This window comes from Dipodomys merriami, unplaced genomic scaffold (assembly GCF_024711535.1).
Source record: "Dipodomys merriami isolate MVZ:Mamm:240054 unplaced genomic scaffold, mDipMer1.0.p SCAF_348, whole genome shotgun sequence".
NCBI lineage: Eukaryota > Metazoa > Chordata > Mammalia > Rodentia > Heteromyidae > Dipodomys > Dipodomys merriami.
Genome location: NW_027205026.1, coordinates 784,164 through 912,070, shown reverse-complemented (window position 1 = coordinate 912,070; position 127,907 = coordinate 784,164). Strand labels below are relative to the sequence as shown.

The 127,907-nt window shown below is 63.8% G+C and overlaps 6 protein-coding genes across 13 annotated transcripts; 2 read left to right on the top strand and 4 right to left on the bottom strand.

Moving 5' to 3' along the window:
- The first annotated feature begins 8,722 nt into the window (after positions 1 to 8,722).
- On the top strand, positions 8,723 to 13,423 carry LOC138803778 (DNA replication factor Cdt1-like). The gene is made up of 10 exons (XM_069987860.1): positions 8,723 to 8,938; positions 9,925 to 10,206; positions 10,287 to 10,435; positions 10,856 to 11,053; positions 11,141 to 11,286; positions 11,427 to 11,530; positions 11,813 to 12,001; positions 12,221 to 12,388; positions 12,451 to 12,652; positions 13,240 to 13,423. Exons 1-10 carry the CDS (start codon positions 8,723 to 8,725, stop codon positions 13,401 to 13,403), a joined length of 1,818 nt encoding a protein of 605 aa, XP_069843961.1. The 3' UTR covers positions 13,404 to 13,423.
- An 808-nt stretch (positions 13,424 to 14,231) lies between these two features.
- On the bottom strand, positions 14,232 to 16,341 carry LOC138803779 (adenine phosphoribosyltransferase). The gene is made up of 5 exons (XM_069987861.1): positions 16,188 to 16,341; positions 16,002 to 16,108; positions 14,983 to 15,116; positions 14,721 to 14,799; positions 14,232 to 14,562 (listed from the first exon to the last, which is right to left on the bottom strand). Exons 1-5 carry the CDS (start codon positions 16,265 to 16,267, stop codon positions 14,420 to 14,422), a joined length of 543 nt encoding a protein of 180 aa, XP_069843962.1. The 5' UTR covers positions 16,268 to 16,341; the 3' UTR covers positions 14,232 to 14,419.
- A 642-nt stretch (positions 16,342 to 16,983) lies between these two features.
- On the bottom strand, positions 16,984 to 38,693 carry LOC138803777 (N-acetylgalactosamine-6-sulfatase). 2 transcript variants are annotated; one of them, XM_069987858.1, is made up of 14 exons: positions 38,511 to 38,693; positions 34,278 to 34,401; positions 33,644 to 33,718; positions 32,651 to 32,753; positions 27,877 to 28,020; positions 26,825 to 26,891; positions 26,597 to 26,724; positions 26,176 to 26,315; positions 25,316 to 25,419; positions 22,706 to 22,842; positions 21,807 to 21,909; positions 20,271 to 20,392; positions 19,179 to 19,296; positions 16,984 to 17,795 (listed from the first exon to the last, which is right to left on the bottom strand). In XM_069987858.1, the coding sequence occupies exons 1-14, from the start codon at positions 38,628 to 38,630 to the stop codon at positions 17,709 to 17,711; spliced, it is 1,572 nt and encodes a 523-aa protein (XP_069843959.1). In that variant the 5' UTR covers positions 38,631 to 38,693; the 3' UTR covers positions 16,984 to 17,708. The 2 variants fall into 2 exon arrangements, with proteins under 2 accessions (XP_069843959.1, XP_069843960.1); XM_069987859.1 differs by lacking the exon at positions 38,511 to 38,693 and adding an exon at positions 36,786 to 36,801 and having other exon boundaries at positions 16,986 to 17,795.
- Positions 38,694 to 38,913: 220 nt separating this feature from the next.
- Trappc2l (trafficking protein particle complex subunit 2L) lies at positions 38,914 to 44,088 on the top strand. 3 transcript variants are annotated; one of them, XM_069987854.1, is made up of 5 exons: positions 38,914 to 39,012; positions 40,206 to 40,378; positions 41,576 to 41,663; positions 41,807 to 41,886; positions 42,542 to 44,088. In XM_069987854.1, exons 1-5 carry the CDS (start codon positions 38,980 to 38,982, stop codon positions 42,585 to 42,587), a joined length of 420 nt encoding a protein of 139 aa, XP_069843955.1. In that variant the 5' UTR covers positions 38,914 to 38,979; the 3' UTR covers positions 42,588 to 44,088. The 3 variants fall into 3 exon arrangements, with proteins under 3 accessions (XP_069843955.1, XP_069843958.1, XP_069843956.1); XM_069987857.1 differs by having other exon boundaries at positions 38,954 to 39,012; positions 40,229 to 40,378; XM_069987855.1 differs by lacking the exon at positions 38,914 to 39,012 and adding an exon at positions 40,047 to 40,111.
- A 2,223-nt stretch (positions 44,089 to 46,311) lies between these two features.
- Positions 46,312 to 49,751, bottom strand: Pabpn1l (PABPN1 like, cytoplasmic). Its single transcript, XM_069987876.1, has 6 exons — positions 49,521 to 49,751; positions 49,163 to 49,253; positions 48,944 to 49,011; positions 47,622 to 47,728; positions 46,834 to 46,921; positions 46,312 to 46,464 (listed from the first exon to the last, which is right to left on the bottom strand). The coding sequence occupies exons 1-6, from the start codon at positions 49,749 to 49,751 to the stop codon at positions 46,312 to 46,314; spliced, it is 738 nt and encodes a 245-aa protein (XP_069843977.1).
- Positions 49,752 to 54,264: 4,513 nt separating this feature from the next.
- Positions 54,265 to 122,551, bottom strand: Cbfa2t3 (CBFA2/RUNX1 partner transcriptional co-repressor 3). 5 transcript variants are annotated; one of them, XR_011365041.1, is made up of 13 exons: positions 122,300 to 122,551; positions 75,895 to 76,041; positions 71,120 to 71,197; positions 67,891 to 68,132; positions 67,649 to 67,738; positions 66,663 to 66,844; positions 65,715 to 65,938; positions 63,582 to 63,667; positions 62,734 to 62,932; positions 62,254 to 62,322; positions 60,902 to 61,092; positions 54,967 to 59,816; positions 54,265 to 54,687 (listed from the first exon to the last, which is right to left on the bottom strand). XR_011365041.1 is itself a non-coding variant. In XM_069987851.1 (12 exons), the coding sequence occupies exons 1-12, from the start codon at positions 122,334 to 122,336 to the stop codon at positions 59,547 to 59,549; spliced, it is 1,815 nt and encodes a 604-aa protein (XP_069843952.1). In that variant the 5' UTR covers positions 122,337 to 122,551; the 3' UTR covers positions 54,265 to 59,546. The 5 variants fall into 5 exon arrangements, 3 of the variants coding, with proteins under 3 accessions (XP_069843952.1, XP_069843953.1, XP_069843954.1); XR_011365040.1 differs by having other exon boundaries at positions 54,265 to 54,684; XM_069987851.1 differs by having other exon boundaries at positions 54,265 to 59,816.
- Between the last annotated feature and the right edge of the window lie 5,356 nt (positions 122,552 to 127,907).

Sequence of the window (127,907 nt, the reverse complement as noted above, 5' to 3'; positions counted from 1 at the left end):
ACCCGCCGTCCCGGGGAGGCCGGGCCGCGTTCCGGGCGCCTCCTCCAGACCCACGCGGCCGACTCCGCCTGCCCGGGGCGGGCGGCCAGGGAGAGCCCGGGAGAGCCCCGGACCGAGGCCGGGCCCAGGTCCCTCCAAGACCCACCCCCGCCGCCGGCCCCCAAACGGCGGCTGGAAAGCGGCCGAGACGGGAAGTAGCAGAAGCTGCACTGCTCTGGGCATGTGCGTGCCCAAGGACTGCCCAAAGTAGCAGCCCTTGAACCCGAGTTCTGCGCGGGGGCGCGGGCCAACGCTTACAATGAATCCCGCAGGTGACCTGCCGCCCTCCGGCTGTCACCATCACCCGAGCGGGGACCACGGGGTCAGCGGCCGTCCCTCCTGCCACCATCACCCGAGCGGGGACCACCGGGTCAGGCCCAGGCTGCTCGCCCCCCCCCCCCCAGCAGAGAGACTTTCCTGGATGTCCTTTGGTGCTGTGACATGCACCGTCTACCCACAGAAGTACCACAGTGGGACAGAACTCGTGCACTTGCGTGCTCAGTAGGCTCAGTTGAGGCAGACAGCACAGGGGCTCCCCCTGGCCCACAGCTCTGACATTTCAGGGACACCTCCCTGCTGGTACGTGTGCCTGGCTCACAGCCTGTTCAGGAACAGGTGTGTGTGTGTGTGTGTGAATACTGCACCCAGGATAGTGTACATCCAGGCACATTCTTTGTTGTTATTGTTTTGCCAGTCCTGGGCTTGAACTCAGGGCCTGGACACTGTCCCTGAGCTTCTCTGTGCTCAAGGCTAGCACTCTACCACTTGAACCACAGCACCATTTCCAGCTTTTTCTGTGTATGTGGTACTGAGGAATCAAACCCAGGGCTTCATGCATGCTAGGCAAGCACTGTACCACGAGGCCACCTTCGCAGCCCTGTCCAGGCACATTCTAAGCTAAGTTACAGTCCAGTCCTTGGGTTGTTTTTCTAATCGAACTCCCTTTGCAGAAGAGAATACTGAAGGCTAAGTGGGCGAGCCTCTGCTAGAGGACAGGCCAGGCTTCTGGATCCCGTCTAAGGCCACTTTTGCCCACTGCCCGCGGTGTGGGGCCTTCCTGAACTTGTTTAGAATAGTGGGAAGGACCAAGACCACAGTGACCAGAGGGACGTTGGCACCACCCCTCAGGTTTTCACCAGCGTTCCAAGGATGATCCAGCCATCACTACTTGTCTGCCCTTCACTTCAGCTGGGCATGGTGGTACACACCTGCGGTCCCAGGACTCAGGAGGTATTGGTGGGCGGATGGCAAGTTCAAAGCTAGCCTGAGCTGCACATTATTCCTTGTGTCAAATATCAAGGACTAGGACAGGGTATTGCTCAGTGGTAGAGCACCTTCCCAGCATGTACAAGGCCTTGGATTCAAACCCTGGCTCCACACACACAAAAATCAATCTTGAGTTAAAAACAACCCAAGTGTCCTTTAGAGGATTAAAAGATAAAATCCTGGGAATGTGGCTTAGTGGCTGACGGCTTGCCTAGCATGCATGAAGCCCCAGGTACTCCTCAGTACCACATACACAAAAAAAGCCAAAAATGGGGCTGGGAAGGTGGCTCAGTGGTAGAGCACTTGCCTTGCATGCATGAGGCCCTGGGTTCGATTCCTCAGTACCACATAAGAAAAAAGAAAAAAGCCAGAAGTGGCGCTGTGGCTCAAGTGGTAGAGCGCTAATCTTGAGCTGAAGAGCTGAGGGACAGCACCCAGGCCCAGAGTTCAGGCCCCACGATCAGAACAAAAAAAAAAAAAAAAAGCCAGAAGTGGCACTATGGGTCAAGTGGCAGAGTGCTAGCCTTGAGCAGAAGAAGCTCAGGGACAGAGCCCAGGCTCTGAGTTCAAGCCCTAGGACTGGCAAAACAACAATACAAAAGACAAAACATCATCCATACACATAACAGAGCATTACCTGGTCATAAAATGATATAGCCAAGCCTGGCACCGGTGGCTCACGCCTGTCATCCTAGCTACTCAGGAGGCTGAGATCTGAGGATCTCGGTTCAAAGCCAGCCGGGGCAGGAAAGTCTGTGAGACTCTTATCTCCAATAAACCACTAGAAAACTGGAAGTGGCGCTGTGGCTCAAGCAGTAGAGTGCTTGCCTTGGAGCTGAAGAGCGCAGGGACAGCGCTCAAGCCCAGAGTCCAAGCCCCACAACTGACAAAAAAAAAAAAAAAAGTGATATAGGCTACAAACTGGATAAACCTTTAAAACAGTACACCTAGAGAGAAAAGGCAGACATAAAAGGACAACTACTGCACCACCCCATTGTACTCAAAGAATAAAAAAGAAAACCGGCACTGCAGCAAGAACAGGAGCAACAGTATTATCCACACAGCCAAAGGTGGAAACAGCCCAATGCCGACTTTTGGCCTTTGCTTGCTTATTGGCATTCCTGGGGAGTGAACTCAGGACCGTGTACCAGATGCTCTTCCACTTGAACCCTACCACCAAAATGTAGCCTGCTATGTGGTCATGTAGAATTCATACTGATATGTGCTACACAGTGGATGAAGCTGGACACGTACGTGCTCAGGACTGCAGATGGAAACGAGGGGTGGATACCACACAACTCCACTCGCACAAACTGTCTACAGGAGGCAAGTCTGAGCCAGGAAGCGTGGTGCCTGGCAGGGGCCGGGGAGGGGGGATGGGCCAAGTGCCACTTCTGAGGAGGAGAAGGTTCTGGAGCTCATAGTCAGACGCAGGCTCAGGCCCACAGCCCGTGGGGGAGGAGGGGGTGAAACAGCTCAATCCCAGTGAGCCCAGTGTTAGAAGGTTGTCAGAGGCGCCACCCCCGTCAGTGCCACCAGACCAGAGCTCAAATAGATGCCATGACCAAGAGACAGGACAGGCCCCAAGCTGAGCAGAGTGACACCACCCCTGGGTGGCCAGTGCTGTCCTGAGCTGCAGCTGACAGCGGTCGGGTTGGTGCAGCGCAAGGGGCCTGGAGCTGGCCACGGAGGGCAGGACTGGATGGTCTCTGCTGACCCCTCCCAGCCCCTGGATGGTCTCTGCTGCCCCCCAGCCCCTGGATGGTCTCTGCTGACCCCTCCCAGCCCCTGGATGGTCTCTGCTGACCCCTCCCAGCCCCTGGATGGTCTCTGCTGCCCCCCAGCCCCTGGATGGTCTCTGCTGACCCCTCCCAGCCCCTGGATGGTCTCTGCTGACCCCTCCCAGCCCCTGGATGGTCTCTGCTGACCCCTCCCAGCCCCTGGATGGTCTCTGCTGACCCCTCCCAGCCCCTGGATGGTCTCTGCTGCCCCCTCCCAGCCCCTGGGTGGTCTCTGCTGACCCCTCCCAGCCCCTGGATGGTCTCTGCTGACCCCTCCCAGCCCCTGGATGGTCTCTGCTGACCCCCAGCCCCATGATTCCTCGGGATCAGCCTGGCTGGTCCATCCCCCTCAGTGGGGGTGATGGGTGATGGGAGAGAGGAGGAAGCCACGCTGCCAGCCCCCTGTGCCCTGCTGTCCACTCCCCCCAACCTCTCCTGAGCTGCACCCAGTCGGCCAGAACTTCCTAGGGCAGGGCCGAGGGTTCTGACTGGGGCTGCCGCCCAGCCGCGCACCCTTTCCTGCAGCTCTGGGTGTGGGCGGGGCCGGCGCTGACCCTGCCTCTTTCCTCTTCTGCAGGAAGCCCCAGGAGGCTCCGCTGGGTGGGTAGGCCCGAGGCCTGGCTGAGGTGTCCCATCCACACTGCTTTCATTGTGCACAGGCTCCCCTGTCTCCCAGCTGTGACCCGGGAAGGCCCTCTGCCCGGCAGAGGAGGGTCCAAGAGGCCTCCCGGGAGCCTGGACGAGGAGCGGGGCCACTGCTGGTGGACAGGAGTCCTGCCTGCACCTCGGGCTCAGGAGCAGAGCAGAGGGGGAAGCGCCCGAGTGTTCGGGGATCACAGTCAGCGAGTCTGACTATGTCCCGCTGTCCTCACAGTGGTGATGACCACCACATGGTCTTCAGCCTCCACTCGGGGTGCCTCACTCAGCACCCCTCCTCTGAGCTTGTTACCATGTGCCTTTACTCTGGTGGGATCCGTCTTTAATTATGGTGGGCAGGTGCTATCAGGGGAAGCGGCCGGCAGTAAAGCAACACCCACCTGACCTGGCCGAATGCCTCTTGCCAGCCTACCTCTGTGGCTGCAGGACTCACCACACGTGGGTGTAGCTCTCTCCTGGAGAGTTTCCAGGTAGCTTGCAGCACACGGGCCAGCCGCGGCCGAGTCGCCCTTTCCAAGGCGCACCTTGGGGTCGGGGCTGCCCCAGCCACCCAGGAGAGGGGGGGGAGGAGGCCCCCAGCCACCCAGGAGAGGGGGAGGAGGCCTCCCTCGGCCAGCCGCTGAGCGTCAGACTGGAGTCCTGCCAACACCACGTCAGCCAGGAACGCCAAGCAGCCTCTCCGAGGCTCTGGGCTGAGGATGGGCTGGGAAGAAAGTTGGAAATGTTGTTCTCTTGTTGGACTACAGAGGCATGGCCAGCTGCCCTCAGGCCTGGCTGGGTTCCACTCGGGCAGGAAGCCCCGGGCCTGGGCCTTCCTCCTTCCTCCTGTGCGCCACTTCCTCACCGCGGGCAGGGCTGTTCCGCCACGGCCCGGCCCCTGGCTGCTCGCTGTGCAGCCCTGGGCGCCGGGGGGCTGGTGCCGCCTCCCCTGGGCCTCCGGCTGCCTGGCCTGTTCTCCAAACCAGAGGGACCTGATGCCACGGGCAGTTCCCTCCCCAGCAACCTCAGGAGGAAGTTCAAAGTCGTTCCAGGTTTGGTGGCCACGCCACCCCGGCCTCTCAGCCATGAGAGTCATGGGGGCCACCCCGGGATGCTGCCTCCGCCGCATCGCCTAGGACTCGGCTCTGACCACACTTGGCTTCAAAACGTGGTCACCCCTGGGCGGCCTCTTGACGGAGGCTGCTCGTCCTTCTGGCTGACTACCCCAGGTCCACACTGTCCCCACCTGTCGCTGAGGATCCTTGCAGCTGGCCCCCCTCCCAACCACAGCCAGCTCCTGCTTCTCCAGCACTTCCTGCAAGACAGGCACCCGCAGTCCTGCACTGCAGCCTCACAAAGCGGGGTGGGTAAATGCTGAGGCGAGGCCACACATCCAGGGCCCTACACAACTGGCATTTCACCACACCGCTCTGTGTAGTATAGGCTGGCCTAGAACGTGAGAGCCTCCTGCCTCTGCCCCCACCGTTCTGGGACTGTAGGTGTATGTGATGGTGTCTGGCTCGTCTGACCTCATCTTCTGACCCAGAGGCCACAGGGCTTTTGCAGTAACTGCATCAGCTGTTCTCGGTCTCCTAGCTGCATTCAGGCTCTCTCCCCAGCACAGGACTTCACTGTTCTGGGGAGAAGTAGCATCCTTCTGGAAAGACTTCCAGGGAGCCGTGTGAGTTTCAGTGCGGGGATAGAACCAAGAGACACACATGCCAGACAAGAACGCCACGCTGAGCCGTATCTCCAGTCCCGGTGGGGCCGAGTAAACCCCACTGCCCAAATCCCAGCTGCCCCCTTCCCCCTACTCTCTCCTCCACACCTTGATGTCTGCTGCCCGCACATCCGCAGGCCCAGCCAGTGCTGCTGGGCCGGCCGCCGTCCGTCCCACTGCAGTCATCGCTGAAGGACTGCAACCTCCCGAGTCAAGGCCACGGCCACTGCATTCCGCACCTCCAGCTGCTGGCTCTCTCTGGTGTGGAGCAGGGCCTTCAAAGTCATGGCAGGAGGGAACTCGAAGGTGGTTCAGGGGCCTGGCGAGAGCTGCCCAGCCCCACACAGGGGCAGGGGACACCCACCTCGCCCGGGGTTTGCTCAGTTGTCTGGATACGCTGGAAGATCTCGGCCTTCTCCCTGAATAGGGAGCGATCTGAGGCAATGCCAAAGTGTTATCAAATGACTCAACCACTCTTAGGCATTCTAGAACTCTTCTGCTTGAGTTCTCATAAACAGTGCAATGTGGGCTCAGGCTTGCTTGGCTCGCTTGCTCAGTGGTACTCAGCATCTCGACCACACATCTAGCTCATTCTTTTGTTGATTATTTTGGAGATTGACTCTCTTCCTAGGCTGGTTTTATATCTCAGCCTAAATAGCCAGGCTGATAGGCATGAGCCTCCAGGACCCAGTGTTTTCCTGGGGCCTGAACTCGGCCTGGGCGCTGTCTCTCAGCTCTTCAGCTCAAGGCAAGCACTCTACCATCGAGCCACCTTCCCAGTCCCAGCACCCAGCTTTGGAATTACAGGTTAATCAGAATGTTTGTGATGGTGGTGATGATACTTGTGTTGAAAGACAACAACTTTATGAGTTCTTGCTTTTTTTTTTTTTTGGTCAGTCCTGGGACCTGAACTCTGGGCCAGCAGGGCGCTCAGCTCTTCAGCTCAAAGCTCGCACTCTACCACTTGAGCCACAGCACCACTTCTGGCTTTTTAGTTCTTGCTTTTTATGTGTGTGCTGATACTGGGGCTTGAACTCAGGCCCTCATGCTCCATGCTTGTTTTGTTCCCTGTGGGTACTCTACTCCTTGAGCCACACCTCCACTTCTGGCTTTGGCTAGCTAGTTGGATATAGGAGTCTCTCACAGACTTTTCTGCAGGGACTGGCTTTACACCATGATCCTCAGATCTCAGTCTCCTGAGTAGCGAGGATAATAGGTATGAGCCACCAGCGCCGCTCACATTGCATTCCTAGTGGGCTAGATGCTCATATAGGGGTGGACAAAGTTAACCCTCTTCCCATCTTGATCTCTCTGAAGCCAAGTGTGACAAGTGTCCTCACTGAGACAAACATGAGGGCTCCTTTTCCCAGAATCCTCACTGCAGGGCCCATGAGATCTTGTGGTAGACGGGGAAAACTGAGGCTGGACAGGAGGCGGCCTGGGTCACTGCCCTGTGGACAGCAGTGGTGTCTTCTCCGTCTCCCTTCTTTGCCCCATTTATAGCAGATCGTAGGGTTGTCTGGCGGAAGGAGCCAAGAGCAGCTGGATCCTGGTGGAGAGCCAGCGGCCCTCCTGGGAGGTGCAGCTGCCCGGGACGTGGCTAGTCTGGAGTCACAAGCCTAGAGTGTGCGGGCTCCCCTGCGGGCCTTCCGCAGGCCTTCGGGCACGAAGCTCTGCGGGCGGGCAAGGACGGAGCAGCTTCCCGCTCAACCGCTCTAGGGGCGGGGCGGGGCAGGGCACGGGGGCGGGGCAGGGCACGGGGGCGGGGCAAGGCAAGGGGGCGGGGCAGGGCACGGGGGCGGGGCAAGGCAAGGGGGCGGGGCAGGGCTCGGGGGCGGGGCAGGGCTCGGGGGCGGGACAGGGCTCGGGGGCGGGGCAGGGCACGGGGGCGGGCAGGGCTCGGGGGCGGGGTGCAGCTCACGAGGGCGGGGCAGGGCTCGGGGGCGGGGTGCAGCTCACGAGGGCGGGGCAGGGCTCGGGGGCGGGGCAGGGCTCGGGGGCGGGGCAGGGCTCGGGGGCGGGGCAGGGCTCGGGGGCGGGGCAGGGCTCGGGGGCGGGGTGCAGCTCACGAGGGCGGGGCAGGGCTCGGGGGCGGGGCAGGGCTCGGGGGCGGGGCAGGGCAAGGGGGCGGGGCAGGGCACGAGGGCGGGGCAGGGCACGAGGGCGGGCAGGGCTCGGGGGCGGGGCAGGGCTCGGGGGCGGGGCAGGGCTCGAGGGCGGGGCAGGGCTCGAGGGCGGGGCGCAGCTCACGAGGGCGGGGCAGGGCTCGAGGGCGGGGCAGGGCTCGGGGGCGGGGCAGGGCTCGAGGGCGGGGCAGGGCTCGGGGGCGGGGCAGGGCTCGGGGGCGGGGCAGGGCTCGAGGGCGGGGCAGGGGAAGGGGGCGGCAGCACTCGGGGGCGGGGCAAGGCTCGGGGGCGGGGCAGGGCACGAAGGCGGGCAGGGCTCGGGGGCGGGGCAGGGCACGAGGGCGGGGCAGGGCTCGGGGGCGGGGCAAGGCACGGGGCGGGGCAGGGCAGGGGGCGGGGCAGGGCTCGGGGGCGGGGCAGGGCTCGGGGGCGGGGCAAGGCACGGGGGCGGGGCAGGGCTCGAGGGCGGGGCAGGGCTCGGGGGCGGGGCAGCGCTCGGGGGCGGGCAGGGCTCGAGGGCGGGGAGGGCGGAGCGGGACGGGCGGTGGTCCAGGGCGAGGCCGGAGCAGCCGGTGCGGTCGGGGGGGCAGCGGGCCCGGGGCGCGGGTCTGGGGTCGGCCCCCGCCCGTGCGCCCGCTGTGGCGCCTGTCCGGCCCGTCGGGCGCCGACCCCGGGCGGAGGGCGCACGCGGGACCCGGCGCGGGGAGGCTCGGCAGGCGCCTGCGCGGCCGGTCGCACTCGCCACGCACACCCGTGCCCGCCCGGGACCGCAACCCCACTCCGAGGCCGCACCGAGTCCAGGGGCCGAGTGCAAACTACGCGCGGGACCTGTTAACGTCCACGGCGCATGTGCGGAGGCCGCACAGTCGGCCACCACTGCGCACGCGCTGCGCTCGCCCAAGCGTTCCCCTTCCCCCCCTCCCCCACCGCGAGCAGGCCCGAGCTCCTCACCACACCGCTCGCCTCAGTGCGCACGCGCCCCGCTCCTCCAAGCGTCTCCCCCACCCCTTCCGGGCCACGCCGCTCATCCCAGCGCGCATGCGCCCGAGGCCATTTCCCGCCCCACCCCCGTGCGCTCCGCTCATTGGCGCAGCCCCGACGGGAGGCGGAAGCCGCCGAAAACCGCGCGAAAGCTGCGAGCGCGCCGTCCCGCCATGGCTCAGCGGCGGCTCACGGACTTCTTCGCGCGCCGCGGCCCCGGCTCCGCCGCGCGGCGGGCCAAGCCGGCCTGCCGCACCCCGAGCCCCGCGGGGCCCGTGGTGCCCGTCCTCGCCTCGGGCGGCAGCCGCAAGCGCGCCCGGGCGCCCGCCGAGCCCGGGGCCGCCCCGCCCGCGCCGCCCGCGCGCCGCCGGCTGCGGCTGCTGGACCCGGTGAGGCGGGGACGGGGGGGGGACGAGGGGGGAGGGCGCGGGGGGAGGACGCGGCTGCTGGACCCGGTGAGGCGGGGACGGGGGGGGGGAGGACGAGGGGGGAGGGCGCGGGGGGGAGGACGCGGCTGCTGGACCCGGTGAGGCGGGGACGGGGGGGGAGGGGGGAGGGCGCGGGGGGGAGGGGGCCGGCTGCGGCTGCTGGACCCGGTGAGGCGGGGACGGGGGGGGGACGAGGGGGGAGGGCGCGGGGGGACGGGGGAGGGCGCGGGGGGAGAGGGCCGGCTGCGGCTGCTGGACCCGGTGAGGCGGGGACGGGGGGGGACGAGGGGGGAGGGCGCGGGGGGAGGACGCGGCTGCTGGACCCGGTGAGGCGGGGACGGGGGGGAGGGGGGAGGGCGCGGGGGGGGAGGGGGCCGGCTGCGGCTGCTGGACCCGGTGAGACGGGACGGGGGGGAGGGGGAGGGGGCCGGCTGCGGCTGCTGGACCCGGTGAGGCGGGACGGGGGGGGGGAGGAGGACGCGGGGGGGGAGGGAGGGGGGTGGGCGGCTGCGGCTGCTGGACCCGGTGAGACGGGACGGGGGGAGGGGGAGGGGGCCGGCTGCGGCTGCTGGACCCGGTGAGGCGGGACGGGGGGGGGGAGGAGGACGCGGGGGGGGGGAGGGAGGGGGGTGGGCGGCTGCGGCTGCTGGACCCGGTGAGGACGGGGGGAGGGGGGGAGAGGACGCGTGGGGGGGAGGTGGGGGGGCTAAGGGGGGCGGGCGAGTGCAGGAGAGCCCGGAGGTCAGGCGGGGCCCGGGTGCGCGGGGCCCTGCGGGTCCTGTGGGCCTGTGAGCCAGCGCGGCCCTGGCCGGCTGGGAAGGCCCAGCCCACCCTGCCCCTCCTAGACAGCCTCGCGGGACCCTGGCTTCTGGCCGGGAGTCTAGATAAGTGACTGAAGCCAGCCCCTGCCCGTCCACACTCACCATGCATGGTTCTTTTCTTGCCAGGATTCTTGTGCCAGCTCCCCCGATGTTCCCAGCACCCCAGATGTCCCCAGCACCCCAGATGTCCCCAGCACCCCAGATGTCCCCAGCACCCCAGATGTCCCCAGCACCCCAGATGTCCCCGCATCCCCAGGTGTCCCCAGCTCCCCAGTTGCCCCCAGTCCCCCAGATGTCCCCAGCACCCTGGCTGCCTTCAGCTCCACCCACCAGTCCCTGGGTAAGAGGACCAGGAAAGCCACAGCTGCAGCGGGGCCCCAGCCCCACCCCAAGACTCACCAGGAAGAGGTGAGGAGGCAGCCAGGGCAAGTTGTGGGAGGTACTGTGGGGTGATGGACGGCCTGTCCTGACACCATCTGAGTTCCCAGGTCTCCTCGAAGAACTCCATCTCTGATCTCCGGTCCCGCCTGCAGCGGGCACGAGAAGCGGGTGCTAGGGTCCAGGCACTGAGGGCCCAAGCCCAGAAGGAGGCTGAGGAGGCTCTCAGTCCCCAGGCTGAGCAGCCTGCCGAGCCATGGTGAGTCCCAGTGGCTGTTGTGTCTGGGAGATAGGCTGGTGGGAGGCCCTGCAGGGCCAGTGTGGGTGATAGACCCGGGAGCCGCTCCTTGGGATGGGACAGTTGGTGTGCCTGGCGGACAGACCCTAGATGCCTGCTTGCTAGCTGCACTGAGTAACCTCATCTAGCGGTAGGATGGACATACACAGTCTGCTAACTGTTCCCTATGTGTCCTCCGGTCTGGGTCAGGCCACTAGACAGGCGTGCTGGAGGGCTCCTTGGGTGGGACAGTTATATAGTCAGTCCACTTCTTGTTCCCTAGCACTAGCCTTGCAGGCAGGTAGTGGGTGTTTGCTGGCTTTGTGCAGTTCTCCGACCCTGTGGCTGCTGCTAGGCACTGTAGGGAGTGTGTGGTCTCATAAATCTGCCCCCCTCTGACAGTGAGGAGCAGGTTCCTGCCTACCAGCGCTTCCATGCCTTGGCCCAGCCTGGGCCTCCAGGCCTTGTGCTGCCCTACAAGTACCAGGTGCTGGCCCAGATGTTCCACAGCATGGACACCATTGTGGGCATGCTTCACAACCGCGCGGAGACAGTGACCTTCTCCAAGGTCAAGCAGGGTGTACAGGACATGATGCGCAAGTGAGTGGCCTGTGTGGCTGGGTTCTGCCTGCCCTCAGTGTCTGACCCAGCCCGCCGGTTTCTTCTGACCAAGTGTCTTCTCTGTAGGCGCTTTGAGGAGCGCAACGTGGGCCAGATCAAAACTGTGTACCCCGAGTCTTACTGCTTCCGTCAGGAGCGCAATGTCCCCACCTTCAAGGATGGCGTCAGGAGGTCGGATTACCAGCTGACCATTGAGCCGCTGCTGGACCAGGGTGAGCACGGGGCCTGGCCTTGGCCACACGCGTTCACCTGTGACCCACATTTGGAGTATGGCACAAGGTGTTGGCTCCACACCTGGTGTCAGGTGTCATGTGCTAGGCGAGCCTGGGGCTCAGATGGACTCTCTTCTCAGAGCCCGGTGGAGCTGCAGCCCCCCAGCTCACAGCCTCGCGCCTCCTGCACCGGAGACAGGTGTTCCGCCAGAACCTGGTGAAGCGCGTGAAGGAGCACCACAAGGTCAGTGCCGGGCGAGTGTCGTGCCCATGCCCAGTGGGAGCTGCTCTGTCAGCAAGCACAGCATTCTGGAAGGCTTTCAATCTCAGGAGGGGGAGAGGAGAGGCTTGGCATCTGCTGCTGGGGGCCTCAGGACTAACCATAAGCTTTGGTGCATTTGGTGCTGCCCATGTGTAAGGCCGCAGATCCTCTTCCTACCTAGCTTTTAGTGCCTAGACAAGCGGTTTTCCCAGGGCCATCTAGCTGGAGCAACTCGAGCAGCCTAAAGCCCGCTCCCTCCCACAGGTCTTCCTGGCCTCCTTGAACCCCCCCATGGTGGTGCCTGAGGACCAGCTGCTGCGCTGGCACCCACGCTTCAATGTGGACCAGGTCCCCGATATTGAGCCGGCAGAACTGCCCCAGCCGCCCACCACTGAGCAGCTCACCACGGCCCAGGAAGTGCTGGCCCACGCCCGCAGCTTCATGTCGCCCAAGGTGAGGCTGGCCCGGCTCTGAGCTGGCCCTTTGTCCTGGGGTGGAGCTCAGTGCTGAGCAGCCTTGGGTACTTAGTGCCACCTGGCTGGGCCAGTATCGGGACGCCCTTTCACCCACCCGCTTGGGGAGTAGAGGAGTGCAGGCCACTGAGGTGCTGGGAACTTGGGCAGGAATCCACGCAGAGCTGGGGTTTTCTTTCTGACCTGTACTCACCTGCAGATGGAGAAGGCCTTGAGCGAGCTGGCCCTGCATTCAGCTGAGTCTGGCAGCCCCGGCTCAGCCCTGCCGGCCACCCCGCCTGCCGCCCTGCCGGCCACGCCACCCGCCACCCCCCCTGCCGCCTCCCCCAGTGCCCTGAAAGGCGTGTCCCTGGCCCTCCTGGAGCGGGTAAGTGAGTGGGGGTGGGGGCATGGGACCCCCTTCTGCCGCTCACTGCTCCTCCCCTGCAGATCCGGGCCAAGGAGGCCCAGAGGCAGCTGGCACAGATGATGCGGCAGCCAGAGCAGGACCTGCGCTTGCAGCGGCTGGAGCGGCTGCCTGAGCTGGCTCGTGTGCTACGCAGTGTCTTCGTGTCTGAGCGGAAGCCAGCACTCACCATGGAGGTGGCCTGTGCCAGAATGGTGGGCAGCTGCCGGGCCACTTTGAGCCCAGGTATGTGCTGGTTTGAGTCGGTTGGCCCATAGTGCCTCCTCCTGTAGAAAGCTGGGCTTGGGCTGTCTCCTGGATGTCCGTGTGGATCGTTCATGCCCCGGTGTGCCCTGGTGTCTGCTGTTGAGTGCTGTCAGGCCCATGGCCTCTGTGCCGGTCACACAGCTTCCCGGTGGCTTCCTTGTGGCCTGACCCTCACAGCTCACCAGCCCCAGGCCCTGCCGTCCTCTGGCTCTCAGCTATCCAAGGACTGCCAGCTGCTCTCTCCCAGGCCTGCTCACGTGGCTCCAAGCACCAGAGGCTCCTGGTGGGCCACCTGCAGGACACCAGCTGCTTTGGGCCTTCCCTGGGTGGGGTCCACATGCTCAAGCCTCAGCTGGAGTCTTTGCCTTGTCCATACTTACCTTCTGGCTTTGGGGGCTCTGCCCAAGAAACCCAGACCTGGCTTCTACCGGGTCTAGTTTACGTAGCAGTCACTGCCTTTTTCAGACAGTGCCTGATTGAAGGTCCTGGCTGGAGGGCTGGAGGGCTGGGCCAAAGCTCAGGCACGTGGCACATTGGGATTCCGAGACAAGCCCCACTCTTCGCAGGTGAGATGGAGAAGCACCTGCTGCTCCTGTCTGAGCTGCTGCCAGACTGGCTTAGTCTGCACCGTGTCCGCACTGACACCTACATCAAGCTGGACAAGGCTGCTGACCTGGCGGCCATCGCTGGGCGGCTGGCCCGGCAGGCCCGTGCGGAGGGGCTGAGCTGAGCTGCCACGAGAGCCCCCCCCCCCCCCCCCCGTGCCCATGCTTGCACTCTGCCAGCAGGCGTCTCCGGGTCCCAGCCAGGCAGTCCCGCACCCTGGCCAGGGCCTCGTGACTCTGCTGCTGTGGCAGGGGCACTGGAGGTCATAACAGAACGTGATTGTCACAGATGCCCTCCAGATACCCATTGCCTATCCTGGAGCAAACTGATACCAGGGTGGAGGAACATTGCTGTCCATCCCCAAGGCCCGTGGGTGGCCTCCACCATGAGCAATTCAACATCCAAGGTTTACTTAGATAGGCTTGAAGCTAAGACCAAACTGCGTCAGATGTCAGGAACTTGCAGACTTGTTTAGGTTTGAGAGCAATTAATGATGAGGATCTAACCATAGATTATTTTCTACATTTTGGGCTGAAATAGCTTGTAAAAATTGAGCTCATTTAGTTTTTTATTTTGCTCTAAGCATTTCAGTAGGACCTGTAGTATGGCTTGATCTGTTAAACTTTAAAATAAACATTCCCAATATCTGAAAGAAACCTCAGCAAGAAAACCTGATTTTCAGTCTTAGCCTTTTAGCCTTGTCACTAAGAGGACCGCCGGGGCTTGGGGACGTGGCTCAGTGTGGGGAGTACTTGCCTAGCACGCATGAAGCCCTGGGTTCCACTTAGCACATTACTGACCCCCTCCCCCACAGCGAGGACCTCAGAGCAGGTGATTCTAATGGCCTCCACCAGGAAAAATGCTTGCTCTCAGTGGGGCTGCTACTTACTGCCTAGGCTGGGTTTATACATTGGTCCAGGCCTCCCAGCCCTGGACCACAGGACACAACACATGTACAAAAGCTCTTTACTGTGATATTGCTGTTTGTCAACACTCCTGGGACCTTCAGGAAGGCCCTGTGGGAGCCAGGACAATAGAGGAGCCCCACAGAAAAATGTAGCTGGCTACTGTCAGGGCCCCCGGAGGACACTGAAGGCAGGAAGGTGAACCAGTCCGTCCTGAGGTGGAGGTGCTGTTGGGTCACTCGTACTGCAGGAGAGAAAAGAAGGGCACTGGCCCCAGCTTCTCCCTGCCCTTGAGCGAGGTCAGCTCCACCAGGCTGACGCACTCCAGCACCTCGGCACGCAGCTGACCCAGCAGCTCGCAGGCTGCTCGCATGGTTCCTGTGGGTGCAATAGAGTCTGCTCTGACCTCCGGTGGGTACAGGAGGGAGGAAGTGGACAGCACAGGGCTTCTCACCACCAGTGAGCGGCCAGGTACCGGACTCCTGCCCTTCCAAGCACCCTTTGAGGCCTTGTGGTCTGTTCTGGGGAAGTCTTACCACCAGTGGCCAGCAGATCATCCACAACCACCACCTTCTGCCCAGGCTCCAGGGCATCTTTCTGGATCTCCAACTCAGCCTGTGCACAGGAAGAGGACACTGCAGAGCCCGAGAAGCAACAGGTGGCCACACCTGGCATCCTGGCTGTGTGAGCCATAGCTCCTGTAGCCACAGGCTCCCAGGGAGCTCAGGCCCAGTGCCCCCCGGCGAGCCGAGGAGCACTGGGTGGTGACTGTCCCCATTGGCCTGACTGTAGGCTCACCTTGCCGTACTCCAGTGCGTAAGAGACGGACACTGTGGGGCCTGGCAGCTTCCCACGCTTCCTGATAAGCACACAGCCCAGGCCCAGCTCCTGGGCCAGGGAGGGTCCAAACAGGAAGCCCCTGGAGTCTAGGCCTGTGGGTGGTAGGTGCTGGGTGGCAGAGCAGCCTGGACAGGAGTCCCCCAGGCTGGGGTGCAGCCCAGTGACCCTGGACCTCCTCCAGCTACTCCGCCACCACAGCCACAGCTCCACTTCCAGCTTTTTGCTGGTTAAGTGGGACTAGTTTTTGAGTCTCACTGACTTCTGTCCAGGTTGACTTTGAACTGTGACCTTTGGATCTCAGCCTCCTTGCAGATAACAGTCTGTGCCCACAGGCCAGCCTGTCTCAGGGCTTTGTCCTGCTGGGCTGCATCTTAGCCCTGGGGCCGCCGCCTGCCTCCGGCACTGCCCAGAGCCACTTAGTATCTGTCACGTGTAGCAAGCCACGGAGCGCCCAGTCCACAGGGGAGGCCGCAGCGAGAGCTGGCCAGTCCATGTGAGCGGAGCTGTGGTGGGGACCGTCCTGGGTGGCCAGGGCCTTCCTGCAGTCAGGAGACCCCTGTCCTCCCTGCCCCCGTCAGAGCTTCCTCCTGGGATGCGGAGTCCCAGGCCCGGCACTCGGGGGTGTGCGGGTGTGACAACCACACTGCAGGTGCGAGGGAAGGGAGGCGGCCCTCTGAACTAGGCGGGCAGCAGGTGGCAAGTGCGCCAGGGGCTGCGGCCTGCAGGGGACGGGACAGGCCCGGCAGCTGTGCTGTGCTGGGCCAGGCCAGGCCGGGGTAGGGCGGGGGGGGGGGGGGGGGACGGACAGAGTAACGGGCCGGGGTAGGGGGGGTTGACGGGCCGGGTAGGCGGGGTGGGGGGGTAGGGGGGGACGGGCCGGGGTAGGCAGGAGGGGGGGTAGGGGGGGACGGGCCGGGGTAGGCAGGAGGCGGGGTAGGGGGGACGGGCCGGGGGTCCGGGCGCGGCCGGCCACTCGCCTGCGATGTAGTCGATGCGGCCGCCGTGCGTGGCTCTCAGGTGAGCGGCCAGCAGATGGATGGAGGCGCGGAAGGAGTCGGGGTCCTTCAGGAGCGGCGCGATGTCCCTGCACGGAGGACAGGCCGGTGAGCCGGGGCCGGCGGGCGGCGGCCCGAAGGACCCCGCGTCCGCGCCCGCGCCCGCACCGGAACAGCACGCCGGGGATGGGGAAGTCGGGGAAGCTGCGGATGCACCGCGCCACCAGCTGCAGCTCGGGGTCCGCCATGGCCGCGTGCGGGAGCCGGGGTGGGGAGGGCGGCGCGGGAAGCGGGAGAAAAGGCCCGGGGGCGGGGCCTGCGCGGAAGGGGCGGGGCGGGGCCGAGCGAGGGCGTGGCGTCGCGGGGCTCAGGGCTTCGCGGCCAGGCGGGACATCACCGAGGGCCGGTTCTGCGCGCCAGGCGTGACGCTTCCGGGGGCGTGGCCCGAGGCCGGGCGTGGCATCCTGGGGGCGTGTCTCCGCCGTGGGCGTGGCGTCGCGGGGCTCAGAGCTTCACATCACCGAGGGCCTGGTTCTGCGCGCCGGGCGTGACGCTTCCGGGGGGCGTGGCATCCGGGGGGCGTGGCGTCGCGGGGCTCAGGGCTTCACATCACCGAGGGCCTGGTTCTGCGCGCCGGGCGTGACGCTTCCGGGGGGCGTGGTATCCTGGGGGCGTGTCTCCGCCGTGGGCGTGGCGTCGCGGGGCTCAGAGCTTCACATCACCGAGGGCCGGTTCTGCGCGCCGGGTCTGACGCTTCCGGGGATGTGGCGTCTGTGGCGTCGCGAGGCTCAGGACGTCGCGACTAGGCGTGGCTCCGCGGGCGGGGCAGCCGGCTCCCCCAGGGCCCCCCAACCTCCCCCCCTCCCCGGCAGGAGGGTCGCCATCTCGCCCGCCCGCGCGCGCCCTCGGGCCGCCCCCCTCCCGCACTGGGCGCTCCAGCGGGACCGAGGCGCGTGCCGGCCGGCCGGGAAGCCCCGCGCGGAGCGGAGGGCCTCGGCCCGAGGTGGGCAGGGCCAGGGCCCTGGGCGGGGGTCCCGCAACAAGCCCGGCCAAAGACCAAAGCGGACACGGGGTGGAGTGCTTCCGATTCTTGGCCAGACTTCTCTGGGTGCCTCGCCCTCCACAGCTCAGCTTCGTAGGGGCCCCGTACAAACATGAAAGGCGGCCCGGGCGGCGGCGGGGCGGCGGGCCCCGGCTCTGCGGCCAGCTTCGCCGTGGTGGGTGAGGCTGCCTGCCTGTCTCCAGCTCCCCCGGCTCACAGCCCTGTGGGTGGCGCAGGGCGGGAGGCCGATGCATGGGTGCTGTCCTCCTGATGCCCAGCCCCGAGCACTCAGTTTAGATCAGCCCCACGGTCTTCAGTGCCAGGGGTGAAGCAGACTTAGACCAGCGAGATGCCCCCTGGGCTCCAGACCCTGGACAGGGGCACTGGGCACAGATGGGCTACTGTGGTCAGAGCCTATTCGTGGCCAGGTGCATGGCAGGTCCAGGACTGGACAGCACTAGACCCTGGGCTCTAGGGACGGGTCTTGGGTCAGGTGTGGTCTCAGGCCCTGCCACTGGTTGCAGGTGCCATCTGGTGGTGGGCAAGGCAGAGGGCAACTGGAACTCTTCCAACATGGGAGTCCTGAGGCCAGAGCCTTCTTATCCTCCAGCGGGAGATTCTGAGCCTGGCCTGGGTCCAAACAGAAGCTAATGGGGCCAGAGGCACTTGGTGGGAGCCGACTCAGGAGGCGTCAGGCACTTCTTCAGCTTTTCACAGCCCGGGGGTGCCCAGTTCTAGGAAATAAAATTCAGCAAAGAACATGTGGTTATTCTAGGCACCTCAGCCTGGCCTGTCCCGGACACTGGTCCCGCCCCCTGGCAGGGTGGAGGTTGGCAGCCTACACCATGCAGGCAGAAGCTCACGCGCGCATTGGAATCACAGGAACGTGGAGCCCTGTACTTTCCCTGAAGCCTTGCTCTGCGGAGGAGTATCTGGGCAGTGGGTGTGGGCCACTGGGCAGGAGAACATCTGGTAATCAAATTCACACAGCACCCACAAGTGGCAGAAGCTGGCAGGAGGTACACACGCAAGTGCCAGGAAAGCTGCCATTGCTGTGCCTGTCGGGGTAGCTTGGACAGCCATGTTCTGGAAGCCTCTGGGGGTGGGGGGGAGGGAGGGCTGGAACATGGACCCCTAGGAGGAACCCTCTGAGAGAACTGGAGGTGGCCTAGTCTGCTGGGCTCCCACCCAAGCCTTGTGTCTGGTTTTATTGAGTCAGAGTGAGTGTGGAGACATGGCTTGGCCCCAGACAGCGACAGTGCTGCTGCTGCGGGCTGTGAAGGGTGAAGCGGTGCTGTGGGTCTGATCAAGGGTGAAGAGGGCTGTGTCGGGCTGTGATGGCCTTGATGTGAGACCAGAAGATGTCACAGCCCCTCATCAGGCTGGCCCAGGATCTGGGGGGCAGAGCTAAGCAGGGAGGCCCCGACGTGGCATAGGGGCAAGACCACCAGGGGTCCTCACAGCTCCCGGGGCAGCACTGCCGGTGAGGCCGGACAGCCACACAGCCCTGTCTCAGCTGAGTTGGTTTGAGGACCCAGCACCACTTTCTGGAACCTAACCGTGGCCTGTCGGTGTTGGCAGTTCCACTGGCATCCAGAAGATGGCATTGGCAGCCAGCAATGTGCTGCCTGCTTCCCCTGCCCAGCACCAGCCTGAGGTGGACAGGTCATTTCTGTGCAGCTGGACAGTGTCCACTCCCCGCAGGCAGCCCTCACTTCAGGATGCACTGGGTGCCCAACACCTCAGTAGTCCTGAGAGAAGGGCCTCTGCCACCCTCCCGCAATGCGGCTGGGCACTGGCAGCAGCTGCAACAGCGCTGCTGAAGGAAGGGCTTCGTCTGCCCTGGGCAACACTAGAGCATGAGGCGCCAGTCACAGGCCTCCACAGGGTCCCCAGGCTCCGCCCTGCCCAGTCCAGTTCTGGATGAGTCTTCAGCAGGGCAGCCATGGACAAAGCTGTGCACATCTGTCTTCACTGCTACAAGTGCACTCTATGTCCCTGACAGTCCTTCCACGAAGCCCCCCACTTCCTCCTTGGTACCACAGCCTGTCAAAGCTGCTATGCAGTATGGGCAGTAGCAGCCCGGCCCGCAGTGGGCCCAGCACACAGACACCTACCATGACTGCCTGGTCACATATGTTGAGCTGCGGCTGGCCAGGGACCAAGGCCTCTTGATGCTGCTGGACAGCCCAGGTGGCTCTCTCCAGGGCAACCTGGTACTCCTCACTGGCAAAGCTGGAGACAAGAAGGCACTGGTCACGAGGCTGCACTGTGACCTGTCGGCTCTGCAGAGGGCCCAGACAGGCTAGGGTGGGGAACCAGCCTAGGGGAACCACATCCCACACAGGCCTGGCTCCTTCTGCTGGACCCAGGCCTCACGGACAGGCAGCGTGCCTGTACTTAAGACTCAGGGCCCAGGGAGGGAGATGAGGGCCAGTCCAAAGGAAGGTGAGCAGCCAGTCCAGCCGGCTCAGGGAGCATGGCTGTCCCCTGCTCTGTCTCCACCGGGACCCAGAAGGTATCGCCCAGAGGCTGACCCTGAGAACAAGACCTCTCTGTGGGGACTCCATAGCACTGACTACTGCTTAAAGTATTTACAAACATCGTACACCAACTCAAGGCCTCAAGCATGCGGGGCTAGCACTCTACCACTTGAGCCACAGCGCCACTTCCAGTTTTCTGGTGGTTAACTGGAGATAAGAGTGTCACAGACTTTTCTGCCCTGGCTGGCTTTGTACCACGATCCTCAGATCTCAGCCTCCTGAGTAGCTGGGATGACAGTTGTGAGCCACTGGCACCCAGGGTCTTAAAAAAAACACTTAGTGAGCATGTCAGGTGATCATTCACAGGGGATCTGGGTGTCCCCGGGCACAGAGTCCCCAGAGCCCAGCTTGCCACGCCCCGGGTCCTGGCAACACCCCATGCTTCTTCCCCACCCAGCAGTTCGGGGCCCAGGGCTGGCCAGTCTCTTGTCTGTGCTGGACACCCGTCCTCAGCGGCAGCTCAGAGCAGGGACCATCCTGACCCGGAATGAGAGAAGACGGGAGGCCACAGGGTGGGGAGCGGAGGGGGGATGCAGGGAGAAAGGCGGACCCCAAACCTGGTGAGCAGCCAGCTCTGCTCCCAGTGCTCATTGTCCCTGTCACCTCTGCCACTAGAGTGTGCAGAGGGGCCTGCTCTGGCTGCTGGACAGGGCAGCCCCGCCTCACCTGAGTGGGAACCTCTCCCCTGGGTCTCGGCCGAGGTGGAAGACCAGGGGCAGCTTCGTGTGCTCCTCCTGGGTGTGGGTCGTGACTCCTGAGACGTTCTGCCCGGGACAGAAGTTAACGCCCTGCAAGGAGAGGTGGAGGGGTGTGAGCACGGACCTGTGGCGTTGGGTGGCCCTGCCGCCCCCTTCCAGTGTCCGCCTTGATGTCCACTGGGTGAAGGGAAGCGAGGCAGGGTGAAGCCTGGCCCGTGTGCCCCATGCCCCTTTGCGGGGGAGGGTGGGCATCGTTAAAGCAGCCTATCCCATCTCCATCCTGACTAACAAGACTTCATGTCCCAGAGAAGAGCTCCTCGTAACACCTTCAACATGCACCCCTGGGGCAAGACCGCCTCTCTGTAGGAGTTCAAAGTCAGGATGAAGCCCCGTGCTGGTGGCTCATGCCTGTAATCCTAGCTGAGATCTGAGCATGGTTCAAAGCCAGCCTGGGCAGACAATTCCAGACTTGAAGCTCCAATTAACCAGAAAAGCTAGAAGTGGTGGAGTGGCTCAAATGGTAGAATGTAAGCTATGAGCAAAAAGCTAGATGAGAGTTCAAGGCCCTGAGTTCAAGTTCCAGTACTTGTTTAAAAAACAAAAAGGGCTGGGTGCCCGTGGCTCATGCCTGTAATCCTAGCAACAAGGAGGCTGAGATCTGAGGATCAGGGTTCAAAGCTGACCGGGCAGGAAAGTCCATGAGACTCTTATCTCCAATAAACCACTAGAAAACCGGAAGTGGTGCTGCAGCTCAAGCAGTAGAGCGCTTGCCTTGAGCTGAGGGACAGCGCCCAGGCCCAGAATTCAAGCCCCCCCCCCCCAAAAAAAGAACAACTAGGCAGGGGAGGGGACCCTATGCACCAAAAGCCAAGAGAATAGAAAAGACAAGATGGGGTGGGAGGCACTGAAACTGAATAACCGCAAGTAACACGCAGGGGAAAGCTGAGGCCGCAGGGGCCCAGGGCTTCTCTCTCCCAAGTGCTGCCCTGGAGCAGCTGTCGTCCTGGCGTGCTCGTGAGCAGCACCCGCCCACTCCCCGGCCCACTCCCGCAGCGCAGGAGCAGAGACCAGAGCGGGGCAGGAGGCCTGGGGGCCAAGTACAGACTGGGCTCAAGCGCGAGTCTCTCCAGACTGAACTCCAGTACCAACTCTTTTCTTTTTCTCTTTCTTTTTGTTGGTACTGGGCCGTACAGGTGACCGTATTCTGAGTTTCAGGGCAGAGGCTGAGCAGGGCCTAGGAGGGCTCTGGGCAGGGTGGAAAAGCAAAGCGGTAGAGGCCTTTATGGGATCTGTGTTGTGCTCCCTGAAAGCAACCCGTGGGGTCCAAGTCAGCCCCCAGGTTCAGTCCTTGCAGGGTACGAGAGGCATGTCCCTAGCATCTTCCCCGCGTGTGTGCAGGGGGCTGAGAGCAGCCTCTCACCCTGAATGAAGGCGATCGTCCAGGCTGAGGCACAGCCTTGTCTCACCCCAGGCAGCCTCCAGCTCTGCAACCAGAGACCCATACCTGTCGGAATTCCTCCCAGGAGTTGGTCCAAGTCCAGAAGTGGGCCTTGTACTGGCCAAGGGTGATGGCCATCAGCGTGTTTCCACGGTAATAGAATATTGGCCTGTTGAGGGGGAGGGTCATAGCTAAGTGTGTGAGTAGGGGTCAGCGGAAGCGACAGGGGTCAGACTGCAGCAGGGGGGGAGGGGCTGGGAGGGAGACTGGGGCAGAGGGCTTCCCCAGCATGCATGAAGGCCTACGTTCCACCCTAGCCAAGAAAAGCGGCCAGGCCAGTGAGTCTGGGGCCCGGCTCCGGCCGGCGCCCTCTTGCTCACTCAGGGCCCCGGGAGGACGGCTTGGCAGGAGGGCACTAAGGCTGGCAAAAGATGGGGTCTCTTTCTGGAGACCAGATGGGCCTGAGAGAGGCCTGCAGCCACAGGCACTGGGCTCTCAGCGGCGGCACTCTGACCAGCTTTCAAGACATTTGGAAAAAAAATAAGGCAGCGTTCCCCTCCTCCCAAGACCTGGCCCCGCAGCCGCCCTGACCGGGGCTGAGCGCCCGCACGGCCGCTCCTCAGCTGCTCAGGACCCAGGAATTGAGAAAGGCTCCGAGCCGGGCACAGGGCAGTGTGGGGTGAGGGACCCCAGCTCAGGGTGGACGGCAGCACGGGAGCACCTGCGGGCTACAGCCTGAAGCAGACAGGGGAAGGATGCGGGCCACAAGACCACAGATAATCAGAGGGGTGGTGACGGAGATGGTGGCAGCGGCTGCCGCAGGCGGGGACAAGACCCGTCCTCCAGCCCTTGCGGTGGTTCCCCAAAGCCGGGGCCTCTCGCAGCAAGGCCCCGAGCAGTGCGGGGCCTGGCCGAGGGAGCTGTGGGCAGGCGCAGAGCCACGGCCAGGCCTGCCCCACACCCACCTGTCCGTCAGCTGGCCCTGCAGGAGCGTGGGGAGGAGGTCCAGGCCGTCCACTGCCCTGTCGCTGGGCGGCTGCAGGCTTGCGAGGGACAGGCTGGTGGTGAAGAGGTCCATGATGCTGCCCAGCTGGTGGCTCACCTGCGGCGACACAGCAGGCGCACTTGGGAAGCCGCCCCGTCAGACGGCGGCCGGGGCCCAGGTCCCGGGGGAGGAGCCCCACAGGGGCGGCAGGCAGGGCAGAGGCACTGGGCCGGTGGGTGGCACATGCCCAGTGAGCCAGCCTTCCAGGAGAGGCAGGGCGCGCATGGCTGCGGTGTGCACCAGCACCAGGCTTGGCCCGGGACAGCGCAGCGACCGCCTCGGCCCTACCCTGGCACATGGGGGGCGGCAGCCAGGACCGCCAGGGGCCCGCCGCGTCCTATGACCCTGACTCCTGGGCCGCTCACTGGCCCCACTACTGGCCAAGGCAGGTGGGTGGGAAGCACAGTGGCCAGGGGCGGGCACAGTGCTGGGGGCCTGGCTCGGGCGGGGCGGGCACAGTGCTGGGGGCCTGGCTCGGGCGGGATCAGCACCACTCCCGGGAAAGCACACCCAGGTTCTGTTTGGACGGTGCTCCCTTCACAGCTCCTTGCCCGGCCCTGGCCCAACTGCAGCTGGAGTTGAGGTTTTCACCATGCCACGAGGACCCTGGCAGCTGGTTGTCTGGAGTCCACGCCACCCAGACTGGAGGGAAACACCAGGGGCCATGTTTGTTTTAGAAACAGTCCATGGCGGGCTGGGAAGGTGGCTCAGTGGTAGAGCGCTTGCCTTGCATGCCTGAGGCCCTGGGTTCGATTCCTCGGCACCACATAAGCAAAAAGAAAAAAGCCAGAAGTGGTATTGTGGCTCAAGTGGTAAGAGCGCTAGCCTTGAGCTGAAGAGCTGAGGGACAGCACCCAGGCCCAGAGTTCAGGCCCCATGACCGGACCCCCCAAAAAAATAGAAAAAAAGAAACAGTCCATGGCCTTTGCCAGAAGGAAGGCAGCTCCAGGGGTCCTGGCTGCCGTGGGGCTTCCCTCCTCTCAGGGCTTTTTGTTGTTGGAAAGAGAGAAAGAAAAAATGAGAAAAGGAGAGAACCCAATACTCTCAATATGGGAGAAATGAAGGCAGGGCTCGGTACTGGGCAGGGTGGCGGGAGGGAGGGGTCTGGCCTCCGGCGCAGGCACACGGAGAACACAGGCCCCCGCGTGTGTCAAGGGGAGCGGCTCACATGCTAGCCCCACAGCAAGAGGCCACCGAGGAGGACGCAGGGCCTGAGATTTCACAAGGCCCAGGAGCATCGCGGGAAGGCTGGGCATGGAAGCTGCGGGACAGATGTCAGCCTTTTGAATCAGCTGTGCTGTGATCACAGCACACGGCCCGTCTCCCCGCCTGGTTCATTCAGTGTGTCCCAGGGGAGGTGGGGGGGGACGGCCACAGCTCAAGAGAGACGCGCTCTCCTTCAGAGTGAGGCCGCCAAGTGCCCTCCTCTCAGCTGGGAGGGAGATGGGGGCAGAGGCCCCGGAACCCCCTGGACAGGGCACGGAGTCCAGGCCTGAGCCGGGCAGCAGCAGGGAGCTGTGTGGCCCGTGGCCAGGGTCTGCCGTGGTGCCTTGCCGGGGGACAGGGCACGCAGCCTACGTGGACGCCCCATCCCGGGCCTCCCTGTCCCCAAGCCCTTCGTGAGGCTGGGGTCACCAAACAACGGCCACACTGTACTCCTCCAAGCCATGGGAGGCCGAGCGGGGACGGGGCTTGGGGAGCCCCGCTCACGCGAAGGGCACCCGTTTTGTGTCTTTCGGGCCATGTCTCCACACGCACAGGCTCAGCACAGCTGCCCTTCACAGGGTCAGGCCCAGGGTGTCCGCCAGCGCCCGCGAGGCCCTCCCCTCTGCAGAGTCCAGTAACGTGGCAGCGCGGTGGAAAGCGGCAGGCAGAGCTAAGGCTGACCGGGGAGAACGGGCCGACGGCCCATGGGGGCCCAGCAGGCCACGATGGGGGGGAGCAGAACACAGCAAGAGGCCCTGTGCCGGCCCTGCGGGGGGGGGACCCTGGGCTCTGCTGGGATCCCAGGTTCTCGCTATGTGGGCTGGCACTGCCGTCCAGCCCCACGCACGTGGGGCCTGCGCCTGCAGTTCTGGAATCCCACGGCCTCCCACACCAACACACAGATGAAGAGCACCTCAGCAGAGACAAGGCCCCAGGAGACGACCCTGGGGAAGAGGCCGACCAAGGACAGCCACACCTGTGCCCTGACTGCACGCCCACTAGGGGACTGCGGGTCCCAAGGAAGGGTCTCAGCTGATGCCGGCCTGCAGGATGAAGGAGACACTCGGAGTGCCTGCTGGGTATCTCCCTGAGACGGCAGGGAGCCCTGTGCGGGAGCCAGCCCACCCCACGCGGCCCGCCAAGTCCCACAGCCCTGGCCTGGCTGCGCTCAGGCCAGACGCTTCCAAGCTCCGCACGGCACCGAGGAAGGACCTGCTTCCCCAGCACCGCCGCACCCACTGGGCCCGCAGGAGCCTCCTTCCCGAGGCAACAGCGGCTTCTCGGGTTCTGCAGGGGATGCGGGTCTCCGCGGGCAGTGACTTACCTGGCCTGCAGCGATGTGCCCTGGCCACCACGCAATCGCCGGCTCCCGCATGCCACCTTCAAACGTGGTCTGCTTCCCACACAGGAAGGGGCCGTTGCTGCCGCCTGAGGACCGGAGTCAGCACTGTCAGAGGGTGGGCCCACAATGCCCCTGGCAGGCAGTCACGGGAGGGCACCGGCCGCCCCAGGCCTCGCTGCCAGGTGGTCTTGGGAAAGCTCTTGCGATGGCTCCCCAGGATGTCTGAGGCCCGGGCTGTGTCTGCACCGGGCTCTGGGTGGCCTGCAGGGGAGGGGGCTCCCCCCGGGTGGAGCACAGGATCTGCCGTCTCAGACCCCAGGCCTGGGTTTTCCAGCCTGTGTTCACAGGCTGCTGGAGACAAAGACCCAGCCTGAGAAATGGCTGCAGCTCCAGCCATGCAGCCGGGGCCACAGGGATAGCACACTCTCTACCTCAGGCCCTGAGCACACAGCGAGAACACGGGAACGGTGCTTACACGCAGGAACAGAACACTGTCACTATACAACCAAAGCCAGGAACAGAACACCACCACACTAGCAAAGCCAGGAACAGAACACCACCACACTACCGAAGCCCAGGCGTCAAAGCCCCCGCTGGTGTCTCTCCCGCCCCCGCGGCAGCCGCCCCTGCTCCCACGCACTGCAGCCTCCTGCTGCGGGCTGGAGACGGCTGTTCTCGGTGGCTTCCTCCCCTGGCCTCTCCGTGCCCGCTCCCTCTCAGGCCATGCTCCTGCCCGCCCTCCTCACAGGGAGCCGCTCTCATTCTGCCCCAGGGCGTGAAGGCCTCGGAGTAGAAGCGCTGGGCATCGGCGTCGGCCCAAGGCTGCCGTGGAGGGAACTTGCCTTCCTTGGGCGCAGAGATGAGGGCGGCGCCGTTGTCGGACGTGAAGAAGACGAACGTGTCCCGCTCCATGCCCAGGCGCTTCAGGAGACTCAGTATCTTCCCAACGCTGTCATCGATTTCCCGCACGGCATCGCCATACCTGCGGGGGAGCCAAGCCGTCCGGGCGGCACGGGACACACGGAACCCTGACTTCCGAGTCGGCCCAGGCAGGCTCAAGTTCAAGTTCTTGCTGACAGGGCCACGGTCGGTGCTGTGGCCCCTCTCTGCCAGCCCTGGCTGGTGGTTTCAGAGGGACAAGGGGGCTCTGGACTTCCTCTTAACGGTGCCGCGTGCTCCCCCTCCCCCATGGAAATCCAGCCTGCTGAAGGCCCCACAGGGACCCGCCCCACCAGGAGCCTCCATCCCCCCATCGGGACTCACAGCCCTCGCTGGCTGGTGCCCAAGAAAGGTCTGGACGCGTAGACAGGGGCGTGTGTGGCATCGATGGCCCAGTAGAGGAAGAAGGGGCGCTGCTTTGCCTGCTGTGTTCTGATGAAATCCAGGGCTTCCTGCCAAGAAGCTCTATGTCCTCCTCTGCCACATGGCCAACCTTCCCCCACTGCCACATGGCCAACCTTCCCCCACTGCCAGGCACTGGCCCGCCCTTACCTCTAAGTAGATCTGAGTGAGATTGGCTTCCCCAGTCTTCAGATTAATGGGGAATTCTTCATAAAATCTGAAAATATACCAGACAGAATCCAGACTTTAGTCAAGAAAGTCCCTTCCCAAATGCTACCAGCAAAGGCACAGGCTGTGTTGGAACAGGGCTGGGCGGGGCGGCTCATGCGCATCACCAGGTCTGGGCTGCAAGCTGCAGGTTGGGGCCACACAGTATGATAACGTATCTCAGGAAAGCCGCCATTAAAAAAAAGACAATGTGATGCTGCTGCGTGGCTCACACCTGTAATCCTAGCTACCCCGCGAGGCTGAGGATCATGGTTGGAAGCCAGCCTGGGCAGGAAAGTCTGTAAGTCTCTTATCTCCAATAAATTACTCAGAAAAAGCTGGGAGTGGTGCTGTGGCTCAAGTGGTAGAATGCTGGCCTTGAGCACAAAGAGGCTCAGGGACAGTGCCCAGGCTTCAAGCTCCACAACTGACAAGAAAAAAAAAAAAAAAGAAAGAAAAAAAGAAAAAAAAGTGAACAAAATTCAAGAATTCTGCCTACGCAGGCTCTCCACGGTCAGGCCAGCCCGTCCGGGAAACCGGCTTCCACCCTGGCTCTCGAGGTTGAGGCTCATCCCCTCTCTGCTCTGCTGAGTGTTCAGGCTACAGCTGAGAGGCGAATTTCACACAGGCAGATGACAGCTCACCAAGAGGCTGTATGGGGTCCTGGACCTCCAAAACTGGGTGCTGGCTCTATGATGTCCCAAAAGAAACAGGGACCCTGGAAAGGCCAGAAATGGCCCCAGGCCCGAGTCTCACAGGCTCCAGGAAGAATGTCCCAGGAACCAACGCTCTTGGGACCCAGAAGGCCAGTCCTTGCCAGCAAGTGGTTCAAGAATCACCTCTCCTACATGGCTCAGGTGGTGGAATGCCTTCACAGCCAGTGCAACGCCCTGCGTTCAAAGCCCAGGACCCCAAAAGAACCACTGTCCATCCTGGTCCAGAGAAGCAGCGAAGCAGGGGCAGGGGCGCTGGGCAGGGAAGGAAGGGCCTGTTACCTGCCAACCATCTCCCAGTCCCGGTACACAGGGATGTTGGGCCGAGCCTTGTTGTCATAAGGCCCAAAGTGGCAGTTGGGGGAGCCGAACCACTCATCAAATCCGTGCTTCAGGGGGTGGAACTGGGGCCTGTGGCCCAAGTGCCTAGAAACAGAGGCCAAGACACTTCAGGGACCCCACCCAGGGGCGCTCCGAATTCCTACAGCAAACCCATCCTCTTCACAAATGTTTCACAAAACAAGGGTGCCTCTGGCACTCACTGCGTGCTGAGGCCTGGAACACCAAGACATAAAGACTGCCCCAGAAGGAGCACAGGGCCTAACCCAGGGTGCCAGGCACCTGTGGACAGGACACCTGGCGTGGCCAGGCCTGGTGTCCTGTAGGTGCTGGGCAGAGCCTCCAGTATGGTAGGCAGTGGGAACTGGCCTCCAGGCCCCAGTGGCTTTATCCTGCCCATCTTCACTCTTATTTATTTTTTTGTGGCAGTCCTGGGGCTTGAACTCTGAGCCTGGGTGCTGTCCTGGAGCTTTTGCTGTTAAGGCTAGTGCTCTACCACTTGAGCCACAGCTCCAGTTCTTGCGTTTTGATGGAGATAAGAGTCTCACAGACTTTCCTGCCATGACTGGCTTCAAACCTCAGTCCTCAGAGCTCAGCCTCCTGAGCAGCTGGGGTTACAGGCGTGAGCCACGGGTGCCTGGCCAATCTTCCTGGAGGGCCCAGCTCCCACCTGCTCTACTGAGCATGCTGAAGAAAGGGGCTCCAGCGCTGGCTGAGGTCACAGCCTGCGTGCAGCGCAGCTCCAGCCTGGGACACAGCCACAGCTTGAAAACAGCATCTGGGGGTTGGCGTCCTCTGCCGGACTGTGTTTGGGCAGGAAGGGCCCTGTGCTAGGGCTGTGTCGGTCTGAGGCCTGGGGCTTGCCCCTCAGTGAGCAGAGTCACGGGCTGGCGGCTTCGGGGAGGAGTACAGCCAGTCAGCAACTGGTCTGTGATTTTTGCAGGTCATCCCATCTGTCCAGGCCTCGGTTTCCCACCCACAGCTGCGGGGACTGCTGGGGGCATGGCTGGCTCCCCGTTCCTTCCCTCCTAGGTGAGTGTGCCTGCACCTCACAGTGACACCACGGGTCCTCGAGCTGCCCCTGGGCTGTGTGGGCCCCTGCTGTGGCACCTGTCCTTTCTGCATGTGTTGGACAGGTGGCGACCTGGCTTCCGGTGACCTCCTAGTGTCCCTGTCCAACACAGCATAGAAGGCTTAAAAGCATGGTCATCAGGCACTGGTGGCTCATGCCTGCAATCCTCGCTACTCAGGAGTATCACTGTTTGAAGACAGCCAGCGAGGAGAGTCTGTGAGACTCTTACCTCCAGTCAACCACCCAAAAGTTGGAAGTGGAGCTGTAGCCCAAGTGGTAGAGCACTGTCAGGACCAGTGCCCAGGACCTAAGTTCAAGCCCCAGGACCACACAAAACAACTAAAACCCAACAATAAAATTACATGGTAGGGCTGGGAATGTGGCTTAGTGGTACCTAGCAGGCATGAAGCCCTGGGTGCGATCCTCAGTACCACATACACAGAAAAGGCCAGAAGTGACTCTGTGGCTCAAGTGGTAGAGTGCTAGCCTTGAGCAAAAGAAGCTCAGGGACAGTGCCCAGACCCTGAGTTCAAGCCCTAGGACTGGCAAGACAAACAATCACATGATCATGTGGGGGAGGAGTTGGATATGGGAGAAAAATGAGAGAGAGGGTAACAATGTAAAACAAGAAATGTACTCATAGGGGCTGGGAAGGTGGCTCAGTGGTAGAGCGCTTGCCTTGCATGCCTGAGGCCCTGGGTTCGATTCCTCAGCACCACATAAGCAAAAAGAAAAAATGCCAGAAGTGGTGCTATGGCTGAAGTGGTAGAGCGCTAGCCTTGAGCTGAAGAGCTGAGGGACAGAGCCTAGGCCCAGAGTTCAGGCCCAACGACCGGACCCCCCCCCCAAAAAAAATGTACTCATAAAAACGAACTTTACAACTTTGGCGGGGGGGGGGGAGGATGGGGTAGGGGGTCCGGGGGGAGGGTATGGGAAGGGGAAACAAAGGAGGAGGCAACAATGCTTGATAAGAAATGTACTCATTATCTTGCCCATATAATTGTAACCCCTCTGTATGGTATTTTCACAATAAAAAAAAAAAAAGAAATGTACTCATTACCATTACCTTACTTATGTAACTATAGCCCCTCTGTACATCACCTTTACAATAAAATTAAACTTAAAAAAAAAAAAACAAAACCACAGTCACAGTCTTGCCCAGCTTTACTTCACCTCGTCTGTCCCCCAACAGCGGTGGCCAGTGCTGACCAGCAGGGGCGCCAGAGCCGAGCAAGGGCTGGCAGCACTGGGGCTTCCTCTGAGTCTTATTCTCCGGCTGCAGTTTCTGCAGGAGCCCAGGCCCCACCTGCCTCCTTGGCTCTGTGGTCTAGATGAGAACCAGGGCAGTTCTGGCTTGGGCCTGCTGGGACAGAGACCTACGGAGTGGTGGTGTGCCCGCCCTGGGCCTCTGGAAATCACCCTTGTACTGATCCCGCTGCAGACTCCATTGCTGACCTGCCACCCGCTATGCTCCAGTCCTTGGAGACTTCCCTCTAGGCCCTGCTCCGGCTGCAGCCATCCTGGACCTCGGCCAGCTCCACAGACGCACTCCTCGAGCATCTGTGGCCAGCCTGCACTGACGACAGTGGACAGGAGGCTGGTGGATGGGCGGAGCCGCACACAGGCAGCTCTGGGACTGTGTTGGCAGCCCTGAGGGCAGCGTGTGCCAGGACTCCCCGGTGTCCCGGCGCCAGCTCGAGGGCCGCCACCTGCTCTGCCACCTCATCCTAGCCGGCAGCCGGCGTTCTCCTCGCCTGAAGAGGAGCATGGTGTTCCTCAGGCAGCCCGCAGACGGCCTGGATTTCCTGAGAACTAGTCTACTCTTGGCAGGTTCGGAGTCCCTGTGACCGGCACGGGCAGCAGGAAGGGCTCCTACAGGGCAGAAAGCAGGGGCAGCTTCCTGAGGGAGGAGGGCCTGTGGGCACCAGCGGGGGGGTGGCGACGTGTCCTCACACCAAGTGCCCCGGGGGGAGAGATCAGTGTTTCTGTGCAGACGCAGGAGTCTGTGCAAGCTGACAGGGTTATCATGTGGTCAGGGCTCCGTTACACTGACAGACCACACTGTTCCTGCGCTTCCTAGCCGCTGCTGCGCACTTTAGAATCAAGTTCCCACCACCACATGGAAGCCCTCTGCTGGCTAGGTGTGAAGGAGCGTGGTGTGAAGGAGAGCAGTGTGAAGGAGCACGGTGTGAAGGAGCACGGTGTGAAGGAGCACGGTGTGAAGGAGCGCGGTGTGAAGGAGCGTGGTGTGAAGGAGCATGGTGTGAAGGAGCATGGTGTGAAGGAGAGCGGTGTGAAGGAGCGCGGTGTGAAGGAGCGTGGTGTGAAGGAGAGCGGTGTGAAGGAGCGCGGTGTGAAGGAGCGCGGTGTGAAGGAGCGCGGTCTGAAGGAGAGCACGGTGTGAAGGAGAGCACGGTGTGAAGGAGCACGGTGTGAAGGAGCGCGGAGTGAAGGAGCGCGGAGTGAAGGAGTGCGGTGTGAAGGAGCGCGGTGTGAAGGAGCGCGGTGTGAAGGAGAGTGGTGTGAAGGAGCGCGGTGTGAAGGAGCGTGGTGTGAAGGAGAGCACGGTGTGAAGGAGCGCGGTGTGAAGGAGCGCGGTGTGAAGGAGAGCACGGTGTGAAGGAGCACGGTGTGAAGGAGCGCGGTGTGAAGGAGCGCGGTGTGAAGGAGAGCACGGTGTGAAGGAGCACGGTGTGAAGGAGCGCGGTGTGAAGGAGAGCACGGTGTGAAGGAGCGCGGTGTGAAGGAGCACGGTGTGAAGGAGCGCGGAGTGAAGGAGCGCGGTATGAAGGAGCGCGGAGTGAAGGAGCGCGGTGTGAAGAAGCGCGGTGTGAAGGAGTGGTGTGAAGGAGCACGGTGTGAAGGAGCGCGGTGTGAAGGAGCGCGGTGTGAAGGAGCGCGGTGTGAAGGAGCGCGGTGTGAAGGAGCGCCCGGTGTGAAGGAGCACGGTGTGAAGGAGCGCAGTGTGAAGGAGAACAGGGTGTGAAGGAGCGCGGTGTGAAGGAGCGTGGTGTGAAGGAGCGCCCGGTGTGAAGGAGAACAGTGTGAAGGAGAGCGGTGTGAAGGAGCGCGGTGTGAAGGAGCGCGGTGTGAAGGAGAGCATGGTGTGAAGGAGAGCACGGTGTGAAGGAGCACGGTGTGAAGGAGCATGATGTGAAGGAGTGGTGGGGGGTGTGACAGAGCATGGTTGGTGTGTCAGTGTGGAGTGGGTGTGATGGAGCACAGTGGGTGTGTCAGTGTAGAGAGGGTGTGATGGAGCACAGTGGGTGTGTCAGTGTGGAGCGGGTGTGACGTGTGGAGCGGGTGTGACGTGTGGAGCGGGTGTGACGTGTGGAGCGGGTGTGATGGAGCACAGTGGGTGTGTCAGTGTGGAGCGGGTGTGTCAGTGTGGAGCACGCGGTAGGGCTTGGAGACAGTGACAGCAGGGTGTGTTCACTGTCTGGTGCTTGAGGCCCTCTGTTCCTGGCTGGTGGCCCAGCTTCCTGCTGGACCTGGGGCTCTGCCAGTGAGCCCGGGGAACAGCCCTGGAGTGCCACATCAGCTTTCAGAAGCTCCCTGCTCCAGAACTCATTCTGGAACAATCAGTCCTGACAGAACACGACGAAGCAGAACTGGCTGCCCGCTGCAGCATGTTCTGGAACTCACCACTTGCCCACGATCTTGCTGGTGTAGCCGGCCTCCTTCAGGAGCTCAGGCAGCAGGCGCTCCGAGCTGGGGATGCCCCCCACCACGTCCTGTGGTGTGTACGCTGGAAGGACAACGTGACCCTGAGTTCGCGGCATGCCCTGCGAACCTCCCCCCCCCCCACGGCCGTAAGGCAGCTGCCACCAGGGGCAGAGTTAGGTGCAAGTCAGGGTTGTCGCAGGCATGCGCACATCAGCACCAGTGCAGGTGCGGGTGGATGTAAGCGAGGCCCACTGGCTCACGCCTGTCACCCCAGCTACTCACAGGACTGAGATCTGAGGACCTCAGCTCAAGGCCAGCTCAGGAAGGAAAGTCGCTGAGACTCTTTATCTCCAATTAATCACACACACACACACACACACACACACACACACACACACACACACACACACACACACACACACAAGCTGGATACGGCATTATGGTGGTGATAGTTTGAACTCAGGGCTTCGCGCTCGCTTGGCCTGCTTGCTCGGCTGACATTCTACCACTTGGGTCATGCTGCAATCCTGCTTTTTGCTGGTGATTTTGGAGGTGAAGTCTTACAGACTCATCTGTCTGGGCTGGGTTTGAACTTTATCCTCGGTAGCTAAACCTCCTGAGTAGTTAGGATTGGATAGGAGCCACTGATGCCAGCATGACGTGCTACTCCTCAGCCACCCCGAGCATGCAGTCAGCCCCTAGTGGGAGGGACCGTGTGGGAGGGGCGCCGGGGGGGCTCGGGGTCCTCCAACCTCCGGCTCTCATTGAGCCAGTGTAGGAAGGAAGCCTGGGCTCTACCCTGGTGCCTCTATCCACCTAACTCTGTTTTTAGGGGAAGAACAGGATCTGGTTCAAAACAACCGAAACAAACATCTGGCCTGCGGCGGGAGCTGCGCTGTACAGCTGAGATCCACCCGCCCCACACCTGGCCGCAGGGCCTACCCTTTCCTGGGGCATGCCGGGAGGACTAACCGTTTCTGGCGTGTGCGTTGGTGGTGTAGAAGCCATTGCGGATGGGCAGCCGGCCTGTGAGCAGGGCTGCCCTGGCTAGGTGGAGGGGATGAGAGGAGAGTCAGACCCGATCCGCAGGACCGCAGCCAGTCCCTCAGCCCCCGTGCGCCGCCCCCGTGAGCGTCTGCCACACACACTTCACACCTCAGCTTCACCTCACCCAAGGGGCGCACCCGCACCCCAAGTGGCTGGAGGCCTGGGCCTTGGGCCCCAAGCTCAGCGTGTCTGGAGGCTAATGCCGCCAGGCCTGTCCTCCTCACGCAGGGTCACCCCACTTGTCCACTGCTCTTCTCTTGGGCTAGCACTTCCGCAGGTGCCCTTCCAGCAGGTGACTACCCACCGGGAGGAGGCACGGCTTCACTCCCTCCGCTATGCCTGGGGACAGGAAGTGCTCCCCAGACAACTTCCTCAATCCTGCCCTAGTGGCAGGTGTGGCCCTCCCCTTCCCCTCAGCCCTGACAGAAGGGACTGCACCCCTCTCCTCCCCCTCAGCCCTGAGAGAAGGGACTGCACCCCCAGGCTGGGCGGAACGTGGAGGCTGTGCAGGGCCTGGCTGGCATCCCCCAGCCCGGGGCAAGGGCCAGCGCTGACTTACATGGTGAACAGAGAGGGTTGGCAGAATAGAAGTTGGGGAAGAGCATTCCTTCTGCAGCCATCCGGTCCAAATTTGGAGTCTCTCGGGAAGGCTCCCCATACACCCCCAGGTCGCCCCACCCCATCTGCAGGGAAGAGCAGAGGAGGAGTGAGATTCGGCGAGCGGCATGGCTATCGTGGGGTGTGGCGTAGGCCCACTCCCTCAGGCTCCTGTGAGCTGCAGAGCCGACACCAAACCCCACAGAGCTGCAGCAGCTCAGCAGGGCCGCCACATTGGACTGTGGCAGCCCTCCAAACACAATATAAGCGGGACACGCACGCACAACTCACTCACGCAGACTGTCCAGAAAAAGCAAACTCACCACGCAGAAGCAAATTGTGGGCTTGGAGGTGTGGCTTAGGCGGTAAAGCACCTACCTACCAAGTGCAAGGCCCTGAGTTCAAACCCTAGTACTGCCCAAAAAAGAAGTAAATAGGTTGTGGTTGTTGCACTGGGGTGTGTGTGTGTGTAGGTGGAGAATGACGGCAGGCAGGTCCAGGGTTTCTGTGACCTAATGTTCAGCACAGTGACGGCTTCACAGCTGTAAGTATGCTGAAGCTACACTCCATATGCTTACGTTTCAATGTGGTTATGTGAGAGCAAGCGCGGGCAAGCTGGTGCTCTGCAGATGTCTGGCAAGGCTCCTCGGCTGTCCTAGGCTGGCTCTTTGGACTCGGGGAAGGGTCAGGGCCTGTGCGCAGGAGCGTGCCCCCTGGCTGAGCAGCCATGGCAGGCAGGAGATCCCCTGGTGATGGTCTCACATGGATGGCTTGGTGTTAGGGCTGCCTGGCCAGGCCAGGCCTGCTGTCCAGATGCAATGCTGAATGCCCTCTCTCTGCCTATGAGGACTGTCCTGGGGGTGACCTGCTGCATCTCCCACCCTCCCCTGCTAGAGGACTCTGGGAAGGCATGGTGCCCAGCGCTGCCGGGGTCAGGCTGAAGCCCTCTAGGGCACAGGGACTGTGGGACTTGGCTCTGTTTAACCCTTTCCATGTTGAGTCCCTGTGGAAACCATTTGAAGTAGCTGAAACAGCTTTTCTATCTGATGACAATGACATTGGGGCCAGCTTATGGGGAAGGAGACAGAGACAGGAAGGCAGACGGCAGGGGCCGGGAGGCTGAAGCAGCTGCGCGAGGTCCAAGTGGATAATGCACTCAGGGACATGAGTCACTATGACCACAGGCCCTGAGGCAAGTCTACCCCAGCTTCACCAGGCTGGTGGTGGCCTCAGGAAACTTCAGACTCACTAATTCCTGCAGGCCGGGCTCGGTCAGGAACACGGCCCCGGTCAGGCAGAGGGACCCGTGGAGCAGAACTGCGGCCTGACTAAGTCTGCTGACGGCAGGAATTAGTGAGTCTGAGGTTTCCTGAGGCCACCACCAGCCTGGTGAAGCTGGGTACCCTAGCTACCCAGCTTGCTGCGCACACAGCTGCGGCTGTCTGCACACACGCTGACTCCTGCTCTGCCTCCTAGCCAGCCACGAAAATCTTCCTGCTGACTTAGATCTGACCTTTGAACTGGGGGTCAGGCACAGACCAAGGCCCTGCACGTGTGCCCTGCCTCTGCCTCTCTGCTCCTCCTATCCAGAATATGGACCCTCAGAGGTGCAGCCACTGCGGTGCTGTGAGGACAAAGCTGTATGTCAGGAGGTAGAGCAGGAAGGAACCTCCAGCTGGCTTGGGGGAGCTGCCCTGTTGGAGAGGGGTAAGATACATCCTGAGGGTGCTCCACCCCCACCACAGACACGCTGACTGGCTCCATCCCAGACCCTAATTAGAAGCCAGGGAGTTTCCACTTTTGCTTAGGTTCTCTGAGTTCCTTTTCTGTTATTTGATTAATACATGTTTTTAAACAGGACTGAGATGTTGGATTTTTTTTTTCCAGTACTGGGGCTTGAACTCAGGGCCTGGGCACTGTCCCTAAGTTTCTTTTGCTCAAGGATAGCAGTAGAGTGCTTGGGCCACAGACACCATGCCACTTGCAGCTTCTTCTGTGTATGTGGTACTGAGGAATGGAACCCAGGGCTTCATGCGTGCCAGGCAAGCACTCCACCACCAAGCCCCCTCCCCCCATCCTCCTGGAAAGCCCCAGGGTGTTCTGGAGGTGACTTGGTGCTAGTTGCCTTCCACTCCAAAATGGTGCTGCCCCGTAGGGTGATTTCACATTTTCTAGAAGCCACATTAAAAAAGTGAGTAGGTAGCAGGGCGCTGGTGGCTCACGCCTGTAATGCTAGCTACTAAGGAGGCTGAAATCTGAGGATCACAGTTCAAAGCCAGTCCAGGCAGGAACTCCTGTGAGACTCTTATCTCCAATAAAACCACTCAGAAAACTAGAAGTAGCAATGTGGCTCAAGTGGTAGAGTGCTCGCCTTGAGCTGAAGAGCTCAGGGACAGTGCCCAGCCTCACAGTTCAAACCCCACAACCGACCAAAAAAAAGAAAAGTAGTGAAGACTAACATTATATTTACCTAACCCATTATATCTACAATTGATCCTTTCAGGGAATCTGCAATACAAAAGGGTATTAATGAACTGCAAGAAGACATGCCTTGCTTCTCACACCCTGTCATTTGGAAAGGAGACGTGGGACAGAAAGCTGAGAGACCATGACCTCTGCCCTCAGTGACTGAAAGCAATGGTGTGAACAGGCAGCAAGTGGGGTATAACGTTGGAAGGACTGAGTATTAAAATAGAAAAGGGGCTAGGAAGGTGGCTCAGTGGTAAAGTGCCTGCCTTGCAGGCATGAGGCCCTGGGTTTGATTCCTCAGCACCACATAAGCAGAAAAAGCCAGAAGTGGCGCTGTGGCTCAAGAGGTAGAGCGCTAGCCTTGAGCTGAAGAGCTGAGGGACAGCGCCCAGGCCCAGAGTTCAAGCCCCAGAACTGACAAAAAAAATAAAATAAAACAAATAAAGTAGAAAAGGATTTTTTGGAAATGACAGAGCCAAGTCTGCAGAGAGCCCTCAGGATAGAAGGATGAAGAAGCTGAGAGCACCAGGAAGGCAGTCGGCAGCCACGTAAGCGTGCGACGGTGGAGAGAGCGCGTCCAGGGCTTCTAGCTGTGACCTCTGGGAGGTAGGATTATGGTCTCACCTTAATTATCCAGTCTTTTACATTTAGATTCAGATTCTCTGAACTCTAGACAGGCGTGGTGGTGTCTGCCTGTAATCACAACCTTAAAGTCTCTGAAATCTGAGTGCATCTTGCACACGCAGCCCTTCTAAATTGGACCAAGACCACCTGCAGATTGTGGCCACCCAGTCAGCACAGGACAGGTCTCTGGACACACAGAGCTGCACTGATCTTTAGTAACCAATGAGCACCCGCAAAAGCCCCAAACTCCTTACCCCATTACCAGGCCATGTTCCCCAAGAGGAACGTGCTTTAAAGAGGAGAAAGTCGGGCCTGTCATTTCCTATTGATGCCCCCATGTGAAGTCGCCACTCCATTCCTGCTTCAAGGACTGTCCCATTCAAAAACCAGGGATAGAACAGTCCATCACATGGCTGGTGGGAGGAAGGGCCTGTACCCCCCGCCCCCTGCACACACGTCCTCGGGTGCCATGTCCTCTTAGCGCCCACTGGGTGAGGGCATGCACACGCACACACGCACGTACACACACACACAACCTCCTCTCAGCTCCCCCCCCGCATACACACGCACACGCACACACACACACACACACACAACCTCCTCTCAGCTCCCCCCGCATACACATACACATGCACACGCACACACACGTACACACACGCACACACCCCTCCTCTCAGCTCCCCTGCACACACACGCACGTGCACACACACCTCCTCTCAGCTCCCACTGCACACGCACACGCACACCTCCTTGGGTGTCACCTCTCAGCTCCCCCGCATACACACGCACACGCACACGCACACCTCCTTGGGTGTCACCTCTCAGCCCCCCTCTCCCCCCCCCCCCCCCCCCGCCCTCACCCCCGCCGCCCTCACCCCCGCCCTCACCCCCGCCCTCACCCCCGCCCTCACTCCCGCCGCCCGGCCGGGAGCCGCCCTCACTCCCGCCCTCACTCCCGCCGCCCTCACTCCCGCCGCCCTCACCCCCGCCCTCACCCCCGCCCTCACTCCCGCCGCCCTCACTCCCGCCGCCCTCACCCCCGCCCTCACTCCCGCCGCCCTCACTCCCGCCGCCCGGCCGGGAGCCGCCCGCGGGCACTCACGTCGTCCATGAGCAGCAGCACGATGTTGGGGGGCCGCGAGGCGCCGGGGGTCCCCAGCCCCGCGGCGCTCAGCACTAGCAGCAGCTGCCACCCTCTCGGCGTGGCGGGCGCCGCGGCCATGCCTCGCGCGGCCGGCGGAGCGGGACGCCAGCGCCCAGCCCGGAACCGGCGGGAGTCGGAGCCGCCGGCCGGCCGCGCGGTGACGGGGCGGGGCGGGGCCTGCCGGCCGCTGATTGACAGAAGGGGCGGGGCGGCGGAAAGACAGGAACGTGAGCCGGCGAGTGACGGGGTGGGCGGGACCACGCGGGAAGGGGCGTGACCAACACTTCCGGATGGGTAGGGCCAGAGCGGCCGGAGCCCGGTATGATTGGTTGCGTCCCGGGAGGCGGAGCCTTCTCGGCTGAATGACAGCCAGAGGTGAGGTTGAGGCCGGCAGCGGGTCACATGACGCGACGCGCGTCCTGCCAAGATGGCGGTGTGCATCGCGGTGATCGCCAAGGAGGTGCGTTCGCGCGGGTGGGCGGCGACCCCCGCGACCCGAGGGCTGCGGCGTCGGCCGCGGCCGCGTGCTCCCTCGCCACCCCTCTGCCCGCCTTGCACGCCGCGCCCGGGGCTGGGCCCCCCGGAGAGCGGGGCGGGCCGGGCGCGGAGGGCCGGGCGCGGGAGGCCGGGCGGGCCGGGCGCGGGGGGCCGGGCGGGCCGGGCGCGCTCCGCCCTCCGCCCTCCGCCCTCCGCCCTCCGGCCCCGGCCCCGGCCCCGGCCCCGGCCTGCGCGCTCGGCCCTCCGCCCTCCGGCCCCCGCCCCGGCCCCGGCCCCGGCCTGCGCGCTCGGCCCTCCGCCCTCCGGCCCCCGCCCCGGCCCCGGCCCCGGCCTGCGCGCTTGGCCCGCCGGCGGCCGCGCCTGCCTCCCGCTCCCTTCCCTCCGCTCCGCCCTCCGGTGCGGCCCCGGCGGCCTCCCCGCCGCCCCAGCCCGGCCGGCCGGCCTGCACGCCGCCATCCAGCCTCAGTGCTCGGACAGGGCCTGCTGCGGGAGCCCCCGGGGTGCGCGGGGGCCGCGGCCGCGGGAGGCTGCCCGAGGCCAGGGCCTTCCACGGGTGTGCTGCTCCTGGCACCGACAGGCTCTCTTCCTGATGGTGGAGTTGTGTCCCCATTAATCCACGTCCAGAAAGCTGTCCGGAGTGGCCACAGCCATGGTACAGTGCTGGACCTTCCTGAGTCTGGCCGTCTGTTGTGGGTCAGTTGACCAGATACCGTCCAGCTAGGAGGGGATGGAGCCCAAAGAAAAGCTGTGCGTTCCAGGGTCAGGACCCTCAGAACTGGAGATGAGTGGGTTTGAGATGATCGTGTTTTGCGTGGTGTGTAGGAAGCAGTATCATGGTGCCATGCTAGGATGGCCCGCACACAGGGAGAGGCTGAGTGGACCCCTGGCGAGTGACTCACCAGGTGACAGGGTTTGTGGTCAGGCTGTGTTCAAAGCCATTTTCCTGAATTGTCTTCACACTTCTGCAAGCAGCACATAGGCCTGCTGAGTGGAAAGCAGTTCCTACTGCAGCGTGGAGAATCAAGCTGGGGATTTTGGAGGCGTTGCATTCTCCAGCGATGGTTGGTTGGCCATGCACACACCTCAAGAGGCGCATTTTAGAGCTGAAACCTGCGGGTGGGTGGACTGTTCAGCTATCACCATTCTTTCTTGCAGAATTATCCTCTCTACATCCGCAGCACCCCCATGGAAAATGAGCTGAAGTTCCATTACATGGTGCACACATCTCTGGATGTGATAGAGGAGAAGATCTCTGCCATGGGGAAGGCATTAGTAGACCAGAGGGAGCTCTACCTGGGCCTACTGTACCCGACCGAGGACTACAAGGTGTATCCTTCCTGGAAAGAAAAACATGAGGGTTTTCAACTGGATGGGCAGCTGGGGTGGCCTGAAGCTAATGAAGGCCTGAACTCTGGGCCTGAGCGCTGTCCCTCAGCTCTTCAGTGTAAGGCAAGTGCTCTACCACTTGAGCCACAGCACCACTTCCAGTTTTCTAGTGGTTAATTGGAGATCAGAGTCTCACGGACTTTCCTGCCTGGGCTGGCTTTGAACCACGACCCTTAGATCTCGGCCTCCTGAGTAGCTAGGATTACAGATGTAAGCCACTGGTACCTGACACCTCTAACCTTTTGGAAGACTAGTTTGGGAAAAAAATGAAGCTGGAGGACCCAGGCCTCCTAAGTTTGTACCTGTAAGATGTCTCCTCGTGTTCGCCGGGCGCTGGTGGCTCATGCCTGTAATCCTAGCTACTCAGGAGGCTAAGATCTGAGGATCGCGGTTCAAAGCCAGCCCGGGCAGGAAAGACCGTGAGACTCCTATCTCCAATAAACCACCAGAAAACCGGAAGTGGCGCTGTAGCTCAAATGGTAGAGCGCTCGCCTTGAGCTGAAGAGCTGAGGGACAGCGCCCAGGCCAGGAGTTCAAGCCCCACAACCGACAAAAAAAAAAAAAAAAGATGTCTCCTCGTGTTTCAGGACCATCACCTTTGGGCAAGAGTGATTGTTTCACTTATTTCACTATAAATGATTGTTACTTCATTATAAATATTTATATACATAAATGTATTTATTTGCTATATCGTTGTTAGGTACTCAAAATGCGTGGCAAATCCTTTGGAAAAAGTGCTCAAGATCACGGAGTTCAAGGACATTCTTGTAGGGAATAATATAGCTGTCCATGCTGATAGTGACCCAGGAGCAACTGACATGGCCTCCAGAGGAGGTTCATCTTACTTGTGAAGACTTGACTGTGTGAGCCAGGGCCCAGCATTCACTTAGACCTGTGCAGGTGGTCAGTTCACAGGGCCTGTGAATTTTGGGCCTTAGCTTCCTCTGCTCCTGCAGCAAACACTAATCAGTGCCCAAGGAATGTCCTGGCCTGGGCCTTTGCTGGGATTGGAAGGCGTCAGGCTTCTCCAGAATGAGGCACACAGAGATCCCAGGTTCCCAGGCTCTCAACCGGGATGTGTGTCATTTGTTGTAACCGAGTCCTTGTGTCAAAGCAAACTCCTTAACCAGCTAATGCAGATACGGGTATGTGACTAACTCCAAGGTGAAGTTTGTCATGGTGGTGGATTCCTCCAACACAGCCCTTCGGGACAATGAAATTCGTAGCGTACGTTCTGGGGATTGGAGGCCACTCCTGGATGGGTGGCTGGGTTCCATTTCCCTTTCTTTGTGTTAAGATGCTGAGGAGCCAGAATTCTGGTACTGGTCTTTTTGCAAGTTCATTTTAGCTGTTGTTGGGTTTTGTTCCAGATGTTCCGTAAGCTGCACAATTCCTACACAGATGTGATGTGCAACCCCTTCTACAACCCTGGCGACCGCATCCAGTCCAGGTGGGCCTGCCCTCCTTACCTGGCTGCAGCCTTCTGGTGTGGAAAGCCCCCAGCCCCCCAGCTTCAAAGTGGCAAGGCCTTTTTACCAAATCATTGCTCATGCAGACGCCCATCTACCCAGCAGATGTGGGGTGTAGTGGGGCGGGGGGCTGTGTATGCCTGGGGACATGCAGACAGTTCTCAAGGGTCCAATTGTCTATCCTGCCTTCTGTGGTGAGCAGATGCTTGACTACAGGTGTCTTTCAAACAGCCCCCAGGTAGACTTGATATGTGACCAGTCATGCCTGTAATTCATGGCAAGTGTGGGTTCTGTGTGTGTGTGTCTATCCAGGAATTCCTAAGGGACTCCTTCCCGCATGCCTTTCCTGGCTGGGCACTGGCGTCTTGGGTCAATGCTCTGTTCTGGGGGAGAGCAGGCAGGTGTCCTTGAACTGTGTAGGGTGAGGACAACGCTGCCCACGCACTTTGGCCTTGGCCTGGGAGGTCCTCCAGGGAAGATGGTGGGACTCTGACAACACTGCAGAGGTGGAGTCCGTGTGCCCAGCGCGGCAGGCTCCTACCCCAGCTGTCTGTGGGGTCTCCTTCCTTGAAGCCCCTGGAGGGTGGGGTGGGGGATGGGAGCTGGTCCTGCTGAGCCAGTGGTTTCTCTTTGCAGAGCCTTCGACAACATGGTGACGTCGATGATGATCCAGGTCTGCTGAGAGGCGGCTCTGCTGCTGAAGACGGACGTGTACGCGCCTGTTTGGAGCCGGCCATCCCTTCCTTCCTCTTGCTGAGTGTGACAGGTGCACCGGGCGGTGGCCTTGTGCCAGGTCCTCCACTAAAGGCCTTGTGAGCTGAGATCTGCTCTGTCCTGTATTAGCAGAGGACTAAGCTAATAACCTTCCAGGGACCAGATGCAGCAGGACCCAGTTCCCGGTGGAATGGGGGTGGGGGGCGGGAGGCAGGTTGCCCGGGGCTAGGTAGGAGCTGGGATGCACCGGGGAGGGCCCTGGGGAGAGGACGTGGGCCTCTGCTGGGTCTTCTCACTGGCTGAGCAAGTCTCCAGGGGTCAGGGTGGAGGCGATTCAGGGCACTTACCTTCAGAACGCTGAGTTCTGAATTGCTGTGAAATCAAGAAAGCCTCGTGAGCCAGGAACCGGACGGTTCAAAGCCAGCCCTGGCAGGAAAAGCTGTAAAACTCTTACCTCCAATAAACCACCAGAAAACTGGAAGTGGCGCTGTGGCTCAAGTGGTAGAGCGCTCGCCTTGAGCTGAAGAGCTGAGGGACAGCACTCAAGCCGAGTTCAAGCCCCACGACCAACCAAAACAAAAAAGCCTCATAGACCACACATCTGATCAGCTGCAGTAGTTTCCAAATGCCCAGAGAGCAGGGGCAAGCCTTTTCCTGGTCTCAGGGGCCCCGGAGGTTAGAAGATGGCCTGGGGCCCTGCGGCCCTGCAGACAAGCCAGAGCTCCCCAGTTGGTTGCCTTCCCCAGTCCTGTGCAGCCGGCGTCCAGAGGACGGCCCGTTACCAGGGCAGTGGGAGCAGCTGCTTCCTGGCGTCCGTGGTGGGGCTGGTGCCCCTTGGGTCACCTGATACCATGGCAAGCCATGGGGGCCGTCCTTGGACCCAGGTCCATTGGTGACCCTGCTCCATGCTGGCTTCTGAGCCACCAGCTCCCGGCAGTCTCTGAAGGCTTGGTCAGGGTTCGTCAGGGGAGCTGTCTGCTGCTCTGACTTGCTTCCCTTCTAGGGAGCACAGGCTCATTTTTTAACTTCCCTGAGAAGCCCCAGGCCTACCCCTGGTGAGCAGGCAGCGGGGCCTAGAAGGACAGCAAGTGAGCAGCAGTGCTGAGCCTGATGCTTGTGTCGGAGGACGGGGCAGGATTGGGTGGAGCTGCCCGGAGTGGTCACCCCGTCTGCGGGCTGCCTGCCTCTCCCCGTTCCCTAGGGTTCCTGGAGACAGGGTGAGGCTGCGTGTTCCTTCTGTAGCACAGCAGGGGTGAGGTGTGTGGAGAGTCCTGCGGGAAAGCCCTGTGGATGGGGAGGAGGTGCCCTTCACCTCTGCCTTCCTGCCTGCTGCTTGGCGGTGACCACTGGAGCTCACACTGCCTTCTTGAGATGTGGGGACGAGATTCACGCGCAGGATGGAGCAGAAAGCAAGAAGCCTGTGCCAGTGGCCAGCCCTCTGTGAGAAAATAAAATTCGCCCTGTCCTGAGCCACTGCTGTGTGGGATTCCTGTTAGCGGCAGCCGGCCCAGGCCTCAGGCTCTAGAAAGCAGGGCTTTGCCGCCTGCTGGCCTTTGTGCTGTGCACATCACCCCTGCGGGGCCTCGAAGCTGAGCCTGGCAGCTGCTCAGTCAGCCCTGGTCAGCTGTGGCTCTTGGTCTAGGCGACCTGTTGTGTATCCCTGCCTGCTGTGCTTGCCTGCCCACCCCGTGCTTCCTGTGCCCACAACGGAGCAGTAGCCTGGGGTCCTTCCCACTCCGGGGGTGCTTGCTTCAGCTCCCATCCCAGCTGTGCAAGCCTGAGTCAGGGAGAAAAAAGACCCCCAGGCCCTCCTTAGAGCAGCTCCCTCTATGGTGCGGGTCTGATGACGGGCCTGCCCAGCTGAGGGCACGGTGGCAGCCATGCAGAACAGAGGCCATCCCCTCTGCTTCGGGGACACCCTGCTGGGCTACGGGAGTTATCCAGACCGCAGCTCAGCCCCTGCAGCCCGCGGGCTCCTGAGGGCAGGCCCTGCCTTGGGAAGGCTCACCCTTAGCCTCAGAAAGCAACCAGACCACTCCATTTCCCCAGGGCAGATAGTCCTGGGAGCTGCAGTGGCTGGCAGGGCAGATCTGGTCACTACCAGAGACTCCTGGGGCTGTGCACAGGTCAGGCTGTGCGTTCTTGGAGGCCTTCCTACTACCACTGACCAGCTTCCTCCTGCTCAGAGCAGCAATCCCTACGGCTCTGAAGAAAGGATGTTTAATGAGGGGCAGGGCCAGCTCTGGCTTTGCCGGAAGTCCTGCGGCTGCTGCCCGCTGTGGGTGTCCACACCTTTGCCACCTGTCTCTGTCCATCTCGCCTGAGCCATTGGATTTAGAGCCTACCCAGATAGCCCAGGACAATCTCACCTGGAGATCTCCAGTTAATGCCAGGCGAAGACATTTGCAAAGAACTGGTATTCCTTCAGATTCTGGTGAGGCAGCTATGTTTTGGGGAACACCATTCACCTTAGTAAAGGCAGTGCTGTCTCAAGGTCAAAGGTTGAGTGACCCTGGGGTGTACGGCAGACCAGCCCCCGGGGGCCCGAGCAGGGTGGGCGCCAGTCCCAGGTCTCAGTGCTGGAGGAAGGGTGTGGGTTAGGGCCTGAGAGAGCGCTCAGCAGCTCCGTGGGGCTTACGGAATGAAGTAAGCAGAGGCGAGGGGCCACCTCGGAGCTGTGAGCTTCTGTCAGTGGTTCATTTGGCGAAATGTGCCCTGGAGGACTGGCCTGGCCCAGCCTTTCTGCCCCGGACCGCAGTCAGTGCAGATGGCCCCGTCCACGGAGAAGCCGAGTGTCCCTGCTTTCACCGGGGCCACCATGGGCCCACACGGAAGTGGGTGAGGCCTCCGCCACTCATCCCTGAGCTGACGGGCCAGGGGTCCAACCTGGAGGGTGGGCTGCGTGTTGGGGGCTGCCCTCTTTGCTCACAGCGGATCGTGGGGTACAGCGGGGACCCATAGCCATATCACATGTCCACCCTTTCTTTGGTGGACCCAGAGAAAAGACAACATGAGTCAGGAGGAGACAGCAGATCTATATCTTTAAAAATACTCTAATTACTGATACTTTATTGCTGACACACACACACATTTCTACTTTTCTTTAAAATCAGCTGAGGAGTCCAGGGTGCCAGTCCTGCCTGACCCTTCCTCCCCTCCCTCCTCTTCCCTACCCAGAGTTCCCAGGCCTGGTCCACTTGCCATGCTGTGTGCACGGGGTGCAGGCCACTCCGAAAAGCCCTTACAGGCCATCCTGACGCACAGACGTGTCCTGGAACAAGTGCTCCCCTGAGGAGCACGGCTGATCACGCCACACCCAGCTCTAGGATCTCGTCGTCTGACCAGCCCGTCAGTGTGATCTGAACCTCTGGGAGAGTCTTCCTCCACCCCTGTGCACAAAGGCAGGCGGTGGCTTTCCGGAGGGTCCTCAGAAGGGGAGGGCACTTGGGGCCTGGGAGCGCGCAGGCCGCGGGAGCCAGCTGCAAAGCCACCCCTGCGAGGACTCTGCGAGGACTCTGGGGACCCGTGTGGGATGCACCCCAGCTGGGAGCCTTTGGGGTACTGACTGGGCCCTGCCTGAGGGCCTGGTTGCCATGGCTCTGGAGCTAGTGCGGACCGCGGCCCTGAGCCCCCATCAGGGCCAGGCTTGCTTGCCTCCGCCCCCCTCCCCCCCCCCGCCCCTGCCTAGCCACTTACCGGCCCTGCCTGAGTCCCCGCTGCGCTCTGGGTGGAGGCCTTCGTGGGGGGCTCTGAGGGCAGGGCACGGCCCTGGAGCCCCGACGTGCCCACAGTCCTCCACGGTCTGTGGAGCTGATCCCGGGGAAGTTGGTCCTCTTGGGCAGTACCTGGAAAAAGGCCCCATTGGCCGCCAAGCCTGTTCACCAGCCCCTCCCGGCCGCCTCTCTGGAGCAGCCTCGAGTCTGGGCCAGGCTGGCCCCCAGGCTTGAGCTTCGCCACCTCTCCATCACCACTGAGGCCCCAACTGTCCCTCTGCCACTGCCCGGACACAGCTGGGGCGCATGACCTACCCAGGCACCAGCCAGGTCCTGCCTCTGCCTGCCCTGCCCAGCACAGGCCCCAGGAGCAGAGAGGGGCCGGGCGGGGAGGCGGGGCGTCCCGAGGCAGGTGGCCTGCCACGTTCAGTCACCGAGGGGTATTGCGCAGAGGGCTCGGCACCCAGGGTGGCCCACAAGCTGGGGATAGGCGGGACACACCTTGATGACGCGTCCTCGGAAGGTCCTCTGGTTCAGCTCCACTGCGGCCTGGGCAGAGCTCTGGGAGGCAAACTCTATGTAGGCATAGCTGGGGGCGGTGGGGTCCAGGATGAGAGCCCAGGCCCCGTCTGCCCACTGGGCGCTGCCCGTGCTGCCCGTGCTGTCCACACTGCCCACTGCCATGCTGCCCACACTGCCCACTGCCCGCGCTGCCCACATGCCCACTGCCATGCTGCCCACTGTCCACACTGCCCACACTGCCCACGCTGCCCACACTGCCCACGCTGCCCACACTGCCCACTGCCATGCTGCCCACACTGCCCACACTGTCCACTGGGCACTGCCCACACTGCCCACACTGCCATGCTGCCCACACTGCCCATGCTGCCCACACTGCCATGCTGCCCACACTGCCATGCTGCCCACACTGCCCATGCTGCCCACACTGCCCACACTGCCCACGCTGCCCACACTGCCCACGCTGCCCACACTGCCCACTGCCATGCTGCCCACTGCCATGCTGCCCACACTGCCCACTGCCCGCGCTGCCCACACTGCCCACTGCCATGCTGCCCACACTGCCCACTGCCATGCTGCCCACTGTCCACACTGCCCACGCTGCCCACACTGCCCACTGCCATGCTGCCCACACTGCCCACACTGCCCATGCTGCCCACACTGCCCACGCTGCCCACACTGTCCATGCTGCCCACACTTCCCCTGGGCTCTGCCCGCACTGCCCACACTTCCCCTGGGCTCTGCCCGCGCTGCCCACAGCCCATACTGACCCCTTGGGGTGCCCTGAGAACCTGTCACACAGGATGGTGATGCGATGAATCTCCCCGCACTGGTTGAAGTAGCTCTCCAGCTCCTGGGCTGTACTCCCGTAGTCCACCTGTTCACAGACGGGCATTGCGCTGCGCACCGCTGGGCTGTGCACACAGGCACGGCGCTGTCCTGTGTGTACTCGCCGGGGCTTTGCAGGAGTGTCATGGCATAGCGGGGGGGGGGGGGGGGGGGGGGGGCAAGGATGAGCCTGTGGCAGGGAATGGCCTGGTGCACTGCCTCCTGCACAGGGTGTGTGTCCATGCGTCCTGGCTTGTGCAAGGTGCACATGGCCGCATAAAAGTAAAACATCTTGCTGAGTGAGGTGGCTCACGCCTGTAGTCCCAGCTACCCAGGAGGCTGAGATCTGAGGGATCACAGTTCAAAGCCAGCCTGGGCAGGAAAGTCTGCGACTGATCTCTACCAAAAACAGCCAGAAGTGGAGCTGTGGCTCAAGTAGTAGAATGCTAGCCTTGAGAAGAAAAAACAGAAAAAGCTCAAGGACAGCATTCAGGCCCCGAGTTCAAGCCTCAGGGCAGCTGTGCGTGCACGTGTGGGTGTGCATGCACGTGCACACACGTAAATCTTGTCAAGCCAGGTGGTACATGCCTATAAGGCAAGAGTAAAAGGATCCTGGTCTGAGGTCACCCCCCAGGGAAAAATAATCAAGACCCGATCCTGAAAATTAGGCAGAAAAGGGTTGGGATGTAACTCAAGTGGTGGAAGGCTTGCCCAGCAAGCATGAGGCCCCCAAGTTCAAGCCCCAGTCCCACCCCAGTCCCACGCCAGTCCTACCCCTAGTCCCACCCTCATCCCACCTCCGGTCCCACCCCCGGTCCCACCCCCCTCCCCCTCCCCCTCCCTCCCCACTCCCACCCCCCACCCTCCTCCCCATCCCTCCCCCTGTCCCACTCCCAGTCCCCCCCCACCCCAGTCCCACCCCAGTCCCACCATCATCCGACCCCCCCCTCCTCCCCCTCCCTCCCCAGTCCCACCCCAGTCCCACCCCCAGCATCACAAAGTAGGAACTCTCACGTGAAAGCCGGCACGCAGCCAGCAGGCCCACACAGGCCCACGGTTGCTGCACGCCCAGCTCTCCACGGGCCTGGAGGGACTTCTGTCTGCAGCACAGAGAGACTCCTGCTCATCTGACCACTATGAGGAACAGGGCCGGCTCCGTGTGTCCATGCAGGGGGTCCTGGGGTGGACGGCCAGCCCGTCCAGCGGAGGGGCCTGAGTGTCCGGGCCTGTTAGGATGGGATCGCCTGCCCGCCCCCCCACTCACGTTGCCCACAAAGATGGATCTGTGGTCAGCCTCCACCTTCTCCTTGGGGAGCTCCGGGAAGGGGTGTCCTGCAGAGGGAGGGCCTCGTGGTCAGACCTCCATGGGGGAAGCCGGTTCCTCGCCCCACCCTGGGGGGCACAGCCTCAGCTATGAATCCGACACCTGGGGTGGGCAGAATGGGAAGCCACCCAAGGCCCATAGGGGCCCCCAGCTTCCTACCTGTGGCTTTGGGGCTCAGCCGCCTCCAGGCTCTGAGACCCTCCTCTCTGGCGTCTTCCTGAGAGCAGAGCGGTTCTGGTGGCTCCTCAGCCTGCTCCAGACCAGTGTGGGCTCAGGCTTCTGGCTCCTGCCAGCCGGCCCCAAGGTGAGCCCTCCGCCGGCCTGGCAGGCGACTCAGCCCCAGGGAGCCACCTTCTCTCTGGACTAGGCACGCTCCTCCTGCGGCGCTCAGGCTGGGCAAACGCCCCTGCTCGCACCCAGCTCCCTCACGGGGCCAGGCAGGAGGAGCCGCCAGCAATCCCCACCCGGCCCTGGCCCCGGCCCGCGCCCCACGTCCACACCCACACCCCACGGCTACCCCGTCAGGTACAGGGCCCTGGGCCAGGTCCGCCAGCTCCAAAAGAGACAGGGAGAAGCCTTCATCGTCTTCGTCTTCCTCAGCTCTTCCAGCCCCTCGCCTGGGGCCTGGAGGGGTCTTCCTGGCTCCACCCCAGGCCCCCCAGCCCTGGGCCACGGGGTCCAAGGACACGGTCTGAAGCCAGGCCTCTGTGGGAGGCGGGAAGAGCGCAGAGCTCAGGAAAGGCCACATGGGTGAACGACGGGTCCTGGCCGGCCTCGGCACCACGCAGCCCACGCCGCCGGCCCGTCTCCAGCCGTCCGCCGGGCCAGGTGCGCCCACTCCAGCACTTAGGGAGGCCTTCCCAGCTGGCTGCTCCTGCCTAACTTGGCTTTCCCGGGCTGAGGGTCAGAGGTTGTGAGCCCTCCCCTGCTCAGAGGGAGGGCGAAGGGAGGGCCCGGCCACCCACCAGCTGGGCTGTGTGCTGAACGTGCCCTGGGGCACGCCTGTCCCCAGACCGCAGGCCCCAGCCACAGGGCTGCCCGGGCCTGCTTCCTAAGGGGGCAGCCAGGGCTTGGCCTCCTCCAGGGCCCTCCCTCCTCCTCCAGGGCCCCTCCCTCCTCCAGGGCCCTCCCTCCTCCAGGGCCCTCCCTCCTCCTCCAGTGCCCCTCTCTCCTTGAATGGTCCCTCACTCCAGGGCCCCTCCCTCCTCCAGGGCCCCTCCCTCCTCCAGGGCCCTCCCTCCTCCTCCAGGGCCCTCCCTCCTCCTCCAGGGCCCCCCTCCTCCTCCAGTGGCCCCTCCCTCCAGGGCCTCTCCCTCCTCCTCCCGGGCCCCTCCCTCCTCCTCCAGTGCCCCTCCCTCCTCCTCCAGGGCCCTCCCTCCTCCTCCAGTGGCCCCTCCCTCCTCCAGGGCCCTCCCTCCTCCTCCAGGGCCCTCCCTCCTCCAGGGCCCTCCCTCCTCCTCCAGTGCCTCTCTCTCCTTGAATGGTCCCTCACTCCAGGGCCCCTCCCTCCTCCAGGGCCCCTCCCTCCTCCAGGGCCCTCCCTCCTCCTCCAGGGCCCTCCCTCCTCCTCCAGGGCCCTCCGTCCTCCTCCAGGGCCCTCCCTCCTCCTCCAGGGCCCCCCTCCTCCTCCAGGGCCCTCCCTCCTCCAGGGCCCTCCCTCCTCCTCCAGTGGCCCCTCCCTCCTCCAGGGCCCTCCCTCCTCCTCCAGGGCCCTCCCTCCTCCTCCAGGGCCCTCCCTCCTCCTCCAGGGCCCCCCTCCTCCTCCAGTGGCCCCTCCCTCCTCCAGGGCCCTCCCTCCTCCTCCAGTGGCCCCTCCCTCCTCCAGGGCCCTCCCTCCTCCTCCAGGGGCCCTCCCTCCTCCTCCAGTGGCCCCTCCCTCCTCCAGGGCCCTCCCTCCTCCTCCAGGGCCCTCCCTCCTCCAGGGCCCTCCCTCCTCCTCCAGTGCCTCTCTCTCCTTGAATGGTCCCTCACTCCAGGGCCCCTCCCTCCTCCAGGGCCCCTCCCTCCTCCAGGGCCCTCCCTCCTCCTCCAGTGCCCCTCCCTCCTCCTCTAGGGCCCTCCCTCCTCCTCCAGTGCTCCTCCCTCCTCCTCCAGGGCCCTCCCTCCTCCTCCAGGGCCCTCCCTCCTCCTCCAGGGCCCCTCCCTCCTCCTCCAGGGCCCTCCCTCCTCTTCCAGGGCCCTCCCTCCTCCTCCCGGGCCCCTCCCTCCTCCTCCAGGGCCCCTCCCTCCTCCTCCAGGGCCCTCCCTCCTCCTCCAGGGCCCCTCCCTCCTCCTCTAGGGCCCTCCCTCCTCCAGTGCCCCTCCCTCCTCCTCCAGGGCCCTCCCTCCTCCTCCAGGGCCCCTCCCTCCTCCTCCAGGGCCCTCCCTCCTCCTCCAGTGCCCCTCCCTCCTCCTCTAGGGCCCTCCCTCCTCCAGTGCCCCTCCCTCCTCCTCCAGGGCCCTCCCTCCCTCCTCCAGGGCCCCTCCCTCCTCCTCCAGGGCCCTCCCTCCTCCTCCAGTGCCCCTCCCTCCCTCCTCCAGGGCCCCTCCCTCCTCCTCCAGGGCCCTCCCTCCCTCCTCCAGGGCCCTCCCTCCTCCTCCAGTGCCCCTCCCTCCTCCTCTAGGGCCCTCCCTCCTCCTCCAGTGCTCCTCCCTCCTCCTCCAGGGCCCTCCCTCCTCCTCCAGGGCCCTCCCTCCTCCTCCAGGGCCCTCCCTCCTCCTCCAGGGCCCCTCCCTCCTCCTCCAGGGCCCTCCCTCCTCCTCCAGGGCCCTCCCTCCTCTTCCAGGGCCCTCCCTCCTCCTCCAGGGCCCCTCCCTCCTCCTCCAGGGCCCTCCCTCCTCCTCCAGGGCCCTCCCTCCTCCTCCAGGGCCCTCCCTCCTCTTCCAGAGCCCTCCCTCCTCCTCCAGGGCCCCTCCCTCCTCCTCCAGGGCCCCTCCCTCCTCCTCCAGGGCCCTCCCTCCTCCAGTGCCCCTCCCTCCTCCTCCAGGGCCCTCCCTCCTCCTCCAGGGCCCTCCCTCCTCCTCCAGTGCCCCTCCCTCCTCCTCTAGGGCCCTCCCTCCTCCAGTGCCCCTCCCTCCTCCTCCAGGGCCCTCCCTCCCTCCTCCAGGGCCCCTCCCTCCTCCTCCAGGGCCCTCCCTCCTCCTCCAGTGCCCCTCCCTCCCTCCTCCAGGGCCCCTCCCTCCTCTTCCAGGGCCCTCCCTCCCTCCTCCAGGGCCCCTCCCTCCTCCTCCAGGGCCCCTCCCTCCTCCTCCAGGGCCCTCCCTCCCTCCTCCAGGGCCCCTCCCTCCTCCTCCAGGGCCCCTCCCTCCTCCTCCAGGGCCCCTCCCTCCTCGTCCAGGGCCCTCCCTCCTCCACAGTGGTCCACTTGGAACTTTGCAGCCTCACGTCTCCTTAGTCTAACTGGCTGTGCCACTGATTCCCTATTAGGTGCCAGGGCCAGATGTGCACATGTCCCTCCTCCACTGACGTCCCCAGAGCTCCATAGGGGCCCTCTGGCGCCCCTGCCTGGCCCAGACCTGCAGTCACGGTTGCTGTGACTGCCCCACACCTCTCCCCGAGAGCCCAGGCTAGCAGTGGACACCTGCAGGAGCTGCCCCCTGCACTAGAGCTGGCTGGGCACAGAGGTGAGGAGATGAGGCCTGCTGCCCTCCAGGGAGGCCATGAGCCTCTGTCCCCAGCTTGGCTGCCCACACCACAGCCTGGCTGCTCACACCACAGCCTGGAGACCACACCACAGCCTGGCTGCCCACACCACAGCCTGGCTGCTCACACCACAGCCTGGCTGCTCACACCACAGCCTGGCTGCCCACACCACAGCCTGGCTGCCCACACCACAGCCTGGCTGCTCACACCACAGCCTGGCTGCCCACACCACAGCCTGGCTGCCCACACCACAGCCTGGCTGCCCACACCACAGCCTGGCTGCTCACACCACAGCCTGGCTGCTCACACCACAGCCTGGCTGCCCACACCACAGCCTGGAGACCACACCACAGCCTGGCTGCTCACACCACAGCCTGGCTGCTCACACCACAGCCTGGCTGGTCACACCACAGCCTGGAGACCACACCACAGCCTGGCTGCTCACACCACAGCCTGGCTGCTCACACCACAGCCTGGCTGCTCACACCACAGCCTGGCTGCCCACACCACAGCCTGGCTGCTCACACCATGCCTGGCTGCCCACACCACAGCCTGGCTGCTCACACCATGCCTGGCTGCTCACACCACAGCCTGGCTGCCCACACCATGCCTGGCTGCCCACCCTGTTCTTAGCTCCATGCTGGGGTCCATGAGGGAAGGACTTTGGCGTGTGGTCACGGGGTCTGACGGGAACTGGCCCCCAGCCCCCCACAGCTGCGCCCGCTTCTGTATGCAGGACCTCAGGCTCTGTGCTCTGGGTGGCCGCCTCCAGGGTCCTCTGAGGCGGATCCCCCCACTGGGTGGCTACCGTGTCTGGGCCTTGCTGTCCCTGGGGCAGGGACTCATCCAGTCTTCTCAGGAAGGCATCGGTGCTGAGTCTGGGCGCGTTGGTCCAGGACGCTGCACAACTGCTGCTGTTCTCCTGGCGTGTTGGAGGTGGGGTGGGTCCGGAGTGGAGGGTGTGGGGGCCGACCGCCCTCTTCCTCCTTGTGGGAGGCAGGATGCTCAGACCACCTGGGAGCCAAGACGGCTTGGCGTGGCCCGGCCCTGGCCGCCTTGCTCTGAGCTCAGCATCTGCGGTGGAGACATCAAGTCATGCCGCACACCCCCGGGGGTGCTGGGGACCCAGCGGCTCCATGCTGGCTTTCTCCACGATGCCTTCAAATACATCTGTCCCGAGCCTTCTGAGGACTGACCGCAGCCCCCTCCTCCAGGCAGCCACCAGCACCCCCGGAGCCCTGGGCCAGGCTTTTGGTTCGGGATAGGCCTTCTCTCCGGGCTCTTCTGCTGTGTCCCCTCTGGCCCTCTGGGTCCCACGGGGCCTCCGTATGCCCTCAGGTCCCCTCGGGTGGGATGCCCCACAGGCAGGGCCACCGCTGGCCTGGCCCTGGAAGCCTTCAGGGAGGTCCCTGGGGTCCAGGGTTGCTTGAAGCCCCTGCATGGCTCTCCCGAGGACCGAAAACTGCTGTGGCCAGGGTGGTGGCCCTTCCCCCTCCCGTCCTGGCCCTGCCTCCTTCCCATCAGATGTCCACCCTTGTTCTCAGCCCCTGGCGAGCAACTGTCTCTTGCTGAGCACTGAGAAAGCCCCGGAGTGTGGGTGAATGTGTCCAAGGAGAGGCCGGGCCACGTGGTACCAAATGCTCCTTTATTACACAGACGCCGTTGACCTGGACACCGGGACTCACAGTGCCGCAGGACACATGTACAGGACAGTGTGGGGGGGCATGCTACAGCACCCACGGAGAACCGGGACTGTGGGGCGCAGCTTCTTAGGAAGAAAACAGCCCAGCAAACACTCAGTCCAGCTCCTTTGAGGAAATGAGGAAAGCAGCAGCAGAGGCAGCGAGCCATCTGTTCCCAGCAGGCCGTGCGTGGCTGCGCCCCGGGGCTGGCGCCGGCCTGCCACGGATGGGGCTGGTGGGCTGGAGGCCGGCTGGGTTCCCCCCGGGTAGGAGCTGGACGCTGATGCCCTCTTTTCAGTCATGTAGAGACTAGGCTGTACTCTTAGTCTGATGCCGATCGCCCTGTTTTCTAGGTCTCTGGGTCACAATGCCAGGGGCTGCTGAATTGGAACAAAAAAAGCAGGCACAGTGGAGTTTTCTGGAGCTTGGGAGCCTGTGCGGGCCACTGTCCCCACGCGGGCTGAGCCAGGCCTTGCTGCCAGCTGCCGGTCTGGAGGAGCAGAGCGGCTCCTCAAGTCAGTCTGCCCCACTTCCTCTCCTGCCAGCACGGGCCCACAGGTCCACAGGCCAGAGCTGCGGGGCAGAGCAGGGCAGGAAGGAGGCCAGGATGGGCAGAACTGGGCAGAGGAGCCTGTGGCTGGGTCCTGAGGACTACTCACCGGGGTCGGCGGAACTCAGCAGGGGCAGATCAGAAGAACCGACTCTGAGCCATCTGGGACCCTGGCAAAGACAACAGAGAGGCACCCACATCTTGGGCTTGGGGGCAGGCCTCTAGAATGCGAGGCCAGTCCGGGTTTGCCCACTCTTGGGCACCTCCGCCTGCGGGCTGTGGCCACCTAAATGCCTCCTTCACAGAGCCCTGGGACCGTGTGTGGACAACCTCCCAGCATACCCATGTGCCCTGCTGATCTCTCCAGCAGGTCCAGACTGGCCACCGGTCCGGGCCACAGATCCAAGCTGCCTACAGCTGCAGCAGAAGCTCCATGCCCGCAGGAGCCCCTGCCCCCGGAGGTGCCGGGGGGGGCAGGGGGCTCAGAGGGGCTTCCCGGAGGTGCCGGGGGGGACAGGGGGCTCAGAGGGGCTTCCCGGAGGTGCCGGGGGGGCAGGGGGCTCAGAGGGGCTTCCCGGAGGTGCCGGGGGGCAGGGGGCTCAGAGGGGCTTCTGCCTCCTTGGAGGGCCCCTGAGCACAGCCTTGGTCAGCCCAGGTCAAGTGGAGTCGGCCAGCGGGAGGACTTTAGTCGTCCCCAGCTTTGGTACACTGAGGAAACTGGAGGTGCCACTGGGTACTGTGGATGGAGAGACAGTAGCAGAGATTGATCCAAGAGTGGCCGTGCAGACACAGACTCGAGAGGTACATGCTGAGGGGTGAGGAGAGTCAGGCTGGAGTGATGAGTGGACAGATGGACGAGGGCTGGACAGTGGGTGGATGGATGGGAGGTGGAGGGAGGCAGGTGTACAGGGGGATGGGCGGAGCGATGGAGGCAGGCTGGGGCATGGCGGGAGGCGGCCGGGCAGCTGGGCAGTCAAGTGGGGACTGACGGCAGATAGTCAGAGGTGAACGCATGGAGGCGTCAGTCCACAGTGGAAGCTGGGGGCCCAGATGGGAGTTCTGGTGCCAACTTGAGGATCTATTTGGAAACGCTGGCCGGTGAACAGTTTGGATCCTGGCCTGACCCCTGCCGCCCAGCCCTCCAGCTGCCCCGTCCACCTGACCCCTCGCAGGCGTCTCCCGCAGTCCCTGCTGGCTGGCTCCTCTTGTGCCCCCCGGGGGGGGCTGGCTCTTGCCCGCCGGCAGTGGGGCAGGGGGCTGCGGTGGGCCCAGGCTGTCCTGCAACCACACGTGGAGTGGGAGCCACCGGTCTCGCCTGTGTGGGTCGGGGACTGGCCTGGAGGGTGTCCTCCGGTGGGTGGCCCCCAGGACACCACCAGGGGCCTGGCGCCAGGGGTGAGGAGGGGTGAGGAGGAGGGCCTGGGCCGGCATGTCAGCCGTCTGTTCTGTAGTGGTCCCTGGGCCGGGCCCCGGGCTCGGGACGCCGGCTGCCGCCTGCCTGTGCTGCTTTGCTTCCTGTCTGAGTTTTGGCCTCACAGGCAGGGGTGCCACTGCTGTCTGGTGGGATTTAGGGGTGCGCAGCCCCTCCTGCGTGGAGGCTCCCGCTCTGCGTCATGAGGAAGGCCGAGGCTTCCTCATCCAACCGCAGGCTGGCACCTTGGGTGCCGGGCAGCCACGGCCATCTGTGGGACAGCTCCCACCCCCGAGAGCCCAGCCGTGCCCCTCCCCAAAGCCGGGGGTCCTGTGTTTAGCTCTGCTCTAACCCAGAGCATCACGGGCCCTGGAGCCTCCCTTCGCACCTGCCTCCTGCCCACAGGTACTCCCTACCCCCCACTGGCTGCCATGGGCACTGGGCTCTGTGTCCTGGCTCCGGCCACCCCTGCACCGTTTCCCTGACCCACGGGCTGAGAGTCCTCACGCACAGCGGACCTGCGGAATGGCAGAACCGTCTCAGGGGGCAGGCCCTCCCCGGTAGCGGGCAGGATCTGCCCCACCCCAGCTTTACGGCCCCTGGAAGCTGGGATGACCAGGTGGGCCTGCTGGCCTCCGGAGGGACGCCGTGAACGAAGGGTCAGGAGGACGCCGTGAAGGAGGGGACGGCTGGCTCTGCACGCTGAGGTCCCCTGGCCTGGCCGCCCCACCCCGGAGCGCACGTCTTCAGGAAGGCTGCCCGGGGCTCCTCAGGCCAACCTGGAGCATCACCAGAGACCAGGGCGCACCAGCACCAACAGCCTCCAAGGGCCTGGCTTTATTTTCCCATGGCACGGTGGCGCCGGGGCCCTACAATCACAGCCATTTCCCTGTCCATCCAGAGGGGCCCAGAAGGCTGCAGCCGGCCCACGGGCAGGACCGTGCGACGCCACGGCTCCACGGGCTCTGTGCTTTGGGAGATCGACCAACCGGAAAGAACCGACTGGACTGGCGCCCGTATCTAACCCAAGCCCAAATCCCACACCAGTCTTGGCTTTTCTGAAACTCACAAAAACAAACTTCTGCTGGCGGAGGGGCCTGGGCGCAGGAGGAGAGGCGAGATCTATCTCGGCCTTGGGAGTCACGCGGTCGCTGCTGTCAGCCTCAGTGCTGGCACTGGTCTGGGGTACCTGATGGGACCCTTTCTTGCAACATCCAAAGAACGGGTTTCGTAGCTGTGAAGAAACGCCGGTCGCCCCGGAAGCGGGGCCACGGGTCAGATTCCTTTGAAAATTTATTTCCTACATTTCACATACTTGTGTGATTTCTCTCATTTTGTTTTTATTTGGCAAACATCTCTTCAGAGTCATCATCATCACCACCACCACCATCATCACCACGGATACCGTCTTTTGGACCTCTGCAGAGACTATTTACATTCACATTATGACTCCTGGCTCTGGTGGGGCCTCTGGACCCAGTTCAGTAGCTGACCACCCTTATTGCACTGTTGTCACGGAGCTTTCTAGAGAATGCACGCAAGTGGTCTGGTGTTGGCTCTTCCATTTGTGACAGGTGTGACTCTCCTTCCTTCAGTTCTTCCTGAATCATGGAGGGAGTCAAGTGGATGGAGGGCAAGGTGGGCAAGAAATGGAGTGTGTGGGGGAAAACGTCTAACCAAAATATCTGACAGAAAAGTATCACCCATCGCCCTGAGGACTGGGAGCACAGATGGGGGGGTCACACGGATGCGGGGTCACACAGGGCTGCGTGGACATCTCCACGGTGAGGTCCGGGCCAGCTGCCTCCGAGGCTGTTTTGTTTTTGTTTTTTGTTTTTTTCTGTGAAAGCTAGGGAGGAAGGAGAGGAGCTCATGGAGACACGGGGTGGGTCGTGACGGGCTGAGAGGTAGGGTGGGGCGTGGCGAGTAGAGGTAGAGCAGGGAGCACTGGGCGCGGACTCTCAGGGCGGCGGCGAGCTCCTCGCGCCTTGAAAAGCAGTCAGGATTCAACCCAAAAGGTTGCCACGGCTTCGTTTCGGAAGTATGCTCTCGGGGAAGAACACTTTAGCACTTCCGTGTTCTCACAAGTGGGAAGGTGAATTATAAAAAGTCACAGGGAGTGAGGACGGATGGGCAGATGGACCGACGGACGGAGGCGAGTTCCCTCGGACCCAGGGTGCACAGGGCAACGGAGGGAGGCCTTGGAACTCACGGGCAGCACCTCGCCGCCTCCGCCCAGCCTGGGCAGCGCCCAGGGGCTGAAGGACACCAAAGGCTGCGTCTCCTGGAGCCACGCCCCCTAACCCCAACATCCCAACACCCCCAAACAAAATCAAGGCCCAAATGAAAAAGACCAACATCCAAACAAACCCAAGAGGGAGTAAAACAGTGAAAAAAATACTTTGGCAGTGAGAAAAACTTTTGGATTTTGACTTCCTGTGTTGCTTTTTGGACTCTTCGGAGCAGAGGTGTGGCGGCATCCTTGGCGGGCTAGCTAGTAAGGTAGTTTACAGGTAGGTTTCCTTTGCTTTTTTTTTTTCTTTAAAAAAAACTTTTTGGATTTTTACTTAAAGCCAAAGAGTCTGACATGAAAGGAAAAACAAAACAAAACACCTGACACCAAAAATGCTTCTCGAGTCAGAAACCGAAGTCTTCCTCACAGCCCCCGCCGATCACCACGGCCCTCGGGGTGTCCGGGGACGGCGGTCAGGACGGGGCTGTGAAATCACAGCTTCTTTTTCCCTTTTAATAAGGAAGGGGAGAACTCCTCAGTCTTCTGTGTCCATTTTGAAGTAGCGCTTAAGCCAACGAAACAAGACCCACAGAAGTTCTTCACCGAAAACTAGCCAACACGTAGACTTTTTCCATGATAGAGAACGTACGTAAAAGTCAAAAGACAGGAATGAGAGAGAGAGAGAGAGAGAGAGAGAAAAAGAGAGAGAGAGAGAGAGAGGACAGAGACGGGGGCAGAGGGAGACAGGACAGGGGCAGAGCCGGCCACGCTGCCGGTGCTTCGCCTCCCCGCCGCCCCCTGAGGCTGGCGGCCCCTCCCCTCCCCCGTGGCAGTTTCCCGGACGCTGGGGAAGAGGTGGTGGTCCTGGTGAGCCGTCAGGCAGCTGAGGAGGCTGCAGGGATGCAGTGGTGTTGGGTCTGTGTTTTCTTTTGGAGAGAAGCAGTAGCAGCAGTGGCTTCAGCCCAGGCTCTGCGGGGCCGGGCAGGCAGCAGGGCACAGCGTCCGCTGGCCGGGGCTGGGGCTCGTGGGCCAGCAGGGCCGGGGGTCAGCGGGGCACGGCGGCGTCCAGCGGTCCGGGCAGGCCCGGGGAGCAGGGGCGGGAGGGTCCGGCGGAGCCGGCCTCGCTGGGGCTGGCGGTGGCGTCGGGCTGTCCGGGCAGGGGGTCGGCCACGGCGGCCGCGGGGCCCTGGAGGCTCTGGCCGCACACGTGGTGGTGCTTCTCCCAGTCCTTGTGCTGGCAGAAGGAGCCGCAGTAGCGGGCCGCGTTGCAGCCGCTGCAGGTCTCGCTGGCCTTGCGCCCGCAGTTCCAGCAGCTCTGGGGGTGGAAGGGCAGAGGGGACAGTCGGGAGGGGCAGACCCCAAATGCCCCCTAACCTGGCCGGCAACCCCAAACTACAGACCCTGCCTCGGCCCCGGAGGCCGTCACTGTGGCGGTGGGCGGACTGTGCAGCCGCCACGTTCTGGGGAACAGGCGGTGGCAGAGAGGACCCCCACCCCCTGTTTCTTTTGGGGGCTGTGGGACAGAGAGGCCAAACTTGTTCCAGGAGTTAAAGCCCACGTGCCCATCTGGCCTCCAAAGCCTCTGGCCTCCTGCGGCTCGTGTCCCTGGCCTGTGCTGGCCCTGCTGTTCTCTGCTGGGCAGCAGCCACGCTGACCCTGCGCCCCTCTGTGGGTCTGCTCGGCGGCCACCTGCCCAGTCTTCCCTGGCCCCTCCACCTCCTCGGGGCCAGGGCTGCCGTCATTCTGTGAATGCTGTCTTTCCGCATCCTTCCTCTCCTCTCCAGCTAGCTCTAGCCTGCGTCTCCACAGCTGTGTCCAAAGATCTAGAGCAGAGGAAGGACTGGGTGGGCTTCCTCTCCTGACCCAGACCCCGGGGCCGGCCCAGGGATTTGGAGACCTGCCCTGTCCTGAAGGTGCCACGGACGTCCCCAGGAACGCCCCTCTTCACTCATGTCACAGCCGGCCGATTTCCTGGGCAGGACGGGATGGGCAGTCTTCCTACCCCCACCCAGCTGGCAGAGTCCAGCACAGATGCCCCCTGCTCCCAGACTACAGCTCTCACCCTTCCTACTCACATGCGCCCACCAGCGTGGGCTGGGAGCCCAGAAGGATGTAGACCCTGGGGGCCCCACATCTCAAAGCGTCTGCTTTCGCAAAGTAAAGACGAGCCCAGTAGTCCGTGCCAGGACCAGGCCTCGGAGAAGCTGCCTGCCCTCTCGGCCCTCAGGGAGGCCATGGGGTCTGCACTGACAAGCAGTGTGGGAGAGGTGGCAGGTGGGGCACGCCCCGTGGCCCAGGGTGACCGCAGGTGGGGCCGGCCCCGTTCCCCGGGGCACAGGCTGAGCTCCGGCCCAGGCTTCCTGACCGCGGTGGCTCTGGGGGCCTGGCCTGCAGTCCTACCTCGCTGGAGTCCTCCTGCTGGTTGATGACGGTCAGGGCGTCCTCCGAGGCCTGCCGCTTGGCCTCGGCCAGTGCCCGCTCCATCTTGGCGCGCTCGGTGGTGATGAGCTCGTGGGCTTTGCGCTCTGCGTCAGACACGGCTTTCTGCAGCTCCGACATCGCCTGCCGCTTCACCTCGTTCACAGCCTCTTCTGCAAAACACAGGGAGGGCTGTGGTCAAACATCAGCCCACCCTGGTGCCCGGGCCACCGATGCCCTCTGGCCAGGGAGGAGCCCACGTGCACATCTGACCCCTGCTGACAGGTGCACCGCGCCACGGCCCGCAGTGCGTCCTGAGCACAGGTGTAGTGTGGTGGTCACAAGGAACAGAGATGTACGAGTGCGCCGGAGCAAACCCCGCACCCTGCCGGACTGGTTCTAGCTCTGGGGCACGCAGGCTCCCTGGAGGCTGGGGGCACCCACCCCGGAAACTGCGTGCCAACAAGCTCAGGCCGCTGGCGGGGGGTGGGGCCTCCGAGCGGCACAGCCGTAGCGTTGGCTTCACCGGGGACACACAGCGGCAGCCAGGAGCCAGTTCCCAGGGAGTCTCCTTTTTCACTCAGGTCTGTGTCAGTGGCTCTGATCCCAGGGCCTGGCTAGGCACAGCCAGGGCAGAGTAGCCTGGCCGAGGGGGCAGAGACCCTGAGGGACCTCACACCCACCACCGGCCCTGTGTGCAGACTGGAGGGTCAGGGCCAAGGCCTAGGACCCAAAGCCTCACACAGACCGGCCCGGGCCTTGCTAACCCCCCCCAAGGCCTCTGGGGCCCGCCTCAGTGTACCCCGCGACACCCCAGGAGCGTCTGTACGCCACGGTGGGCGAGCAGCTAGCAGGGCCTGGAGGGCCCAGTCTACAGATGGCAGCGCAGCCGGTAACTCCACGCAGGTGCCGGCACACGTCCCACGGCCCCTCCCGGGGATAAGGCGAGGAACCCCAGGTGCACGCCGAGCCCGCCCTCAGCCTCCCCAACATCCGCCCCAGACCCTCCCTCCCCTTGCTTTTCTCCCCGCCACGCTTCACACAGAATCCACAGAAGCTCTGCTCCCCCTCACCTGAGCTCGGCCCCCAGCCCAGGTGGGTGCTCCTCTTCCTCACGGCGCCAGCCGAGCCCCATGGACTCCTTGTCTAGATGCCCGCCCTCCCCGGCGCGCTCGTGAGCACGTGCGCATGCGCCCTCCCGTGTGTCTGCACTCGCTCTGCCCTGTGAGGAGCCGGTGGAGCGCCAGGTGCGGACGGGTGCTCCTCACCCCAGCTAGGGAGGGGCGCTGGCCGCCACAGCCCCGCCCCTCCCCGCCCTTCCAGCCCCCACTCACCAGCCTTCCTCCAGATCTCCTCGGGCACATAGCCTGAGAGCATCCTGGGCACAAACTCCCGGTGGATGTCTGAAACACAGGAGAGGCGTCACACGCAGGCCGGGACCATCCCTGCCTGCCTTCTCCCATCCTGGCCGGGCCCTGGGGGCGGGGCGCCCGGGTGCCCATGCGTGGGGGCAGAAAGGGCAGCGTGGTGGATGTAGACTCAGACCTCCTTTGGGCTCCGTGGTCGCCATGGTGGTGGATGCAGAGACCCCCGAGGTCTCTCCTGAGCTCTGGCCTCTGCCCACCAGGACCCGGGAGTTCTGAGCCTCCCAGAAGCGGGTCCCTCTGTGCAAAGTGGAACGGGCACCTCCTTTTGAGTGCGCCCCTCTTGGCGTGCTAGCCTACTGGCCGTGCTGCGGCCAGCTCCTTGGGGCCTGAGTGGCACGGGCTACGCCCCCTGTGCAGGCTGGCTGTCACCCCGCCCTCCGAGCACACCTAGCTGAGAGCCCTCCGAGCCGCTGCTGCCGTTGAGGGGCCGGGCTGGGGCAGGGGCGGGGCCGCTCTTCCCATCCTCGGCGTCGCTGTAGCGCCGGATCCAGTGGTTGAGCTCCTCGCGGTCAGCCTCCTGGCACCGGCGCAGCACGGTGAGCGACCGCCGCGTCTTCTCCACCATGTCCATGATGCAGTTCAGGAGCTGAGGGTGGACGGCGAGACTGTTGGTGCCTCAGAGACAGCCTGGCCAGGGGTGCACGGGGGGGGGGGGGGGGCGGCCCGGGGGCCTCCAGAGGGCGGGCCTGCGCACACGCTGGGAGGGGCCACCGGCAGCCAGGGCCGGAAGCTTGTTTGGATGCCCGGCGGGGCTCAGGCACCTGCGCCCTGGGAGACCCCACCGGAGGGACCACAGGGAAGGGGGTTGAGACCCGAGCCACGTGGCCCCTCCGGGGCAGCTTCTGGGAGGCCCACAAGGGTGCCACACACAGGACACTGGCGTTCCCCAAATGCCCTGCGTGACTTGTGCTCCACTCTGGAGCACCATGGAGCGGGAAGCGAGGCGGGAGGCTGGCCGGCCTGCAGGACCTGCCCGGACAGGCGGCTAGAAGGGCCCTGGGCAGGCTCAGACATGGGTGGCGAGCACAGAGAAGCCCACACCCCGTGCTTTGTGCTGGGAGCTGCAGGTGCCATGGTCAGCGGGACCCCGGGGGTCTCAGGCGTGTGGTCAGCGGGCCCGGGGGCCTCAGACGCGTGGTCAGCGGGCCTGGGGGCCTCAGGCGCGTGGTCAGCGGGCCCGGGGGCCTCAGACGCGTGGTCAGCGGGCCTGGGGGACGGGGGTGGCTGTAACTCACGTGGTTGAGGTGTTTCCACTCCTCTGCCCACTCCCGCTCGGTCAGCTTGTGGTCAATCACCTCTTCCTGCCGCGACCCAGGCACCACTGCAGGAGGGGCAGGCTCAGACTACCTCCGCTCAAAGCCCGCCCAGCTCCCAGACCCATGGCCCCCTCACAGTGCTTCCAAAGCCCTACCTCCACCCCTGCTCCCACCCAGCCCAGCCCCCAGGCCCTGTGTGACATCCCAGCCACCTTGGGAAGACAAGGTGGACACAAGGTGGATGCTGGCCCTTGGCGCGGAGCCCGGGGGCATCAGGAGCCGGCCCGGCCCTGGTCGCTCGCCCTCTGCCGATGGGGCCGCCCCTTCCCAGCCTCCTGGATCCAGAGCCTCTCCCCTTCCTGCCACTGTGTCCACACGCCGCTCCCCACTGGGGTCTCATCTCCACCCCGCGGCTGCCCGGCTCCCATGGGTGCTTCTGGCTTCCTCTACTAGCTGTGTCCACGCCTCCCTCGGGCCCAGGCAGCCCCCAGTCCTTAGAACCCCAGCCCTGTGTGTGTCTCTCAGTTGTCTCTTCGGTGCAAGCGCTTCCTTGACCATTCCAAATCCTCCTGGGGGCGGTGTGGGCTCCCCAGGGCAGGACGCCATGTCCCCAGGCTGGGCTGTGGCCAGGCACAGGCCGGATCTGCAGGCCTTCAGCAGGGCCAGCGGCAAGATGTTCCTCTCCCATGGGCCCTGGGGCTGCCTCCCTGCCTCCCTGGGATGAGCAGATTTCCAAGCTCGCATGTAGGAAGCATGCAGAGTAGGAGGATCGAGCCGGAGCTGGGGCTGCTCAGTACCCCTGTCCCCGCCCCCAGAGGGCAGCAGGATTCTGCCTGCTCCCCTGCCCCCCCCCCCCCCCACTTCACAGACAGAAAACTCATCTGGCAAAGGAGCTGTGTTTGCCCAGATATCGCACAGGAGAGGCCTGCAGCTGGCCAGACTGGCGCTGTGCCCCTGGCACTGGCCAGTGAGATTCAGGGACACAGAGGAGGGCCCCTAGGACGTCGCTGAGACCCGAGAGACCTTATCTGGCCGTGCATACAGGCCGCTCCTGTGGTTGTCCTGAAGAGTCAGAGCTCCAGGCCCCCACCGTGGTTTGGGGCCTGGGCCCGTGACCCAGCGTTAACTGTGCTTTTGGGGCAAAGGCCTCAATTCTACGCTGCCTTTGGTCCCTAGAGATCTCCTTGCTGGAGTGCTGCCCTCAAGTTGTGGTGGTGTGGGGAGGCGGTGGCCGCAGTGGATGTCCACCCTCTCCCTGGATGCCCGCAGGGCAGCCTGCACCAACGCCCCAACCAAAATAGCGCTGAGCTGTGCCCGACAGCTGGCGTTTATTTTTGCATTAGCAGAAGCGGGTGGGAATTAGCACCTGCCTGACCCGGCCTGGGAGCCAGACGCCCGTCACCTGCTGAGGGGACCCTGGCTGGCTCTGGACACTGCAGCAGATGGGGGAGGAGGCTTTGCCCAGGAGGAGGCCTCCAATGACCCTGCTCTGGGGCCTCCTGGGGTCCTGGCTCCGCTCCCAAGGCACCTCGCGGGTAGCTGGGCTGGTCACCTCCAGCTTCAGCACAGAGGAAGGTCTGGAGGGGTGGATCATGGGGGAGTGGTGGTCTGGGGAGGGCGGGGCGGTGTTACTTGTATCTTTGGGCCTCAGTCTCCCCACTGGGGTGTGGATTGGGATAAAGGACAGAATGCAACCTCTGAGCCTGCTCCACAACAGCTGCCGGGCCTTCGAGCCTGACGCCCAGCAGGGCCTTACGCAAATGCCCCAGGCCCGGCGAGATCCCTGCCTCACCCAAGTGACAGGAAACCGAGACGCGCCATGTGGCTGCTCAGGGGCTTCAGGCCCAGGGGAGCTGTGGACACTGGCCCCGACGGTGCCCCTGTGAGGAGAAATCCTCACGGCAGGGAGGCAGGCTGTCCCCAGAGAGGGCTGGGGAAGTCACGTCTGCCCGGCCAGAGAAGGCCCGGGGTCGCATCAGGGTTTAGGCGCCTACAGCTGCTGGTGGCGGTCTCACGCGAGCCACAGGCTGCCCGCACGCCAGCTGCGTGGTCACAGGCGCACTTGCTCTGGGTAGGGCTTGCATCCACGACCTGCCCTGGCACACTGCTTACCGGGCTGCCGATGGCGCTCCCGCAGCTCCCGGGGGTCGGGGGGTCGGTAGGCGTCGCGGAAGTGGTGGGCCATGGCCATGTCCTCCAGGCGGTAGTGGGGCGGTGGGGCGGGGTGGGACAGCCCGCTGCCAGGGCTACAGCGCTGGGCAGGGCTCTGCGTGCAGGCCCGCTTGCTGAGGTGGTCGGGGTGTAGCGGGTCACGGTCTGACCCGTTCTCTTTGGTCCTGGCAGGGAGAACAGGTAGGGGACCATGTATGGATCACCAGCTGTGGCAGGAGGCTTAGGCACTGGGGGTGCGGCAGAGAGAGGGGCAGGAATATGGAAATGGGAGTGGGACCAGCCCGGCCCTACTGGGGCCTGACCCAGCCTCTGTCCTGTCCCTGGAGGTGCGATGGGGTGATGCTCCTGGGGACCCCAAGTCCAGCAGCTTGCCCTCCTGGCAGGGTGTACGGAGGGAATGATGCAGGCACTGGCTGTACTGGATGTGGCCCCCTCGGTCCCCACATGACAGCAGCCCAGGTACCCGGGGCCCTGGACTCAGGAGCCGCTTGAGGCCTGTGGTCCAACACAGGAGAACCACTAGGAAGTGCCTTCCCGTGCGTGGACACTCCCGAGTCTCTGTCTTCCTGGGGCTCCCGGGGCCATCTGAGCGTGCAGCCCGACAAGGCAGCTAATCCTGGGGCCTTGCGGGAGAAGCAGAGGCCATGAGCCCATCAGTCCACTAGCTTGGCCCTGCTGGGGTCAGCAGGGCTGACGAACACTGCTGGACTTTGCTGCAGATGGGCCGGGCTGCCCTGTGGAGCTGTGGCTGGCAGCCGAGCACGAGGGACAGCCGTCCCCGTGCACAGACACAGGGAAACCCTGGATGGTACCCGGCAGGCGAGTGCACGGGCAGAAACCTGGGCACAGGCGCGGTGAGGGCGGGCAGCCCCCTCTCCCTGGACGTACCTGTCAGGCGACCTCCTCTTGCCATTCTCGTTAACTTCCAGCAGAAGCTCAGAGGAGTCCACGGGCGAGGCGGCGCTGGCATCCAGCAGGAGCTGCTCGTGCTGGGCCAGGTACTGGGCGGGTGTCTGCTTGGCCAGGCGAGCGCAGTGCAGGAGCTCTCGCTGGAGCAGGGGCAGGTTGGCCTGCACGAGGAAGGGGCTGGGGCAGTGCTGGCTGGACGGGTCCCGGCTGGGCCGGTCCCGTCTGGGCCTCACGGCCCGCGGTGGTCTGTTGCTTCTGGCCGTGGCACGGTGGGAAGAGAGCAGTGCAGGCCAGGCCCTGCCTGGCGCGGTGATTCTCGGTACATGGGACTCCCATGTCGCTGCCTTCCGCAGGGCGCAGGGTGATCCTGACCTCGGTTCCCTGCTCCCTCCCTGTCCAGCGCGGCCAGCCGCCGGCCTGGCAGCATGTGGCCACGCATGCGGGTCCGATGTGAGAATACAGCTTCTGGTCCGGAGGGTGTGGACCGAGCTGCTATGGCTCCCTGAGTGCTCTCCAAGGGGCCCAACACCATCCACACACGAACTTATCTGTCTCACAGCTTGTCACTGCCTGGCTGTCCGGCCAGTCTGTCTGTCCACAGACTGCCTGACTTGTGTCTCGCTGTCCCAGCCATGCTGTCCCCTACTCTCCCTCCTTCCCAAGGCTCTGCACCGGTTGTTCCTGCTGCCTGGAGGGCTCCCCCGACCCATCCTGGGCCCTTCCCTCATCTTCCTCTCCTTAAGAGGCTCTGGGACATTCCCTTGATGCCTGTGATGGCTGGTCCACAGCCCACTCTCCTGACCAGGCCCTTTTCCGGGACCTTGCCTGCCAGCTCTCCTGATCCCCAGCAGGCTGGAGCTCAGGAGGACCTGAGCTCTGGATATGGCGGCGCATGGAGAATGAAGCTTCAGGGATGGGGTTTGGAGGCTGCTGGGCCCCGTGGCAGGTAGGGTGGTTTGTGTTACCTTCAGGAAGGGGATGACAAACGGTCGCAGTGGGAAGTTGGTGGCCTCTTGGAGCTTGGAGTGAAACTCTTCGATGGTCAGTGTGGAGTTCTGAGGGAGGAAGCCACCTTGTGTGAGCTGATGGGCACTGAGCACGGCCGCCCCACCAAACCCTGGGGAGGGAGTTGTGGGGGTGGCAGGTGGCCGGACGGCTGGGCACCGCGAGGGGGCACCGGGGCATCGGAGAGGGGCCCGCGACTCACCACCAGCCCCAGCACCAGCGTGTGCACGCGCTCCCCAATCTCGGGGGAGATGTCGCTGCCAAACTGCTGCAGAGTGGTAAGGAAGCGCTTCAGCTTGCTCAGCTGCCGCACCCCACAGGCCGGGGGCAGGTGCTGCGTGGACAGTGAGGCCGTGGACGAGGTGGCCGGCCCGTTGCTGAAGCCATTGGGTGTGGACGGGGTGCCGTGGGCGGCCGTGGGCGAGTGGCTGCTGCCGTTCATCACTGCGGGGAGGAGGCAGAGGCGTGGCTGGGTGTGCAATGGTGTGTCAGGAGCCACCACGACGGCCGGAGCTCCAGCGGCAGCAGTGTGGCTGCCGAGTCCCGGAGGGGGCCAGGCCCCCGGGGCGCGGCGCCCTGTCAGTCGCAGGAGCTGGCACTCCGGAAGGACTGGCTACAGCGGGACAGCCGTGTGGGTATGGCCTCCCTGTGGACGGAGGTCAAGCCCAGGCCGGGATGCTGGGTCCCCACCGTCAGCACGTGCCCAGCCCCCAGGCCGGCTCAGGTAGGCGGTGCCTCCACGTCCTGGCTCACCGCCCCCAGCCTCTCCATCCTCACCCACTGGGCACCACCCGCTCCTCACGCCTACTCATCACCGCCCCTACTGGGGCGGAAGGTCTGTGGGAACGGGGTCGCACTGATCAGTCCCCAGGAAAGCCCGGCAACTCCACCTCTGCCCTGGCCCCAGGCAACACCCCCGTAGGAGCCTCCCCACCCCACCGGGAGCCTCCTGGGCCACCAGCAACTCCACTGCCCGCCTGGTGACGGCCGGTGCCTGGGATGTTGCAGCTTGGGGTTGGGCGCGGGGTCTGGGACACCCAGGGTGAGGGGGTGGGCCCGCCTGGTGCTTCTGGACACGGCGGAAGCGTGCACATGAGCCCTGGGCTGGTGTGCTGGGGACAAGCAGGTGACCGACGCGACAGCTGAGAATGTGGCAAGGCCAGCACTGTCCGTCACTGCAGTGTGACCGCCTGGCTGCCCGACACCAGGTCAGTGTCCCATGGCCCTAGCCAAGGCCCGGAAGGGGGGCAAGTCCTCACCCCTCAGCCTGGGTTGAGGGAGGCCAAGGTAGCCCCGTGCCTGCACCTGTGCCGCTGGCCGCACAAGCCTCAGCCATGGCCCCCAGGGTCTGCAGACAGGTCAAAGGTTGCAGAGTGAGCACACCCTCTGTGCTCTGCTCGCCCTCAGCTGGGGCTCCTGGGCATCCATGCCCTGCCTGCCCCTTACGCCCACTCTGTTCCTGCCTCTGCGGCTCCCTGGTGCACGGCAGGACTGGGATTTGGAGTGGGGCCGCTCAGGCCACCTGCTCCCTCAGGGACACCTCCTCTGGGGCCACCTGTGGTAAGGGCCGTGCTTTCTGGGGTGCGGGGTTTCCAGGATGAGACGGCTGGCCCAGCTGCTACTGCAGAACCCCGGTAGCGTCTGCTGTTCACTTTGCTCCTGGTGGACAGTGGAGGCTTCACTGTGTCCATCTGGACGGCACCTGTCCTGTCCACTCTGACCGAGGCCTGGGACAAGATGTCTGCTGGCCATTTTGGCCTGGTCAGCCTAGCAGAGGTGTGTGTGTGTGTGTGTGTGTGTGCGTGTGTGCGTGAGTGCGTGCGTGTGTGTGTGTGAGGTGGGGTTGCATCCCAGCCCCTTCCTCTGGGGCTGAGGCTCGGCCGTGGGTCCGGGCGCCCCTCCGCCTGCCCTGCACACCTGGGCGCCTGCCCTACCTGTTCAGGCGACTCCCGCTCGGCCCCTATCCTTGGTCCTGCTCGCCCTGGGACTGGCTTAGGGTGCTGGGTGTGGTGTGTAGCAGAGGTTTGGAGAGATGGTGCTGGAGCCGGGGCTCTGGTGCAGGGTCCTGGGCCTCCACACGGCCGGGCGGCATGTGATCCCCTCCGCGCCTGGCCCTGGGGGCTCCTTCGAGGCGGAGCCTACGGTGGCCCGGCCGCCACCCGCCGTCCAGTGGCGCTGTGTCCAGTGGCACATACCCCCAAGGCTCACCGACGGCCCGCCTCCCAGAGGACCCCGCCGACACACAGGAACATGACCCCACCTAAACTGATGACGGCCTCTCGCGGTCACTCCAGCCAAACCGGGAGATGCCTGACCACCACGGAGACCTCACGGTAACTGGGAGCTAGCATCTTGAGGCTGAGCCTACTGCCAGTAGAGCTCCAAGCCTTCTAGCAGCTTCTAAGACATACCAGTGGCATGCGGCGTGAGCCCCCCTCCACCAGGCCTGGCCAGCCCGCGCCTGCCCTCCCCGAGGCCCGCTTACCAGCTCTGCCCTAGCGCTAGGTCCCCCGCGGCCTGCTTGCCTCTGCCTGTCCGGCCTCCCTCCCTCGGCTGCCGGGCAGTCTCAACAGCTTGCTAAAGAGATGCCTAAAATAGCCCCCAGCACAAGTGCCTGCACTCCACAACAGGTGTGTTACTAAGTTAGACTGCACACGTGTCCCCGGCTGAGGTCTGGGGGCACACGCCTGCTCCCCCAGCCCGGTGGCCTCAGCCCGGGGTAGGAGAACCCCACGGGCAGCCCTTCAGCCAGACCTCTCCCTGCAAGTGGCTCTGGACGGCTCCCAGGAGCTGGACCTCCAGGCTACCACAGCGGGCCACCGTCCAGCGGCGTGGCAGCGGCAAAGACACACACCCGGCACCGCGACGCGGGCCTCCCACGACGCCTTCTCCACCCTCAGAGCCCCGGCGATACACGAGCTGCACCTGGGTTGTGCAGCCACCTGGCTCAGTCCGGAGACCACAACATGGTGGTGTCGGTTCAATGGAGCCTTGACCTGTGTTGCCCCAAGAGACGCCCGCTGTGGGGCTGACACTGGTGCCTCTGCCCACGAGCGGCTGAGGTCTGAGGGACACGGTGCCACGCATCACAGCCATGGCTCTACCAACCCATCTGGCCCTTCGTCCCTAGCGTTGATACAGTGACCATGTCCCTTGTAGGCAGGGAAACTGAGGCCCCAGCGGCTTTACCTGCCCAGCACCACCCAGGCAGTGGCAGGAGCTGGGCCCTGCCCTTCGGCGGTCCCTCTGTCCTCCCAGCCCCGGGCTGGCTTCAGGCTGATGGATGGCTGCTAGGGACACTGTCCACCGGTGGCCCCCGGGCCAGGGGCCGTCAGTGCTGCACCATCAGACCCTCCCGTTCCTGAGGAGGCGGGGAACCCGGAATGGAGCCGAGGCCAAGGCCTCCCTGCGGTTTTCGTTATTTTACTCACAGAGACAGACCATGGACCACTTTAAGCAGCCATGAAAACGGCCGTGGGGCAGAGATGTCGCCGGCCCGTCCTCACCATCTGTAAGCAGAGCAAGAAGAACACGCTGTCAGGAGGGCGCGTGCCGCCTGGGCCCCGGCCTCAGAGCACAGCTCTGAGACTGGATGTGGATGGCACGGGGCCGTCCACTCCCGCACTGCCTCAGTTTCCCTCTCTAAAATAGTGGATTGGGCTGGGTGGTTCCGGCAGGACCCTCCTGGGACCACCACCACGGGGCTACCTTGTTCTGAACAAGCCTCAGCCTCAAGGGCCTGGGGTCCACCCCGAGGACTCCCCCAAGAGGAACGTGTTAGGGCCTCGACTCCTCACACTTCTGGGCCTCTGCCTTCAGCCTCTTGACCTCGTCAGCCGAGGCTTCGGCTCCCAAGATGGATTTGCGGCCTGGGCAGCCATAGGGCAGCAAAGCCGCAGTCTTGGAGCTGAGGGTCAAGGTCAGCGTCTGGGCCTGGCTGGAGGCACTGGCAGGAATCTGCCGTCGGCAGCAGAGGCCGCGGCCAGGCCTGGCTGCCAGGCGCCGGGCACCGAGAACCAGCGGCTCTCAGGATCCGGGGTCAGGGACAGCTCTGAGGATGGTGAAGGCGGAGAAGGGAGGCCTCCTCCGCCCCGTGCAGCAGACGCAGCGGGCAGGGGAGGGACGCCGCCGGCCCTGGGTTCCTGCGTGGACGGCGAGGCTGGAACCCACATGGAGACATGGCCTCCAGTCCCAGGGAGCGGGAAGGGCTCGGACCGGAGCCGCAGCACCACCCCCGCCCTCCTGTGTCCATGGCCCCCGGGGGCCCCGCGGGCCCCAAGGCACCCCACCAGGAGCATCCCTTCTCCAGCTGGTGCTTCCAGGACACGGACGCTGGTCCTGAGGGAGCAGCAGGCTGACCAGTCCCGCAGCCGCCCTGACCGCTCTGTCCACGTGGGCCTTTGACATTCGGGCTCAGAGGTTTTAGGTGGTGCCCTGCAACACCCTGCCTGCCCTCCGCTGGCCTGTGAGCACAGTGACCGCCTCCCCAGCGCCGGCTGATCGGCCACTCACATCACCACCGCCGGCACACCGCCCTCCCCTGCGTCCACCAGATGAGCAGGTCGGCAGCTGGCCGCTGCTTGTCCCGGGGGGGGGGAAGGGGGAACTCCTGTGGAAGAGGGGAGGGTGGCCCTGGCCAGCCATGCTACTGATGAGGACGAAGCCTGAGAAAAGGCAGCATCACTGCACGCCTGGAGGGACGCGGCCGTGGCAGCCCAGGACCCCTGTGGGGCCACCTCTGCCCACAGGCCACAAGCCACTGAGGACAGAGTCATGCTGCTTGAGGTGTGTCCCTGCACACACTTGGGCCCCAGCGATCCTGCCACAGTCCAGCATGCCCTGGCGTCTCTTCCACGCACCCGTGTGCCCCGGCGGCCCCTCCACACACCTGGTGTGCCCCAGAACACCACATACCCAGTGTGCCCCAGAACACCACACAGCCAGTGTGCCCCAGAACACCACACACCCAGTGTGCCCCAGAACACCACACACCCAGCGTGCCCCAGAACACCACACACCCAGTGTGCCCCGGAACACCACACACCCAGTGTGCCCCGGAACACCACACACCCAGTGTGCCCCGGAACACCACACACCCAGTGTGCCCCGGAACGCCACACACCCAGTGTGCCCCGGAACGCCACACACCCAGTGTGCCCCGGAACGCCACACACCCAGTGTGCCCCAGAACACCACACACCCAGCGTGCCCCAGAACACCACACACCCAGCGTGCCCCGGAACACCACACACCCAGTGTGCCCCGGAACACCACACACCCAGTGTGCCCCGGAACACCACACACCCAGTGTGCCCCGGAACGCCACACACCCAGTGTGCCCCGGAACGCCACACACCCAGTGTGCCCCGGAACGCCACACACCCAGTGTGCCCCGGAACACCACACAGCCAGCGTGCCCCAGAACACCACACACCCAGTGTGCCCCAGAACACCACACACCCAGCGTGCCCCAGAACACCACACACCCGGCGTGCCCCAGAACACCACACACCCAGTGTGCCCCAGAACACCACACACCCAGTGTGCCCCAGAACACCACACACCCAGTGTGCCCCGGAACACCACACACCCAGTGTGCCCCGGAACACCACACAGCCAGTGTGCCCCGGAACACCACACACCCGGTGTGCCCCAGAACACCACACACCCGGTGTGCCCCAGAACACCACACACCCAGTGTGCCCCAGAACACCACACAGCCAGCGTGCCCCAGAACACCACACACCCAGTGTGCCCCGGAACACCACACACCCAGTGTGCCCCAGAACACCACACAGCCAGTGTGCCCCAGAACACCACACAGCCAGTGTGCCCCAGAACACCACACAGCCAGTGTGCCCTGGAACTCCACACACCCAGCGTGCCCCAGAACACCACACCCAGCGTGCCCCAGAACACCACACAGCCAGTGTGCCCTGGAACTCCACACACCCAGTGTGCCCTGGCGGCCCCTCCACACACCCAGCCTGCCTTACACAGTGGCAGCCTTCAGAGCTCCTCCCCAACCTCACAGCTCCTCCCCAACCTCACAGCTCCTCCAACCTCACAGCTCCTCCCCAACCACACAGCATCTCCAACCTCACAGCTCCTCTGCCACGCCGACCCCAGTAGAGTCTGCTTAGCATGGGAAACCATCTATCAGACCATGATAGGGGCCTCGAGACCTATCTCTGAGTTTTGGGACTTCACCGAAGTCTACCTCAGAGAATGGGGCTTTACAGAAACCTATCTCCAAGTTTTGGGACTTCACCGAAGTCTACCTCGGAGAATAGGGCTTCTAAGAGGCCTACTCCTGGGAAAAGGCTGGAAAAACCCCTGGGAAAAGATGTGTTTCTGTCTTTCTCCTCCTCATAAGAGTGCCTATCAATCTTTTACTGTTTCTGCTGTTCATTGTACTTACTCATTGTCAACGTTCCCTTATTCAAAGCTCTTTCTTAAGAGTGTTGACGACTCCAATATCTGATGAGTGTCTTAAAAATATGACTAACTCACCAGAGTTAAGTGCTACCCTGAAACCCCTCTTATGGAGGCTAGTAGACAAGTTATAAGCAAATATAAAAGTATTGGGGGTTTCACAAAGTCACTCCAGCAGAAGGAATTGTAAGAAATTTACAAGAAGCTGTAGGCGAGGCTAGAACAGAAGGAATGTATGGCAATTGCTGAGATAACTACTTAGGAGAAAGAACTTCCTGGTACTCTCATTTACTAAGAGACTTGCTAGATCTAGGCCTCCGTGACCTTACTATTAAAGAAGGAACAGGAAAAATCTTATGGGATAATTAAGGCCTCTATAGAAATAAGGTAATGGCGAGATGGTGACAAATGTCGAAACCCATTATATTTCTTAGAGATAAGCCGGAAACAAGTGCCTTTCAGGCGACCAGCTGGTGACCACTAAGAATGAAGCCCTGCAGCAAGATTGTGTAAACTTTTGCCCTTTCAGGCGACCAGCTGGTGACCATCCAAGAACGAAGCCTTGCAGCAAGATTGTGTAACCTTTTGCCCCTTTTCTTATGAAGACTTCTGTTATAAAAGTTTGTTATCCTCTGCATTAAATCGCACTCAGCACTCAGCATCCACTCCTAACGTGTGTGAGTTGTCTGTTTGCCATCTCCCCATCCTATTCCAGGTTCCTCCCCTAGGTATCCTCCGTCGTCCCGACAGAACCCGGTCCGCGGCACTCCTCCAACCTCACAGCTCCTCCAACCACACAGCTCCTCCCCAACCACACAGCTCCTCCAACCACACAGCTCCTCCCCAACCTCACAGCTCCTCCCCAACCACACAGCTCCTCCAACCACACAGCTCCTCCAACCACACAGCTCCTCCAACCTCACAGCTCCTCCAACCTCACAGCTCCTCCAACCTCACAGCTCCTCCAACCTCACAGCTCCTCCCCAACCTCACAGCTCCTCCCCAACCACACAGTTCCTCCCCAACCTCACAGCTCCTCCAACCACACAGCTCCTCCCCAACCACACAGCTCCTCTCCAACCACACAGCTCCTCCAACCACACAGCTCCTCCCCAACCACACAGCTCCTCCCCAACCACACAGCTCCTCCCCAACCACACAGCTCCTCCAACCACACAGCTCCTCCCCAACCTCACAGCTCCTCCAACCACACAGCTCCTCCAACCACACAGCTCCTCCAACCTCACAGCTCCTCCAACCTCACAGCTCCTCCCCAACCACACAGCTCCTCCCCAACCACACAGCTCCTCCCCAACCACACAGCTCCTCCCCAACCACACAGCTCCTCCAACCACACAGCTCCTCCAACCACACAGCTCCTCCAACCACACAGCTCCTCCCCAATCACACAGCTCCCCGCCAACCCTCATGGCCACTGAGGCCTGGCTGCAGGCCCCAGGCTGGACCTTCCCCTCGGAGCTGCCACCTGGGAGGACCCTGTGGCTCTGAGCTCATGCTCCTCTGCATTGCGTCAGTCCTGGGCATGAGGAGGGCAGCCCTGTGCCCCGAAGTGTGGCAAGTGTTACGGTGTGGCGCTTCATTAGATGTCAGAGCATCTATCTGTCCATTGACTCACAATGGCGTGCGGCAGGGACGGGCCAGGCCACAGAGGTCACACAGCCAGGAAGCAGAGGGGCTGGGACTTGGGCCTTCGACGGGCTCTAGCAGGGTTGCATGCGTCCAGATGGGAGGGAGGGGTGGAGCTACTTACGTGTGTGCGGCGTGAAGGAGGGCGGGCGCGCGGCCCCCTGGGCGGCAGCGGCAGGCGGCGGGGCCGGCATGCTGGGGGGTGTAGACCGGGGCTGCATCTTCACCTCAGCTGGGGAGTCGGGCATGGCTGTGGCCTTCTTCCTGGGCTCTGGGAAGAAGGGAGAGTCAGAGAGGCGGCTGGAGGCAGCGCCGGCCCGTGGCACCTGGCTCTGGCCAGCCCTGCCGCACAGGCGCAGGCCCCCGCCCTCCCTCCCCAGGTGCCCGCACCCGCGGCTGATATCCACCTGCAGGTGACGCTGATCAGAACCAAACCAGAGGTGAGTGGGCCAGTGGGGCGGGTGGGGGGGCCAGCGGGGCGGGTGGGGGGGCCAGCGGGGCGAGTGGGGGGGCCAGCGGGGCGGGTGAGTGTGGGCCAGCGGGGCGGGTGAGGGGGCCAGCGGGGCCGGTGGGTGGGGCCAGCGGGGCGGGTGGGTGTGGGCCAGCGGGGCGGGTGAGTGTGGACCAGCGGGGCGGGTGGGTGGGGCCAGCGGGGCGGGTGAGGGGACCAGCGGGGCGGGTGGGGGGGCCAGCGGGGCGGGTGAGGGGACCAGCGGGGCGGGTGGGGGGGCCAGCGGGGCCGGTGGGCGGGCCAGCGGGGCGGGTGGGTGGGGCCAGCGGGGCGGGTGGGGGCCAGGCAGGCCAGGGCCCTTCGCCCCAGCTGGTGTTCTGCTTAACAGGGAGCACCTGGGCCCCCCAGAGGCCCGGCCCCTTGGGTCTGGGAAGGGAGAGTCTGCACCTCCACGGTCAGGCTGACAGCGCCCCCTTTGGGGGAGGGGGGAGCAGGAGCTGGCCCTGGGCACCAGAAGCTGCATTTTGGACAGTACTGGGGCTTAAGCTTGGGGAAGGCACTCTACCACTGAGCCATGACCCAGACAACCTGTATTTTATTGTATTTTACTTTTTGTTGTTGTTGTTGTTGTTTTGTCAGTTGTGGGGCTTGAACTCTGAGCCTGGGCGCTGTCCGTGAGCTCTTCAGCTCAAGGCAAGTGCTCTACCACTTGAGCCACAGCGCCACGTCTGAGAACCTGTAGTTTAACCACTTGGGCTGTGACCTGCACAACTCCAGAGGGAGGGGTGTGGATTTTAGGGGTTCTAGGCCCGGCCGTTAAGCCAGACCCCAAACTCCCAGAAGCTCTGCTCCAGGTCAGGTGACTGGAGAGGGGCAAGGAGATGACGACGGCCAGGGCAGAGCCAGGACGGCACAGAGCCAGCCAGGCCGCTCCGGGCCACAGGCCTGCTCCGGAGCCTGCCCAGGCATTCTGTGCAGGGAGAGGTGCTGCGAGCCCGGGGGGGTCCCCGCTGCGCGGTCAGGGTCAGCCGGCGTGGGGCTGGGCGGGGACACCATCCGCCTGCAGTAAACCGTATGGCCCAGTGCCCACGGGGGAACGGAGGAGGGGAATTCAACGTCGGGATCTCTGTGACTGGGGCCACTACTAACTGTGGGTGCCACCCCTCCGTTCCTCCCACCCTGCAAACACAGACAGGCCCAGGCTGCCAGGCCCTGCGCGTGAGCGAAGGTGGCACCATTCCACACTAAACAGCACAGACCCCACCCACCCCACTCTCCCGTCCCGGAGCAGAGGAGAGGTGCCCCGCGCCGCCCGCACCGCCCACAGGAAGGGTCCGGGCCGGGAGCAGCCCGTGCACAGAAGCCGTCCAGGCCACGGCACCTGCTGTCCCCAGCTGCGGCCCTGCCCCCTCCCCCGCCACGCCCCTCCCCCGCCTGTCCCGGCTGACGGCCGCGCACATGTGTGGCCGCAGCTGTGGGGCCCTGTCAGCACAGGCCTGTCTGCAGGGGTGGCAGCCGGTCGCCGGTGACAACCAAAGAAGGCAAACGTGGCTGGCTGCCCCTGTGGGGAGCAGACCTGTCTGTCCTCAGCCGCCCTTCACTCATCCAGGCTGCCCTTGGCCAGGGCGTGGGAGGGATGGGCCTAGCAGGGTGTGGGCAGGACCAGAACCAAGCGTCTCAAAGGCCAGGCCAGCCCTAGGTTACAGGTCTGGGGCGTGGGGGCACCCACTCCTCCGGAACCTTCTACAGAGGATGCTTACTTGGGCCCTGAGAACTGAACAAAATGAGCAAAAGGAAGATAAGCCCCAGAGGGGGGTGTGGAGTGGGGCAGAAGAGGACGGGGCTAGGCCACTGACTGACCAGTTGACCAGCAGGCTGGCCAGCTGGAACCGGTGTACCGAGTCCCAGCAAGCACCATGGCTGTCCCCAGCACACGCTTCGGTACCACCAGTCGGTGTGTTACTCACTCCAGACACAGGAGCCAGGGGACTGTGCTCTGCGGGTGCCCAGGGAGCGGCAGGGTGCTGCCCTGTGCATGGCGTGTTTATCTCTAGGGCTGTGTGTGTGTGTGTGTGTGAGAGAGAGAGAGAGAGAGAGACAGAGACAGAGACAGAGACAGAGACAGACAGACAGACAGACAGCACTAGGGCTTGAATGTAGGTCCTGGGCTGTCTCTGAGCTCTTTTTTGCCAAAGGCTAGTGCTCTGCCATTTGAGCCACAGCTCCGCTTTGGCTTTTATCTTTTTTTCTGATTCACTTGGACATAGGATCTCATGGACTCTCCTGCCTCGGCTGACTTCCAGCCGCAGTCCTCAGAGCTCAGGCTCCTGCGTGGGCAGGATGGCAGGCGTGGGCCGGGGTGCCCGTGCATGTCAGTCCCTGTGAAGGCCGTGAAGCTGGCGCTGCTCACGGAGCGTCTGCAGGGAGGCCCGGGGCCACAGGCGCACATGGGGCCTGGATCTTAACCAGGACCTGCTGTTGCCTCTGTGGGTTCTTTCTGTCTTCCAAGCTGTCAGAGGTCAGGGGGCGGGCGGGGCGGGGTACGCACTCCCGTTGGGGGACAGCACAGGGGCACGGCAGGTGTGCTGCGGGCACGAGTAGACAGCTGGAGCATGGGGCTCCGCACAGCGCCAGCCAGCTCGGATCTCGGCCCCCACGCCCAGCCTCCTGGCCCAGCCAGCACGCGCTCCGGTGTCTCCTGCACCCTCCCCGGCTCAGAGCCACACTGGTCCCTGGCAGGGGCGCCCAGCCCCATCCCAAGGCCGGTGGAGTCAGGCCCCTTCTCAAGCCATGGCCCCGGGGTGGGGATGGCCCAGCCTCTCTTACACCTGGGTGGCCAGGCCCTCTTCCCCACTGACTCCAGGAGTCTTCTGCAGCTGGCCTGTCTGGGAGCCTAAGGGGTGGTGGGCACTGCCCCTAGCCTTGTCTCCTTGTGAGGCATCTGCAAGTGTCCGCCTGGCCGTCCATCAGTACTGACGGCAGGCCCTGTCTACCCCGCCTGGGGATGGGCCCCCCATGGTCTCCCACCCTTGGTCTCGGCTGGGCAAGGCTCTGGTCCACTGTGGAGTGGGGTGGCTGAGGTCATGCCCCGCCCCTGCCCCGGGGAACATCTCAGGGAACCAGGGGCGGCTGAAGGCCTGCCCCACCCTCCTCCCCAGTCCCAGCCCCTCCCAGGCCTGGAGCACCCACATTCTCTAGACGGGTCCGGCTCCCAGCTGAGGGCCGAGCTGGCCCTTGAGGACGCTGCTCCCCAAGGCAGAGAGCTGGTGGGAAAGAACACAGAATGTGCTGGAACAGGCCACACCATCCATCACTGTCCCTGTCCACTGTGGTTCCCAGCTTGCCCTTCCAGCTGGGAACTGGCCCCAGCCCAGCACTCCCAGCCTGGGTGCTGAAGCCCCAGCACAAGGAGCCTTCCATGGAGGAGGCCCCTGGGGAGGAGGCCTGGGGAGGAGCCCCAAGGCCCCAGCCGCACTTCCCGTCCACCAGCTGACCTCGCAGAAGCTGTGGGACTCGAAAGGAGAGCAGGCAAGTCCACGGCCTCCACGGGCGCTTCAGGCTCCGTGCCCGTGAGCCGGGAGGAACGCCCGGGTGTGAGGACAGAATCACGACCAGGAGAAGGGAGACGCGTGAAGGAGACTTCCAGCAGAGACAGTCTAGGACGGGGAGCTCGCTGACACACCACGGTGGGTCTGGGGCACGGAGCCCCCCTCTCCAAACTCCAGCCTCTGTGCGTGGCTGGACTACAAGCCGGATGCCACCCAGGCCGGGTCACGCGCGTGGCTTTCCTGGGAGTCGCAGCACCAGCCAGCCCCACCCCAGGACGTGTGTCGGAGCCAGGGCATGCCCCTCCACCACTGACCCTGTCCCTCCTCCAGCCTCAGGGCCTTTGTATTAACTGGTTCCCTGGCAAGAGGGTCAGGCCTCTGGTCTGTTAGGCTCCATGTCTTCGACACACCTTTCTCTCTCTGGAGATGCTCTCCTGCCTCCTTCCAGAACACCCCCTCCACACCAGCTCGGGGAGGCCCCATTCTGTGTGCTGTTCGTGGATGCATCCCAGGGCCTACAACAGCGGCAGGCGCTCAGGAAGTGCTTGTTATGATCACGAGAACCCGGGGAGACGTCTCACTGCCCGCCCAGGTCTGGGGCAGTGGCAGGCGCTGCTTGGTGTTGGGTGACCTAGCTCAGCACCCTAGCCCTCTTCAGCAAGTACTACAGTGGCCTTGCCCAGGAAAGGACGCAGCATTCTCCAAGCCTGCCTGGCTGGGTGTCCACATTGCTCAGCTGCCGTGATCGCCCTGCCTCCCATCTTCCCCTCCTTACAGACGGGGAAACTGAGGCCCAGACACATGTCAACGAGGTAGTGCTGCCCCCCTGGACCTCGATGTCCAAGTCCACTGTGTCCCCCACTTCTTTCGCAGTCAGTTCGACTCCTCCTGTGGCATGCTGGCGCTGTGCAACCTGCCAGGCCACCAGCACAGCCTGTTTCCACGTTCCCACCAGAGCTCTTCCCTACCGCCCACGACGTGCCAACCACCAGCTCTCCCACGGCCCGGTGCCACGCTTCTCCCCAGTGGGCGACAGCTACGAGGAGTGGAGCTGAGACAGTGCCACGGGATGCCTGGCTGCACTATCCACCAAGTGTTCCTGCCCGTACTTACCACCTCCACCCACCCACCCATCCGTCCATACATCCACCTATCCACCCACCCACCCGTCCATCCATCCACCTATCCACCCACCCACCCACCCACCCGTCCATCCATCCACCTATCCACCCACCCACCCACCCACCCGTCCATCCATCCACCTATCCACCCACACACCCACCCATCCGTCCATCCATCCACCTATCCACCCACTCACCCACCCACCCACCCACCCGTCCATCCATCCATCCCCTCAACTATCTACTCACCCAAACACCTCTCCTACACCTCTGTCTATCCAGCCAGCCATCCATCCATCTACCCATCCATCCATCCATCCACCCACCCACCCATCCATCCATCCATCTATTCATCCACCCACCCACCCACCCAGCCAGCCATCCACCCACTCATTCATTCCAACACCTATCCTACACATCCACCTGTCTATCCACCATCATCATGTACAAATCCACCCATCTGTCTAGAGACCTTGAAACCCAAACAGATCTCAAGCTTAATCGCTGACACTCTCATAAGTGGCAGGCCAAATGCAGGCAAATGTCCCCTCCACAATATAAGCACAACACTGCGGAACAGGAGCATATGTGGAAAAGGGTGTCAAGCAAAGCAGCACCAGCGCAGTTGCACAGGCTTCAGGGAGGCCTGCAGGACTTGCTGGACAACATGATGGGGGCACTGTCCAGACACTGCCGCTGGGCACAGACGTCACCCTCGACATCCGCCGCGCTCCGACTGCTGGGGCCCCCTCTTCCAGGCCCTGCAGGGCAGACACGGGGTCTTGCATGGGCTTTCTAACCCTAAGTTGAGGCCCTGGCGCTGCAGGGCAGGTGCTGGTGTGCAGCTCAGAGACGCACTGTGCTGGCACTGTTGTGGGGCTGGGCGGAGGGTCTGCCGCAGGCCAGCCCATAGGGCCGCTGGGCTCATCTACAAGCCTTGCTGAGCAGCTCCTCTGCGGGGGCCACCCTGCTCAGCTGTGGGGCCTGTCCCAGGCTTGGCTTGGGGGCTCCCTCTCCTGGGTCCCACAGCCTCACCATAACTTGGCGTCCTGGGGTGGGGGCAGTTCAGAGTCGGAAGCCATTTCTCCAACCCAGACTTTGGGGCACCACATCTGTGGAACCCCTCATTCGGTGTGGGAGGTCTCGGTCAGAGGGATTCAGGCCGGGACCTCCATCCAGGGGTCACTTCTCAGAGGGCTCAGGACTGGGGTCCCACCTGAAGTCCCACCCTAGGCCATGTGAGGAGCCCAAGGCTTGCTCCCGTGGCTCCGGGGTTGTGCCCCTCCCCGGCTGGAGGTGTCTTTGATCCCAGGGCCCTGGGAGGCAGGGATGGGGGAGGGGCGCAGCCCTAACAAGTCCCAGGTGCCCCCACAGTGCCTTCCACATCTGGGTTCCATCTGTCCTCCCGGAGATGAACAAGGAAGAATACAAAAATAAGGGATTAGCATTTCCCCCGCACTGGCGGGGCAGGGCTCCTGCCGACCTACGGGGACTCAGAGCCTCGGCCTGGCCTAGGAGCGGCCACTCCCGTGCCCAATAACTGGCTGCCTACCCGCCCGGCCACCCGGGGAGGGACTTCAGAGCCCCCGGCCTGCATGGGGAGGAGGACAGCCACTAGGTTTCCATGGCAACAGTGCTCTTCCCACTGTGTGGCTGACGGGGCACTGAATGATCCTGGCACTTGGGGGGCAGGAGTTGAGTCGAGGACCACACAAGGGCTTTGCCAACTCAGCACCTGCTGGGAGAGGCCAGGGGGGCTTCTCCACCTCCCGGGCCCCAAAGGCACCGTGCACGGCACGGGCAGGGTGCTGGCTGTGTGGCACGGCACGGGCAGGGTGTGGCTGTGTGGCACGGCACGGGCAGGGTGTGGCTGTGTGGCACGGCACGGGCAGGGGCCAGCCGTGAGGCTCAGCACAGGGGTCCGCGCACATAGACCTGGTCTCTCCTCCTCTTCTAGAGGAGAGGAAGTGCATCCTAGGGCACAGCTGAGGACACCCTAGAGCAGACCCAGGCTCATCAGAGAGGGAAGGATGCGACAACCGTCCGCTTGTATGAGGGTGCAGCGGATGAGCAGCAGAAGGAAAGCTTCCTCCTAAACCAGCTATGCGGGCTGCTGTTGAGTCCCCACGCGGCACCGTCCTGACTCCCCCGGCCTTCGTCCCTGCAGGAACGCCCATGCCCAGACATCTCCACCTGTCACTGCCATCCGCACCACACACACCACCTTCTTCAGGGACCTCTCACTACCCAAGTCACCGTCCTGCTCGGTCCTCCTGTCAGTGGCTGCTCCTCGGAGGCCTGACCCTTGGTGCTCCAAGAAGACTGTCCTCTGCCGCCCCAGCCAGCTCCACGCTGCCAGGGGGCCCAGCCCACAGCCCCTCTGTGTACAGCAAGGGGCAGCTGAGGGGGGGCCCAGCCCACAGCCCCTCTGTGTACAGCAAGGGGCAGCCGGGGGGCCCAGCCCACAGCCCCTCTGTGTACAGCAAGGGGCAGCCGGGGGGCCCAGCCCACAGCCCCTCTGTGTACAGCAAGGGGCAGCCGGGGGGCCCAGCCCACAGCCCCTCTGTGTACAGCAAGGGGCAGCCGGGGGGCCCAGCCCACAGCCCCTCTGTGTACAGCAAGGGGCAGCTGAGGGGGGCCCAGCCCACAGCTCCTCTGTGTACAGCAAGGGGCAGCCGGGGGGCCCAGCCCACAGCTCCTCTGTGTACAGCAAGGGGCAGCCGGGGGGCCCAGCCCACAGCTCCTCTGTGTACAGCAAGGGGCAGCCGGGGGGCCCAGCCCACAGCCCCTCTGTGTACAGCAAGGGGCAGCGGCTCCCCATCCTGATCTGTGCCCCGCCCGTCCTGCGGCAAGCGTTCAGCACACACTGGGTTTGGCTGCCTCCTATGGAGTCATGGCATCTCATTTGCTGGTCAAAACCTGAGTCCTCTGCTAACACCACCACGGCTCTGCCACGGAGAGCTGGAGTTGGGAGCAGACTTCCTGCTCTCTGACCCAGGCTGGCCACAATCTGCTTCACTCGACAGGAGGAGGAGACGCGATACAAGGGGCTGTCACCCTGTCACCCCTCTGTGGACTCTTGGCCAGCGCTCTCAGGCCCTGCAGGAACACGAGACACACGGGGCACCAGCGGCCGGGCCGGACCTCATGCTGCCTGCACAGGAGCAGCGGAGCCTTGCCCGAATCCACCTGGTGCCCGCCACAAGGGATGTGAGCAGGGTGGGAAGGGCCCCGCCTCACAGACCAGCGCCAGGCGGCCGTGACACACAGTGGCCGAGCAGAGACATCGGGAGTTAGGATTCTGGAGCGTCTGGGGAAGGGACTTGGGAGGCAGTGGGGGCTCAGACCCACCTGCCCAGCAGCGTCAGCCCTGGACACCAAGGCCAGCGTCTGCTGAGCTGTCCAGCCTCCTATTCCTCCCGTGGCACCTCAGATCCACTGAACCCGGGGCGGGGGGCATGGTTGAAGAAGAGAATCATGCTGCACACACGCATTTCCCCAAAAGGATTCAGCACAGCAATGCTTATGAGAGGGACAAGCGGAGGACAGAGAGGACCTGACCTGAGGGTAGAGTCCCACTGGAAGCCCCACTGGTGGGTATGTGCCAGCCTGAATACTCAGCCAAGGCAGTGACGTGCTCTATAGAGACCAACAGGGCCTCCAGATCAGAGAATGAGAACGTTCACGTGACGCTTTAGCATAGAGACTACCTGGATGCCCGAAGGGTTGAAAGAAGGTGTGCACTGTGGCGTGTGTCCACAGTGGAGTCTCACAGCAGCGGAAGGAACCACAAGCAAGCACACACGCAGCTTCCTCACAAACCTGGCTGAGTGAAGAGCCGGGCTCTGGAGAGCACACCTCCAGAGTCCATTTGTAGGCCATGACTCACCACCGCCGCCGAGCCATTGTAGGCAGTGATACACATTCTCATGTGACAGGTGGCCTGGAAGGTCCTGGGATCTGGGGGTGCCTGGGATCTGGGGGGCCTGGGATCTGGGGGTGCCTGGGATCTGGGGGGTCTGGGATCTGGAGGGCCTGGGATCTGGGGGGTCTGGGATCTGGGAGGGCCTGGGATCTGGGTGTGCCCGGGATCTGGGGGGTCTGGGATCTGGGAGGGTCTGGGATCTGGGGGGGTCTGGGATCTGGAAGGGTCTGGGATCTGGGGGGTCTGGAATCTGGGGGTGCCCGGGATCTGGGGGGTCTGGGATCTGGGAGGGCCTGGGATCTGGGGGGTCTGGAATCTGGGGGTGCCCGGGATCTGGGGGTCTGGGATCTGGGGGTGCCTGGGATCTGGGGGTGCCTGGGATCTGGGGGTGTCCGGGATCTGGGGGGTCTGGGATCTGGGGGTGCCTGGGATCTGGGGGTGTCTGGGATCTGGGGGGGTCTGGGATCTGGGGGGGTCTGGGATCTGGGAGGGTCTGGGATCTGGGGGGGTCTGGAATCTGGGGGTGCCCGGGATCTGGGGGTGCCCGGGATCTGGGGGGTCTGGGATCTGGGAGGGTCTAGGATCTGGGAGGGTCTGGGATCTGGGGGGGTCTGGAATCTGGGGGTGCCCGGGATCTGGGGGGTCTGGGATCTGGAAGGGTCTGGGATCTGGGGGTGCCTGGGATCTGGGGGTGTCCGGGATCTGGGGGGTCTGGGATCTGGGGGGTCTGGGATCTGGGGGGGTCTGGGATCTGGGGGGGTCTGGGATCTGGGAGGGTCTGGGATCTGGGAGGGTCTGGAATCTGGGGGTGCCCGGGATCTGGGATCTGGAAGGGTCTGGGATCTGGGGGGTCTTGAATCTGGGGGGTCTGGAATCTGGGGGTGCCTGGGATCTGGGCGGTCTGGGATCTGAAGGACCTGGGATCTGGAGGGTCTGGGATCTGGGAGGGTCTGGGATCTGGGGGGGGTCTGGAATCTGGGGGTGCCCGGGATCTGGGGGTTCTGGGATCTGGGGGGTCTGGGATCTGAAGGGTCTGGGATCTGGGAGGGCCTGGGATCTGGGGACTGGTAGATCGTGTTTGTTGAGCTGGCCTAGGGTCCCAAGTGTGCATCCTTTGTGAGTTGTCTGGCTGTGAGGCTGTACCTCAGTTGTCCCTTCACTCAAAAGCGTGTCACAGAACACCATGTGCCTACAGGGAGGAGGGAGGCCAAGCTCAGGTCACGCAGGGACAAAGTGAACAACGTCACGAGGAGGTGACCATGAACAGAGAGGGCGCCAGCAGCCCCACGTGCCCCCAGGTAGGAGGCCGGCAGCTTTGGTTCTTGCCTGCCCGCGCTGCTGAACAAGATCCAGGCTTTGGTCTGCCTGCAGAGCTCAGAGCTACCCCAAAGATGCCCTGGCCCCAGGCCCGAGAAGGCACCCAGAGCGCAGTGTTCCCAGGACCCTGGGCTGGCCGGAGTTAAAACGCAAGGGCGCAGGAAGCTCAGAGTGGCTGGAATGAAAGCCTTCCACGCTCTGCAAAGGGCTGCAAATGGAATCCAGATGTCCAGGGTCTGCTCACCCTGCGGCTGGCGCTCAAAGGAAGCACATTCCTCGCCCAGCTGCTGGGGCTGCACAGCCAACTCCCCGAGAGCTGAGGGAGGCGGCCGCCATCTGGGCCGCCCGCTGCCTGAGCGGGCTGCCAGGCGGGGAGGGGCGGTGGGAAGGACCTCCGCTCGGCACCAGTCCCAGCACTCGGGACGTCGAGGGGTATCATCTGGTCCCTTCCATCCCCCACCCCCACGCACCAGGGCGCTAGGAAGCCACCATCTGCAGAGCGGCACAGCTTGCTGAGCATGAGTGACAGCGACGGTGAATGGCGGGGAAACCCAGGTAGGCGGAGAGTGGGCGTGGGTGGGTGAGGGTGCGGAAGGGTGGGTGATAGATGGGTGGGTAGATGAATGAATGGTTGCCTGGGTGGATGAATGAGAGGACGGGTGGGGAGATGGGAGGATGGTGAGCAGATGGAACAGAGGCTCAGGCAGCAGGGAGGAGAGTGTGCATGTACATGTACATGTGTGTGCAAATGTACCGTCTGTACAAGTGTGTGCGTGTGAGTGTGCATGAGGACATTATTAGCACTCTGATAGTGTGCACTGGGCATGTGCATTCATGTGTGAATGTATTACAAGTGTGTGCATGAGTGTAGGGGTGTGCACACGTGTGCATACAGAGGAGTGAACATGTCCGCATGAGTGTGCATATCACGGATGTGCATGTGCATGACCGCATGTGTTCACGTTTGAGTTCCACATGTGTGCACGAGTGGATATATGCACACACAGGTACAGGAGCCCACATGTGTACCTGCTGGAGTTCACCCTGGCTCATGCATGTGCGTGTGTTCACACATGCACCTTGATGTGTGCTTGCACTGTTAGTGTGTGCACATGTATGCACATGTGAGGTTTACGTGCACTACGTGCCTTGTGAGTGTGTGCATGCGCACAGATGTGCGTGCAGGGGGTCCTTTGTGTGCACACTGGGTGTGCCGTCCTTACGTGTCTCCTCCAGAGTGGGAAGGGTGTGATCTGTGGACTGGCCACAGGAAGGGTGCGGCCTGTGCACTGGCCACAGGAAGGGTGCGGCCTGTGCACTGGCCACAGGGGGCTCCTTCCCCTGCTCTTCCTCTGCCACTCTCTCCACTTCCTCCCAGTGTTTTACAGTGCGAGCCACTCGCTGGCAGTGCTCAGCTTGCGGCCTGGGAGTGAGCGCGCGCTGCTCAGGGCCCTGCTCGGGCAGTAGGCAGACGTCTAGACGGTAACAACAAATGGCCCCACGGTCAGTAAACAGATTCATTATCGAAAAATTTAAAAAATAAAGCAGATGGAAGGAGCCCCAGGCATCCCCGCCCCACTGCCCCGCCCTGAGAGAGGCCTTGGCCCCACCGGGCAAAGGGCCAGCCTGGCACGGACGACACAGCCTGGACAGCCCCAGACAGAACCAAGATGAGGCTGGGGCGGGGAGGCCCAGACAGGCCTGGCAGCCAACTGTGCTCCATGGGCAGCCAGGTGCTACCCGGGGCTCCACCGAGGCTCCACGGGCAGCCAGGTGCTACCCGGGGCTCCACCGAGGCTCCACGGGCAGCCAGGTGCTACCCGGGGCTCCACCGAGGCTCCACGGGCAGCCAGGTACTACCCGGGGCTCCACCGAGGCTCCACGGGCAGCCAGGTGCTACCCGGGGCTCCACCGAGGCTCCACGGGCAGCCAGGTGCTACCCGGGCTCCACCGAGGCTCAGTGCTTTTAGCTGTTTATAAAGTGCAAATGGCTGCACATCACCTTGAGGCCCCGGAGGAACGATGCCAACATTTAAAATAACGCCACACCCCTGGAGGCAGGGACCCAGTCAACACTGAGGATGTTTGAGCGAACTCCTGCAATGTCAGCAAAACACGCACCACACGCCACACCGAGAGCACACGTGACACGCACGGGACATCCATGACACACCGAGAGCACACAGGTGCACACAGGTACACCCCATCCTGGGGGCCTGAGACTCACGTTCTCTTCTGGTGCGGGTTCTCCACCTGTACCAAGGGACGATGCTCGCCTCCCCCCTCTGTGTCCCCCCCGAGTTCCCTCAGCTACCATGCGAACTTGTGATCCAAGGCCCACAGGCTCGTCCCCAGCATGGAGGCCTGCTGACCTTCAAACCCTATGGCTGTGTGTGGTCTCCGACTTTAGCCCTCCGGGGAGGCCTGAAGTGGGGGAGCCTCACCTCACCCACAGAGGGACTCTGACCACACACTGCCACCATCCTGAGCTTGGGGTCTTCCTTGATGGGTTCCGGAACATTCTATCCTCCTCCTCAGGGAACTGTCCCACCTGGACAAGCCCAGGCTCTCCCAGGCAGATGTTACAAGAGCCTCAGGTCCCTGGTGGTGGGGCGAAGACCATTTCAAACACGTCACCTGCCTGGCACCTTTACTGACCGGCTTTGCAGGCGAGGAGCCTGAGTGAGCGAGCCCAGCAGCCTGGCCCTGGCCGTGGCCCCTGCCAGACAGAGCCAACTCCTTCAACACTCCAGAGCCAAAGGTTCAAGGGACAGCGGCCCAACCCTGGAGCTGCGTGGGCCCGGTTTGTGTAGATAAAATCCTGCCCAAGTGCCTGCACGCCAAGCTGCTGGGCAAGGCCGTTCGCCCGTCGGGTGCAACGGGGTGGGGTGGGGGGCGTCCCAGCAGACCCACGGACAGCGCTCGACTCCCTCCCTCCAGGGTTACCGTGGGAACAGCGAAGGAGGGGAGGGCCGCACTGTGAAGCTGCTAGCTGGGAGTCCAGCCTGCGGAGCGCGGGCTTTCCAGGGCACTCTGCACAGGCTCCTCCCCTCGTTCTGCGGAGGACCCCCAGCTCCGATGCCCCCCCCAGAGGCTGCCCTGCAGTGCTGAGGGCCCACCTGGCCCGCGGCCGAACATTCCTGGCCTGTGCTGTGCACCAGTGTGGGACCGAGTCCTGGAAACGTGGGAGGCCTGCGTGGTAGGTTTCCCTTCGCTTTGACCTGTCCTGAGACAGCATGAGACAAATGCTGGGGGGGAGCCACCTGCTGGGCTGGGCTGGGCTGGGCTGGGCTGGGCTGGGCCAGGCTGGGAGCACCCTTCCCACCGGCCGCTCCTGGCCGGGCCCCTGGCCTGGCCGCCTTCATCCCCGGGAAAGGCAGGCACGTGAGGAGGCGTCCTCCAGGCCGGGCTGGGAACATGCACACCCTTTCTCTGAATGGAAGGAAGCGGCCTCGCCTGGAAGGGAACCCTGCAGACAGATGCTTCCTGGTGGGGGGGCTGCTCTCCGCCATGTTGCCTTTTCTGGAAGAGGCAGGGAGACCAAGCCCTTTCCATTCTTCTCTTTAGGCAAGGGGAGGAAAATCTATTTTTTTTTTTAAATGTGTTTTACAAGGCTGCCTTTGCCATTGTTTATGTAAACAGGTAAATTGTTTCCTGCCTCAATTAAAAACATCTGCCACATAAATGAATACCAATTAACTCATCCTGTTTTTAATTACTCTGTTAATTACACGCAGGCAGCGCCAGGATGGTGTGGAGCGGGGCTCCCAGCGCCCTGCCCCTCCTCCGTCTGCTGGATGGGGTGGCAGGGAGGTGGTGGCGGCCCGCCAGCCGGGATTTCCCCACCCGGCAGCTCCCCCGGGTGGGGGTCTGGGCCAGGCCCCTGCAGCCCAGGTCTGTGCCTCCCCGTGCGGCTGGGACAGCGGCCCGGGGGCCAAGCGTGCCTCACTCACCCCTCACAGACCGAGGCCTGGCTCCTCCCCCACCATCCTGCCGTGGTTGCTTCCAGGGATAGTGGGATGGCGTGGCCCGACAGGGCCTATGGCGCTCTAGACACCAGTACTGGGTACTAAGCACCTACACACAGGGCAGACACCGGTACTGAGCACTAAGCACCTATGTGCAGGACAGACACCATACTGAGCACTAAGCACCTATGTGTAGGACAGACACCATACTGAGCACTAAGCACCTATGTGTAGGACAGACACCATACTGAGCACTAAGCACCTATGTGCAGGACAGACACCATACTGAGCACTAAGCACCTATGCGCAGAGCAGACACCGGTACTGAGTACTAAACACATACATGCACAGTGATCCCAGGCCCAGAGTCAGGGCCAGGATTTGAATCATACGTTGTTACGGTGAGAGGACCTGGCAGACCCTCTGGTGGGCACAGAGCTAGGTGGGCCACACCTGAGGTCCTGTCTTCCGCACAGTCACAGCACTGCACCTAAGTGCTGGCAACCTTGGGTGAAGATCCACCTCTCGGAGCTCCCCCCCGCCCCCCCCGCGTGACGGACACGCTGGTATGCCGTGCTGGTGGTGACAGCCGTGGTTGTTGGAAGCCCTGTGCAGACCCTGGCCCCATGGCTCCGGTGGGCAGCAAGGACCTGAGCAGCACCACCTCCTCCCCAGCACCTCAGCCAGGATGGTTTCGACAAAGTGCTGCCCAAACCGAGGAGCTGGGTCTAGAGCCAAGGAAGGTGGGTCAAGGTGAGGTTGGGGCCAGAGGTCAGGATGACCTTAGGACAGGGTCCCCTAGGGGGCAGGGGCAGGGGCGGGCCTGGAGCAGAGTGACAGGCCAGGTGACGGGTTCCGTGCTCGGCCTGATGCTGGGGCCGGCCCTCAGAGGGCACTGGGGCAGCCATGGCTCCTCAAGGCTGGAGGAGGCTCAGGTGGCGTGCCGGGGCACACTCGGGGACAGCCCAGCCCCACAGATGCACAGGAGCCACCTGCAGCCAGGCTGGATGAGACAGCCAAGGTGAGTGCCGGTCCCGGCCGAATCCTGCCTCCTCCAGGCCACAGACGCTATACGTGCGGGTGAGGGGCACGATCCCGGAAGAAAGGAGGGCCGAGGACATGGCGGCCGTGCCAGGCCCGCAGCTGCCCCAGCCCAGGCGCCTCTCAGCCTGGGACGCCACGCGGCCCGTCCCACGGTCCTGGCGAGGTGCAGTAGCACTGGGGCAGGCGGAGCGCGCGTTTCCTGCCCACCTGCAGCCCTCTCCCGTCCCCGGCCCGGTCCTGGGAAGGAGCCAGACGGGCAGATGGGCCGGGCGCCGGTGCTGCTGCAGCTGGGGCGGCAGCTGCTCTGGGGAGACGCAGCGCAGCCTGCGCCAGGGGGGCCCTCCGGGCGATCTGACTCATTCCGCCAAACGGTCCCGAGCCCCAGGAGGGTGCGGTGAGGCTTGCACAGTCACAACAGCGGGAGGAGGCCCTCCCGCCTCTGGGAAGGGCCCCTCCTTCCTGGAGGGAAAGTGGGGACTACGGAAGAGCCTCCTGCTCAGAGCTGGAGAAACGGAGGCCAGGATACAGAGCTGCTGTGGCTCTGGAGGAAAGAGCCTCCCGCCAGGGTTCCAGCAAGTTCTGTGCCATCCGGGAACCCCCGGGGGAACCCCCACATACAGGGGAACCCCCACATGGAGGAACCGGGCCGTGCTGTATCCCAGAGTCCAGAGCGGCCGCTGCGCCAGCTGCCGGATTCTCAGGGTGGGGAGGGCAGAGGCCCCAGTGTCTTCTCCCCGCGGAGCTGAGGCTGAGACCATACCCCCGGGGCAGGCCGCAGGAGCTGGGGAGGGACAGGGCGAAGGAGTTTCTTTTCTAGGGTGGTTTCTGGAAGGGAGCGATTCTAGGTTGGAGACATGGCCCAGGGCAGGCCCACGCTGCCTCCGAGGACGTCCCTTTGGGAGACACGCGGGGTCACACTAGGCGGGAAGCAGACGTGGGGACCGACGGATTGTGTGGAGGTCGGCAGGTGGCAGATTCCAGGCTGCGACCTCCCCCCCTCCCCCGGCAGCAACAGGACATCCCAAAGTCCACAGCGAAGACCACCCGACCTGCAGCCAGATGCAGCCCCTGCGGACAAGCGGGCGGGCCGGCCTTTACAGAGACAGCAGGAGGGGAGATGGCACTAACACCGCAGGAGACCACCCAGTGCAGGGGAGCAGGGCTGTGGAGCGTAGGGCGGGCGGGCGGGCGGGCGAGCAGGGGTCAGGACATGGTGTTTGGGCAAGATCTGCAGGAGAGAACGGTAGGGCCATGCACACAGTATGAGAGAGCGTTCCGGGTGGCAGAAGCAGCATCGCAAAGGCCCCAAGCGAGCAGAGAGCAGGGGGGGCAGCGCAGAGAACACCGGGTGGTGTGAGGGGCCCCACGGCCCCAGGAGCCACAGCTCAGCCCCCTCTGGGAGGAAAGAGACCAGCCTTGAAGTGACCCTTCTGGCTGCCCAGGTAAAACAGACCTGGTGAGGGCAGGGGCGGGGGCGGGGGCAGGGAGGCTGAGTACCAAATCCAGCTCAAGCCAGGAGGGCCAGCAAGCGGGGCTGGGAGATCTGTGACGCCTGTGGAATCAAATACAGCGACAGCTTGCAGGCTGACAGGGCTGCTGTCCAAACAACCTCCCTGGGCCCTGGCAGCTGGCGCTCAGCCCGCGGGGTGCTGGGGCCACACTCACCACCTGTGGAAGGGGTCACGGGGCAGTCCGAGCCTGGGACCAAACCAGTGATCATGAGACCCAGAAAGTCCCCTTCTAGGAACCTGCCCCAGAGCAATGAAGACACACCCACCCAAATCCACACGGCATCCTCTCCCAGCACGACTCACAGAGGTCAGAGGTGGAGACATCCAGCGTCTAGACCCAGCAGACTACCAACCCACAAAAGGCCGCCGGTCAGAAGTGGCGCTGTGGCTCAAGTGGTAGAGCGCTCGCCTTGAACTGAAGAGCGCAGGGACAGCACCCAGGCCCAGAGTTCAAGACCCATGACCAACCAAAAAAAAAGGTCATCTGTCCATCCACACAGTGGAATACCATTCATCCCTGCTCCGGGTGCTGGGTCTGGACACATGACCCCCGCCTGCCCACAAAGATCTCAGGGCACAGGCCCTCCTCAGTGTGGCGGAGGGACCCGGCCGGTCTCGGGGCTCAGGATGGAGCCCACGGCCCTCCTGGCCTGCACACTGTTTCCAAGCCTCTTTGCTCAAGGCTGGAGCGCTACCACTTGAGCCACAGCATCACTTCTGTCTTTTTGGTGGTCATTTAGAGATAGCCTTAGGAACTTTCCTGACTGGGCTGGCTTCAAACCGCGATCCTCAGATATCGGCTTCCTGAGTAGTTACACGTATAGGGGTGAGCCACTGGCCCCTGGCTGAAAATGGTCACTTTTGCATAAATACTGGCTTAAATAAAATACATTGTAAAGTTAATTTTGCTGGCCTCCCATTCCCTCAGTGTGGACGGCACGCAGTGTGGGACGTGGGTAGTCACGCCGGCTCCACCCCCACCCGGGGCTCAGTGAGGCAAACGGCTAATGGGAGGACCCACTGCTCAGAGCAGAGAGAGCCCGAGAGCAGCCAGGGCCCACGGAGAACACTAGAATGCCCACAGGCGTGGAGGCCCTGGAGGCCCCCGAGCCCCTGCCTTGAGCCCAGCACCAGACTCCCAACCCCGCTGGCCTACCCCACCTCCTAGGATGAAGACACTCAGCTCAGAGAGCGGGCAGGGGACAAGACACAGGGGTCTCAGGAAAGGGAAGGCCCGCGGCCAGCACCCGCTCTGCACTCCAGGTAAGTGCGGCAGAGCTGGTGCCATGCCGGTTTGCCTGAGGCCCAGCACCTGGTTGGTAGACACAGAAATACCAGTGCATGTCTGCTCCGTGCAGGCACAGACCTCTCTTCTCTGCCTGCTGTCCAGCAGAACCAGAGCAGCTCTGCCAGGGCCTGCCTGTGCCACTCCAAACACCAGCCTGCAAAGAGTCCAGCCCCAAGTGCCCCGTCCCCTCTCGCAGAGCCACGCTCAGACTCCATGCTTTCCCTGCTCAGGGGAAGAGGCAGCGGCTGGGGCCTGGGCCGGCCGCCGGGGCCCTGCTGTGGCTCGGAAGCCAGCGGTACCTCCCTGGAGGATTCTGCCTCGGCCAATGGCCCGGGCCCCCGCCTCAGAGCCCCCTGGGATAGGGCACTCAGGCTCACCGTGTGCTCTGCCCTAGGTGGAACTCCCAGCTCGCTGGCCATTCCTGGCAGGAGACAGGCCACGGGGTGACGGGGCTGGGCTGCACTGGGGAACGAAGCCACACCCCTGAGCACAGACATCAAGCTTCTGGTGGGGTCAATGGGAAGAAGAAAGGAGAGTGTGGGTCCACCCACCTGACAGACCTGCCATGCCACCAGGTGTCACCGAGGGGGCAGGTGACAGCCACGCCCACACTGGTGTCGACGCACCTCACCACAACCTGAAGAGGTGGGTGCCCTTGAGATGCCCTTGAGCCTGCATTTTGCCCGTGAACCAGGAGTGAGGAAGGGGCTCGGAGGCCAGAGTGCCAGCCCTGCGCTTCCCGACTCTCCTCAGAGAGACGGGGAGGGGCTCCGGAGCCGGGCAGGGGCTAGCCTCTGACACCCTACTCCACAACTGGGAGAGGGGACCCTCCCGGACAGAGCAACTTCCTCTGCCAGCTGGCTTCACCCGAACTCTCCGCATGCTCCAGAGTCAGACCGGGGTGAGGCCTCCTGAGTACCACCTGTCACCCAGTGCCATTGGGGAAGCGGGTGTGGGGGTGCCCCTGACCTACCCCAGGAGCGTCTGGGCCTATCTCCCATCTGGGCCTCTCCTCAGGCCATTCCTTGCCTGAGTAAATACCTGCCACGTCCTGGCTGCGGCCTGGGGGCTGTCTGAGTGGCTCTGTGCACCCCAGGTCCTCCTAAGGACAAACCCAGACGTGTGGGGCCAGGAGCCAGTTGGGGGGTGGGGCTGAGGCGAGGAGGGAGGCCGGGGCCTGCGGGAGAACCCCGGGCCGGGCCCCTGCCCCTTGGCCCGCAGAGCCCGCTTCCTGACACATCCGGGGTCATCTCTGGCTCCCTTCTCTGTGACGCCAGGCCTGCCATGAGGGCCTGCAATTACCGGACTTGGAAGGCCAAACCTCTGTCTTACTGCCTTGAGAACTGCGCTGTGTGCACAGCCCAAGCTGACCCGGGCAGGCCCCTGTCCAGCCTGCAGCTGGGGCTCACCAGCCAGGTCGGCTGCCCGTCAGAACAGGCAACCAGGATCCCAGGGTCCACCCACGCTCCGGGGCTCTGCCCGCTCTCCCAGGAGGCCCTGCACCGCCTCCACAGCAGGGCTCCCCGACAGACCCAGGCCCTACCAGCAGGGCATCTGCGCTCTGGGTGAGGGGCCGGCCCTCGGAACGCAGCCCTGCCCTTTGCCCCCAGCCACGTGGACCCTGAGTAGGGGTCCATGCCTGGGGAGCCCCAGAAGCAGTGAGGTTTCCTCGCTCAGCCCAGCAGTTGTGGGGTCCATCCAGCATAGCAGCTCACAAATACTCCTGTGGGAAGGACCCTGGCCCTTCTGGATCCTCTGATGCTCTGTCACCATCCTCTCCTCAGATGGATCCTCTGATGTTCCCTGTCACCATCCTCTCCTCAGATGGACACTCTGATGCTCTGTCAGTCCTCTCCTCAGATGGACACTCTGATGCTCTGTCACCATCCTCTCCTCAGATGGACACTCTGATGTCCTGTCACCATCCTCTCCTCAGATGGACACTCTGATGCTCTGTCAGTCCTCTCCTCAGATGGACACTCTGATGTCCTGTCACCATCCTCTCCTCAGATGGACACTCTGATGCTCTGTCACCATCCTCTCTTCAGATGGACACTCTGATGTCCTGTCACCATCCTCTCCTCAGATGGACACTCTGATGTTCCCTGTCACCATCCTCTCCTCAGATGGACACTCTGATGCTCTGTCACAGTCCTCTCCTCAGATGGACACTCTGATGCTCTGTCACCATCCTCTCCTCAGATGGACACTCTGATGCTCTGTCACCATCCTCTCCTCAGATGGACACTCTGATGTCCTGTCACCATCCTCTCCTCAGATGGACACTCTGATGTTCCCTGTCACCATCCTCTCCTCAGATGGACACTCTGATGCTCTGTCACCATCCTCTCCTCAGATGGACACTCTGATGCTCTGTCAGTCCTCTCCTCAGATGGACACTCTGATGTCCTGTCACTATCCTCTCCTCAGATGGACACTCTGATGCCCTGTCACCATCCTCTCCTCAGATGGACACTCTGATGCTCTGTCACCATCCTCTCCTCAGATGGACACTCTGATGTTCTGTCACCATCCTCTCCTCAGATGGACACTCTGATGCTCTGTCACAGTCCTCTCCTCAGATGGACACTCTGATGCTGTCACCATCCTCTCCTCAGATGGACACTCTGATGCTCTGTCACCATCCTCTCCTCAGATGGACACTCTGATGCTCTGTCACCATCCTCTCCTCAGATGGACACTCTGATGTTCCCTGTCACCATCCTCTCCTCAGATGGACACTCTGATGCTCTGTCACCATCCTCTCCTCAGATGGACACTCTGATGTCCTGTCACCATCCTCTCCTCAGATGGACACTCTGATGCTCTGTCAGTCCTCTCCTCAGATGGACACTCTGATGCCCTGTCACCATCGTCTCCTCAGATGGACACTCTGATGCCCTGTCACCATCCTCTCCTCAGATGGACACTCTGATGTCCTGTCACCATCCTCTCCTCAGATGGACACTCTGATGTCCTGTCACAGTCCTCTCCTCAGATGGACACTCTGATGCTCTGTCAGTCCTCTCCTCAGATGGACACTCTGATGTCCTGTCACCATCCTCTCCTCAGATGGACACTCTGATGCTCTGTCACCATCCTCTCCTCAGATGGACACTCTGATGTCCTGTCACCATCCTCTCCTCAGATGGACACTCTGATGCTCTGTCACAGTCCTCTCCTCAGATGGACACTCTGATGCTCTGTCACCATCCTCTCCTCAGATGGACACTCTGATGTCCTGTCACCATCCTCTCCTCAGATGGACACTCTGATGTTCCCTGTCACCATCCTCTCCTCAGATGGACACTCTGATGCTCTGTCACAGTCCTCTCCTCAGATGGACACTCTGATGCTCTGTCAGTCCTTTCCTCAGATGGACACCGGGTGTGCCCAGTGTGGGCATGTTTGGGATTTGCTCAGCCGTGCCTCTATGGGAAATTATGCGGCTGTCTGGCCTCTGGTGCATACAGAGCTACTGTAAACACTTCAAGCCATGGACCCGAGTGTGGGAAGTGGCAGCAGGGCAGTGCTGCAGCTACCACAAGACTGAGACAGGCATACAGGCTCGGGGCCTGTCTAGGCCCAGGGACCCTGCGTGAGTATGACCCCCCTGGACTGTTATTATTTGACCCCCTGCGTAGCATTGAGTAGGTGTTCAATCAATATTGGCTCAGGGATGGAAGGATGGATGGCAAACACTCCTGGGCCCGCTTCACTGAGCAAAATGGCAGCCACAGGGTCTAGATGACACCACCCACAGACTGGACTCAGACTCTACCAAGAATGGACACTGTCTGCTCAAATAGCCAAGACAAGGTTGTTTCAGGATCCCAGTGGCTTAAACACGTGTGTGTTACTGAGGTTTGAACTCAGGGCCTTATGATTGCTAAGCAGATGCTCTCTACCACTGAGCCATATCACCAGCACCTTTTGCACCACTTACTTCTGAGATAGGGTCTCACTGCCTGCCTGGGTGTGCAACACAACTTCCATCTTCTTTTCTTTCTTGTCAGTCATGGGTTGTAACTCAGGGCCTGGGCATTGTCCCTGAGCAATTTTGCTCAAGGCAAGTGCTCTTCCACTTTGAGCCACGGCACCACTTCCAGTTTTTTGGTGGTTAATTGGAGATAAGAGTCTCACAGACTTTCCTGCCTGGGCTGGCTTTGAACCATGATCTTCAGATCTCAGTTTCCTGAGTAGCTAAGATTACAGGCGTGAGCCACCTGCAGCCCGGCCAATCTTCCTATTTTCTGTTTTCCAGTGTAGATGAAATGACAGGCATGCGCCACATATTCATCTTGTCCCATGGAAATGGGGGTCCTCCAGGATTTTCTGCCTGGCTGGCATGAAACGGATCCCCCGGACCTGAAGCAGCTGTGCACACTGCGCCTAGCCATGGCTGAGAAGGGATCCTGTCAGCTGTCCTTCCCAGACCGGCCTTGCACCTGAGCCTTCCAGGCTCAGCCTTCTACACAACTAAGATTACAGGGCCAAGCCACGGCCCCCACCTTCCTGAAGGGTCTTAACAATCCCCTCCCCAGCATGGGGGCAGGGGACGGCCGGGACGGCGGCCTGGAGCCTGCCGGAGCAGACAGGAAAAGAGTGGGGCCTGCCGACTGCCCCTGACCAGGTGGGCTCAGGGCTGGTGACAGCTGAGGGAGGACGTCCACGTGGGCAGCACTAACCTTGGTCCCCTGCAGAACTTCAGCTGCACTCAGGTCCGCCGAGCGGCGGTCCCGGCGGGGTGCCCGGTGGCCAGGCATCTCCGGGGCCCTGCCCTGCGGTCCAGCGTGCGGCCCCGGGCCACCCCGCCACAAAGACCACACCAGGCACCGTCAGTGGGAGGGTGCATCTACTGGACACTCACCCCTGTGGTTCTCTGAGTGTCGGACACAGGGAACCCTCCAGCTCCTTTGCAGATGACCCTGGGGACTGGTCAGGACAGGGAGCATGCAGATGACCGTGGCAGCCCCTGTTCAAGAGGGTTCTGAGCGAGTGGAACAGGCAGGCTCAGAGCACAGCCACAATAGCAGGAGAAGCAAAGGGCCAGGCCAGCTGAGCGGAAACGCCCGTCCCTCCCTAGCCCTCACAACTCCGTGCCTACAGCACTCCCCTCTCCATGCGCTGAGCACGTGTGTGTGTGTGTGTGTGTGTGCGCGCGCGTGCATCCACACACACTGAGGGTGGTTCTCACCCCCTGTCTGGGGAGGAAATTCAGATCAATTGAATTCAACCATCATCCTGCCACCCTGGAGCGTAGGAGTCTGAGGATGAATCAGAACCCCACCCCCCAACTCATCCTGCTTAGGGTGCAGCGGGTGGGGGGGACCGGTTGGAAGCCCCAAAGACAATTCCAGAAGGTGGCGGGAAATGCGTCACCGGCTTTACCCTCCCGGCGGAGCGGGTCCTGGCTGTGGCAGCCCACTTGGTTCACGCAGAGCAGTGACCTGACCTGCCAGCGGCTCCGGATCCTTTTGTAGGAAGGAAAATTAATTTCTTCCAGTCATGCAGAAATGGAACTATGTGGAGCCAAATCAGAGACTTTCCCGGAGGTGGTAACTCATGTATGCGGACAGCCAGGGACAGAGGAAGGGCTCAGGACCCGAGGCCCACAGCGGCCCCAGGGGTCCGGGACGCGGCCCTGCTTCCCGTGTGGGAATAACAGCTGCGGTGCCAGGTAGCAGTCACGTGACGGCACAGATCCCAGCCCTCCTGTGAGAGGCAGATTCTGCCCGCAAATTGGTCTTAATGCGACGCCCTCCCTCCCGGGTCTGTCTGGCTCTCGGGGAGCAGCGAGCGCCACATCTGTTCCTCCTGCTCGCAGCCTTTCTTCTTTCTCTGCGTTTCCCTCTGAAAGCACCAGCGTGGCCGCCCGGCCGGGCTCCGCAGGTGGCGCCCGGAGCAGAGCCACCGGCCGGCAGGAGCGCCTCCAGCCGCAGCCGACAAGTTTCCCGCGGGGTGGCGGCGCCTCGGTGCGCGCCCCGCCTCCCTCCCGGTGCCGCCGCCCCCCCCCCGGCTTCCCGCCCCCTCCTCCCGCAGGCAGACGGCCCGGGTGCCGGCCGCCCCCGGGGGGCAGCGCCCCGGCCCCGGGAACCTCCTGTCTGCGAGCCCGGAGAGGACACGGGGTGGCAGGACGGGGCTTCCCGTCACTCCATCAACTCCATAAACGGGGGCCAGGACCGGTCGGGTTTCGAAGGCGCTGTGTTTTCTCTCTGGGCCCCGGGCAGCCGGGCGGGCCCCGGCCCCCCGCGCCCCCCGCGCCCCCCGCGCCCCCGGCGCCCCCCGGCGCCCCCCGCGCCCCCGGCGCCCCCCGCGCCCCCCGGCGCCCCCCGCGCCCCCCGCGCCCCCCGGCGCCCCCCGCGCCCCCCGCGCCCCCCGCGCCCCCCGGCGCCCCCCGCGCCCCCCGCGCCCCCCGCGCCCCCCGCGCCCCCGGCGCCCCCCGCGCCCCCCGGCGCCCCCCGCGCCCCCCGCGCCCCCCGCGCCCCCGGCGCCCCCCGCGCCCCCCGGCGCCCCCCGCGCCCCCCGCGCCCCCCGCGCCCCCCGCGCCCCCCGGCGCCCCCCGCGCCCGGCGCACACCAAGTCCAGGCCCCGTGCGCGCCCGGCGGCTCGGAGCCGCGTCACCAGCCCGTCCGCCTTCCGCCCCGCCTTCGTCAGCCCGACCGGGCCGAGTTTCCAGCCATCTGTCCCTGCGCTCGCCCGCACCTCCCTCCGGGCTGCTGCACAGCCCGGCTCGGCCGCCGACGGACGGTTCCCAGAGGCGGGGGGGGGGGGGGGATCGAAGCCCAGGCGGGAGGGGCGGCCCGGGGCCCCGAGATGCCCGGCCGCCGGGCGCCCCGCCGGGACGGCCGCTCCGAGGACCCGCCGGGGCGCGGGCGCCCTCTCCACCCCGGCCGGGCGCCGGCCTTTGTCCGGAAGCCGGGCGCGGGGGACCCGGGGCCCCGCGCCGCACGGCGCCCGCCTCAAGTCCGCCCACCCCGGCGCGGGTCGCCTCCGCCCACCTCGGGCGGCCCCGGGTCCGAGCGCCAACTTTGCAAAGTGGGGCGCGGGCGCGCGCTCCGAGCGGCACTTACGGTCCGGAGGTCCGGGGGGGTCCGAGGATCCGGGGTCCGGCGGCGGCTCCGGCGCGGCCCGGCTCCCCGCTCCGGCGCTCGGGCGCGCGGCGGGGCGGCCGCCTGGGCCACGCCGGGGCGCTCGGCCGCCCGCGCGGGAACAAAGCGCGCTCGCCGCCCGGGCGGTCTCGGCCTCCGCGGCCGCGCCGGGTCCGCCGCGCGCCCGTGGCTGCGCCGCCGCGCTGGCCGCGCGCCTCACGGGGCCCCGCGGCCCCCGCCCCGCCGCGCGCCCCGGCCCCGCCTCCCGCGCCCCGCCGCCGCCGCCGCGGCTGCGCCACCTGCCTCCCGCCCCGCGCCCACCGCGCGCTCCGCCCCGGGGCGCCGGCCGCGGCGGGGCGGAGGCGGGGGGCGGGAGGCGAGGGGCGCGGGCGGCCGCGGCGGGCGCACCGAGGCGCGGGCGCGGGCGGCGCTGTGGGCGCGGAGGCCCCCGGCGGCGCCGCCTCCCGCGCGGTGGCGGCCCGGGCGGGCGGGGCGCGCAGCCGCCTCGGCGCCGCCCGCGTCCCGGCCTCGCGGCCCCGGCGGCGGGCGCCTCTCCGCGGCCGCCGCGGCCCCGCGCGCCCGCCCGGCCGGCAGGGGTCGCGCGCCCCCCGCCACGCGCTCGGCCCCCGCGGCGCCCCGCGCTTCGCTCCGCGCGCTCGGCCCCGCCGACCCCGCCGCGCCGAGCGGCCCTCCGGAGCGCCGCCCGGCCCGGGCCCGACGGCGCGGGCGGACGCCCGGCGGGGCCGCTGCCCCGCTCCCCGGCCTCCGGAGGACGCAGCCGCACTTTGGCCCCCGGCCCCGGGACCTGCGCGGCGGCGGCGGCTGCAGAGATCGCCGCGCCCGGAAGAACGTGGATCCAAAGGTGCTGGCACGGGCGGACGGGCGGTCCGGAGGCCGAGGTCTGAGCGTGGAGGCCCAGGAAAAGCGCACGAGGCTCTCCTCCGGTCACCCGCAAGACGCCGGAGCGCCAGCCGTGAGCACCGAATCCCAGGGACCGCGCCCAGGCCCCGAGCTCGAGCCCGGGACCCGCAAACCAACCCATCACGCACCAGTTTGGGAGCAAATGAGGGCGGGCTGAGGCCGTTCAGAAGGAAGCGTCCCCGTGGCCCCCCCCCCCTGTGCCTCACCTGTAAACACACCTTTTAAAAGCACCGAAAGCCTGCGGTGTAAAAGAAGCGCTGGACTGCCGCCTCAGGGGAGACGCCACGGACCGGGACCGTGTGTGACAGCGTCTGACGAAGGGCTGTTCCCAGAATGGGTTTTAAAAGCTGAAGACTAAATACAAGGGAAGGCCCGTTGAGCAGGGCAGGTGGCTCGGCCCGGCCGCTGCCCAGCAGTGGAGGGGTCGGAAGATCCCAGGGTGAGATCAGCCTCGGAAAAAGGTTCGGAGACCTCAACACCACTGAAAGGCTGGGCATGGTGATGCAAACCTGCCGTCCCAGCCACAGGGAAGCATAAATAAGAGGAGTCTAGGCCAGCCCCGGCATAAACGTGAGACACAATTTGAAGCACAAAGGCCTTGGGATGTGGCTCGAATAGCAGAGCGGCTGCCTGGCAAGGGCAAAGCCCCAGGTTCAAACTCCAGCACTGCACAAACGAAGGAGGAGGAGGTCAGCACAAGGAAGGAGGCCCGCCCCGCGCTGGGGATACAAGGAGGCCACCGTGAGGTCCCACCCCCACCTCGCAGAGGGACTGAGCCCCGAACAGGACAGCGTCCGGTGGCTGGGCAGGGGCGGAGGGCGGGGGAGATACCGTGCCGAGCAGTAGGAAGCCCCTGTGCTTGCCAGTGGGAATGCAGAATGGGATTCTGCAAGGCTTTTTGCATGCTAACCACACAGACAATCCTTGGGGTCACCTAAGTGGGTTAAAAGCTTGCACCTTCACAGAACCTGTCTATAGCAGCTTTATTCCTAATTGCCTGAAGTCAGAAGCCACCGAGCGGTCCTTCAATAGGTGGAAAGCGACTGCACGCTACAGCAGGCACTGGATATTATTCATCCGTAAAGAGAAACAAGCTGTCAGACCGTGAAAGACCCGGAGGAGCCCTCAGTACGCATTGCCAAGCGAAGAAGCTCATCTGACAGGTTGCACACATCACCTCTGTGATGTCCTGCAAAAGGCCAGAGAAGGGCTGGGGCGGGGAGCAGGCGGAGCCGCAGGGCTTTAGGGCAGAGTGGAATATTGCAGTGTGTCCCAACCCACAGAACATTCAGCTCAGAGACTAAAGCCCAATGCAAGCTATAGCCTCTGGTTAATAACAATGTATCAGAAACATGATACCTTGCATCGCTCATCATTGGTAGTAAGTGTCCCATACCAGCCTTAGCGTGGGGAGCATGGGATAAGGTCTCCCTGAACTCTATTTTCTGCCCCCCTTCCTCCTTCCCTCCCTCCCTCCCTCCCTCCCTCCCTCCTTCCTTCCCTCCTTTCCTTTCTCACTCACCCAAGTGCTAGGATTATATATGTGCACAGTCACATCCAGCTTCTGCTCAGATTTTTTGCAAACCCAATACGGCTCTAAAAATTATTAATTTTAAAAAGTCCAGAAGACAAAAGTATAGATATCAATAATCAATATTTTAAACACCATATGTACATAAAAGTAGAAGCAGGTGAAGAAACATATGTAAATAGACTTCTACCTTACAACTAAATCTTTGCATGACCCCTCTTCTGCCCTTAATGCACAGTTCTACTCCATCCAGGAGAATTTTATCCTAGCTGCTCATCGAATCCCAGCACACTGAGGGTGCTGAGGCAGGAGAGTGGTCTGAGCTACATAGCAAGGTCCAGTCTAAAGGAAGAGGAGAAAGTCTTAATATATTTTTATTTTTGAAAGCCTTTGGATTCCTCCATCTTACACAACTCTGTAAACAGAATGTCAAGATGCAAGCACTGTCCTGTGTTAATCCAAATTATCATTTGGATCCGATTATTACCTTAATTATAACTGTTATACAACAGATAAATCATGGTGATGACTTAGGAGGCAGAGATTGGGAGACTGAGGTTTAGGACCAGCCTACGGTAAACAACAACACCAACACCAACCACAGACAAAGAACAGGAAGCTTGTGACCTCTCATTTTGACCCACAGCTGGGCAAGGGGTTGCGTGCCTGTGATCTCAATGTCACGGAGAGACACAAACAGGAGGATTAGAGTCCAAGCTGGCCTGGGCACCAAATCACAGACCTTATTTTGAAAGTAGCAACATAAAAAGGAGGCTCGTGGAGTGGCTCCAGCGGCAGAGTTAACTACGTGGCAAGTGCAAGGCCCTGGTTTAAATCCCAGTACTGTCTGAACAAATCAGTGTGGATCTGCAATGCATTTTGAGAATGATTAAATAGAAAAGCAAGTTTTTGTTGAAAAAGTGATGCGGCATTCTTTTTGTAATTTGTGTATTCATGCATGGATGTCGCTTATTGTGAGGTTAATTCCATTCCTACTGTGTTTTTTAAATGTGGAAGCCAGGGGCTCCCCACGAGGAGCAAGTAGCCCAGGAGGGAGCGTGGGCCCAGTGACGTCACCGTGGCCACGAGCCGGCTGGCAGTCAGCCCCAGACCACACGGACATTGGTCATAAAAAGGGCTTAAGCGGCTGCCAGCTACAAACTGATTGCATCTCCTTTCAATTTTGTGCTATGCAAAGTGGAATCTTCTTGAATTTCAGATAAGAGTTGTTTTCTCCGTGTGAGAAGTTAGACGTTGAGCCAGGCCCAGAGATCCTCAGGAGGAAAGCATGGTAAAGGCCCCAGAGCACGAGCGGGGCCTGGCGCCAAAACTGCTTGACAGCCTCCCCTGGGGCAGAGACCCCGAACTCCAACACAGCACCCCCATCCAGACCCCGAACTCCAACACAGCACCCCCATCCAGACCCCAAACTATTAACACAGCACCCCCATCCAGACCCTGAACTCCAACACAGCACCCCCATCCAGACCCCAAACTATTAACACAGCACCTCCCATCCAGACCCCAAACTCTTACACAGCACCCCCATCCAGACCCCAAACTATTAACACAGCACCCCACCAGACAGACCCCAAACTTAACACAGCACCCCCATCCAGACCCCGAACTGCAACACAGCACCCCCATCCAGACCCCAAACTATTAACAGTGCACCCCACTAGGCAGACCCCCAAACTCCCACAGAGCACCCCACCAGCACCAGACCCCAAACTATTAACACAGCACCCCGCCAGACAGACCCCAAACTATTAACACAGCACCCCACCAGCACCAGACCCTGGTGGCCAGGACTCGGTTGTGTGACATCAGTCAGGATCAACTACATTTTATTCAATACTTAAAAGTATTATAATGGATGGCAAAACCAAAAGATCACAGTGTGAAATAGGTAATAATAAATTGTCACCAGGACTCATCCAGTCTCAGCACTGGCCCCCTCGCCTGCCCCCCCTCGCCTGCCCCCCCTTGCCTGCCCCCCCTCGCCTGCCCCCCCACCTGCCCCCCCACCTGTCTCTTTCCCTGGCCAGGACTGGTGGGTTTGGATGAGGACCAGAGATCTGTATTTAGACACAACCACTCTGTTCTCTCTCCAGGTGATTCTGGATAGTCTAAAGCCATAGTTTGGAAAGCAACACCCCCAAAGCACGTCAAAGCTGGTCACAAGCCAGGTGCCAGGGCCTCACACCTGTAATCCTAGCTGCTCAGGAGACTGAGATCTGAGGATCGTGGTTTGAAACCAGCCCAGAAGTGGAGCTGTGGCTCAGGGAGTAGAGCTCGCCTTGAGCATAAGAGCTCAAGGACAGTGCCCAGCCCCTGAGCTCAAACCCAGGACTGGTGTGCTCCTGCACACACATGGGCACGCAGGCATGCACACACAGGGGCACGCACGCATGCACACACAGGGGCACGCACGCATGCACACACAGGGGCACGCACGCATGCACACACAGGGGCATGCACGCATGCACACACAGGGGCATGCACGCATGCACACACAGGGGCACGCACGCATGCACACACAGGGGCACGCACACACACAGGGGCATGCATGCACACACGCACACACGGGCACGCACGCACGCACACACAGGGGCACGCACGCATGCACACACAGGGGCACGCACGCATGCACACACAGGGGCACACACACATGCACAGGGGCACGCATGCATGCACACACAGGGGCACGCACGCACGCACAGGGGCACGCACGCATGCATGCACAGGGGCGGGCACGCACAGGGGCACACACAGGGGCACGCACGCATGCATGCACAGGGGCGGGCACGCACAGGGGCACGCACAGGGGCACGCACGCATGCATGCACAGGGGCACGCACGCACAGGGGCATGCACAGGGGCACGCACGCACGCACAGGGGCACGCACACACACACAGGGGCACGCATGCACGCACGGGGCACGCACGCACACACACAGGGGCACGCACGCATGCACACACAGGGGCACGCATGCACACACAGGGGCACGCATGCACGCACGGGGCACGCACACACACACAGGGGCACGCACGCACGGGGCACGCATGCACACACACAGGGGCACGCACACACACACAGGGGCACGCACGCACGGGGCACGCATGCACACACACAGGGGCACGCACGGGGCACGCATGCACACACACAGGGGCACGCACGCACACACACAGGGGCACGCACGCATGCACACACAGGGGCACGCATGCACGCACGGGGCACGCACACACACACAGGGGCACGCACGCACGGGGCACGCATGCACGCACGGGGCACGCACACACACACAGGGGCACGCACGCACGGGGCACGCATGCACGCACGGGGCACGCACACACACACAGGGGCACGCACGCACACACGCACAGGGGCACGCACGCACAGGGGCACGCACGCACGGGGCACGCATGCACACACACAGGGGCACGCACGCACACACGCACAGGGGCACGCACGCACAGGGGCACGCACGCACGCACACACAGCCAGCCACACAGCTGGGCTGCCCGGGGGTTCCGCCAGGCGTGGCCTCCTCCGGTGAGTGTCAGCTCCCGCTCCTCTTCCTCTGCCTGCCCAGGGGTGGCTCAGAGGGGGAGGGGGGCTGGGGTCAAGTGACCCAGCTCAGGTCTGCAAAGGGCGGTGGGAGGCAGGAGCAGCCGACCCCGCCCTGCGCTCACTTCCCAGGGTGCTGTGCAGCTGCGGCCCCGCGACCAGCTGTGAGGCCAGAGGGGGAGGCCGGGTCTCTGGGGTATTCTTGGGGCACGAGGCAAGACAGGAGGCTGCTCCCCACCTCCCCGCTGCCCTGCCTGGGCGCCCAGAAGTCAGAGGGGGCAGAAAGGACCAGAAGCAAGTGCGGGGCGCTGGGCCCTACAGTGCCAGCCCCCTTGCGGACGGACCGTTCCGGATTCCAGTCCTTCCCAGAGCCTGCAGGGAGGCTGGGCCTGCCAGCACAGAGGGCTGAAGCCAGCATCCGGTGTGTGAGCAAGTGTGTGTATGTATGTGTGTGAGCAAGGGCGTGTGAGAGTGTGTGAGTGAGGGCATGTGAGTGTGAGCAAGGGTGTGTGTGTGAGCGAGGGTGTGCGATTACATGTGAGTGTGTGAGCGAGCACGTGTGAATGCGTGTGAGCAAAGGTGAGTGTGAGCGAGCACATGTGAATGCGTGTGAGCGAGGGGGTGTGTGAGCGAGGATGAGTGTGAGCGAGCATGTGAATGTGTGTGAGTGAGGGTGTGTGTGTGTGAGTGAGGGTGTGTGAGTGCATGTGAGTGTGAGTGAGCATGTGTGAATGCATGTGAGCAAAGGTGAGTGTGAGCAAGCACATGTGAATGCGTGTGAGCGAGGGGGTGTGTGAGCGAGGGTGAGTGTGAGTGAGCATGTGTGAATGCATGTGAGCGAGGGTGTGTGAGTGCATGTGAGCGAGGGTGAGTGTGAGCGAGCACGTGTGAATGCGTGTGAGCGAGGGTGCGTGTGAGCGAGCACGTGTGAATGCGTGTGAGCGAGGGTGCGTGTGAGTGAGCACGTGTGAATGCGTGTGAGCGAGCATGTGTGAATGCATGTGAGCGAGCACGTGTGAATGTGTGGTGTGAATGTGTGTGAGCGAGGGTGCATGTGAACGAGCACGTGCGAATGCGTGTGAGCGAGTGACTGTGAGCCGGCCCGAGCTCGTGTCCACCCAGGCCTGGGCACCGTCCAGCGGGTACTGAAGCTGCCCTGCCAGGCTGGGCGATGGGGGCCGGGCTGGCCGGGCCCGGGGATGGAGGAGGCTACGGGCCGGACATCCTGCTGACCCCCGATGGTGAGGTGCCTTTCATTGCTATTCAGGGTCCGGGACCGTAATTTCTGCCTATTGAAGTCGTAATTTACCCCTGGGAAAATAAACATTTGGGTTTGTCTTGCCGACCTCATTCCATGAATCTTAATCACTTCGTCTCAGGCTTTCCCCCGGGGCTGGCTCCACGGCACCGCTGGCCCGGCCGCTCGGCCTCCGGCTTCACCTGCCCCGCTTCTGCTTCTCTCCAGCCCGTGTCTCCCTGTGGATGTGGAGGGGCCTGACCAGACGGACTAAGGACACAAGGATGGGCTGACTTCTCCTGGAAACAGCCTGCTCTACTATGATGTGGACCACGAGCATGCCCCCTAGCCGGTTCCCCGTGAACCTGCCTGGAGAGGGGCTGGGGGGGCGGCTGGGGAGGGCCGGTGGGAGGGGTCCGGCTGGGGGGGGTCCGGCTGGGGGGATGGCTGGGGAGGGCCGGTGGGAGGGGTCTGGCTGGGGGGGCGGCTGGGGGGCGGCTGGGGGCGGCTGGGGGGGTCCAGCTGGGGGGCGGATGGGGAGGGCCGGTGGGAGGGGTCCGGCTGGGAGGCGGCTGGGGGGCGGCTGGGGGGCGGCTGGGGGGGGGTCCGGCTGGGGAAGCGGCTGGGGGGGGTCCAGCTGGGGGGTGGCTGGGGAGGGCCGGTGGGAGGGATCCGGCTGGGGGGGTCCGGCTGGGGGGCTGCTGGGAGGGGTCTGGCTGGGGGGCGGCTGGGGGGGTCTGGCTGGGGGGGCGGCTGGGGGGCGGCTGGGAGGGGCCAGCAGGGAGGAGATGGGGGGGCTGGAGAGGGCTGGCTGGGAGGGCCTAAGGGGGTCTAGGGGGGACTAAGGGGCAGCTGGGGGGGCTGGGGGGCAGCTGGGGCACTAGGTTCAGGGATGCCCTGGGACCAGGTGGCTCCAGCCTGCCTGTGTGTTGCTGCTGGTTTGTAGTCTGGGTTGAGAGAGAGGCCACTGCCCTGCCAGCCCCTGCCCGCCCTCCCGCTGCCCTCCCTCCCTCCTGCCAGCCCCTGCCCGCCCTCCCACTGCCCTCCCTCCTGCCAGCCCCTGCCCGCCCTCCCGCTGCCCTCCCTCCCTGCCAGCCCCTGCCCGCCCTCCCGCTGCCCTCCCTCCCTGCCAGCCCCTGCCCGCCCTCCCGCTGCCCTCCCTCCCTCCTGCCAGCCCCTGCCCACCCTCCCGCTGCCCTCCCTCCTGCCAGCCCCTGCCCGCCCTCCCGCTGCCCTCCCTCCCTGCCAGCCCCTGCCCGCCCTCCCGCTGCCCTCCCTCCCTGCCAGCCCCTGCCCGCCCTCCCGCTGCCCTCCCGCTGCCCTCCCTCCCGCTGCCCTCCCTTCCGCTGCCCTTCCTCCTGCCCGCCCTCCTGCTGCCCTCCCTCCTGCCAGCCCCTGCCCGCCCTCCCGCTGCCCTCCCTCCCTGCCAGCCCCTGCCTGCCCTCCTGATGCCCTCCCTCCTGCCAGCCCCTGCCCGCCCTCCCGCTGCCCTCCCTCCCTGCCAGCCCCTGCCCACCCTCCCGCTGCCCTCCCGCTGCCCTCCCTCCCGCTGCCCTCCCTCCCGCTGCCCTCCCTTCCGCTGCCCTCCCTCCTGCCCGCCCTCCCGCTGCCCTCCCTCCTGCCAGCCCCTGCCTGCCCTCCTGCTGTCCTCCCTCCTGCCAGCCCCTGCCCGCCCTCCCGCTGCCCTCCCTCCTGCCCGCCCTCCCGCTGCCCTCCCTCCTGCCAGCCCCTGCCCGCCCTCCCACTGCCCTCCCTCCCTGCCAGCCCCTGCCCGCCCTCCCGCTGCCCTCCCGCTGCCCTCCCTCCCGCTGCCCTCCCTTCCGCTGCCCTCCCTCCTGCCCGCCCTCCCGCTGCCCTCCCTCCTGCCAGCCCCTGCCCGCCCTCCCGCTGCCCTCCCTCCCTGCCAGCCCCTGCCTGCCCTCCTGATGCCCTCCCTCCTGCCAGCCCCTGCCCGCCCTCCCGCTGCCCTCCCGCTGCCCTCCCTCCTGCCCGCCCTCCTGCTGCCCTCCCTTCTGCCAGCCCCTGCCCGCCCTCCCGCTGCCCTCCCTCCCTGCCAGCCCCTGCCCGCCCTCCCACTGCCCTCCCGCTGCCCTCCCTCCCGCTGCCCTCCCTCCCGCTGCCCTCCCTCCCGCTGCCCTCCCTCCTGCCCGCCCTCCTGCTGCCCTCCCTCCCTGCCAGCCCCTGCCCGCCCTCCCGCTGCCCTCCCTCCCTCCTGCCAGCCCCTGCCCGCCCTCCCGCTGCCCTCCCTCCTGCCAGCCCCTGCCCGCCCTCCCGCTGCCCTCCCTCCTGCCAGCCCCTGCCCGCCCTCCCGCTGCCCTCCCTCCTGCCAGCCCCTGCCCGCCCTCCCGCTGCCCTCCCTCCTGCCAGCCCCTGCCCGCCCTCCCGCTGCCCTCCCTCCTGCCAGCCCCTGCCCGCCCTCCTGCTGCCCTCCCTCCTGCCAGCCCCTGCCCGCCCTCCCGCTGCCCTCCCGCTGCCCTCCCTCCCTGCCAGCCCCTGCCCGCCCTCCCGCTGCCCTCCCTCCTGCCAGCCCCTGCCCGCCCTCCCGCTGCCCTCCCTCCCTGCCAGCCCCTGCCCGCCCTCCCGCTGCCCTCCCTCCCTCCTGCCAGCCCCTGCCCACCCTCCCGCTGCCCTCCCTCCTGCCAGCCCCTGCCCGCCCTCCCGCTGCCCTCCCTCCCTGCCAGCCCCTGCCCGCCCTCCCGCTGCCCTCCCTCCCTCCTGCCAGCCCCTGCCCGCCCTCCCGCTGCCCTCCCTCCTGCCAGCCCCTGCCTGCCCTCCTGCTGCCCTCCCTCCACCCCTTGTCTTGTCCCAGTGCCCACCCGCCCTCAGTCAGGGGCCTGCCCACTACTTCAGGAGTCCTGGCATCCAGGATGGGGACGTGGCCTGAGCTGAGGGATGGGCCGGCTCAGGGTCTGTGTGTGCACACTTTGGGGGCTTGCTTCTGTGTGGTCACAGCCATCTCCAGGGGCTGGCCCTCCCTGAGGCCTCCCAAAGCCATTTTGCCAGGACAGGACCCGCCCCCCAACTGCCCCAGGACGGTGTGCACACAGACCCCGCCCTCCCTCCCACAGCCGCTCCCGTCCCCTGGTGCGTGGGAGGGCACCCTGGGGCTGGGTCCCTGGAGGCCTGGGAGGGCCGCTGCTTGGTCCACAGCCTGTGCCGGCTTGATTTGGCCTCTGGAGCCCAAACAGAATTTCCTGATCAGAACTCAGGGGCCCGGGCTCTCTCGGTGGCTTGTGGGGCCCGGGCTCTCTCGGTGACCTGTGTGGTGGAGGGTAGTGACCAATGCACCCTTGCACAACCATGCAGGGGCCTCCAGCCCTCCCTGGGTCCACCTGCCTTCCACTGGCCCCAGTGACCACGCCGGGGCAGTGTCCCATTCCCACCCAAGGGTAGCCCGTGTGCCATTCTCTGAGTCCTGTTCAGTTCTGGGGGCACAGCAGCAGGGCTCTGAGCTGCGAGTTGGAGCTGTACTGGCCAGCTGCACGTCGGAACCACAGGCGACCCCTGGCGGAGCTGGCCCTCCCCCAGACCCACCCTCTGCCCCCCCAGGCTTCGAGCCACAGGAGAGCCGGCTTCCACCCCGGCTCCGGGTCAGAACCCGCCCCAGAAACCCACACACCCGCTCAGCACCCTTTTAGGGCTGTGTCCCAGCTCGGGGCACCTCTCCAAGCCTCTCTTTGGAATGAGGACCCCGCTGGGAACAAGAACACTGTGTATGGAGAGCATACCGGGTCACCGCACGTGGCCCAGGGAGGACGAAGGCGAAGGCACCACCCCCTCCGCCAGGCCTCTACCCCGCTGCCCCTCCGCCAGGCCTCTACCCTGCTGCCCTCCCTGGACCGTCGCGCCCACCCTGGTGCCATCCTCATCGTTCCTGTGCACATCTAGGAAGCAGGTTCAGAAAGGCAGACAGCTTGTAGGTGCACAGGCACCAGACACACCACCATGGTGGCCCTGAGGGCATGGCACTGAGTGGCAGAGCCAGGCACAAAACCCCAATACCTAGGGATTCCATTGCGGAGAAGCATCCAGAATTGGTGTATCTGGAGAGACGGAGGGTGGATCAGGCCGCTGGCCGCCGGCTCACAGGTCTGAAGAGGAAGGACTCTGGGTGTGACCAGGGTACCTAAAATAGCTGAGGAGCTGAAACTCCAGGGGGAAGCTGAGGGCAGCGTGGCCGCCCCTCAGGGAGCTGCTCTGGGAGGAGAGGTTCTGCTGGGGGTGGGAGGCTCGGAGGGAGGGGACCGCCCCTGGCTTCTCCTGCACGAAACCCTTGGCACCCTCTGGCATCAGACCTTTGTACCTTTAGGGGAGACACCAAAGGTGGCCGATTCCCTATGGTGGAGGGTGTTATTCCGGCATCCTTGACTGGAGGCTGAGGACAAGCTTTGGAGGCCAGGCTTCTGGGGGTGTGTGGCTAAAGGAGGGACCAACAGCACCACTGGCCATGGCCGTGGGGGGCGGGGACTCGTTCCCGAGGGCTCTGCCTCCCGTCCCGGGCCCTGGGTCCTGGGATCAGCTCCCAGGGCAGGGTGGAGCCCACCCGGGGTCCCACCAAATCCAAACGGGGCCATCTCAGTCCCTGGTGGGCCGGCCGCACACTTTCCTTTCTGCACGCTGTCCCCGGTCCCATCTCCACGAACGCCACTCCTGAGGTCCCTCCTGGGCCCTGGAGATGACAACTCCACCTTCTGTCGCTATGGATTCTCCTCTCCTGACATTTCATAACGTGAGATCATGTGACGCGGCCTTTGTGCCTGTTGTTCTCTCTTAACGTCATGTCGGGACTCACCCACAACGCAGCTAAAGGTAAGACTTTCAGTTAGGCACATAGTGTACGCCTGTAATCCTAGCACTCAGAAGGCTGAGGAAAGAGGATTGTGGGTGTAAGGCCAGCGTGGGTTACATAGACCTGTCTTAAAACAAGCAAACAGTAACAAATACCCCAAACCAACAAACAGAAAATATTAGGATTTTTAAAGGCAGCCTTCACCCCTGCAGCCCCTCCTCTCTTCTTTCTTGCCCACCAGAGATTCAGTCTGCTAGGTATAGGACCAGGGGCCCTCTCAGCTGACATTTCCTAAGCACCTACTGTGTGCCGGCAGCAGAGCGGCCAGACGGACTTCAGAACCCACAGGAATGGTTTCTGTGTAGAAGGCCTCTACCAAGTCCCTGAATGGCTGAGAGCTCGACCTCATTACTCAGAGAGTAGACGGAGAGGAGGACCAGGAGAGAGCCTGGCTCAGCCATACTGGATGTGTGCACCTCATCTCTCCCACCCTGGGAGACCCCACTGACTTCAGAAGGAAGAAGAGCTCTGTATATCCACCCACCATCCATCCGTCATCTACCACCCATCCGTCCATTCATCCACCACCCATCTATCCACCCACCACCCATCTGTCCATCCACCATCCATCCATCCATCCATCCACCACCCACCTGTCCATCCATCTGTCATCCACCACCCATCCATCCATTCATCCACCACCCATCTGTCTATCCACCATCCATCCATCCATCCATCCACCACCCACCTGTCCATCCATCTATCATCCACCACCCATCCATCCATTCATCCACCACTCATCTGTCCATCCACCATCCATCCATCCATCCACCACCCACCTGTCCATCCATCTGTCCATTCACCCCACCCATCTATCCACCCACCACCCATCCATCCATCCATCCATCCATCTGTCCGTCCACCGCCCATCCATCCATTCATCTACCATCCATCCATCCATCTACCATTCATCTGTCCATTCACCACCCATCCACCCACCATCCATCCATCTGTCCATCTACCATCCATCCATCCATCCATTCATCCACCACCCATCCATCCACCACCCATCTGTCCATCCATCTGTCCATTCACCACCCATCTATCCACCCACCACCCATCCATCCATCCATCCATCCATCTGTCCGTCCACCGCCCATCCATCCATCTACCACCCATCCATCCATCTACCATCCATCTGTCCATTCACCACCCATCCACCCACCATCCATCCATCTGTCCATCTACCATCTATCCATCCATTCATCCACCATCCATCCATCTACTACCCACCTGTCCATCCATCTGTCCATTCACCACCCATCCACCCACTATCCATCCATCTGCCCATCTACCACCCATCCATCCATTCATCCACCACCCATCTGTCCATCCATCTGTCCATTCACCACCCATCTATCCACCCACCACCCATCCATCCATCCATCCATCCATTCATCTGTCCGTCCACCGCCCATCCATCCATTCATCCACCACCCATCTGTCCATTCACCACCCATCTATCCACCCACCACCCACCTGTCCATCCATCCATCCATCCATCCATCCATCTGTCCGTCCACCGCCCATCTGTCTGTCCTGCATTGGACATCCTCATCAAGGTCTCATGCCCAGCTCCTAGTTCAGATATGTGCTCTGCCACACTGACAGACCTCCTGAATGTGCCCCCCCCGCAGCGATGCATCTCCCAGGGACATGCCACCTGCCAGTGCACGTCTCATGCACATGCAGGTGGGGTGCAGTTTGAGGTTGTGGGGTACAGCTAACTGCTACCTCTGCTGGACACTGGTTATTTATCCAGAGCGGAGTCACATGTCCAAGCCGTGCAAAGCATTTCATGAACTTTCACCTCAAGCGAGTAGAGCCCCTGGCCTCACGTGTTCCCTGAGGACACGGCTGTGAGGGGGACAGGGCTGTCCCGGGCCCGGGACAGGCTGTGTGTGGAGGGGACCCCGGGCCCGGGACAGGCTGTGCGGGGGGGGGGAGGACCCCGGGCCCTGGGCAGGGCAGGGAGGGCCGTGTGCCTCTCCCCTGCCTTCCAGGGGAGCCTGGGCAGCTCCCTCGAGCCGCTCAGAGCAGAGTAGGTTTTCCTGGGCCCAGGGGCCCCATCTCCAGCCCAGTTCTAGGACTTTCCACCACCTTCATCTCCCCGCGATGCCCAGTGACTCATGGCCTGGGACGCTGTGCCAAGGGGCGTGAGGACACTGAGCACCAGGCAGAGCTGGGGAGAAGAACATGCGTCCACAGCCTCCCGGCCCTGCCCCACAGGCCCAGCGCCACAGGGCGGTCGCCCAGGTACGCCTGCCCCACAGGCCCAGCGCCGCAGGACGGCCGTCCAGGTACGCCTGCCCCACAGGCCCAGTGCCGCAGGACGGCCGTCCAGGTACGCCTGCCCCACAGGCCCAGCAGCCCAGCACCACAGGATGGCCGTCCAGGTACGCCTGCCCCGCAGGCCCAGCGCCGCAGGACGGCCACCCAGGTACGCCTGCCCCACAGGCCCAGCAGCCCAGCGCCGCAGGACGGCCACCCAGGTACGCCTGCCCCACAGGCCCAGCGCTGCAGGACGGCCACCCAGGCACGCCTGCCCCACAGGCCCAGTGCCGCAGGACGGCCACCCAGGTACGCCTGCCCCACAGGCCCAGCGCCGCAGGACGGCCACCCAGGCACGCCTGCCCCACAGGCCCAGCAGCCCAGCGCCGCAGGGCGGCCGTCCAGGTACACCTGCCCCACCTGGTACCCCCACATCCATCTTCAGTGAGGACCGGCCCGAGGCCCCATGGGTTCTGTGGGAGAATGGGGAGGAGTGCCCAGTGCCAGGCCACCCAGTGCCCGGCCCTCCCTCCCTGCACGCATGGGGCCTGCAGGACCGCCGAGCCCTGCTGCCGCACACTCGGACTTGGTCTGTCCCTCCTGTGGGCTGGGGGAGGACCTGAGACCCCAGACCCCTCACTGCATCTTTGGCTCGTGGGGTCACAGCAACAAAAGTTATATCCTGAGTTCTCTGAAGGCCAGGACATGGCCTTAGTGTCAGCGCTTGTCCCCTCCTTGAAGAGAACCACACAGGGACAAAGAACAGGGAGAGGTCTCCATGAGGCCAGGGACCAGGGAGTCTGTGCGTCGGGAGCTTCTCCAGCGTGCCTGGAATATTCCAGACCTGGAGGACTAGCCCCAGAGAGGGGGCTTGCTGGGCGCAGTCAGAGCCATCCTGCATCCTGGCAGGCCTGGGCCGGGGGGCCGCCCCTGGACGGCAGCCATCCCTAGACGGCAGCTGCCCATCTGAGCAGAGCTGGGTGTGAATGCCACCCAGTCGGGCAGCAGTCGGGGAAGACTGTGGAGGAAGAGGTCGGCATTCACAGGGTATCCCATCGAATCTCACCCCACTGGAACGTCATGATTGCCACATGTATTCAATTCAAAAGGAATTTTTGGTGGTCCTGGGGTTTGGACTCAGCGCCCCACGCGATCCTGGCGGGCGCCCCCCCCAACCCGTTCCCTTCTAAAAGGATGAAGGGACTTTGGAGGACTGGGAAAGCAGTCCCCACAGGAGGTCCGTGACCACGCCCCCAAAGGCCCTGAGGCTGCCACCGAGCCGCAGGGCCCTGCACGCTGCTGGGATGAGGGGTGAGGAGGGGCGGACGGCAGGCCCGTGGCGGGGCGGATGGCAGGCCCACGGCAGGGCGGATGGCGGGGGTCCGATGGCAGGCCCGCGGCAGGGCGGATGGCGGGGGGCGGATGGCGGGGGTCGGATGGCAGGCCTGCGGCGGCCGGCCCAGCCTCTGTGGTGGCAGCTCACCTCTCACCTGGGTGTTTCAGTTTCCGACAGGAAGCCGCCCTCCCACCGGCACTCCCCTGTGTGCACGCTGCCTGGGGAGCCCCTGTCCGGGGAGCCCCCGGTTGGGGACAGCCCCGCACGGCCGGCCAGGGAGCCGCCTGGGGCCCAGGGTGAGCCTCCTGGTAGAGTGGCATTTGGCAGCCTCTACCAGGGTCTGCTCTGGGCAGCGGCCAGCTCAGGGTCTGCGGGGCCGGCCGCTCGGAGCTCCCGGGACGCTCTGGCCAGGGTGTGTGCGGAAGGCCTGTTCTTAGAGACCCGAGGTGTCTCCCCTACAGCCCCGGGAGCGCCACATGCGGGCAGGTGCAGCCCCCCCCCCCGGCCTGAGGGCTGGGGCTTTCCAGAAACCCAACAAATGCACCCAGAACTGGAGGGAGGAGGAAACCCTGGGCCCAGTTCCTTCTGCTCCTTGCCAGCCCCTCAGGCCTTCTGTCACCAGGAGCAGCGCAGAGAGTGCTTGCCAGGTCCCCAGGGGGGCACTGGGACTGTTCTTGGCACTGTTCTTGGGCTTTAGGACACGCTTGATCCAGGTGTCAGCTATGGGGTGGCAGGAAACATCTGCTCTGGGATTCCTGACACAGAGCAGGATGAACACCTGTGTGGCCCGAGCCGGCCCAGCCGGGGCCCGGGCTGCTGAGCCGGAGGTCCCGTGGGGCCCTGTAGCCATGGCAACAGCCACCGTGGCTTCAGAGGCAGAGGGTCCTGGGAGGGCCTGGACCTGTGCCGGGCCCCAGCCTCTCTTCCTGTCTCCTCGGGCAGCTGCACTTGTGGAACTGAGAGTGTCCGAGGGCTGGGGCGGCGGCCGGCCACCACCAGGCTTTCCTCTTCATCTCTGCTGAGAACGGAAGCCACCTTTGCCTGGGACGTGGCCTCCACGCTGCCCCGCAGGACCACTTCCTCTAGGGAGCCCGCCCGGCCAGGGCTCCGTCCCTTGGCTCCCTCTTGTGAAGTTCTGGGGGGGAGAGTGCTGGAGCTCAGGGTAGAGACCCCCCAGCAGGTCCCAGAGGCTGCCGAGGGGGAGGGGACTGTGGACAGTCCTGGACGGCAGGAGGGGAGGGAGGCCCTGCTTATACCTTCCTCCCTCATGGCCTCCGTCTCACACCTCCTCTCCGCCCTCTGACCCGGGGTTCCTTCCCCACCCCCTTCTGACTTCTGCCAGGGGTCCACTGTCCATGAGCAGGTGGCTCCCAGCTGGGCCTGCCGGTCAGCGGGGCTCTGGGGCCGCCCCCCACTGGAAGCTATTGTTATTATAGGTGGCGCCCAGAGCCATCACACTTACGTAAGTCAGGTAATGAGCTCGTTTCTTTTGGGGCGCGTGATCCCATGCTGCCCGTGGGCAGAGCCTGTGATGGCAGCGAAGGCCCTGGGCCTCACGCCTGACCTAGAACCCCTGAGGCCACACTGCCAGCCGTGGGGGCGCTGCTGCAGCCGGCGCCCCCGCGCGCGAGCCGGGGTGTGCATGGGGCACGCGGGGGGCACGGGAAGGCGCACTGTGCAGTGGGCGGGCCTCCATCGCAGGGGCTGCACACACCCGTCACAACGATGTTTGTCTCCCGGTCCCCTCGTGGCCACGCTGTGTCCACTCCAGGGATGTCATCACCCACACCTGCGCCCCTCAATGCTGGCGGCTGTGGAGCCAGCCCTGGCCGGGGTCCCCGGCTCCTCCCCTAAGGGATGACGGAGAGAGCCCCCAGCTCCCGCCGTCCATCTCCCTCTGGTCCGCTGCTGGACCAGGCGGCTCCATCATTGGAGAGAGGCCCGAGGTCTCGGGAGGGAAGAGGTGGCCACTGAGGACGGAGGCTGGGACTGGAGTGACCGGACATCACGGCCAGACACCCAGGAAGCCCAGATGCACCAGGAGGCAGAATGGAGGTCCCTCCGCAGAGGCTCCAGCCGGAGCCTGGCTCCGCAGAGCCGGCATCACAGCTCTGGGCCTCCCGCAGGGTCATGAGAGTCCGGAGTGGGTGCACACGCCCGGGACCAGACCATGACCCTGGAGGCGCTGAACTCGGCGCTGCTCATGTCTTCCACACACGGCCCCAGCACCTCCTCCCCCATCCAAGACGGCTTGCACGGCGTTCAGAGCCTCAGCACGCAGGGGCAGGAACGCACACGCGCGCACGCACCGTGCAGGGAACGGCAACAAGAAAACTGCCCACGGTGCGCACGGCGGGCGGGAGTCCCCCACACGTGCTCTGCCCACACTGGCCGGAGCGAGGCAGGTGCCCCAAGCGGTGAGCTCCCCCAGGGGAGCGCCCCCGGGGCCCCCGCGCTTCCCCGGACCCACGCTGAGGCTCACGGGCCTCACAGGGGTCCCCTCCCTGCTGGCCACCCCATCCCTTCCCTCTCAGCCCCAGCCCCAGGAGTGGGCGGGGCGCCCCAGCTCAGCTCTGCAGGGAGCCACTGCCCCTCAGTTGAAGTGAACCCCGGGCTTGCTCGCTTTGGGGCTGCCGGCAGCTCGTGGCCTCTCCCCAGCCCGCCAGCACCCCAGCCCCCTCCAGCACGGCTCAGGTCAACGCTGCCCCTGGAGGTGACCCCCAGAACCTCAGGGTCCCTGTGAGTCCTGAGTCCCTGAGGAGCAGGGAATGACTTGGGAACTTCAAGGTGGGCGTCTGTCTGTGCAGACGGCCAGCTCCGGGGGTCTCCAGCGCACCAACCCCACCACCACACCCTTGCACGCCCAGCCACATTCACAGCTACCGGGGGGTCAGCACTGCCATGCAAACAATGGAGCCACAAGCCCCCTCCCGCCGCCGCCCTGTCCACCGAGAAGCCACGCCCACGCCACGTGGGGGCCAACAGGAGGAACCTGAGGTTGGGTGAGAGCTGGCCCAACACCACATGGCGGGGCGGGCGGGCGGAGGGCTGTGGACCTACCCCGCGGGGCCGTGAGCCCAGCTCCTGGGAGGGGACGGCTGTCTTTGCCAACCACACCTTGGCCCGCACTGGTGCCCCCTCCCCACAGTGCCCCCTCCCCACACTGGTGCCCCCTCCCCACACTGGTGCCCCCTCCCCACACTGGTGCCCCCTCCCCACAGTGCCCCCTCCCCACAGTGCCCCCTCCCTGCAGTGGGTGCCCCCTCCCCACAGTGCCCCCTCCCCACAGTGCCCCCTCCCCACAGTGCCCCCTCCCCACACTGGTGCCCCCTCCCCACACTGGTGCCCCCTCCCCGCACTGGTGCCCCCTCCCCACAGTGCCCCCTCCCCACACTGGTGCCCCCTCCCCGCAGTGCCCCCTCCCTCAGGGGTGTGAGTTGCCACACTTGGAAGAAGCCAATATCACGCTGTTGTGTCAGCAGCATGGCCCTACACACCCCAGGATCTGCACACCACAGGCTCTTCCACCATGAGCTCTGCACACCACAGGCTTTGCTACTGTGAGCTCTGCACACCACGGGCTCTGCACACCACGGGCTCTGACACCAGAGGCTCTGCACACTGTGAGCTCTGCACACCACAGCTCTGCACACCACAGGCTCTGCACACTGTGAGCTCTGCACACCACGGGCTCTGCACACCACAGCTCTGCACACCACAGGCTCTGCACACTGTGAGCTCTGCACACCACGGGCTCTGCACACCATGGGCTCTGCACACTGTGAGCTCTGCACACCACAGGCTCTGCACACTGTGAGCTCTGCACACCACGGGCTCTGCACACCACAGGCTCTGCACACTGTGAGCTCTGCACACCACGGGCTCTGCACACTGTGAGCTCTGCACACCACGGGCTCTGCACACCACAGCTCTGCACACCACAGCTCTGCACACCGTGGGCTCTGCACACCACAGCTCTGCACACCACAGCTCTGCACACCACAGGCTCTGCACACCACAGCTCTGCACACCACAGGCTCTGCACACCACAGGCTCTGCACACCACAGCTCTGCACACCACGGGCTCTGCACACCACAGGCTCTGCACACCACAGCTCTGCACACCACGGGCTCTGCACACCACAGGCTCTGCACACCACAGCTCTGCACACCACGGGCTCTGCACACCACAGCTCTGCACACCACAGCTCTGCACACCACAGGCTCTGCACACCACAGGCTCTGCACACCACAGCTCTGCACACCGTGGGCTCTGCACACCACAGGCTCTGCACACCACAGCTCTGCACACCACGGGCTCTGCACACCACAGGCTCTGCACACCACAGCTCTGCACACCACAGCTCTGCACACCACAGGCTCTGCACACCACAGCTCTGCACACCGTGGGCTCTGCACACCACAGGCTCTGCACACCACAGCTCTGCACACCACGGGCTCTGCACACCACAGGCTCTGCACACCACAGCTCTGCACACCACAGCTCTGCACACCACAGGCTCTGCACACCACAGCTCTGCACACCACAGGCTCTGCACACCACAGGCTCTGCACACCACAGCTCTGCACACCACAGGCTCTGCACACCGTGGGCTCTGCACACCGTGAGCTCTGTACACCACAGGCTCTGCACAACACAGCTCTGCACACCACAGGCTCTGCACACCGTGAGCTCTGCACACCACAGCTCTGCACACCACAGCTCTGCACACCGTGAGCTCTGCACACCACAGCTCTGCACACCACAGCTCTGCACACCGTGAGCTCTGCACACCACAGGCTCTGCACACCGTGAGCTCTGCACACCACAGGCTCTGCACACTGTGAGCTCTGCACACCACAGGCTCTGCACACCGTGAGCTCTGCACACTGTGGGCTCTGCACACCACAGGCTCTGCACACCACAGGCTCTGCACACTGTGAGCTCTGCACACCACAGGCTCTGCACAGTGGCATCTTCGCTGGAGGCATCTGTGGGTGGCTGGAGCCCCAGAGGTTGGACCGCTGCAGAGTCTGCTCAGGGTAGGACCCTCTGCAGATGACAGGCCAAAAACTCAGGGTGAGGAGCACTTGGTTTTAGAGGCTCCCTGGAGGTGGCCACGTGGCCCCGGGGAAGGGCAGACCAAACGCCTGCACACCGAGCCCCGAGGTGTGGGCCGAGGTTGGCAACGTCAGAGAAGCCCTGTCCCCCGTCCTGCCCGGAATCTCTGGCTCGCAGGTACTCCTGCAGCTCTGACCAGTTCCCTCGTGAGATCGGGCAGGGGCCTCTGCCCTCCATGTTTGGCCACTGCCCCACTGTGGAGGAACACAGCTGGCCCCTTGTGCGTGGGTCCAGGCGCAGGCCTCCGGGTGGGGCCGGGACTCGGGCCTGGCGCCCGCCAGGTCCTCCTCAGGCCACCTGTCCCCGCCATGGGACAGCTGAGGCCAGTCAGCCTGACCACGCTGTCCACAGAGCCGCACAGGCAGCAGCTCAGAGACGTTGCCCCCTCCCCGCCTGCTCCGGCCGCCCCTGCCCCCCAGCCTCTTACCTGCGCTGCTCTTTCGGGGACCCCGAGGTCCTGACATGGGGGGCTGGCTCTGCAGCAAAGAGGAAGCCTGGGACAGGCAGGCGGAGGCCGGGCTGGAGCCGGGCAGCAGGAGGCTGCCCCCGGGGCAGGTGGCGGTCAGCCCTTCCCAGAGAGCCTCTCCTGACCCCGTGGGGCCTCGTCAGCCGTGGAGGGTCGGGGCCAGCTGGGCCTGTTGGCGCACAGGCCCGTGTTCCCCCAGAAGCACCGGGCCCTGCTAACGTGCGCCCGCCTGCCAGCCTGTGCTAGCTAGGCCCTGGGGAGGGTGGGGGGTGGCAGGGCCTCATGGGCCGTGAAGGGGAGGGCCGTGGAGGGGAGGGCCGTGGAGGGGAGGGCCGTGGAGGGGAGGGCCGTGGAGGGGAGGGCCGCGGAGGGGAGGGCCGCGGAGGGGAGGGCCGTGGAGGGGAGGGGCAGCCAGCTGTGTCGCCGCGATAGTGCGGTGGGGCCGGGGGGCCGCAGCTGTGCCCGCCGCTTCCCCAGCAGGAACCATCTGCCCGGCCCCTCCTCGTGCCATTCCGGTTTGACTTTCCAATAACTTCCTCTGCCCGGCCTGCAGCCTGTGGCCTCCCGTGGCCGGCTCGGCGTGTTTCCTCCGTGCGGGACGGGAACCATCCCGGCCACGACCCCTGGCCTCCCTGCCCTCCCGCCTGCCCACCACCAGTGTCCCTGCAGCCTGGGTGGTTCTCTTGCTCAGTCCCCCACCTCCCCCAGTCCCCCGTCCGTCCGTCCGTCCGTCCCTGCCAGTGTCCCATTCTGCTTCTCTCCCAACCGGAGCCAGCCGGCCAGGGGCAGGCCTGCAGGCCGCTCAGCGGCGTCCGGGCCCCACAGCTCAGCTGGAACCTCTCCACTGCCCAGGCTTCCTGCCCTCCATCCCTCCCCGGAGAACTTCCCACCAGGCTGGCCCGGGAAGCTGTTTCCCTGGGGGCTTCCTGGCCAGTGCAACTTAAGGAGACTCCGATGCCCCCTCTCCCACGGGAAGCCACACACTGGTGGGCGGCGGGCCCTGCCCAGGGGCCTGGGAGACCCCACATTCCCCTCAGAGCCCTCTGTCCCCACTCAGACGGGGCTGGGGGAGACGGCGTCCTGGAGCCCCACCCCATGTGTGTCCATTAGAGGAAGTGCTGGGGAAAGGGCACGGCGGTGCCCGAGGGCGCGGGGCAGGCAGGAGGCTGCGGGGGAGGGCCCCCCACCCCCCAGGCGTCACCGCACCACGCCGCGGGCCCCCCACCCCCCAGGCGTCACCGCACCACGCCGCGGGCCCCCGAGACAGGCCCTTCAGCACGGCAGCCCTCGACAGCCCCGCTGCTTTGCGTTGCTTTGATTGTAGATTGCTCATGCACACAGTGAATTACTCGTCCCTCCATCCCAGTCTGCTTCTGTCATGGGCGCTGAGTGGGTCGCCAGGCCGGGCGAGCAGCTCGGCCTTGCGCTGATGGGGCCTGTTCCGGGAGGGGCTTCCTGGCACAGCCCCCCCCCAGCCTCTCCAGCCGCTAGCCTCCCCCCGGCCTCTCCGGCCCGCTAGCCTCCTCCCGGCCTCTCCAGCCGCTAGCCTCTCCCCGGCCTCTCCGGCCCGCTAGCCTCCTCCCGGCCTCTCCAGCCGCTAGCCTCCCCCCGGCCTCTCCGGCCCGCTAGCCTCCCCCCGGCCTCTCCAGCTGCTAGCCTCCCCCCGGCCTCTCTGGCCCGCTAGCCTCCGCTCTGCCCAGGTTTGTGGCTGAGCTGTTCCCTCTGGTACCCTCCCCTCCTGTGTCTGGCCAGGGTGGGGTGAGGGGCTGGGCCTGGGGGTCCTGGCCTCGTTCTTCTCACAGCATGGAGGCCTCTCCTGATGGCCTTCCCCCCCCCCCAGCCTCCCTGGAGCAGAGGTTTGTAAATTGTGGACCCATTGCAGCCACCAGTGCAACCAGCCGGGCGCCCCTGGGCTGGATCACGTCAGGGAAGGAGGTTCAGGCAGACCCTCCCGCTTTGGCCCGGGGAGGGCTGGTGGCTGCAGCCCTGGCTGCTGGTGTTTGGCCTTCGGGTCCACCATGCTGCCCCAGGCAGGACAGTCCCCTTCTGAGAGGAGGCGCGGGCGCCCAGTCCTTGTTCTGCCTGGTTTTCTGGTCTGCAGAGCTGGAGGGGGCCGGGCGCCACCCACGGGGGCTGCCGACCTGGGGCGCTCCCCCCCCCCGCGCCCCAGGAGGGGCAGTTGGTGCTTGCGAGGAAGCAGACGTTGGCTGTGGCTTTTTGAGCTAGGCAGCCCAGCAGATAAGAAGCCGGAGAGGAAGCGGCTGTGGGGGCGGGGCGGCAGGGGACAAGCCTCCCCCAAAGACCACTTCTGTCTGCGGCCAGCACCCAGCTTTGTGGTGGAGGGAATGAGGTCTTCTCCCCTCCCCCCTCCTCCCCTGCCCTCTTCCCTTCCTCATCCCTCCCCTCGCCTCTCCCCCCTACTTTCTTGCTCCCTTAGGCCCTCCTTACACATACCTCCTGGAGCCCACGGGTGGGGGGGTGCACGGTGCTCAGGATGGTTCTGCCACTGTCCTCTGGAGACTAGGAAGACAGGTCTCCAGTGGAGGTGGCTGTGGGATGACTGAGCCGTGCTCGAGAGTCCAGGATCTACAGGAGGGCACAAACCTGGGGTGGGGTCTGGGGCAGTGGGAAGAGGAAGCCCCAGGTGTGGGGGGTGTGCCCTGTGAGCGCCCCATCCCGTGTCTCCTGGGTGGATGGACGGACAGATGGAGAGATAAGACCGGACGGCTGAAGCCGTTCTGTGTGTCTCACAGTCTGCAGGGCAGGCAGGCTGAGGGAGGCCTTCCAGTCACAGTGCTCCCCCAAGTCACCATCGGGAGCCCCCAGGAGGCCAGGCAGCCAGGCGGGCGTCTCTGCCCGCCCAGCAGGTGCTGCCCAGCAGCTTCCTGGTCCCAGAGGAGGCGGTGCAGGGGCTGGCCGCCGGGCAGCCAAGCGCAGCTGGCGCGCACGCGCTCCCAGCTCAGGGCAGGGCTGAGCAAACTCCACGCCCCGCAGCAGGTGCTTGGCTGCATCCACCTTTGGACGTCTCCGGAAAGCAGACGGCACTCACCTGGGGGGAGGCTGGGCTGCAGGCGGGCCCTGAGGGCTTTTGCCCGTGTAGGCCTGGGGTGGGCCCTGCAGCCGCTCCTTTTCAGGACAGAGGTCAGTGGGGACAGTCCCTTAGACGCCCACTTATTAAAGTTCAGTCGTCAAACTGTCGAGCTCCGAGGTTGAGGACGGCGGGGGGGGGGGGGGGCTCCACCGCCGTCCTGCCCCACCGTTGGTCCCTCGACTCGCCCTTGCCCAGCCCTGGGCCAGGCACAGCTGGTGTGCAGTGGTGCAATGGGAATGGTGGGTCACGGGGGCTGCGTCTCCACCCGGCGGTGAGCAGAGAGCGGTGCTGAGGCCGGTGTCCGCAGGGCGGAGTCTGTCGGGACGGGTGGGCAGGACTCCCACCTGCTCAGCCCCTGCAGCTGGGAGGGACAACCGCGACCCCGTGACCTTCCAGAACCCGCTCCGCACCTGGCCAGGCGGCAGCCACCCTGGCGTCACCTGTGTCAGAGGGTGAGCACGGGTCCCCCAGCCTGCGGGGCGGGGTGCTGGGATTTGGGGCTGGGCCTGGCTGTGACCGGGCCCCAGATTCCAGGCACCCAGCCCCCCAGAGGTGTGCACAGAACAGGAGGCAGGCTCCCTGAGGGGGCGGCCCAGGGCCCAGCGGGGCAGCCCAGAAGGAAGTCCCCCCCGCCCCCCCCGGCTTCCCCTGGCCCCCCCAGGCTGCCCCACGGCCCCCACCCCCCCGGCTGCCCCCCCCCTGCGCACTTTCTCTCTTTAAGGAGAGCAGAGGCGCAGCACCTGCTTTCCGCTCTGACTCAGAGCCCGCCTGCTGCTCATTTGTTTTTCACCTTTTTCTCTCTACCCGGCTTGCCTAGAACTGGCTCTGACCCAGAAACTAACTCTGAGCCCTGCATACACATTCTAGAACATTCTGGAAAAATTCTGTTTGCTCAGTCCAAAGCCTGGGCACAGAACCCAGTCGACCCTGTGGCGTCCTCATGGGGAGAGGGGCAGCAGCCCGGTGCCTGAATGTGTAGGCCCGGAGTCAGGGCCCACGAGGGCCAGCCGCCCACCCGGAGTCAGGGCCCAGCATGGCCAGCCGCCCACCAGGAGTCAGGGCCCACGACGGCCAGCCGCCCACCCGGAGTCAGGGCCCACCATGGCCAGCTGCCCACCCGGAGTCAGGGCCCACCATGGCCAGCTGCCCACCAGGAGTCAGGGCCCACCATGGCCAGCTGCCCACCCGGAGTCAGGTCCCACGAGGGCCAGCCGCCCACCAGGAGTCAGGGCCCACCATGGCCAGCCGCCCACCCGGAGTCAGGTCCCACGAGGGCCAGCCGCCCACCCGGAGTCAGGTCCCACGAGGGCCAGCCGCCCACCCGGAGTCAGGGCCCACGACGGCCAGCCGCCCACCCAGAGTCAGGGCCCACGACGGCCAGCCGCCCACCCGGAGTCAGGGCCCAGCATGGCCAGCCGCCCACCCAGAGTCAGGGCCCACCATGGCCAGCCGCCCACCAGGAGTCAGGGCCCAGCATGGCCAGCCGCCCACCAGGAGTCAGGGCCCACCATGGCCAGCCACCCACCCGGAGTCAGGGCCCAGCATGGCCAGCCACCCACCCGGAGTCAGGGCCCACCATGGCCAGCCGCCCACCCGGAGTCAGGGCCCACCATGGCCAGCCGCCCACCCGGAGTCAGGGCCCACCATGGCCAGCCGCCCACCCGGAGTCAGGGCCCACGACGACCAGCCGCCCACTCCCTTCACAGCCACACCGAGTGTCTGGGCTCAGCCATGGGCTTTCTGGGTGGGGTCCGGGCTGTGGAGGGCCAGCCGGACGTGGGTGCAGTAGACAGGGGGTACAGGGGACCCTCAGAGTTAACCCTGTGCCACCGCACAGCACCGAGCAGCCAGCGTTCCCTGGGGGGACCCGGGGTACCCTCCGCCATGCGCCCACCGCCAGCGTTGTGGTGAACGCACACCATTACCACTGAGGGAACTCAGCACCGAGGAGAAACGGACTCCTTTCCAACTGGAAAACGCGCCTGGGTTTTATTTGCACGGCTTTTTAAACACTGCGTTTCTATTAGTACTTTTCTCAGATACGTGTACAAGTCTGCAGACTATAAAAGCTCCTCCTGTGTCTCCTCAACTGCCCAGGGATTTAACATCGGGTACTTTTTCTTTTCTACTGGGTGAAAGACTGTGCGTCAGACCCCACCGGGCGGCTCACAGCTACAGGCTGCCGCCAGGTGCTGGGCAGGGTGCAGAAGGTGGCCGGTGGGCATGTGGACTGGAGCCGTGTCCTGTGGTGATGTGGACTGGAGCTGTGATCTGTGGTGATGTGGACTGGAGCTGGGATCTGTGGTGATCTGGACTGGAGCTGGGATCTGTGATGTGGACTGGAGCTGAGTCCTGTGGTGATGTGGACTGGAGCTGGGATCTGTGGTGATGTGGTCAGAGGCGGAGGCTGGCAATCTGTGTGTCCGTTACCCCCGTGTAGCTGGAAGGAACAGGCTCCTGCGTTGTCCTTCCTGCAGC

Excerpts from the sequence above, each read along its gene's own strand:
- LOC138803778 (XM_069987860.1), top strand. The coding sequence starts at position 8,723 with ATGGCTCAGCGGCGGCTCACGGACTTCTTCGCGCGCCGCGGCCCCGGC. Across the intron at positions 11,054-11,140 it reads GTACAGGACATGATGCGCAA|GCGCTTTGAGGAGCGCAACG; the intron begins GTGAGTGGCCTG and ends TCTTCTCTGTAG. Across the intron at positions 12,389-12,450 it reads CCCTGGCCCTCCTGGAGCGG|ATCCGGGCCAAGGAGGCCCA; the intron begins GTAAGTGAGTGG and ends CCTCCCCTGCAG.
- LOC138803779 (XM_069987861.1), bottom strand. The coding sequence starts at position 16,267 with ATGGCGGACCCCGAGCTGCAGCTGGTGGCGCGGTGCATCCGCAGCTTC. Across the intron at positions 16,109-16,187 it reads ATCCCCGGCGTGCTGTTCCG|GGACATCGCGCCGCTCCTGA; the intron begins GTGCGGGCGCGG and ends TCCTCCGTGCAG. Across the intron at positions 15,117-16,001 it reads CCGCATCGACTACATCGCAG|GCCTAGACTCCAGGGGCTTC; the intron begins GCGAGTGGCCGG and ends TACCACCCACAG.
- LOC138803777 (XM_069987858.1), bottom strand. The coding sequence starts at position 38,630 with ATGGCCGCGGCGCCCGCCACGCCGAGAGGGTGGCAGCTGCTGCTAGTG. Across the intron at positions 34,402-38,510 it reads TGCTGCTGCTCATGGACGAC|ATGGGGTGGGGCGACCTGGG; the intron begins GTGAGTGCCCGC and ends TCTTCCCTGCAG. Across the intron at positions 26,316-26,596 it reads GGCACCAGCCAGCGAGGGCT|GTATGGCGATGCCGTGCGGG; the intron begins GTGAGTCCCGAT and ends GCTCCCCCGCAG.
- Trappc2l (XM_069987854.1), top strand. The coding sequence starts at position 38,980 with ATGGCGGTGTGCATCGCGGTGATCGCCAAGGAG. Across the intron at positions 40,379-41,575 it reads CCGACCGAGGACTACAAGGT|ATACGGGTATGTGACTAACT; the intron begins GTATCCTTCCTG and ends CAGCTAATGCAG. Across the intron at positions 41,887-42,541 it reads GGCGACCGCATCCAGTCCAG|AGCCTTCGACAACATGGTGA; the intron begins GTGGGCCTGCCC and ends TTCTCTTTGCAG.
- Pabpn1l (XM_069987876.1), bottom strand. The coding sequence starts at position 49,751 with ATGTGGCCTTTCCTGAGCTCTGCGCTCTTCCCGCCTCCCACAGAGGCC. Across the intron at positions 46,922-47,621 it reads TTCTCAGGGCACCCCAAGGG|CTATGCCTACATAGAGTTTG; the intron begins GTCAGTATGGGC and ends CACCGCCCCCAG. Across the intron at positions 46,465-46,833 it reads TCCGAGGACGCGTCATCAAG|GTACTGCCCAAGAGGACCAA; the intron begins GTGTGTCCCGCC and ends GCCTTTTTCCAG.
- Cbfa2t3 (XM_069987851.1), bottom strand. The coding sequence starts at position 122,336 with ATGTCAGGACCTCGGGGTCCCCGAAAGAGCAGCGCAG. Across the intron at positions 63,668-65,714 it reads GGAGCGCCATCGGCAGCCCG|TGGTGCCTGGGTCGCGGCAG; the intron begins GTAAGCAGTGTG and ends CCCCTCCTGCAG. Across the intron at positions 59,817-60,901 it reads AGCAGGAGGACTCCAGCGAG|AGCTGCTGGAACTGCGGGCG; the intron begins GTAGGACTGCAG and ends TTCCACCCCCAG.